Raw genomic sequence first — 131459 nt, 5'->3', positions numbered from 1 at the left:
GGGAAAAAAAAAAACACTTGAATAAAGTCTTCCTTTTCTGTTTAACTTTATTCAGTGCAATTTTTGCTTTGACACATTAATGCCTGATAATATTGTTTTTAAAAATATTCAAAACCGTCAATTTTAGGGGCGCCTGGGTGGCTTAGTCGGTTAAGAGTCCGACTTTCACTTAGGTCATGATCTCGTGGTTCGTGGGTTCGAGCCCCGCATCGGGCTCTGTGCTGACTGCCAGCTCAGAGCCTGCAGCCTGTTTCAGCCTGTGACTCCCTCTCTCTCTGACCCTCCCCTGCTCACGCTGTCTCTCTCTCTCTCTCCTAAAAATAAATAAAACATTAAAAAAAATTTAAAAAAAAAAAAAACAAAACAAAAAAACCGTCAATTTTATCTCCTAGCTTTTCCTCAAGGCTTACTCTGGTCAATGAGCTGGGTGTTGTAGACTTGGAAAATAAGAACTCAAGAAAATAAACATTTTTATTTCCAGTTTATATTAGCAAGTTATTCATTTCAAATTATTAAATTATCATTGATTCACAAAAGAAATGTTTGAAAATAAAAATTAAGCCAGGAAATGAAACTTAATATTTGATCATTTTTGACTTTTCCTTATCTCTTGACAATACACAAAGGTAATGGAGAAATAAAAACATAGTCTAAATCTAGACCTGGCATTCTATTTTATTCTGCTCTCATAGTACAACCCAATACATATTTACTGAAGAAATTTAAAACTGTTTATATGTTATCTTTTCCTTGAAATTACAACCATTGTATGCAATATTTATTGTTAGTTTATGGTCAATTATCAAGATGAGGATTGTTTATGGGTTTGGATTAGGATAGTTGGCAGGTTTAGAACACAAAGGCAGAGGAGTCTGGGTGTCAACTGGGTATAGCCATTCATCAAAATGGAGAAAACAAGAGAAAGAAGAAAGGAATTGGAGGAGGCTGGGAGAGCAGGTACGTGGTGAGTTCAGTTACTGACAAATTGAGTTTGGACGACTGTTATTTAGTCCAGGAAAGATGTCCATTATAAACCCGAAAATGGAGAGGCAGATGAGGGCTGGCATTTGGCATTCTGAAGGCATGCCGGGAGAGAAAGAATTTTCTACAGAAAGGAGAAACTTGAACTCTTTAGATGTGAAAGGGATGAAAGAGAACAGAGATTAATATATTCTACAGAACAGAGGGAAATAGATTGAGCTAAGTCCTGAGAAAGAAGATTAGGGGGATTCAGAACAGATGAAGGAACTAGGTTGGTAGTTTCCCCTGAAAAATGAAGATGTCTTTTCCTCTGAGTTGAGATGAAAGACAGATACATGTTAATTAGAAAATAGGATGTAAAGAGACGTGAATAGTAACTGAGAACAGTCCTATTTAATAGTCTCTCCTGTGTAAAGTAAAAAGCAGTATTACCTATGGAAAAGGAGGTTAGATGCCTCTAATCAGGGTTTCTAAATTCCCTTTCCGTTAGGGAGACAGCTCTAAATAAACCAGTTTGGGCACAGAGCTGTCATCAGGCATTGCTGTGTAACATCACATCAATCCATCACTTGCTAAACCACTAACATAGCTGTCACCCTCCTGCATTAAAATCCCAGATAGACTTGTTGAGTCACTTCCATTGTGTGTTCTGGAAACAATTTGAATCCGCATTATTATTATTATTATTTGTAGATTTAATGACTGTAAGCACTGGCTTGAGAAGGGGAAAAGAGGAGGGACTATATTTCTATATTAATTATCAGTGCTATGCTTGACACCAACTCCTCTACAAAAAAAAAAAAAAAAAAAAAAAACGCCTGGTGATCAAATCAAACTGTATTTCAATATAATTGATTAAATACAGTTCTATTTATAAATGTCCCCAAGTCCTTGAAAAGGATATATAAACAAAACGTCTCTTTGTCTCTGTCTCTCTCTCAATCTCCCCACTTCCCACCGCATCCTTCCCAAGTTTTGCAGCTCAGAACAGCCTGGCATTACATGAATGATCAGCAAATGTTTCTGGAGTCTGAATGTTTTGACTTTTGGCTTAAATCTTGAATTGCTTTACTTATTAACTCTTCATATACTTATACTTTATTTTGCCAATTAGATGCTAAGTTTTTGAGTAGAGAAACGCTAATCACAACACTACATATTAAAGCCCCAACTAGCATAAAAAGAAAACTTTGAAAGAGGCGGTTTTGTAAGAAAACTATATAACATAATACATATAACATAATACATCTGGGAGCCAAAAGGGTTTGGGAATATAAACACATTTGAAACCTCCTTTCAATAGCAAGTATATAATAAGTATAAGAACACATTTTCAGATTCATTGTTTGCAGATTCATTTTTAAAATTCTATTTTGAAGTGGTCTTACAGAGATCGATGGGAGAAAACCACAACATAACAGTAAAAAAATGTTAATGGAAAGCAATGGAAAGACAACCTCGTCAAAATATTGCATTTTTGACATTTCCTTCCTAAGTTTTTTAAGTATCAACTCTAAAAAAGAATTGGAAGATAATTGAAATAGCTACTTGCTATTTAAAAATAAAATATAGATTTTATTATTATATAATAAATATATTATATATAATATTAAATAGTAAAACATATTTTCTCAGTATTTTCACGAGAGAGAAAACCATTAAACGGGAAATATGTGTCATTCTATTTCTAAACGAGAAAAGAGGTCAAAATAGCAAAATTTGAATCCACCAATGATTCTCATTAGTTACCAGTTTCTCTTCTAACTGGAAGTCTTTCCAGTGATATGTAATGAGAAAACAATTCTGGAAAAATTACCAAAAGCAGATGAACAACGATAATGAAAAAATGCAAATGAAATTTTTACCAAAGAGCCAGAAATACTCCTTCAAAAACAAAAAAGGTTCCTAAAGCAAAACACTTATTATAGTAAATAACAATACCGCCACCTGTTGGTATAAATATAAATTACAACCGTGGAGAGGATTTTTGTTTAGCGCTTCAAATATGCTTACCTACTAACTATAACTTCAGAAAATATAATTTTTAGAATTGAGAGAGATATTGGATAATCCTCACAAATAAAAGTTGTGTTTAAGATTTTAAAAAAGGATCTATGTAGTTCACCTCAGCATTCCAATGATAAAAGAAAAGCATGAAACTTAGAGCCACAGATACCCAGATTCAAGTTCTAGTGCTGACACTTAATATCCTTTTGGACTTGGAAACTTAATTTCCCTGGAATTTAGTTGTCTCACATAAGAAGCAATTGATAGGGGAAGGAGCCAGAAGATGGCAGAACAGCATGGAAGTCTTTTCTCCGTCTCACGCCCATGAAATACATACAGCCAGATCAACACTAAACCATCCTGCACACGTAGATAACTGATTTGAGGATTAACACAACCTGAACAACCTGAAACACGGAACTCAGCAGGTACGCGGTACAGAGAAGTGAACTGGAGGAGAGAAAAGCTGCGAAGGGATGGGAGCTGTTTTTGCTTGCGGAGAAAGATCAGACACAGGGCGAGAGTACAGAAAAGCACCCCACAAAATCAGCTGGAGAGAAAGTGGAAACGAGGAACTAGCCAAAGGGACTGAAGTGAAAAGGGAGAAAGGAGAAAGGAGAAAGGAGAGGGTTTAAATTCTCTGAAGTCTCTATGAATAGGGGAAGCTCAGAGTCTTAAACTCAAGAGCTGCATACCTGGCAGTGCTCTGCGGGGAGGGGTGAATCCCCAGGAGCAAAGTCAAGTCCAGAGGTCCTCGGGCCTCCCAGGGAGAGGCGGTTCCTCTGCTGGGAGGACTTTTGGTAAAGGCCGTGTGGCGACCTGCTCCCAGCCGACCCCAGAGTACAACCACATTCGCTGGTGCTGGAACAACGTCCTTAAGGGTGAAGCCTGGTGCCAGACGTGTGTTGTGATTTCCCACGATCCCGGAAGTGCTCCTGCCACACAATCGCGTCAACTTTTTCTGGGGCAGACTTGCTCCTACCTGCAGTCTCTGGGCATCGGCAGCAGCAGGGTCCCGCAAACGTCCCTGGGTGCAGCCAGCACCTGGCCATTGCTCACTGAGACCCTCCTTCACAGGGTCAGAACGGGTCAAAGCAGCTGTCCCTCGGAAGTAAGAGGTCAGAAAAAAACAGCCACAGCTGAGATAAAACTCAGGAGGCAGGTGCCGCCTGGCAACCTGACGGCTTGGTCACAGACCGTGTAAAACCGGGAGGTGGATGGACACCGGACAAAAACGACGGGTACTCAATTGCTGATCAGGGAGAACAGACTTCTGAGACTCAGACTGAATATCTGGGTGACGCCATTTTCACCCTCCTGCGCATGCGCATATTCACCTACAAGCACCACGGCAATCCCCCCCCCCCCCCAAGTAAGCTAAGCAGCACCATCTACTGGAGAAGGGAGTGCTGACACTAAGCCCCGCACAATGGGGGGCCAACCTGGCTCTTCAGGAGCCCCTCAAGTCTCTCCACCTGCTTATTTTGGGGACTATAACGTGTTCATAGTTTCACTTCTAGGGGAAAACGGTGTAATTTCAATCATATTTCAGTCTGTTGACTGGTCCATCTATTTAATTTTCTTTTTTTTTTCTTTTTTGTTTCTTTTTCTTGAATACGGAGAGAAGAAAAAAAATTTTCATTCTCAATTTTTATTACAAATATTTTCTTTAATTTGTTCCTACTATATTTTAACTTCTTTGTAAATTTCTGAAATTCCATTTCATTTCCATCACTTCATTTTATTCCACTTCATCGTATCCATTTTTTCGAATTTGCAAACGTTTTTTTCTTTTTCCCCTTTTTTCCTCTGATCTGTTAAGCTCCCTTGAGCACCCAGACCAAAACACACCTAGAATATAGCATCATTTATTTGATTATGTGTGTGTTGTTTTTAAGTTTAAGTTTTACCTCATTAATGCCTTTTCTTCCTTCAATATGATGAAATGAAGGAATTCACCCCCCCCAAAAAAAAAAGAGCAGGAAGAAGTGACACCCAGGGACTTAAGGAACACAGATAAAAGCAAGAAGTCTAAACCAGAATTTAGAATCACAATAATAAGAATATGAGCTGGGGTTGAAAATAGATTAGAATCCCTTTCTGCAGAGATAAAAGAAGTAAAACTAGTCAGGATGAAATATAAACTGCTATAACTGAGCCAAAATTTCGAATGGATGCCATGGCAGCAAGGATACATGAGGCGGAGCCGTGAATCAGTGATATAGAGGACAAACTTATAGAGACCGATGAAGCAGAAAAAAAAGAGAGAGAGAGAGAGAGACTAAGGCAAAATAGCACAATTTAAGAATTAGAGAAATCAGTGGCTCATTAAAAAGGAACAACAACAGAATCATAGGGGGTCACAAAAGATGAAGAGAGAAAAAGTGATAGAAGTATTATGTGAGCAACTCATAGCAGAAAACTTACCTAACCTGGGGGAAGACACAGACATCAACATCTGGAAAGCACAGATGACTCCCACAAGAGTCAACAAAAACTGACCATCAAGGCATATCATAGCAAATTCACAATATACTCAGGTAAGGAAAGAATCATGAAAGCAGCAAGGGAAAAAAGTCCTTAACCTACGAGGTAAGACATATCAGGTTTTCAGCAGACCTATCCACAGAAACTTGGCAAGCCAGAAAGGAGTGGCAGGATATATTCAGTGTGCTGAATCAGAAAAATATGCAGCCAAGAATTCTTTATCCAGCAACGCTGTCATTCACAGTAGAAAGAGAGATTAAAAGTTTCCCAGACAAACAGAAATGAAAGGAGTTCCTGACCACTAAACCAGCCCTGCAAGAAATTTTAAGAGGGACTCTCTGAGGGGAGAAAGACGAAAAACTAAATTAAATAAATAAATAAATAAATATGAATAAATAAATACCAAAAGCAACCAAGACTAGAAAGGACCAGAGCACACCACCAGACACTCCAATTCTACAAGACACATAATGGCAATAAATTTGTATCTTTCAATACTCACTCTAAAGGTCAGTGGACTAAATGCCCCAACCAAAAGACACATGGTAACAGAACAGATAACAAAGCAAGATCCATCTATATGCTGTTACAAGAGATCCACTTTAGACCTAAAGACACTTTCAGATTGAAAGGGGATGGAAAACCATCTATCATCCTAATGATCAACAAAAGAAAGCTGGAGTAACCATACTTCTATCAGACCATCCAGACTTCAATATAAAGACTGTGACAAGAGATGATGAAGGGAATTATATCATAATTAAGGGGTCGATCTGCAAGAAAATCTAACAGTTGTGAACATTTATCCTCTAAATGTGAAAGTACCCAAAAATATAAATCAATTAAACACAAACATAAAGACACTCATTGATAATAATACCATAAATAGTAGGAGACTTCAGCATCCCACTTACAGCAATGGACAGATCATCTATTCAGATAATCAAGTAAAGAATGGCTTTGAATGACACACTAGACTGGATGGACTTAACAGATATATTCAGAACATTTCATCCTAAAGCAGCAGAATATACATTCTTCTCCAGTACACATGGAACGTTCTCCAGAATAGATCACATACTGGGACACAAATCAGTCCCCAAAAAGTACCAACAGTCCAAATCATACCAAGCATATGTTCAGACCACAGTGCTATGAAACTCGAAATCAACCACAAGAAAAAATGTGGAAAGGTAACAAATACTTGGAGAATAAAGAACATCCTACTAATGAATGAATGGGCTGACCAAGAAGTTAAAGAGGAAATTAAAAAGTACATAGAAGCCAATGAAAATGATAATACCACAGCCTAAAACCTCTGGGATGCAGCAAAGGCAGTCATAAGAGAGAAGTACATAGCAATCCAGGCCTTCTTAAAGAAGGGAAAAGTTCTCAGATACACAACTTAATCTTGCACCTTAAAGAGCTGGAAAAAGAACAGCAAATAAAACCCCAAACCAGCAGAAGACAGGAAATAATAAAGATTAGAGCAGAAATCAATGCTATTGAAACAAAAAAAAAAAATGTAGAACAGATCAATGAAACCAGAAACTGGTTCTTTGAAGGAATTAACAAATTCTAAACCACTAGTCAGTTTGATCAACAAGAAAAAGGAAAGGACCCAAATAAACAAAATCAAGAATGAAAGAGGAGAGATCACAACCAACACAGCAGAAATATAAACAATAATAAGAGAATATTGTGAGCAATTATATGCCAATAAAATGGGCAATCTGCGGGGCGCCTGGGTGGCTTGGTTAAGCGTCCGACTTTCGCTTAGGTCATGATCTCGCGGTTCATGGGTTCGAGCCCGCATCGGGCTCTGTGCTGACTGCCAGCTCAGAGCCTGGAGCCTATTTCAGAGTCTGTATCTCCCTCTCTCTCTGAACCTCCCCTGCTCACGCTGTCTCTCTCTCTCTCTCCTAGAAATAAATAAAAATATTCAAAATAAAATAAAATGGGCAATCTGGAAGACATGGAAAAATTCCTAGAAACATATAAACTACCAAAACTGAAACAGGAAGAAATAGAAAATTTGAACAGACCCATAACCAGTAAAGGAATAGAATTAGTATCAAAAAACCCCCCCCCCCAAAAAAAAAAAAAAAAAAAAAAAAAAAGAGGTAGGGCCAGATGGCTTTCCAGAGGAATTCTACTAAACATTTAAGGAAAAGTTAACACCTATTTTCTTCAAGCTGTTCCAAAAAAATAGAAATGGAATGAAAAGTTCCAATCTCTTCTTATGAAGCCAGTGTTACCTTGATTGAAAAACCAGAAAAAGACTCCACTAAAAAGGAAAACTATAGATCAATTTCCCTGATGAACATGGATGCAAAAATCCTCAACAAGATACAAGCCAATGGGATCCAACAATACATTAAAAAAATATTCACTACATTCAAGTGGGATTTATAACTGGGATGCAGGGCTGGTTCTATACCCACAAACCAATCAATGTGATTCATCACATCAATTAAAGAAAGGACAAGAACCACAGGATCTTCTCAATAGATGCAGAGAAAGCATTTTACAAAATACAGCATCCTTTCTTGATAAAAACCCTCAAGAAAGTGGGGTAGAAGGATCATACCTTGAGATCATAAAAGCCACATATGAAAGACCCAATGCTAATACCATCCTCAATGGGGGAAAAACTGAGAGCTTTCCCCTTAAGGTCAGGAACAAGACAGGGATGTTCACTCTCACCACTGGTATTCAACATAGTACTGGAAGTCTTAGCCTCAGCAATCAGACAACACAAAGAAATAAAAGGCATCCAGATCAGCCAGGAGGAGATCACACTTTCACTCTTCACAGATGGCATGATACCCTATATGGAAAACCCAAAAGACTGCACCAAAAACATGCTAGAACTGATCCATGAATTCAGCAAAGTGTCAGGACATAAAACCAATGCACAGAAATCGGTTGCATTCTTATACACCAAAAATGAAGCATCAGAAAGAGAAATCAGGGAATCGATCCCATTTACAGTTGTACCAAAAACCATAAAACACCCAGGAATAAATCTAACCAAAGAGATGAAACATCTATACACTGAAAACTATAGAAAGTTTATGAAAACAATTAAAGAAGACACCAAAAGATGGAAAACTATTCCATGCTCATGGATTGTAAGAACAATATTGTTAAAATATCAATACTACCCAAAGCAATCTACATTTTCAATACAATATCTATTAAAAGAACACCAGCAGTCTTCACAGAGCTAGAAGAAACCATCTGAAAATTTTTTATGCAACCAAAAAGACCCCAAATAGCCAAAGCAATCTTGAAAAAGAAAACCAAAGCAGGAGGCAATACAATCCCGGACTTCAAGCTGTATTACAAAGCTCTAATCATCAAGATAGTATGGTACTGACACAAGAACAGACATTCAGATCAATGCAACAGAATAGAGAACCCAGAAATGGACCCACAAATGTATGGCCAACTAATCTTTGACAAAGCAGGAAAGAATATTCAATGGAATAAAGACAGTCTCTTCAGCAAGTGGTGTGACATGCAGAAAAATGAACCTGGACCACTTTCTTACCATACATAAAGATAAACTCAAAATGGATGAAAGACCTAATTGTAACACAGGAAGCCACCAAAACTCTTGAGGAGAAAGCAGGCAAAAACCTCTTTCACCTTGACAGCAGCAACTTCTTACTCTATGCATCTCTGGAGACAAGGGAAACAAAAGCAAAAATGAACTACCGGAACCTCATCAAAATAAAAAGCTTTTGGCAGATGGAGAGGGAGGGAGGGGAAGGGGAGTGATGGGCATGGAGGAGGGCACTTGTGGAGATGAACACTGGGTGTTATATGGAGACCAACTTGACAATAAACTACTTAAACAAGTAATAAAATAAAAAGCTTTTGGACACCGAAGGAGACTATCAACAAAACTAAAAGGCAACTGACAGAATGGGAGAAGATATGCAAATGGCATATCAGATAAAGGGTTAGTATCCAAAATCTATAAAGGACTTATCAAACTCAACACCCAAAAAACAAATAATCCAGGAAGAAATGGGCAAAAGACATGAACAGACACTTCTCCAAACAGATATCCAGATGACCAACAGACACATGAAAAGATGCTTAACATCAGTCATTATCAGGGAATTACAAATCAAAACCATAAGTTAACACCTCACATCTATCAGAATGGCTAACATTAACAACTCAGACAACAGCAGGTGTTGGCAAGTATGCAGAGAAAGAGGATCTCTTTTGCGTTGCTGGTGGGAATGAAAACTGTGCAGCCACTCTGGAGAACAGTGTGGAGGTTCCTCAAGCAATTAAAAATAGAACTACCCTATAACCCAGCAATTGCACTACTAGGTATTTATCCAAGGGATACAGGTGTGCTGTTTCAAAGGAGCACATACACCCCAATGTTTTGGGCAGTGCTATCAACAACAGCTAAATTATGGAAAGAGCCTAAATGTCCATTGATGGATGAATGGATCAAGAAGATGTGGTACACACACACACACACACACACGCACATGCACACACACAAAATGCAGTCTTACTCGGTAATCAAAAAGAATGAAATCTTGGCATTTGCACCTACATGTATGGAACTAGAGGGTATTATACTAAGTGAAATTAGTCAGAAAAACAAATATCATAGGACTTCACTCATATGAGGAATTTAAGATACAAAACATGAACATAAGGGAAAGGAAGCAAAAATAATACAAAAACAGAGAGAGGAACAAAACATAAGAGACTCTTAAATATGGAGAACAAACAGAGGGTTACTGGAGGGGTTCTGGGAGGGGGGATGGGCTAAATGAGTAAGGGACATTAAGGAATCTACTCCTGAAATCAAAATTGCACTATATGCTATCTTGGGTGTAAATTTAAAAAATAAATAAATAATTTTAAAAAAGCAATTGATAGGACTGTAGTGAGTCAAACTGTGTAATACATCTAGCACATTTTCTCATGCTCAACAGATCAGCAATAAGCAATATTTTCACTAGAACTACCTGGTCTTTTCTTTTTTTAGTTTGAAGTGTTTTGTAAGCAGTATTACCAAACTGGTTTTTGCTTTTTATAATTTTCTGACTTTCAAATTGCTTATCAAAGACTTATGGTAATTATCATTACACTGTTTACTCATATAAAAAGGAAAGCCAATAATAGATCTATTTAATCTCATCAATTGAAAAGCCGCATGTATATACCACACAGAACATAGAGAAGAAAAAAAAAAGGACAGACACATATGATAGTTATTCATTTTTTCCTCTTTTGGGCACGCTTCTGCTTTGCTGACAACTAGCAAAAAGAAATGTCAGAGTTTCTGTAATTGGGAAACTGATGGGTCAGCTGTTTCTGCATTCTGTGGAAGATTCAAGAATATAGCTAAGAAGCATGTACAGGAGGTCTTTGTTTCATTTCTGTCAATGTCTTTAGCATCTCCACTGAGCTATGTCATTCTGCTCTATTTTCCTTATCAGAATTTATCCCATTACATCACCACATGATGCCATTCACTCAACCCAACTACTCCTGGATCTCTCCATGAAATAATCCTGTAATGGGTGTTATGTCCATATTACAACTGAAATAGTTTAGTAATGCAGGAAAAGAAGGAATCTAGTGATGTTCTCTGATTTTTTTAATTTCTAAAATCAAGAGCCTTTAGAAAAATTTAAAAACAAGTAAATCTCTCTCTATCGCTTTCCAACTTTCTACCATTCTTTCTTCCCCAACTCACTCTACCCCATCCCAGAGAGCTCATGCTTCTAGAAAAAGCCCCAGTAGTATCTTAGCTCTCAGCAGTTTCCAGCACTAATTACATTTTAGAATAAACTAGGAATTTTTAAAAAATTATTTTGAGACAGAAAGAGAGAGAGAGAGAGAGAGAGAAGGAGAGGAAGGGGGAGAGAGAGAGGGAAAGAGAAAGAAAGAATAAGCAGGGGAGGGGCAGAGAGAGAGGGAGAGAGAGAGAATCCCAAGCAGGCTCTGTGCTATCAGCACAGAGTCAAACTCAGGGCTGAAACTCACCAATGGTGAGATCATGACTTGACCCAATATCAAAAGTTGGATGTTCAACTGACTAAGCTACCCACATACTCCAGAATAACCTAGAAAATTTTTAACAAAGCAAATTTAATTGGTCCTAAATGGCAGTTAACATTGTTCATTTTTAAGGTTCAACAGGCAACTTCCATTTTAGTCATTGCCAACCACTCAACCCAAACTCTAGTTGATGGATTTCAAAAATTTAAGGAATATTTTCCAGGGTTAGACAGGAAGAAATATAATAAAATCATGTTTATTTCCTCTTAATAAGTAAAAGGATACAAAAATAGTAAAGTAACTCAAAAAGGTGAAACTCATTAAAAAAACCTGTAAAGTTCCTTTTTTTTTTTTTTTAAATCCCATTACTACCTTCAAACACATTCTGTATGAACTACTACCTCTACCCCTTTGACAACACTCTTGGATAAATTCCATAGCTCTGTGGCCACTTTTAGGTATTAGAATCTCACTTTTCTCATGTCCCCATATCATAAAGGACTTGTAAAAAAAGGATTCTTCTAAGGGGAAAGAGGATAAATTCCTCACTAAGTCCTTCCTATTTTCTGTATTCTTCCGCACCAGAGCGGGAACATGGGGTGAGTGAATAAAGGAAGAAAGGCAAAAATATAAAAACAAAAGCAAAAACAAAAAACAAAAAAACCCCTGTACCACCTGGATATACATACTGACTGACCTCCATGCCTTCCATTGTGGCAGGCCTCCAAAAGCTGCCATAATTATGGGGTGTGATTGTAGGTTGATATTGACTTCTGAACGGATCAGTTCCCAGATTGATGCTCCCTTGAGTTGATTTCTTACAGACCTATCCACTTAGTTCCCAACACTATCTAGAAGGACCTCACAGCAGGCAGCTCTACAGACAGAGTCCCGTCAACACTGCTCAAAAACGTCACATTTCACAGCCTGGGAATTATTTTTTTAGTTTATTTATTTTTGAGAGGGGGAGAGAGGGAGTGTGTGTGAGCCGTGTAGGGGCAGAGAGGGAGAGGGAGAAACAGAATCTGAAGCAGGATCCACGCGCCAAGCTGTCAGCACAGAAACTGATGCGGGGCTCGAACTCACAAACCACAAGATCATGACCTTAACCGAAGTCAGACGCTTAACCAACCGAACCACCCAAGTGCCCCCATGGCTTGGGAAATTCTTACCTTCAGATGTTACGAGTGCTGCTATTCTGCCAAGGCTTCCTCTATGTGTATTTTGGTTCCTAGGCTTAAGCCAGGAATTTCTAATTTTGTTCCTTTCCTCCCTCACCATATTGGGGGTACGTACTCATTCCGATGGGACTGAATTAAGAAAGCATCCAATTGGCAGGAGACACCAGCCTCCTTTCTTAAAAGCATCCTCAACACTAGCAAGATCGTCTTAGGGTAGTCTCTTTAGATTTAGACACAGCAATAGTTGTTTTTCCAACATTGTTTCTAATCTCATTTCTTTCTGCAAAGCAACTCCACTGGGGTCTATTATATATAGTAAATTACAGCATTTTAATATGTACGGTTCAACAATTTAAAAAAGATACACTGCCATCACAGAAAATAGTTCTACCATGCCTTTTGTAGATGTGGTATTAACTATTTCCTTAATGCCATTTTGCTGGTTTACATCATTGTTCTATGGATAGTTAATATATAAGATAAGTTGGGCAAAGCTTATAGGAGAATTGTTTGTACTACTTTTTCAACATTGCCTAAGTCTAAAATTATTACAAAATAAGGTATCAAAAAAGAAGTCAAACTAAATCTAAAAAGAAAAATTAAAATGCCAATTCTTGGAGGATCATTTTTATAAGCTATTCATTTCAGCAAAAACACTAGAATGTTTTGATCCTATTTACCCATGAAGTTTTTAAAAACAGATTCTTTTATTTATTTTTGATCACTCACATGTAATGTATAAGTTAATGTTTATTGTTTTGGGTATAAAAAAGGCTGAAAAATACTGAAATGTGTTGCAGTGCAGAAAAGGACATTACCTTTAGAATTAATGTCCAACTGATTTCTTTAAAAATATTGTACTGTTTTTGATAACCCAAGAGGACTAAATATAACCTTTACAAAACACACTACTTTTGCAGTTTCAGATAATTGACAACCAGCTATCTGCAAATATATATTCTTATAAATCTTATATATCTATCATACATGAAAATGATTGTATGAAACAACATTTTAGCATATATTTCATAGTGAATGTGGTTTATATTGAATTAAATACAATTATTCAGATCCAGAAATCAGTGAATTAAATTACATTAAACAAGTTAAAAAGTACACTGATTTCCCTTTCTCAAACATCAAATGGGTGTGTACTCACAAATAGATATAAAACTTATTGCAAAATATGTGCCATTTAATAAAGTTAAATATTTAATAATCTAATACAAATATTCTCATTTTAAAAGAGATACATACATACATTTTACATAATTATTTAAATTAGAGAAAATATTCAAAGAAACAAATTAAAAAGTACATTGATTTCCCTTTCTCAAACATCAAATGGGTGTGTATTCACAGATATAAAACTTAATGAAAAATATGTGCCATTTAATAAAGTTAAATATTTAATAATCTAATACAAATATTCTCATTTTAAAAGAGATACATATATACATTTTACATAATTATTTAAATTAGAGAAAATATTCAAAGAAAATATAAAATTTTACTTATATTTCTCTCCAACTTACACAGCTAAGTCAATTGCATACAGTTCTTTCCATATATAAAAGTATTACATTTTTATATCTTACAATTGAGGAAATCTAAATACTAAAAATAAGTTTAAAGACATATATCCAGTTATGTACAAAAATAACCATAGGTCAACTTATAGTTTCAAGTTTACTTTAAAAATCATTTAAGCTGTGAAAAAAATATACTATGAAAAAATTGTTCTTAAAATAGCGTATCAAAACATATAATCTAGTTGATCCAAAAGTATAAATAATGATTATAAATTACAGTAGTGTTGACACTGCTCTGTCATAAAAGGAGGTGTTCTTTGTAAATATGTGTAAGAATCTGACTTCCTTCAAGTGCCAAAATTATTTTCACTTTACCCATTTTCATTAAAAAGTCTGTAAAAGTGTAATATCTTATAAAATTGAGTACACTGAACACAGTGAAGCCCTTGCCAATTATTAAGTGACTTGTCTATCAAATATATGGATATATAGGGTGATTTCTTCTACTCTCTAAATTAAGTATGAACTTCAACATATTTCTTAATATGTTGTTCACCGATCTATTTCCTCCACATTCTGAGAAAACAAAGTAGGCTTAAATCTTAGCTAAAACAAATGGAGTGTTATAATGGTATATGTGAAATACTTAATCTTTCAATAAATGATCAGTTAAAAAGTAGACTTTAATGGTTTAATCAAACAACACTAATACATGCCTATTTTGAGCAAAGTATTATTTTAGATGCTATAAATAAAAAATTGGTGATAAGTTTTTAAAATTAAAAAAGTTAAATTACTGAGCATATAAATACTGATCAATAGTTTCTTAAGAAGTCTTTTCAATAAAATGTACCTAAGCCATTAAAAATCTTTTCATATATAATTGGCACTCTACTGAAGTTGATATTTCTCCTGGAATACATATAATTGAATAACACTATCAAAGAATCACAAAAGGGAAGTGTTAAAAATAAGAAATATTAGCAAATTACTTCCTGGAATTCTTGAAGTAAAGTGAAAATACATATACACAATGCTATTCATAAATTCACCATATTCAGGGACACAAAGAAGATCATCAACCTATGTTCTAATAGTTCAGTAACCTTTTGTAATGAATAACAGACTAGTGTATATATATTTAAAAATAAAGTAGCTAGTTTTAAATTCATGAGTTTTCAAGAATAGTTCTCAAAAATTATCACATAATTTGGTTAGTTTAAATTTTTATACCATAAATTTTCCAAATAAGCTCAAACTACTTGTAATGATAATTAAACTAAAACAAGTTGCAAGAAGAATAAAAATATCACTTTGTTTTTAAAATGTAAACTTTTAACCAATAACTGGCTTTTCATCTAATTTAGTTTATTAGTTTTTTATTTCACACTTATACAATGAGAAGTCTGTGTGTGTGTGTGTGTGTGTGTGTGTGTGTGTGTGTGTGTTCTGGGGTTTTTGGTGGGTCCTGAAGGCACAAGAATGTTTCTTAAGTTAAAACAAAAACAAAACAAGTTCATAAATGTACAGATAACACATTTAATTATAAAATACCAACTTTTAAATATGATTGTCCATATTGGGTGGATAATGCTGCAATGGCAATGTGTATTCTTACAAATGAAGGCCAATTTTCCAGTTGTAAAATGGTCTCTTTCTTTTATCCTTCATTTCCTGCATTGCTGAGATCACTTTCTACTGAAACAGTCACAACTGCATTCTGATTTTGAAATGATACATCTGGGTCTAATGGTGGTGGCTTATACAAAAAGACTGCACACCCATTGAAGAAAATGGTGATAATTTTACAAGTAACACCTAAATATAAAAGCAGAAATTAATCATGCATTTGGGTCTTTAAGTATTACAAAAAATTAATTATCACTGAGAAATTCTTCATGAATAGAAACTACTTTAAAGAAGAGGATCATATAGGCATTACATTTCTGTGTTTTAAGTTTTACAGAGAAAGGTGATATTTTTCAGTAAAATATTTCTATACAGTTCAATGAACTAGGCTTCATTTTTTTAAACTTATTTATTTATTGTGAGAAAGACACAGGGAGGGGGGTAGAGTGAGAGAGAGAGCGCGCACATGCAAGTGGGGTCGGGGTGGGGCAGAGAGAGATGGAGAAAAAGAATCCCAGCAGGCCCCACATTGTCAATGTAGAGCCTGATGTGGGTGGGGCTCAATTTCACAAAACATGAGATCATGACCTGAGCCAAAATCAAGAGTGAGATGCTTAACCAACTGAGCCACCCAGGTGCCTGTTTCTTTCTAAATAATAAAATGTACAATAACTATTCTTTTCTTGGTTATGATTGTAAATTCTTATAAAATAAGAATTAAAGATAATTAAGTTCATGTTTCATTTCTGACTTTATTAACATATTGTATGTATAAAAATTGCAAGACATGAAGTCAATGACAAAATAAAATAGTTTACAATATCCTTGAATCTAAATAACTTGTAGAATTTTCATGTCCATGATGAAAAATAATTCTTAAAAATAAAAAAAGACTCTGGGGTTCTTAAGAGAAAGTTTCCATGAAATAGATCATATTGAATACTCAGCCAAATTTAAGTATCAGCTAAAAATAGGAAACATTGAGACTGACTTCACAAACTTTGTTTTCAAAGAACTCTGATTCTGAACTTGGCTACAAGAAGAGAAACTATTTCTGGTCAGAGCATAAACATTTAAGTCATGGTTGAATAAATTAAAGGACCTCACAATGTAGTTTTTGTAGTACCTAATTTGTATTAGCCATTAGTATTTTATTCAAAATGCATATTTGAAAAACAGGAATTCTCACTGAATTAAGCATTTATAGATTGATAGGAGGAATAATTCCATAAGTATTATTATCACAATGTTTTTAGAAAATTTAAAGGTATGGATGTTCTGGGGAAAATATTCTCATATTCATCATAGAGTAGGAAAAGGAAAAAATTCATTATCTGTATCTTTTGGTCAAAAAGTATAAGCATAACCAATAAAATAATTTTTTAAACATAAAACACAGTAAATAAAAATGTTCAACAAGTAAATGTGGTGGAAAGATTAATTTTGCCTAGTCAATATTTACTCTATTATATTTTTGGATTTATGTATTTATTTTTTCAGTGGACATTTTATTATTCTGTCATTATAAATTTAGACATCATTCTCTAAGTTTAAACACATTTAAGATTAATAAGCAATCCTGATGCATGTGCCAAAATACAATCGTAGTTAAAATGAATTGCACAATATGTAAATAAATGTCTCTTTTTTATTGAATTGTAATTGGCATACAGTTTCTATTAGTTTCAAGTGTACAAGAATCATTTGATATTTTTTAACATTATGGAATGATAACTACAATAGGTCCAGTTACCATCACCACATGAAGTTATTACAGTATTATTGACTACAGATCCTATGCTGTATGTTACAACCCTGTGACCTATTTTATAACTGGAAGTTTGTACCTTTTATGCCCCTTCACCTATTTTGGCTTGTCCACTCTCTCCCTCCCCTGTGTCAACTACCAGTTTGTTCTCTGTATCTCAAATCTGTTTCTGGTTTGTTTTGTTTCTTTTACTTTGGTTTTTCAGATTCCAAATATAAGTGAATCATATGTTATTTGTCTTTCTCTACCTGACTTATGTCATTTAGCATAATACCACATACGTCCATTCACGTCCATTCATGCTGTTTCTAATAGCAAGATTTCACCCATTTTATTCCTGTGTAATGTTCCACTGTATATACAGAACACATTTTCTTTATCCATTCACCTATCAATGGTGTGTTATGCATATATCTTAGCTACTATAAATAATGCTGCAATGAACATAGGGGTACATATATTCATTCAGTATTGTCATTTTCTTTCTTCAGATAAACACCCAGAAATACTCAGAGGTAGAATTACTAGATCATATTTAGTTTAGAATTAATAGATTTATTTTTAATTTCTTAAGGTACCCCCCCGCACTATTTTCCATAGCAGCTACATCAGTTTGCATTCCTACTGACAGTGCATGAGAGTTCCCTTTTCTCCAAATCCTCACTTTTTATTTCTTCTTTTTGATAACAGCCATTCTGACAGGTGCAAGGTGACAGCTCACTGTATTTTTTATTTGCATCTTCTTCATGATTAGTGATGTTAAGCATCTTTTCATGTGCCTGTTGCCACATGAATATCTTCTTAGGAAAAACGTCTCTGACTAGCTTTTAATCAGGTGTTTCCTTTTTTTGTTGTTGTTATTGAGCTGTATGATTTCTGTATATATATATATATCAACCCCTATTGGACATCTCATCTCCAAGTATCTTCTCCCATTAAGTTGCCTTTTCATTTGTTGATAGTTTCCTTCACCGTACAAGAAAAGCTTTTTAGTTTAACAGTCACTTTATTTATTTTTGCTTTTGTTTCCCTTGCCTGAACTGACTCATCCAAAAAAAATATTGTGAAGGCTGCTGTCAAAGACCTTACTGTGTGTTCTTCCAGGAATTTTATGGTTTCAGGTCTTACATTTAAGCCCTTAATATATTTTGAGTTTATTGTTGTGTATGGTGTGAGAAAGTGGTCCAATTTCAATCTTTTGCATTTAGCTGTCCAGTTTTCCCAGCATCATTTATTGAAGTGACTGTATTTTCTCCACTATTATTTTCTCACTTCCTTTGCTGTAGGTTAATTGAGCATATAAATATGGGTTTACTTCTCAGATCTCTCTAGTGCCAATTGTAAAAGGAATTTTTTTCTTAATGTCTCTTTCTCATAGTTTGCTGATTAGTGTAGAGAAATGTTAACTGATTTCTGTATATATTAATTTTGTATTCTGCAACTTTACCAAATTCACTTATTAGTTCCAATAGTTTTTATGGTGGGCTTCCAATACTATGTTGAATAGAAGTGATGAGAGTAAGCATCCTTGTCATGTTCCTGATCTTAGAAGAAAAGCTTTTAGCTTTTTACTGTTGAGTATAATGTTAGGTGTGGGTTTTTCATATGTCTTTTATTATGTTGACATATGTTGCCTCTTTACCTACTTTGTTTAGAGTTTTTATCATAAATGGATGTTGAATTCTGTCAAAGGCTTTTTCTGCAATTATGGAAATAATCATATATTTTTAATCCTTAATTTTGTCAACTTTGTGTGACACATTGATTGGTTTATGGATACTGAACTAACTTTGTATCCCTGAAGTGAATCCCACTTAGTCATGGCGTATGATCCCTTTAATATATTGCTGAATTAAGTTTGATATTTTGTTGAAGACATCTGTATTTATGTTAATTAGGGATATTTGCCTGTAATTTTCTTCTTTGTAGTGTGTTTGGCTTTAATATAAGGATAATGCTGGGCCAATAAAATGAGTTTGGAAGTGTTCCTTCCTCTTCAATTTTTTGGAATAATTTGAGAAGGATTAAGTACTAAGTCTTTAAATGTTTGGTAGAATTCACCTGTGAAGCCATCTGGACCCGGACCTTTGTCTGTTGGGTATTTTTTGATTACTGATTCAATTTCACTACTAGCAATTGATCTTATTCAGATTTTCTATTTCTTCAAGATTTAGTCTTGGAAGATTATTTTTCTAGGAATTTATTCATTTCTTCTAATGAATGTCTAATTTGATGATGTATAATTGTTCATAATATTCTCTTATGATCCTTTGTATTTCTGTGGTGTCCACTGTAATTTCTCTTCTATCATTTCTGATTTGATTTGTTTGGGCTCTCTTTGTTTCTTGACGGGCCTAGTTAAAAGTTTGCTGATTTTTGTTGATGCTTTCAAAGAACCAGCTCTTTGTTTCATAGATCATTTTTATTTATTTATTATTATTATTGTTTAGTTTCCTATTTCACTTATTTTTGTCCTGACTTTATTAGTTTCTTCCTTCTATGAACTTTGAGCTTTGTTTTCCTTCTTTTTCAAATTCCTTTAAATGTAAAGTTACATTGTTTGAGATTTTTACTGTTTCTTAAGAATGGCCTGTATAACAATGAACTTCCCTTTTACAACTGTTTTTTCGCTGCAACCCCAAATTCTAGAACATTGTGTTTCCATTTTAATTTATCTCGAGGCATTTTTTTTAATTTCTCTTTTGATTTCTTCTTTGATCCATTGGCTGTTCAGTAGCATTTTTTTATTATTTATTTTACTTATTTTTTATTTTAATTAATTAATTTTTAAATTTATATCCAAGTTAGTTAGCATATAGTGCTACAATGATTTCAGGAGTAGATTCCTTAATGCCTCTTACCCATTTAGCCCATCCCCCCCCACAACCCCTCTACTAACCCTCTGTTTGTTCTCTATATTTAAAAGTCTCTTATGTTTTATCCCCGTCCCTGTTTTTATATTATTTTTGTTTCCCTTCCTTATGTTCATCTGTTTTGTACCTTAAGTTCCTCATATGAATGAAGTCATATGATATTTGTTGCTCTAATTTCACTTAGCATAATAATACCCTCTAGTTCCATACATGTAGTCGCAAATGGCAAGATTTCATTCTTTTTGATTGTCAAGTAATACTCCATTGTATGAACATCTTTTGATCCATTCATCCATAGACGGACATTTGGGTTCTTTTCATACTTTGACTATTGTCAATAGTACTGTTATAAACATTGGGGTGCATGTGCCCCTTCGAAACAGCATACCCGTATCCTTTGGATAAACACCTAGTACTGCAATTGCTGGTCGTAGGGTAGTTCTATTTTTAATTGTTTGAGGAATCTCCATACTGTTTCCCAGAGTGGTTGTACCAGTTTAGTAGCATGTTTTTAAATCTCCACATATTTTGGGGCACCTCGGTGGCTAAGGTAGGGTAAGCATCTAGCTTTGGCTCAGATAATGATTTTACAGTTTGTGTGTTTGAGCCTCACATCAGGCTTTGTGCTAACAACTGAGTTTGGAGCCTACTTCAGATTCTGTGTCTCTTCTCTCTCTGCCCCTCCCCAGCCTATACTTTGTCTCTCTCTCAAAAATAAATAGACATTAAAACAAAATTTTTGAAATAAAAAATAAACCTTCACATATTTTGTGAATTTTCCAGTTTTCTTCTTGTAACTGATTTCCAGTTTAATACTTTTGTGGTCAGAAAAAATACCTGATATGATATCAATCTTCTCAGATTTATTGAGACTTGTTTTGTGACCTTGCATGTGATCTATTCTGGAGAATGTCCCATGTGCACTTGAAAGAATGTGTATTCTGCTGTTCTGGGATGGAATGCTCTGTATATATCTTTTAGGTTCATCTGATCTATTTAAGGCCATAGTTCCCATATTGATTTTCTATCTGGATGATCTATCTATTGATGTAAGTGGGGCATTAAAGTCCCCTACTATTATTGTATTACTGTCTATTTCTCCCATTACTACTGCTAATATTTGCTTTATATATTTAGGTGTTCTATGTTAGGTACAATAATGTTTACAAATGCTATTGGACTGATCCTTTTACCATTATGTAATGCCTTTCTTTGTCTTGTTATTTGTTTTAAAATCTATTTTGGCTGCGGTGCAGCTGGATGGCTCAGTCGGGGCATCTGAATGGCTTAGTCAGTTAAGCATCTTGAATCTTGATTTCAGTTTGGGTCATGACCTCACAGTCCATGAAATTAAACCCTAAGCTGGACTCAGAATGGAGCACAGAGCCTGCTTTGGATTCTCTCTCTTTCTCTCTCTCTCTCTCTCACTCTGGCCCTCCCCTGCTCATGCTCACTCTTTCTTTATCTTTCTCCAAATAAATAAATAAATAAATAAATAAATAAACTTAGAGTCTATTTTGTCTAAGATAAGCATTGCTATTCCAATTTTCTTTCCATTTTTATGGAATGTCTGTTCCATCCCTTCACTTTCAGTCAGGGACCATATTTAAGTTTTAAGTGAGTCTCTTATAGGTAATATAAACAAGGGTCTTGTTTTTTTTAATCCATTCAGCCATTCAATGTCTTTTGATTACAGAATTTAATTCATTTAGGGGCGCCTGTGTGGCTCAGTCAGTTAAGCAATCGACTTTGGCTCAGGTCATGATCTCGATTGTGTAGCACAATCCCTTCACTAGTTGAGGAAGTGCTCTTTATTTTTGGGATCCCTCCCAATTGTGGAGTTACTGTGTCTGGAGTCAGATCCTCAGCAAAACCATGTCTCTCCTTTTCCTATCCTACTTGACATGTCTCTTTTGTCTTTTGTTATAGAGTGCTGTGTCGAGTGCTAAGATTCTTTTTAGAAGATTATTTTATATGTACCTGTAAATTTATTGTGTCAATGGGAGGAGATGAGTTCAGGGTCTTCCTATGCCACCATCGTGAAACCTCTACCTCTATTTTTAATTTAAATATTTTAGGTTGTTTTTAATTTAAAAAATTTTTTTAAGTTTGTTAATTTATTTTATTTCTTTTTTTTATTTTTATTTTTTACAAATAGTTTATTGTCAAGTTGGTTTCCATATAACACCCAGTGCTCATCCCCACAAGTGCCCTCCTCCATGCCCATCTCCCTCCTCCCCCCCACACCCATCAGTCCTCAGTTTGTTCTCAGCATTCAAGAGTCTCTCATGGTTTGCCTCTCTCCCTCCACCGCAGCAATTTCTTACTTGACACATCCCCAAAAGCAAAAGAATCAAGAGCAAAAATAAACTATTGGGACCTCATCAAGATTAAAAGCTTCTGCAAGGCAAAGGAAACAATCCATAACACTAATTTTTTAATTTTAACTCTTGTAATATAGATGCATTGATCTACTTCTGCAATCTTAAACATCATTTATTGCTTAATCAAGACTATCCAAGATAGACTACCAAAGGCAAAAAGGGTTAAATATCATAGCTAACCTTCTAAACTATAAAAATATTTCTTACAACATGCCTCAGAGCCAAAAGATACTTCCCTACCTCAGCTCTAACTAAGTGTTTTCCAAAGCTCAGGTATCTAGATGACAATCATTCCAGAGAGATTTTTAGATTTCTCTTTTATCTTTTTGTTAGACTTTCAAAAAATTTTTTGACAGAAGTTGTTTTAAAAAATGATGTGATTTCATGAAAGCTAAAATGTTATTTCTCTTCTATTTGAGGCTGAGCCTAACAGATTCATTAAAGCCTTTCATCACATGCTGTGTTAACTGATCTCTATAGGACATCCCATAGGCATGGACTGAACATTATAAAACTTAAGTAACAAAAAGATTTTTTTTTCCTTTAACATTATCAATTTAATCTAAAGTTATCAAGAAATTACCACTTACTTATAGCTACTAGCATATGGGCCATCTTGATGTTATTATAAATCCAGCAGGCTCCTCTAGTTCCACATTCATTAATATCCCACAGAATACATGTGCTGTCTATTGTGATACCAAATATAATTGGTCCAGGTATTGTGCCTAGAAGAATTATATGTGAAATACACATCAGTAAAGATTACAGCCTACAGTTATAGGCTTTTACATACATGGTTATACATATATTTTATATAAATAAGACTAGGAATTAATCTGCACATATATAAAATAATGTACAAGTAATGTATAAGTTCATATAGAAGTAATAGGTATATTAAAAAGAAGCACAGATAAAACATTCTAGAATAATTATTATATACTTCTAATCAATTCAAAAATTCATTTTAATAAGAATATCTGGCATATATTAACATTTAGCTAAGTAAATATTTTAATTCACTGCTTTCCTAATCTAATGAATGCATTTGAAATTAGCAATTTTACTTTTAAAAATTCAAAATTATTGATGCACAACATAAGTGCTAAACTACAGTATATGTGTTACGGGTATGTGCATGCATGAAGAGTGCACATGTGCATGCACGCACACATACATATACACGCATTCATACTAACATGCTTAAGAATACTACCACCAACACACCCCCTCCCTCACATGAGGTCACAAGGCTCTAAACTTCCACATCTTGAAGAAGTTTCCAACTATTACAAATCAGATACACGAAGTGGTATTTCTTGGACAAAGATTTCAGCTACATCCAGTCTGTTTTTTCATGACCTGAAGTCTGACAAAATCAAAAGAGCACTGGATTTAGAAGAAGGATATCATTTTCCTATTCTCATTTTTACCACAAATTGTGTAACCATGGGCAAATCCCTGAATCTCCCAAAACCTTAAGTTATGCATATGAAAATAAGAAAGTTGGTCCAGGTGATTTCTCCTGCTCCTAACTTTTGGTTTTGGTTTCATAAGTTATCTTAATATTGTGGGCATAATATTGTGGAAATAATCACACACACATATAATTATATGTATAACATAGTATTTCTGTCCTATTTCTTTCTACATCTGGAACCTTACAAAATTTTCTATAAAATCTTTCTTCCATCAATTCTTAACTAGCCACAAATCTATGCGAAATTTTCACTGAAATATGTTAATTCATTATTTTTCATCGCTAATGCAATATAATTATGTCCCAAATGGAGATAAATGCTGGGAGAAAAGGAATTACAATAGTTATAAATATGATTCTATCACAATTTATGTTGATAATGGGTATTACATGAATAGGAAAATTTATCCTACTGTGCTCTATTAAAATTGTGTTGCTACCCCTATATTATATTTTAAAAAAAAATTTAAATGTCTTTTATTTATTTTTGAGAGAGAGAGAGAGAGAGACAGCATGAGCAGGGGAGGGGCAGAGAGAGAGGGAGATACAGAACCAAAGACAAGCTTCCAGGCTCTGAGCTAGTTGTCAGCAGAGCCTGATGTGGGGCTCTAACCTACGAACCATGAGATCATGACCTGAGCCAAAGCCGGACACTTAACCGACTGAGCCACCCAGGCACCCCAATATATATTTTAAATAAATATGATATACTCTTTAAAGTTATATTTGTAACAGAATTGGAAACAACAGTTAACCAATCAGGTAGGTGAAAACTAAAGTCATTATTTTCATATGTGATTCATAAATAATACTATATCTTAAATATTAGAAAACTACTTTCCTCAATGACAATTATGCAGTTATTGATGGCATTTAAATTATTGTCTTGGCACATTCCATAAGTGAACTAGCCAATAATATTGATGAACAAAAATTACCAACAGTCACCAATGAATTAAGAAAAATGACATACCAACTAATCGAAGCAGCATAAACTGTATTCCCAAAGCTAGGGACCGTTGCTTCTGATTAACACACCTAGAGATATCAAATACATATTAACTAAAAGTGGTTGCATAATATATTTGCTCTTAGAGCCAATTTATTTTTCTACCAACTTAGCATTCCTATATTAAATGCTATGTTATGTGCATGAAATAAACTATTTGTAACATGTTATACAGAGTTCAACCTAAGAAAAATGTTATATGAACTAAAACACTACAAAACACAGAGAAGAATCAAATAAAGTTTAACAAAAGTATTGAATATGAATTTTAACAAATTTAAAAAAGAAAGGAAATTCATTAGTAAGACTTATTTTTTGACTGTCCCTTAAGTCACAAGTCACATAACTTAAGTCACAAGCAAATAAATATTACTCTAATTCTTACTAAGTTTTGAGACAGAAATCATACATATGGGATCTAATTTGGGGTTTATAAATCAATTGCTGAGGCTCAATCTGATTCCACAATGATTCTTTAAGTAATAACTATCAAACATGAAATGAGACATGATGTTGGCACACAAGAGTTAGACAACAGATAAAGAGATCAACTAGTCTTTAAAAATAAACGTGTATTTGAAAACTGATATAATTTCCCAAAAATGAAGTTTTAAGAAACCATTTTCTCAATTCTCTAAATAATTCCAACTTCTACATAGGGTAATGTTATCAGACTATTTAATATTTGCAGACAGAATCTCCAAAACTTCCATTTGACAAAATTATGTGAAAAAGTGGTGAGTATCAGGGAATAAAAACTGAAGAGTAAAAAAGCTAGAGTTTGGTAGGAAAGACATAAAAAGGCTGATGAACTTACAAAATGGCAGATTTTGTTTTATCAGAAAAAACCCTGATAAATATTTTTATCAAGTGTTGTAGAAGGAAAAAGAGCAACTTGAAAGCTCAAGACACTGTCAAGAGCCCTGTGGCATCTATCCTTTCATCTAGTAGAGCATTGTTTACAGAAGGTTGAATATCACTGCACGTACTATCTAATGTACAATTCAGGTCATTCTGATTCTGACATATGTGGAATTAATGCACTGCATTTCCATCAAACTCAAACATGGTTGAATAGCTTAAATGGAAGCCTGATGAAAGAGTCAGAGAAGCTAAAGTCAAGTACATTCCAGATAGGCAATATTAAGACACTTTCACATACACGATCACATTTATACCTCATATATCTGGGATTCAATGAAGTAGCTTTTCCAATGCCATAGAAGTAACAATCTTTTAAGAACTGAATTAGTATTAGAACCAGCGGCCAATAAATGAACCAAATAAACTATTTTCTTTTCACTCAACATATCTGAGGGATGGCAAATTTCACAACATAATACATACCTTAGAATGGACACAGTTATAGGAGTACCAGCCATAAATGTAAAGATAATTGTAGCAAAGAAAATGCCAAGGAATATGGGCAATTTTGCACATCGACTTTCACATTTTCCAGCTTTAGCTTCAAAAATAAAACTTGCCAAAGTAGGGGTTATTTCTGTATTCCTTGCAATACAGGAACAATTGTAATATTCCTACAAATTTTAGACATGAAGATATTGCAAGTGCTTGTCTTGAAAACATATTTTACCACTGTAAGTTAGGTGATCTATAGACATGGCAATCATTTTACACAGTCTTAATCTCTACACAACAAATAATGCTGCAAAAGAGTAATTAACTCTTAAGAGATTAAGTAAGTGAAAATAAAGGACCATATTTATAAAGTAGAATCATCTGTATTTGAGTTTTGTATTCATTACTTCAACTTGTAAGCTATTATTGCTTCATGACTTATAAAATAAATTGACAAGAATATAACAATTACCTGACCTCATCTTCTAGACTACTTAAATAGATTATATTTATTTAAATAGTTTTCTTGCTAACTTTCTTTTCCGTTATAGAAGGCAAAGAAGAACACTATTGATACTAGTCTGAATGGACAAACACTACAATTTTAACAAATGCCACAGCAAAATTAACTAATATATCACAAGTCTCTAGAAAAAAAAGATGCTGCTTTCAAGTAAACAACTTTACTATCATCTTCTGAACTTTCTGTAATTGCTTTACTAAAAGCAAGTTCTATCCTTTCAAAGATGATATATTTATGACAATCAAAAGCTATAAGTTATTGTTCCATTACCCTGAAGGTTATTTCATATATAAATATATAAATAAGATTATTTAATATGTACTTACATATAAATTAATAATATGAAGTATTGAAAGGTAACATGTTAAAAGATTACAAAGTATTATTTTTGTAGGAAAAGAATTCAGAGTTTAGGGGCGACTGGGTGGCTCAGTTGGTTAGGCCTCCAACTTCAGCCTAGGTTATGATCTCACCATTCCCAAGTTCAAGCCCCACACTGAGGTCTGTGCTGACAGCTCAGAGACTGGAGCCTGCTTGAGATTCTGTACCTCTCTCCCTCTCTCTCTCTCTGCCCCTCTCTCCACCTCAAAAATAGATAAACATTAGGAAAAAAAGAATTCAAAGTTTAAAAAGTTTGTTAGGCATAATTACTTTTTAAATGTTTTTTCACACCTCAACTGCATTCTTATTATAAATCTTTTTACAAGTTTAAGGCCTCAAATAAGTCATAATAGAGCCATAGAAGTCAAAGGGAAATGGTGCTTTTATTATACTAAAGGCCAGACACCGTTTCGCAGTGCTAAAGCTAATGTAAGGTCACTGGTACTGATATAGGATATCAAAATATGCAGATGACACTGCCAAAATGGAGTATTACATACTCAGCAACTGGATATACCAAATAATGAAGAAGTATAGCCTTTAAGATTTTAAGAGAAAAGTATTTTCTATCTTGATGAAATTGTACACCTCTCTTAAATAAAAAAGTATACAATTTTACCTGCAATATACCTAGCTGTTACTAAACATCTGTTTTGTTGCTTGGGTCAATGTGAAATATAAGACTAATATTTCTCTGAACAAATGTGCATAGGTATTTACTATGTTATTATCAATGGACTTTGCCTATCTGAAACATTCCATAAGAAAAAAAAAATCCTGTGAAAAAAATGAGTTGTGACATGGACTAGATGGACATGAAAATGACAGAATAGAAAATTTGTAAGCCAAAATAACTTTCTTTTCCTAAACAACCTCTAGGAGACACTTTACTATTTAAGATGGAAATTACAGTATTTGGAGAAAAATATAAATATCAAAATAACCAATACCATTTCAAGTGTGCTCTGGGTATTAGATTTTTTTTTTTTTCCTTGGGGTTCCTTATGTAGGATAGTATTTGTGTCTAACATTTTTAGTATGTGAATAAAACCTTACAAATATCTCTTTGTTGTAATCTTCGAATTAGAATTATTCAATAGCCCTTAGTAATCATATTTTATACACAAGAAAATGCTACCTACATACCTACCTCTCAAAGTAATTGTTATCTATCTTCCAGGTAGCTCTGATTGTGTAACATGCATCATGCTCAATTGTGGATTTGATCCCATATAAGTAATATTACAAACACCTAATTTTCTCAATCTGTTTTAAAACTAAAGCAAGCACAGATGTCTACTGGTTTGAAGGCATGATAACCCTCAGATCTGAGATCTTAAAAATCTTCTTGAGGTCTTTTATTTTTCATAGGTACTTTATGGTAATAGTTTTATAGTTTATGGTAATCAGTTTTATCCCAAGCATTAAAACTGCACATATGGCACCCAAGTCCATTAGGTCTACTATGATTCACCACAGATATTTTTTTCAGACACATTTTTGAATGTTCTTAGATGAGCATTTTAAAATCTATAAGCTAGGTAATATCAAAAAAATGTACAATATTTCTCATATCTTCTACCCCCTGCAGGAAGATCAAATCCTAGCATGTTCAGATAAACTTCTAATGTATTTATTACACACAAAATCACTACAGATATGTGTGTATATGTATATGTACATATGTTTACATGTTTATGAACATATAAACGTGTACAACCATATATACACACAAGCAATCCATGTTGGTTTTTGAAGAAATATGAAATAATTGTATAGATTCTTTCAATTAGCTATTTCTACTTATTTATGTACAAATCTTTTCTTACAATCTTAAACTTATTTTTATATGGGAAAAGAAATGCCATTTCACTAGTCTACATTTCAAATATTCAAGATTGTACTGTTTTGTCATATAATTCTTACATATCTAATTCATTGTGGTTTCTTATAATATCACAGTATATATTTCTCTAAGCTCTTCTTAAAGTTATCACATTATGTATTAATCCATAACATATTATGTACTATTAATAATCTGAATGTTATTTTTCCCAAAACTCTTAAATTAATTAAGATGAAATCTTTAGATTGTAGATATAGTCCAGTAAAATTCTACTGGATCCTCTTAAACAATTTAGCTCTTAAAAAATCATATCTAGGTAAACTAATATGCATTCTAATCTAGAATTAAAAGTAAATATGTACTTACGAATGATTTGGGGTATTTTAAAATGAATCCATGGTGCATCAAATAAAAGCAGTAAATATTTATGACGTTTCTAATATACAATTGTAATTAGTAAGAATAGAAGTTACCTGACTTCTAGGGGCCTAAAGTATGGCTGAGAAAAAATTTTAAAATGCAAAAAGGTAAATAATATTTCACTACTATAACAGCAGTGATGTTACAAGGATGTATGTGAATAACTGTCAAATTGATTTTTCAACATTTAATGCATCTGAAATATAAAGGAAGAAGAATCTTTTTCAACCTGAGTGCTTAGGGTCTTTAAAAGAATTATACACACACACACACACACACACACACAAACACACAACACACACACATACATACACACACACATAATTAAGAACACTTTACATGATCACTAGAGTTTGTGCATCTAACTTGATTGAAACTTTATGCTAGCTTCTGAATGGAGGAGGTGGGCCAGCAAGGGAAGAACAAATAGGTACTACATAACTCCACTAGAGGGATAAAGAAGGTCATCCATAAATGTACAAACGCACTATCTCATGAAGGTAAAGCAGAAACCACAAGTTACCTTTGCCTGTCTTTTTAAAAGAGAATCTTTACAACCTGCAAAGCAGGGAGAGAAATACTGGACTCCATCTCCTCCACAGACAGGATAATAATATGATTGAAAGCAGTTACAATCCGCATTACAAGGAGCGGTCAAGTTTCCCAGTTCTCCTGTCCTGTCAACAAGAAATGAAATAAGGCAAATTATCTATGTTGGAACTTTCAATGAACAGTTCTGAAGCACTGCTAGATCTTGCCCTTCAGTCATTTTTTTACTCACTCAACACATACTTAATTACTGAATGAATAAAACAAATAAAATGTCTTCCTTTTCACACAAAATTTATTTCTTGTGGGAGAAAGAGTCAGCATATTATATACATTATATAATACAATGTATCTCAGTGAAAAGAAAAACAGGTAGAGTAAGCAAATAAATAAAGCAGGGTTTCTCATTAGGTACTACATTATTCTTTCCAGGGGTAGCAGCAAGGGGAGTGCTGGTTTTGTGGATCGTAGGATGCCTAAGAGCATCCCTGGCCTCTACTCATTAGATGCCAGTAGGATCCCTCACTTAAGACAACCAAAGTGTCTCTAGACATTGCTAACTTTCCCTGGAGTGCGGAAAATTTTAAACCTACAAGAATTAATAAAATTAATGCTATTCAACATACTTATTTTACCAGTGGGAAAACTAGGGCCCACAGGGATATATATAATATATCACCAAATATTCCTGATACCCAGGCTCGGTTTTGTTCCATGCTGTCTTTTAACAGGATGCAATATCTCTGGTAACATAAAGGGTTACCCTAACCAAAGATACTTCTCTGATCCCTGTTTGTTCATTCATTCAACCAATAAAAATTGAGCAAATAGCTAGGTCCTATGCTAGGTATCAGGAATACAAAGCTGAGTAAGGTAGTTGCTGTCCTCAAAGATTTCACAGTTTAGGAGTATAGATTAACACAGAAAATTATACACTAATATGGTGAATATGCTTACAGGCATTTGCAAAGTGTACTTCAGAAGCACTGAAGAAGGACAAGCTAAAATTTAGGTGAGAGTTTTTAGGAGCTACTGCCTGAGAAAGTCTTAAAGGATGAGTTAGCTGGATAAAAGGGGAATGTGAACGGCACTTCAGAGAAGCTAGTACAAAAGTGTAAAGGTGAGATATAGCTTCCTATATGGAGGAATATGAATGATTATGGATGATGTCTGAGGCAGTGAGTGATCAGAAATGTAAGTGGAGAGGGGCCAGGGACCAGATAATTGAGGGCCTTATGGGCTTGTTAAAAACAATGGGTTTTAACCTATTTTTGAATGGTAGTCAAAGTATTTTACACTGGAAAGTGATACTGCCAAAAGCACATCTTAAAGAAATAATGCTAGGAGTGACAGAGAGTATAAACATGAAGGAAGAAGACCTGTTACAATATCCCAGACCGTAAGTTATGACAATTGACAATATATAGGAGAACAAAAATAGAACATTTGATTAAAGGAGACATATTTGGTAAGTATTTTGGCTGATTCTATATATTCTGGATGTAGAATCACCTTAAACATTGGGGGTAAGATTTGGTGTTTGAAGACGGGTATAGGAAGAAAGAGTCAAGAGTGACTCCTACTGTCTAACTTGGTGTTTTGGTAGAGAAAGAGAACTTAGTTTGGGGGAAGACATGATGGATATGATTTTATACATAGTGAGGTTAAGAGTCTCAAAATTTGGTGAAGAAATAAGGCCTGAAGCTAGATATCTGATATCATTTGCATATAAATGTGGCTGAAACCATGATAATGATAAGATTAGACATATAAGGAGCATAGAGCAAGAGGGTACAGAGGTCTCAAGTGTCCATTTCATGAATACATAGTAAGCTCCAATAATGTGCTAGGCTCTACTCAAAGTGTGGAAACATATCTAAAAAGAATAAATAGAGAAAGGAAGAGAGGTAGGAATTGTATCATGAGGTAAAGGGGAAACTATTATTAGAAAAATAGTCAACACTTGCAAAGTTTATTAAATGGTCTGAATATATATATTATTTTTAAAATACATAAAATATTTTAACATTTCTGAATATTTAAAATATACACCTGTATAAACACACACACCCAGATATATGAGTTAAACACTTATCACAAATAATAGAATTTAAATATCAATTTCTTATTTGGATCCCAACTATTCTATAATTATATCTCTCCCATATGGAAAGATTTCCCTAAACCTATTACAACATCTTAATAGGTATGTATCTTTAAGGTGCTGTTTCAGATGAGAAAGGCAATTCTAGCTGTTTCAGATGAGAAAGGCAATTCTAGCCATAGATCTGATAAAGAAAAAATATTGTGTGTACTTACTACAGTATTTCATATTTCACAAGATTCTAAGTATAATGTAAAACACAAATCACTATTAGCAACACTGATTACCAGAAGAGACCCAAAGAGCCTGTAGATGGTCAAGGCAATTAGAACAGTAAGAAGTTTTAATAACTAATATATTTCTAGAAACGGCAGTCTGCTTTCAACTGCTGTATCCATATTAAACATTTAATAATGAATTCATGTAAAATATTACATATATTAAAAACATACCCTGAAATAATTAGTGTGGTTAATCTTAAGGGTATTTTTTAAAAGTCTTATTTATTTTTGAGAGAGAAAGAGAGAGCATGTGCACACAAGCTGGGGAGGGGCAGAGAGAGGGAGACACAGAATCCAAAGCATGCTCCAAGTACTGAGCTGTCAGTACAAAAGCCTCACACACGACTTGAACCCACGAATGGTGAGATCATGACCTGAGCTGAAGTCAGACGCACAACTGACTGAACCACCCAGGTACCCCAATCTTAAGTTTTTTAATATATATTATTTAATAGGATTTTAAATGAAGTTATCAATAAGCCTAATTCATTAACTCATAGTTGTAAAGCTGTTTTTAACCACCTGTGATTACATGGCAAGTGCAAATTCTCTGCACCACTCTACTAGAAACCTTAAATTTTCATAACTTCTTTTTCCTGGTAACTAATGAGGTATTTCTCCTGCTTCTTAGTCTATTCTTCTTTCCATATATTACTTTTTCATGTTTCTTAGATGAGGTTACAGTGAGTAAACTGTCCATGATATGGACATTTTAATATGCAGTGTACAGAGCTAAAATGAAGAATTTAAGGGGCACCTAAGTGGCTCAGTCAGTTAAGCGTCTAACTCCTGATTTATGCTCAGATTATGATCTCACAGCTCCCATTGGAGCTGCATGTTGGCCTCTGCACTGACAATGTGGAGTCTGTTTAGAATTCTCTCTCTCCCTCACTCTCTGGCCCTCTCCAACTAATGCACATGGGTGCATACTGTCTCTCAAAATAAATACATAAACTTAAAAAAAAAAGAATTTGAGGCCACAGAAGAAAAAAATCTGACAATGTTTACCTCCTTGACAACATTAAACTCTATCTCCATCTATATTTATATCTAAACAAACTCACACACCTCAAACTGACACCTTCTGTCTTGTCTTTCCTTCCGATTAGGCTAAGGGCAGCTTATCTGGTAGGAACTCTTGTTTAAGGTAGAAAATAGCACAGAGATTCACATCCACATCATTCATTTTTCAAGGTAATGAAACTAGTGGTAAACTATCCAGAACTTTCTGTTCTAAAAGGAATATACAAAAAAACAAGTGGTTTCTTGAGATACATTTGGGTAAAGTTTATAAGTGTAAAAGTCAGGTCTGCAGTGCTTACCTGTACCTATCTTTCAACATTTCCAGATACTTTTTTATTTACAGAAACATGACCTAAGTCCCATTCGAACTGATTCCTGAACCTACTAGACTTTACTTCCTAGCATTTATACCTAACATATTCCCTCTGCCTTTCCCTCTTCTCAAACCTTTATCTCTCAAAGCTCTTTGTACCCTTAAAAAGTGTGTAAATTCATTTATTATACCATAAAACTTTTCCTGAATCTAAGCAAAAGATCCTGAAAATCTCTCCTTCTTTTGAATTTCATAGCCCTTTGTATATCTCTCATTACCTAAGGCACTGTTCATTTACCATTTTCTTTCCCAATCTCTCCTGCTACATTGTAAACTCCTTTAGAGCAAGGATTTTTCAGCAGGGGGATGTAGTCAAAAAATGTTGAATGAATGTAATGGAGCTGAACTTAACACTGCTTTAGAATGCTCAGCATTTCATTAATGTAAAAAAAAAAAAAAAAAAAAAAGACATGAGCAGCAACTGCAAATCACAATCATTACTGGAAAACTCATTCAAACAACGTAGACTCTATTTAGGTTATCTGAATGCCATATTCTACAAAACTGTGCCAAACTGTGGAGTCCTTGACCTGGAAGGCCATCTCCCTCACCAGCCTCAAACACATTCAGTGAAACACTTAAAGCAGCACTGCAGGCTATGAATGCACTGCTGTGCAACATCCTCCAGCTTGATCCCCTAATTCATGACTTAGGATTTCAAAACTAAACATACAAGGCAAAACTAAATACCCAAAGACAAAATGGTCAAACCAATTAAAGGTGGAAACATGTTTATAGGTCATGACAAGAAGTCACTTATTTCTTTACAATAAACACAAGTTTCTAAAGTGGACACAATAATCATTAGTATAACCTAGGATGAGGCTCATTCTAATTTCTCTCCAGATTATTTTCAACCACCCAATACATGAATTTCACCATAGAGACATCTCCATTTTAAAAGACTTAAATCAATAGCAACATATGAAATTCTCCCCAGTATGTGAATCCCTTCAGGCCAAGATTCCGTTATTTTAATCTTTGTATCCCTGAACATAGTACCCAGGATAGAATACTTTCTCCTTAACTGCTCTCTGAATAAATACCCAACATTTAATAAGGTGTCATATTACTTAAGCTAACAACAAAAACCCTATATCTTCTTATAAAGGAAAAAGCCAATCTTTCATTATTTAATTTAAGAAAGAATATACTTGGAAACACACACATGGGTTTTTACTCTCATATTAATATAAAAAAGCACTGAAATATATTTACCCATTATATGATTCAGACACACCGGCAAATGGCTCATTTTCACAGTTGGCATAAACAAATACAAAACTCAGCACAAGAGCAACTAAAGATGTGAGCAAAGCAAACTTCATTGTGTTTTTACATGTCATTTTGAGTTTTGAAACAAGGACACCACCTAAAATCTGACCAAGAGCAGCTCCAGGAATTAAAACAGCTCCTGATGAGAAAGAAGACAAAGTGAGTGAGAAAACATACAAGTGTACTCAGTTACTCACATGGCAATTGGGAAACATCAAAAACAACCACCAGTAAGTACTATTTTAACATATGAATGATATCAAGCGATTTATAATGTTTTGAATATTAAGATCAACAAATATTCTCTTAGCTATATATATAGCCTCTGTATTTCTTGTTCATACAATAAACTGCCGAATATCAGAAAATCTGAAACTTTTATCAAAATCAGTAGTTTAAACTTCAAGAAGTGGGCTATCCAAAATGATGTATTATTCTAATGAAAATTTAGTGTAGTAAAGTAAAATTATTAGATTAAATTTGAACAAAGAAAATGGTTTACCTCCAAGGGTAGCTGCAAAGCTGGAAGACAATCCAAATTGATTTTCTATAAATTTAGGTAAAAATGTAGCAAATCCAGTAGTAATTAAGGCTTCTGAAGAAGTTGAAAAAACTAAACACATAAAGACAGTATTCCTCAACAAACTCTAAAGAAAAAATATAGTTCATCAAATGAATAACTATGATTATACTGCAAAATGTAACATTAGAATGGCAGCATGATGAAATGGCAAATTTTTAATAAATACAATATATTTATCTATAAAAGTTAAGCATTTCCTCTAGCATAAAAATGGAATATTAATAGCTTCATATATGCAACACTGAGAAAATTTATATGTGGAGCATGTAGAGAATTGACAGGTGATTGATTGAACAGCAGGGAGACTGTGTCTTTATCATTTGCAAAGAATGGGGTAAAGGAGATAAAAGCCAGGTTGGAAAGGTTCCCTTCTCCAGCCTACTATAAATGTCCATACATTAAATCTACCCCTTGTCTGAATTATTTTAGAGTGTTTTGAATTCCCATGTCTACTAAATGAAGAATTTGGCTATCAGCATAGATGAGAATGGTCTCTTAGTATCAAATTTGTATTGTTCTATGCGTAAAGGACTCAGTAGTTAAGAAACAGATAATTATAGAGTTTAGCAATTTTAAATAGGTGATATGTTGCTAGACTTCTCAGAATCTTAAGTAATCAAAGGAGAGTATAGAGATCAATTAATCTAATATATCTACCCACAAAGTGAAAACCAAATTATAGTTCTGGAATATTAAGTGAAAAAAAAATTTCATTAAATCAAGCAAAATACACACCCTTACAACCACACACAGGAGTCATGAAGAGGCAAGATATAAGAGTTAGAAGTCAGATCCAGGTGACCTAACTTAAGAATATTAGTAGTGACAAAAAAGAGAAAAAGTACCTGAATGAAAACATTCAATAATTTTTAAAAATAATAACAGCAAAAAATATTTAAATCTTCAGGTTGAAAAAGATAATGGAATCCTAGAAAGAATTAATGAGAAAACACACATACTTAGGCATAACCTAATAAATTGCCTGAAATCAAAGATAAATGAAAAAAATTATAAATTTACAGATGGAAATAAAAATTAGTCATATTAACTTGGAAGGAACTTCTCAACCACAACACATTTAACTAGAAAAGAGTAAGATAACATCCATAGACTTCTGGGACTAAAAGAGTATAATCAGAAAATGTCCATTTAGTCAGAAATATCATTTAGTATTCAAGGATACTTAAATGCTATTCTGTCTAAGGAAAACTAGCAGTAAAATACTGAACCCAGAGGGATATGAATCAGATGGAGACCTCAAAGCATGAAACCATAAGAATAAAAAAAGCAGCAGTGAATAATAACCCTTGATGGTAATATACTTAAAACCATGTAAAATAAATAGAAATATATGACACAGAACATAACTATTACAAAAGAAAACAGTAGTTGGAATTAAAAATCATGAACTATGTCAACAAAACACAAGGATGCGCCTGCATGGGAGGGAACAGAGTTGAAAGGTGTTATAAATGGACTAAAAACATTTCAGGCTTTCATTTAAGGAGAAAAGTGAAAATGACTGAGAAGGAAATAATTTCAAATCTTGAAAAGGTAAAATTATAAACTCCTGTATGTACAAAACTTTTATGATGCTAAATGGAAAGAATGTTTTTCTGTGCAATAAAACACAACAGATCATAACACTTGTTTCTTTAATCTCAAATTCAAACCAAGTAACCACTAACTGCCACCTCTTTCACAAGGGAAAAATATTGGTTTGACATTCTCAAATATATATTTACAATTTAGTGATAACTGATTGATCTATTACATAAAGGAAATGGCATGGAATAATGAACTATAGTGCTAAAGAGAAACCAGTGAATATTGATATTGCCATTAAGACAACTCATGTTCTTTCAACCATTCTATCCTGGAAAAGTTCTCATTTACTCAAAGCATAATAAAATTAAATCTGAGGAGTTATTTATTTATAAGACCTAGAGCTATAATAAGTAAGCAAAAATGCATTATGAAAATATTTGTGTATACATATTTATTTATATGTATATGTAATATATATATCTACCTATTGATATGTGGAGGAGGGTGTGTGTGTGTGTGTGTGTGTGTGTGTATGTGTGTGTGTGTGTGTGTGAGAGAGAGAGAGACAGAGAGAGAGAGAGAGAGAGAAAATGTGTAAGTGTACAGTGTTATTTTACCTTTAGAGCAGCTGGAAAATCTTTAAAGCTTGTTCCAAAACTCTCCTCACTGTGTTTTAAGGAACTACTCTTATCCTGGTGAGTCTGGGAAATTCTTTCACCTTGAATCTTTGCTGTACCTAAAAAAATAGTAAATACACTTGCTCTATCACTTCATTCTTAATTTTTAATGTTTACTTTTAGGTTTTTTTCATTGTTTTAAATTTTTTATTCTCAAGTTAGTTAACATGCAGTGTAGTCTTGGCTTCAGGAGTAAAACCCAGTACATATAACACCCATTGCTCATTCATACAAGTGTCATCCTTAATGTCCATCACCCATTTACTCCAGCTGCCCCACCCCTATCAACCCTCAGTTTGTGCTCTGTATATAAGAGTCTCTTATAGTTTGCCTCCCTCTCTGTTTTTGTCTTATTTTTCCTTTCCTTCCCCTATGATCATCTGTTAAGTTTCTCAGATTCCACATGAGTAAAATCATGTGATATCTGTCTTTTTCTGACTTATTTTGCTTAGCATAATACCCTCCAGTTCCACCCGTGTTGCTGCAAATGGCAACATTTCATTCTTTTTCATCACGGAGTAGTATTCCATTATACATATATATATATACATACACACATACACACACACATATACACATATATATATACACATATATATACACATACATACATACACACACACACACACACACACACACATATATATACCACATCTTCTTAATCCATTCATCAGTTGATGGACTTTAGGGCTCTTTCCAAACTTTAGCTATTGTTGATAAGGACTACTATAAACATTGGGGTGCATGTGTCCTTTCAAATCAGCATTTTTGTATCCTTTGGATAAATTCCTAGTAGTGAAACTGCTGGGTCATAAGGTAGTTCTATTTTTAATTTTTTGGGGGAACCCCCACACTGTTTTCCAGAGTGGCTGTACCAGTTTGCATTCCCACCAGCAGTGCAAGAGGGTTCTTCTTTCTCCTCATCCTTGCCAATAACTGTTGTTTCTTGCTTTGTCAATTTTAGTCATTCTGACCCATGTGAGATGATCTCTCAGTGTGGTTTTGATTTGTATTTCCTTGATGATGAGTGATGTTAAGCATCTTTTCAGGTGTCTGTTTGCCATCTGGATATCTTCTTTGGAAAATTATTTATTCTCCCTCATTTCTTCACTGGATTATTTGTTTTTTGGGGTGTTGAGTTTGGAAATGCTTATTTTTAAACTGACACACACTTCTATAAGTATATAAAACCATAAGAAGCCAGTTCTTCTGTCAATAAAATTGCACAAATATCAATCTATGTAATTTGTTTTGAGTGCTAGTATTATTACTATTTGTTAAGGAAGTTCAAACCAGTCTAAAAACTAAGACACAATTCTGTTCCAATGACATATTTATCCTCTTTATTTAAAAATATCTCTTAAATTCTTCTTTTCAAATGGTTCTCTTTTTCATACATTATATATTAAACAAAGTATGTTTGAAGTTCTTTTCTTTTAACTCTCTTTAATTCTAATATGTTTTGCAAATGAAGTACCATGTATTACCATGTATTACCATGTTGCCTTGATTTTTAATAATAGTACTGTGAATAAATTTGAGAAAACAGTAAATATATGGAATTATAAGTTGGATGCCCCAGGGTAGAAAAAAATCAGTGAGTCCAGCTACTGCTACTCTGCCAACTTTTCTTTTCTTTTTTAATGTTTTATTTATTTCTAGGAGAGAGAGAGAGAGAGACAGCGTGAGCAGGGGAGGGTCAGAGAGAGAGGGAGTCACAGACTGAAACAGGCTTCAGGCTCTGAGCTGGCAGTCAGCAGAGAGCCCGACGCAAGGCTCGAACCCACGAACCGCGAGATCATGACCTAAGCGAAAGTTGGCCGCTTAACCGACTAAGCCACCCAGGCGCCCATACTCTGCCAACTTTTCTTTTGCCCACTCCCAAAAGCTAATCATCTACCCTTTTACATGTAATAGAAACAACTATTTGATCTTTAGCCTAGAGAAAAATACTTTCACAGATAATTTGAACTATGTAATTATACAGAAGCAAAATTTTACAGAGAAGAGGAATGGATATTCTTTTCTATTTATCTTTTCTTTTTGGACAAACTGTCTAATAATGAAATATGGTGAAAAATGAGTATACTACAGCATTACTTTTATGACAATTGGAAAAAAAGTACTTGTTCTGTCATCAACAAATAACATCAGTGATTTAAGGCAGATTAATTATTGGTTAGTGAATAACTGAATACAAACTAATAGTTTGAAAGATGCTTGTAGCTTGAATATACATAAAGCAAGATTCCACACAACACACAAAAACAAATTTAGTTAAGTATATAGTAAGAAAGTACCCATGTAAAAAAAAAAAAAAAAAAAAAAAAAAAGAAAGTACCCATGTATAGTTTTATTGCTTTTATTAATTGGAAATAAAGGAAAACCATAGGCATTAAGATTGCTAACCAGTATTTCCTAAAGACAGATGTTCAAAAGTTTACATAGTCAGACAACTGAAGTTCTATAAACAATGAATTTTCTAGGGTTCTTATCAATTACACAAAAAGCAACTGTTGGCCTAGAATTGTAATACAACTCTGATTTTAAAGAAAATGATTACCTGGTAAATGTTTTGGGAAGCACAAAAAAGGAATTATCAAAGACCAAGCAAAGAGCCAACACAGAAGAAATCCAATCCACCATGCCCCCAGCCATCGTGGATCATCTTCAGTAATATCTATGCTATATGACAAAAAAACAAAATGTAAAAGTCAACTTTACCTTGTTCATTAAAATTTATTTATGATAATCATATACTTTGTAATTCAGTGCATATATAGGAGAATATTATTATAATTTTAACATTTTAAGTGGAGTCATTGGGATGAATCACACAAGAGAAAGCAGACATAAATAAGAACTATAAAATGGCTTACAAAGTATTTCAAAATGGCAAAATGACATAAAAGTGTCAAGTATTTAATAGTAAATACACGTACACTAAATATCTGAAAGCATACATAGAATTTCTAAATATTCTTTACCTAATTTGGCTAAGTTTTTCTTCTCTACTATACTAAATACATCTTATAGCAAATCACTGATCTGTGTTAAAAGCACATACACTGTGTTTAATTAAGGCATTCACTTAAACATAACATTCTTTTATTTTATTTATTTACTTATTGAGGTATAATTAACATATAATATTATACTAGTTTCAGGTATACAATATAATGTGATAGTACTATCCATTATAAAATGTAAATCTATTTAACATCTGTCACCATAAATAGCTGCAGAAGTGTTTTCTTGTTTTGAGAACTTACAAGTGTTACTGTCTTAGCAACTTTCAAATATTCAGTCCATTAGTTCTAACTATAGTCATCATGTTATATATTACATCCCATGACTTATTTATTTTATAACTGGAAGCTTGTACCTTTTGATTCCTTTTACCTATTTCCCCAACCCCCTACCTATAACGTATAACATATAACATATCCAAATAGTAGTCACAAATTTGTTCCCTGTATTTATGGGCTTATTTTTTGTTTGTTTCTTTGTTTGTGTTTGTTTTGTTTTGTTTTTTAGATTCCACATATATATGAAATCATATAGTACTTGTCTTTCTCTGTCAGACTGTATAAAGTTCTTAAAGGAATTTATTAAGTGTTTTATAACAGTTCCCATAGTTTTAGATCAAGATATTTCTGAGACTCCTGGGTGGCTCAGTCGATTGAAGGTCTAACTCTTGATCTCAGCTCGGCCCTTGATCTCAAAGTCATGAGTTCAAACCCCACATTTAGCTCCATGCTAAGCATGGAGCCTACTTTAAAAAAATCTATATATATAGGTTTCTCTCTCAAACATATCATTACTACCACTCATGTAATTCTCCACTGAAATTTAAAAGCTTTCTTAAAAACCCAGCTTTCTGTTTCAAAGACTTCCTCTGCACCTCTTTTTATGCAGTCTAAAAATTAACTAACAGCTCAAAGCTAACTAACAGCTTAATGGGACTAACAGCTCAAAGAGGAAATCACATATCCATGACCACATTTTCTATTCATTACTCACAATCACAAAAAGGATTGTGCAGTTTTACTTCCTAGTGGTATAATGAGAAAATATGGCCTTCCCAAAGGTTACTAACTTCTCTATATTTCAGAAAAAGAGAAGGTAACTCAGTGGTTAAAAGGGAGAGTTGGGAGTCAAAAGACCTACTTGGATTTATGTCTTAGCCTCTTACCAACCTCTGTTTATCAACTACCTTATAGGATTATTAAGAGAATTAAATGAAGTGGCATGTAAAATAAAGTAACACACAAAACCAATAGAAAACTATAGAAAATAGTATGGGATAAATAAATATTACCTATTACTATGCTCTATGGCCACAGTTGAAACCATACAGTTGCAATTCCTATGACCATATCAAAGCTAGTACAGCACTTAAGTTTGAGAATCATAGACTTTTGAGACTTTTCAGGCTATCTACATCTAGCTAAATATACTAAAAGCACAGTTAATTTTTATTAAATTCTTCTTCCTGAGCAATGCATGAAATCTTAGAGGTGTATTTTGAAAATTTTCACAGATTAAGCACCCTTATTATAAATGCATTATGATAAGGAGTGGTGTAGCATTAATTCATAAAGTGCAGAAAAAGTATTATATAAATAATGTGTGTATTCAGTTTGCTTCCTGAAAAATCCCTCATGCTATCTGAGAAAATACTTTGAAAATGTTCTATGATGTTAACATTACTAAAATAAAATAAAAATGCACGGGCACCTGGGTGGCTCAGTCAGTTAAGCATCCGACTCGGCTCAGGTCATGATCCCGTGGTTTGTGGGTTCGAGCCCCGCGTCGGGCTCTGTGCTGACAGCTAGCTCAGAGCCTAGAGCCTGTTTCAGATTCTGTGTCTCCCTCTCTCTCTGACCCTCCCCTGCTCATGCTGTCTCTCTCTCGGAAATAAATAAAACATTAAAAAATTTCTTATATAAAATAAACATGTAAAAGAAAAAGAGACATTGCCTTGCCTTTGTCCCATTCCCACATCAATGTACATGGTTAGCAGCTGTCCTCCCAACACATAGCCAATAGCAGGGCCTAGTATTGACATAGAATAGCCAATTCCTAAAAGAACAAAGACATTGAAAATGGTCAACTGTACAACTGTGCTTTGAATAGTGAATACTGCTTTGAATAGCTTACAGTAGTGAAGACAAATATTTTACAGTAGAAAAACCATGAAATAATTAGAATTACATCAAAATTATACATATTTTCAGTAAAAAAAAATTTGAATGGTACCACTTGTCAAGTCAGAGGTTAAAAAATATTTTAAAAATAAATAACTATAAAACATATTTTAAATATAAACACTATGTAATTCAATGTATAAATAGACTATAATAATAATTGCAATAAGCCTAACAACTATAAATTCATGGAAAGTTACATAATGTTACTCAATGGCAGAGGTAGTACATCTACTACTACCCTTTGTGGATGGTGATAGTAGTTACTATTTACAATTCTTATGGAAGAAAATAATGTGAAATAAGAAGCCTTTTCTACTCTGTCGACACTCCAAAAGCATCCGTATTTTGCACCAAAGCAGCTGATTTTAAAACCTGGATCTCGTCATTAGTCTGTGTCATACAAGTAAGCCATTAATTTAAACTCCTGCACTTAGTGAATCTTCCACTTTAACTTGCAGCAGAAATAAACGGACCTTATTTCTCTCAGATACTTAAATTTTTGCCATATAGAACATTTAAAGTTTTGTAAAAAATATGCGTATATTAGTATCTTCATATATTACCACCTTCCGAATTTTTTATTAACCACTGAGATTCTTATTCTCATACACAACAGAACAAAATATAACATATCCAAAGCTAAGCATGTGTCAATGGCAAAAATGACTTCTATACTTGACCAAGTCTCCAAAGTAGAGGCCATGCAAGATGACCTGAAAACATATAAGAACTCTGAAGGACTAAAGTTAAGATTCTGAAGAAAGACATCCAAAAAATTGAGACTGACTTTTTTTTTTTTTTTTTTAACATATATTTGTTGATTCTATAAGAGACCCTGGGGGTTAGCTAGTCTCTGGGAAGGAGGGAAACCAAAACTGCAGTTCAGCCCTAACTTGGGAATTAACTTCCTCTACCTTATACTTTATGTTGGCACTTAGGAGGCTATACTCTAATAGTAAAGATGAGTTAGAAGTAGACTTGCTCACAAAGTACAGCTTTGCTTCAAATAAACTCAACTTGTGAAGTCAGATAAAGGGCATCCCAGATTGCAGTGTTCCCAAGTATACCAGAGATTGGAAATTTATTAAAAGACAGAGTGACGTTTGGAAAAAAGTTGTAGAAGTATAAAACATCTTTGTCAAAGTTAAATGAAAGAGGTCCACAACAGATTACTCAAAACTGTAGATTATCAAACTGGAAAATACAATTCAGTCAGTAAATATTTATTGAGAAGCACAAAAAATAAAAACAAAGGATAAAAAATACAGAAAAGGGTAAGAGATGAAGAATACATTTTAAAAAAGGCTTAGCATACATGTAATTGGAGTTGTAGGAGAAGAGATAACAACAGGACAGAGGTTATATTTAAATGAATAATTATAGGAAATACTCTAAAGCCAATGAAAAGTACCAAACAACATATTTATGAAGTCATATAAATCCAAAACAAGTTAAATAAAAGGAATTTGTACCTATACACATCATATCAGTAAAACTGAAGAAAATCATATCAAACAGGAAAATCTTAAAAATGGCAACAATATATAAGAAACATTAGAAGTGAAAAGACAAAGAAACAGTATTTTTAAAGTACTGAAGAAAAAAAAAATCAATGGTCAACTTGTCATCTATTCCCAGTGAAAATATTTATGAGGGAAAAGTGTTAAAAAAATAATTAGAGAGTTCTAGAACCTTTTGGTGATAATCAGGAATGTGATAAAAATATCAATTAACATTGAAATTTCATAAAATCAAGTTTGCATATAAGCTTATTAGTGGATGAATAGTAAAAGAATATACACTCAGGAAGTAGATAAAAAAGAAAGACAATAATAAATACTAAATTATCAAAAAGAAAGTAAAAAGGCCAAAAAACAAGAACAGACAGCAAATAGAAAGCACATGTTAAGATGAAAGATTTAAACACAAAATAACAATAAAAGAATTAAAAAGTTGGAATTAAAGAACAAAGATTGTTAAACCCAAAGAAAACATCAAAGAAATAAAGGGTGAATGGCCTGGAAAAGATTGTGAGGATTGAGATGTTATATTAACTACTTTTTTTAATTCACTCTAAAAGGTAGAAAATTTTGACTCATTTTTTTGCTCCTTTTTGCCTTGTTACGTATAAAATATGTTTCATAGAACATTTTTACTTATATTTATCTACCAATAATAGATACTGTTTTAAAAGAAAGAATGGAGGAAGATTCTGGAAATGGGGAAATAAAGACATAAAAAGCATAAAATAGGAAGGATTTCATGCAACAAAATCTAAATATCTATTAAAAAATACTGGTTATCTGAAATTGTAAAAAATCAGGTATATAAGATACTATAATTAAGTGTTCATGTCTTCCTTAAATGAAAAGATAAAATTAAAATGTATTTTCCAGTTTTGTTACTTTTGTTGTTTTCCTTTGTTCTCAAAAATTACCATTTGATGAATTCCTACAGAATAAGAAAGAGTTAACATAGAAGACCTATGACTGTTAACTTTAGAAAGACCAGTTTTTAAGGCTGGTCCTTGGGTGTCATTTGGGATTTATTTAACTGTCCAGAGGGATGCCATCATTCCCTAACTAACAAGAGGTCCTGCTTCACGGTGCCTATACTGTAAAAACAGTATAGTTTTGCCAACCACATGTATTCCTTTTAAGAGTCTAGAACTTTCATACATGCAAGGCAAAGGGTCCCCATATGGTCAACCCCAAATAAAATCCTTCGGTATTAAATCTCTAATGAACTTAACTGGTAGAAAACATTTTAAACTCCTTGCTGACAGAATTAATTGTGAACTGTATGGCTCCACTAGGAGGAAGCTCAATCTTGGAGGCTTGTACCTGGTTTTTGTCTGTACTTTTCCTTGTGCTGATTTACTTTGGCATCCCTTTGCTGTAAGAAATCATAGCCATGAATATGATTATATGCTAAGTCCAGCAAGTCCTCCCAGAGATTTATCAAATCTGGGACAGTCCTGAGGGCCTCCACTCCAACTACCATGTTTAAATAATTTTTGAAAAACTTCCTAATTTTGTGTGTTACTAAAACATAAAGATTAAAATTGTTTTAAGAGAATTATTGATCAGAAGAGGACTTCAGAAAGGAAATCTGTTATACTGGAAAAGTGAAAAGCATCATTACTAGCTAATTGAAATAAAAGCATTACTATTTAGTAAATGAAAGAGAAGCTCTACAGATCAGCTATAACTTGTAGAGAGAGACAATGAGACTTTGCAAAGAGACCAAGACAAAACAAGTAGAGAAAACAATTAGAAGTGTAGTGGTTTTCATATTACAAAAGAGCCTAAGTAGATGTAGTAGTCTCTATCAGGACTGCTTTGAACATACTTGACTTCCAGTGACTACAGCATTAAGTTCTTGTTATACACTGAATGTTTGTGTCCCCTCAAAATTCCTATGTTGAAACCTAGGATGTAAGTTTCCAGTGGGATGGTAGGAGGTAGGATCTTTGGAACTGATTACATCACCAGAGTGGAGCCTTCACAAATTAGATTAGTGCCCTTCTAAGATGCCCCAGAAAGCCCTTTCTTACCTGTCTGCCATGTGAGGACACAGGAAGATGGCTGTCTATAAACCAGGAAGTGGGCCTCATCAGATACTAAATCTGTGGGTACTCTGATCTTAGACATCCCAGGCTTGAAGGCCATGAGAAATAAATTTTTGTTGTTTAGAAGCCAATCAGTGTATGGTATTCTGTTATAGCAGATTGAAAGAACTAAGGCAGCCCCCTATATTAGATTAATAAACTGATAACAAGAAAACTGATAAAATAAAATGAGAAACACATTAATTTAATGTAAGACCACACATAGCCTAGTAAGCTCTACCTTGCAAGAATATTATGGAAGGAATTTAAGAGAAACTTACGCTACCAAATTTTAGATTCCGTACCTCCCCCAACTCCACCAACCTAGAACTGAGCCGTACATAAAAAGGATTAGTCTGAAATGAAAACACCACAGAGTTCTGGGTACTATCTTATGGTTTCTTCTATTGACTCTAGTCAAGTCCATCCAGGATGTAGTAAATCAAGTAGAATGGCTAACTGAATCTCCCCACCCTGTGTAAATTAACCTGGAATTCAAGTAATCAGGACAGCCTACTGCTTGGATGGCAGTTCTAGCAAGGCTGGCATGCCTGGAACAGGATATAGAGCAGATTTCAACAAAACTCATAACCGCATTCAACTGAAGGATATGTGTCAATAAACAAACAAAAAGAGTAATAACTGCTCTATCTAATATTTAATGGAAATCTAATAGGAATACCTAGGAAATTACAACTTTTGATAAGCATATATTGCGCTTTTACTTATCAATTTAAAAAGCAATAAAATGAAATGATACTGAAACATTTATTTTATAGAGAAAACTTACCTATGTAAAGAGAAGATTTGTGTGTGGGCACAGAATCATCAATAAAAGCTGTTCCCAGGGTATAAAGAGGAGTTCCTCCTGTTCCCAGCAATAGTTGTCCCAAGATGAACACATACAAGTAGTTAGAAAGTGAAGAACTTGAAGAGGTGCAACTGGTTCTATTCCTTGTAGTTGAGCAAGTATCTTTAGGGGAAAAAATTAAATTGTAAATTTACAGAAATTTAGCTAATAATTTAAATATCGGTCTTTATAAATGAGAGTTAACTAAAATAACCTTAATTTCTTTCAATCACTTCACTTTGATTAAATTGTTAAAATACATATATTACTAACGAACATTTATAAAATATTATCGTGTTAAAATATAGAAAATATGGAACAAAATTGAGAAACATTACTTTAACAATCAAAATTCACAAATTTTGGGGTAAGTTAAGGTAAACACAATTGAAGCATGTGGTGCCAGGGAAGGAGTTTTCAGATTAAGGAAAAACAACAACAAAAAAATCCAAAAAAAGCCCTAGCCTTTATTTTTCTTTCCAAGTAATAAATACAGTATGAGCACCATAATGAATTCATCAGTCAATACCTTAAACACATGAGAAAAGTATACTTAGGTTATAGGATATTTTGTTAGAACAGTAATTTCTCAATGTTTATGACAAAGTCATAATATTTGAAGTTCTGCCTTATTCTTTATGGTAGCTCAAACTATTTTATTAATTTATTTTTTCAAAGCAAATTTGGCTCTGGAGAATATTCTTCTGAATATTGTCAAATGAAAAATGCTTATTTTTAAGATTTGATGAAAATCTTTTTAAAAAATCACCCTCGGAGTGCCTGGGTGGCTTAGTCGGTTAAGCGTCCAGCGTCCGACTTTCGCTTAGGTCATGATCTAGCGGTTCATGGGTTCGAGCCCCGCATCGGGCTCTGTGCTGACTGCCAGCTCAGAGCCTGGAGCCTGTTTCAGTCTGTGACTCCCTCTCCCTCTGACCCTCCCCTGCTCTCTTTCTCTCTCTCTCCTAGAAATAAATAAAACATTAAAAAAAAATCACCCTCAAAGACTAGATATTATAGTAAATCTAGTTTTCCTAAACTCATGGAATAATATTAATAAGCAAAGATGCTTATTAAAAATATATTCCGAGCCCAGGACACCTGAATGGTTCAGTCTGTTAAGCATCCAGCTTTTGATTTAGGCTCAGATCATGATCTCACAGTTGTGGGAGCAAACCTTGCATAGGCCTCCCACTTGAGCCTGCTTGGTCTCTCCCTCTCTCTCTGCCCCTTCCCATCATACTCTCTTTCTCCCTCCCTCTCTCTCTCTAAATAACGTTTTAAAAATCTATGTATTACCAGACTTTTCTCTGAGAATCTGGTGTAATATATAGGAATCTACATTTTAAGAATGGCCTTAACTAATTCTATTTTCATTTCCTTAATATCAGATTAAGATTAATTCCTAAATGATGTAAGACACCCCACCTCCCAAAGCACCAATCCTGAAGATTCTTTAACTGGTTCATGGCTATCAAACTTTCAGATGCAAATTATATGTATAAACTATTTGTTTGTTTATTTATTTATTTATATTTGAGAGACAGAACATGCAAAAAAGTGGGGAGAGGAGCAGAGGAAGAGAGAGAGGGAATCTTATGAAGGCTCTATGCTCAGCTTGCAAACTGACCATGGAGCTTGATCCCATAGCTCTGGGATCATGACTCAAGAGTCAGATGTCAACCGATGGAGCCACTCAGATGCCCTTGCATAAAATATTTACTTTTTTAAATTTAAAATATATCTTATAATTTTGTACATATTCAGATTATAAGAGATTGATGAATATTTAGGCAGATAATTTGTATCTATAACTGGACTAAATCTGCATTATTTGTGTTATCTCCCTTACCATGTCAGATATATGAACTGTGATTTCTGGTTTCAATATTCACTTTCCTGGAGCTAGTAATTCAGACTAAGAATAATCTATTATTATTTATTACATTGCAGAATTAAACATACTTACAGGTATTTTTTAATTTATTATTTTTCCCATTTCTTTTTTATGATATATAAACATATTTTTCTAGTAATCTGGTAGGTATTTTGACTATGTGAGTATTCTCTGGGATTTTGGTGTTTGGTTTTTTTCCAGAGGAAGTAATTACATCAAGTTTCAACATGTTTGTTTAAGTAAATTAAATAGCACAGAAGATCAAGAGAAAAACAAAATTCTCCCTTCCCCCTGCCTGCCTCCACTTTATGCTCTTCCCTGTAACTCAGAGGTAATGACCATTGTTAACAGTTCCTTTTATTTGTTTCAGACATTTTCTCACACATTCACATGCTTTATATCCATTTACTTTTTTATACAAGTACGGTCATACTAAACATACTACTGCTATACTCAACAACTTCCAGTTTTCACTTATGTCCTAGTCATCTTTGAAATTTAACTGTATTTAAATTTCTTTGTTGGTACTTTTATAACATTCCACAGCATAAATGTCTTCTAATGTCTTTACGTAATCCACAATTTACACTTAATAATTAATAACATAACATATATCGGGGCACCTGGGTGGCTCATTCAGTTAAGCGTCCAACATCAGCTCAGGTCATGATCTAGCAGTTCTTGAGTTCAAGCTCCACATCATTCTGTCTGCTGTTAGCACAGAGCCTGCTACAGATCCTCTGTCTCCTTCTCTCTCTGCCCTCCCCTGCTCATGCATGCTCTCTCTCTCTCAAAAATAAACATTTTTTTAAAAACCACATATTATTATATTGTACATATATTTAGGTCATTACAAACATGTTGTGGTAAGTATTTTTACCACTTCCTTGGCATATTCATGCAAGCCTATTTGTAGTAGTTTCCAAAAAGTGGAACTGCTAAGTCAAAGTGTATAAATATTTATACTTTGATATTGCCAAACTACCTTATCAAAAATTTAAACAAATATGCAGTCAACACAGCAACACTCTGCATAATAAAATTAAATTACTACCAATCTCATTGGTTAAAAAATATCACATTTTTTTCAATTCAATTTTTAAGGTCATCAATACATTCAAGCATTTTTATTTTATTAGCTACTTATGTATTTTTTCTGTGAATGTTTCAAATTTACTTCATAGGTCCCGATATTTGACTTATAAAAGCCTTTTTTTCTCAAAAGTAACATACAAAGTAACATGATCTTATCCTAACACTTTACAGTTGACTGGTGAACAATGCAGGGGTTGGAACACGAAACCCTGCAGTTAAAAATCCATGTATAACTTGTAACTTCCCAAAACTTTACTAATACCCTGCTTTTGATGAGAATTGTTGCTGATAAACAGTTAATTAACATATATTTTGTATGTTACATGTATTATATACTATATTTTTACAGTAAAGTAAGCTAGAGAAAAGAAAATGTTAAGAAAGTCATAAGGAAGAGAAAATACATCTCCAGGACTGTATTGATTGAAACAAACCTGTATGTATAAGTAGACACACAATTTAAACACGTGGGTTTGCGTTTTTCAATTGTATTTTTAATTCATATGTAATATAGTTTAGTGGGAGAAGACAGGGATGTAGCATTCTGTTGGACTAACCAAAGAGCCTTTTTTATTCAAGACACTCAGTTTTATGTCACTAATCATTGCAGTCTTTCTCTGACTCAAATCATTTGTAATTACTTCAGTATCTAAGCTTTGAGATATCAATATCTCAGCCCAGCTCTGACCCATTTCACAGTACTGCATAAATGTTTAATAGTTAACATCTTCTTTTATCATTTCCCCCCAAATAAACAAGGCAAAAGATCTACTTGTGAATACTACTATATCCAATATACTACTCTACTATTTCTGAATAATTTGTTTCTATTGCTTTTCTTAGAATTGATAAAAAGAAATGACATACGAAGCCACAGAAAGGCATGGATGACTCTGAAGTGCATATTGCTAAGTGAAAGAATCCAGCCTGGGGAGGTGAGATTAAGATGGTGGAGTAGTAAGTGGTTTGCCTCATCCTTCAAACACAGGTAGATAAATATCTAATCATTCTGAACACCCAGGAAACCTGTATGAAGACTGAGACACCAAACTGCACAACTAGAGAGAAAGAAGAGGCTACACTATAGAAGGTGTGGAGGTGTGATTTAGGGTAGAAAAGGATCACGGGTACTAGTGAAGAGAGGGGAGCTTTGATCACGGAGAGAGGAGAGAGACAGAGAGATTGGTGGGGGGTAGGGAAATGGCAGTGTACAGAGGATAGCACAAGAAAAACACTTCCTTAAAAGTATGGACTGATTATTGTGAGTTTTTTCAACCAACAGAGCTCATAAATTGGAGTTTTATAAGTCTTTGCTGTGGTAGTGTGGAGCCCAGCAAGTGCAGATGTGCTCCTGTGGAGGATGGTGGAGGCCTGAGAGTGGATGGTGCAATCTGAGGATCCCCTGGAACACACTGTGAGGACGAAGTTTTTCCTTCTTGAAGAATATCTGGGAGAGGTATCATTACCTCTCAGGGAACAAAAGAGCCAGCAGGCTCCACTGCACTGTCCCATTCCTTAGCATAGGGGAAGAGACATCTGCTAAGGGTGGCAAACTTGGATTCTGGTTTTTTTGCTGTGTTTTAAACTCCATGCCCCTGCCTGTTGGTGTGACTGCACTTCTGGGACAAACTGGCACTCTCCCCAATGCAGCAACCCTCCCTGAGAAGACCATTACAGGTCCACGCCATGCTGGCTCCCTAAAGTTTGGAGTTTTGAAACTCAGTCAGTATACCTGAGATAAAACACAGATGCACTGCACTGCTGGGAAAGCAGACAGCCCAGACACAGACAGGGTGAAAGTAGGGATTTGAGGGAAGCCTGGGAGACATGAAGGGAAAATGTTTGCTCTTCTGTGAAGGCTTCCTGGACAATGGTGGGAGCAAGCTTCCCTCCCCAGGGAGGAAGAAGAGGGTTGGCATCATTTTTTTCACCCACCCATCAGCACGGACTGACTTTATGGAGCACCAACAGTGAAGCCCTCAGCCACTACACCAAGGCCCACACCTCTCCACTCTGCAAGTGCTTCATTACTAGGGCATGTGTGCCTGAGAATAAGAATAGCGGGCTCTTCCCCGCAAAAGACAAGCACAAAACTCCCCCATACACATGCCAAATCAAACCAGAGAGGGCTGCAAAGTTTCAGTTCTAGTGGAAATAGGATATGGCCTCTTTTAACAAGCAGACCAGACAGAGCATACCTAGTTAAAACCTGCCACACTCTGCACAAGATCCAAGTGCTTCCTACTGCAGGCAAGCAGGCAAGAAAAACTCTGCAGAAGACTGCCCTAAAAAAGAGCAGACAAAACACAGCAGCAAAGTGCACATAGCATACAACAGAGACCTTTCTTGAAGCACCAGACTCTGACAGTATATGACCTCTTCTTCATAAAGCCATTTTTCTAAGGAGCAGGAAACACAGAGGTTTTCCTAACACAGAGAAGAAGAGACCTAGACAAAATGCCAAGATGCAGGAATTCATCCCTAAAGAAAGAACAAGAAAAGGTCACAGCCAGGCATCTAATCAAAATAGATATATGGAGGGGTGCCTGAGTAGCTGGATCAGTTAAATATTGGACTTTGGCTCAGGTCATGATCTCATGGTTTATGAGTTTGAGCCCCATATCAGGCTCTTGTCTGTTAGTGCAGAGCCCGCTTCAGATTCTCTGTCTCTCTCTACCCCTCCCCCACTCATTCTTTCGCTCTCATATAAAAACATTAAAATATATATATATATAATATTCCTGATCCAGAATTTAAAACAACAATCATAAAGATACTAGCTGGGGTTGAGAAAAGCATAGAAGACACCAGGGAGTCCCTTACTGCAGAAATAAAAGACGTAAAAACTGGTCAGGTCTAAACTAAAAATGTTATAACTAAGATGCAAAGTCAACTGGATGTAATAACCATAGGATGGGAGAAGCAGAGGAATGAATTAAGTGATACAGAAGATAAAATTATGAAAACAATGAAGCTAAAAAGAGAGGAAAAGAAATATATTAGATCACGAATGTAGACTCAGGGAATTCAGCAACTCCATAAAGCATAATAACATTCCTATCTTAGGAGTCTCAAAAGAAGAGAGGAAAAAAGAAGACAGCAGGAAGTTTATTTGAACAAATTATACCTGGAAAATTTCTTAATCTGGGGAAGGAAGCAGACATCCAAATCCAAGCACAGAGCTCTCTCATTAAAATAAAAAGAAAAAAGCAGGCCAACACCAAGACATACATAGTCAAATTTGCAAATTATGGACTTAAGGAAAAAATCCTAAAAGCAACAAGGGAAAAGAAATCTCTACCTTACAAGGGAAGACAAATAGGTTAGCAGCAGACCTATCAACAGAAACTTGGCAGGCCCGAAGGGAGTGACATGATATATTCAACATGCTGAATGGTAAAAATATGTAGCCAAGAATACTTCATCCAGCAAGGCTGTCATTTAGAATAGAAGAAGATATACAGAGTTTGCTAGACAAACAAAAACTAAGAGTTCATGACCATTACACCAGCCTTGCAAGAACTGTTTCCCTTGAATGGGAAAGAAAAACTGAAAGTGACAAAGACTACAAAGGAACATGGAAAATCACCAGAAACAGTGACTTTACAAGTAATACAATGGCCTAAGTTCGTATCTATGAATAATCACTCTGAATTGAAATGTTCCCCTTAAAACATATAGGGTATCAGAATGGATAAAAACAAACAAACAAAAAACAAGACCCATCAATATACTGTCTACAAAAGACTCATTTTAGACCTAAAGACACCTGTAGATTAATAGTGAATGTACAACCATTTAAAATGCTAATGGACATCAAAAGAAAGCTGGAATAGCCATACTTATATCAGACAAACTAGATTTTATTTTATTTTTTTAATGTTTATTTTATGTTTGAGACAGAGAGAGACAGAGAATGAGCAGGGGAGGAGCAGAGAGAGGGAAGGAGACACAGAATCCGAAGGAGGCTTCAGGCTGTGCCGTCAGCACGGAGCCCGCCCTCATGGACTGCGTGATCATGACCTGAGCCAAAGTCAAACACTTAACTGACTGGGCCATCCAGGCTCCCCAAACTAGATTTTAAACCAAAGACTGTAATAAGAGATAAAGAAGAGCACTATATCATAATAAAGGGGTCTATCCAATAAGATCTAACAACTGTAAACAATTATGCTCCCAAACTTGTTAGAACACAAATATGTAAATCAATTAATCAGAAACATAAAGAAACTCATTGATAATAAGACAGTAATAATAGGGGATTCTAAATACCTACTTACACCAATGGAAAGATCATCTAAGCAGAAAATCAATAAGAAAACAATGGCTTTGATTGACACATTGGACCAGATTGATTTAACAGATACATTCAGAATATTTTACCTTAAGGCAGTGGAATACACATTCTTTTAAGTGCACATAGGATATTCTCCAGAATAAATTACATACTGATCAGAAATCAGGCCTGAACAAATACAAAAAGACTAAGATTATACCATGCATATTTTCCCACCTATGAAATTTGAAGTCAACCACAGGAAAAAGTTCAGGAAGACCAAATACATGGAGGTTAAAGAACATCCTACTGAAAAATAAATGGCCCCAAGAAATTAAAGAAGTTAAAAATACATAGAAGCAAGTGAAAAATGAAAATACAATGGTCCAAAATCTCTGGGATGTAGCCAAAGCGGTCGTTAAGAGAGAAGTATATAGCAATACAGGTCTGTCTCAAGAAGCAAGAAAATTTCTCAGATATACAACCTAACTTTACAACTAAGGAAGCTAGAAAAGGAAAAACAAATAAAGCCTAAAGCCAGCAGAAGAAGGGAAATAAAGATTCAATTGGAAATAAATAATGTAAAAACCAACCAACAAACAAAAACAGTAGAATAGATCAATGAAACTAGGAGTTGGTTCTTTGAAAAAATTAATAAAATTGATAAACCCCAAGCCAGACTTAACAAAAAGAAAAGTGAAAGGATCAAAATAAATAAAATCACAAACAAGAGAGGAAAGATCTCAACCAACATCACAGAAATACAATTATAAGAGAATATTATGAAAAATTATATGCTAACAAATTGTCCAATCTGGAAGAAATGTATAAATTCCTAGAAACACATAAACTTCCAAAACTGAAATAGGAAGAAATACAAAATTTGAACAGACTGATAATCAGCAAAGAAATTGTATCAGTGTAATTAAAAATCTCCCAACAAACAAAAGTCCAGGGCCAGATGGCTTCTCAGGGGAATTATATCAAATATTTAAAGAAGAGTTAATACAGGGGCGCCCGGGTGGCGTAGTTGGTTAAGCGTCCGACTTTCGCTCGGGTCATGATCTCGCGGTTCGTGGGTTCGAGCCCCGCGTCGGGCTCTGTGCTGACTGCCAGCTCAGAGCCTGGAGCCTGTTTCAGTCTGTGACTCCCTCTCTCTCTGACCCTCCCCTGCTCACGCTGTCTCTCTCTCTCTCTCCTAGAAATAAATAAAACATTTAAAAAAATAAATAAATAAATAAAGAAGAGTTAATACATGCTCTGATCAGTTTTCCAAAAAAGTAGAAATGGATGGAAAACTTCCAAATTCATTCTACCAGACCAGCATTACCTTAATTCCAAAACTGGACAAAGACCCCACTAAAAATGAGAATTACAGACCAATATCTCTGATGAACATGGATGCAACACTTCTCAACAAGATACCAGCAAATCAAATCCAACAGTACATTTAAAGAATTATTCACAGGGCACCTGGGTGGCTCAGTCTGCTAAGCACCTGACTTCAACTCAGGTCATGATCTCGCGGTTCGTGGGTTCCAGCCCCGCATCAGGCTCTGTGCTGACAGCTAGCTCAGAGCCTGAAGCCTGTTTCAGATTCTGTGTCTCCCTCTCTCTCTCTGACCATCCTCTGCTCACGCTTTCTCTCTCTCTCTCTCTCAGAAATAAAAACATTAAGAAAAATTTTTTTAAAAATTATTCCCTATGATCAAGTGGAATTTATTCCTAGGCAAGGGTGATTCAATATTGGCAAATCAATCAATGTGATACACCACATTAATAAAAGAAAGAATAAGAACAATATGATCCTCTCAGTAGATGGAGAAAAAGCATTTGACAAAGTAAAGCATCCATTCTTAATAAATACCCTCAATAAAGTAGGGATAGAAGGAACATATCTCAACACCATAAAGGCCATAAACAGAAGACCCACAGCTAATATCATCCTCAATGGAGAAAAACTAATTTTTCCTCCATAGTCAGGAACAAGACGAGGGTATCTACTCTCACCATTGTTATTTAACATAGTACTGGAAGTCCCAGCCTCAGGAAACAGACAACAAAAAGAAATAAAAACGCATCCAAACTGGCAAGGAAGAAGTCAAACTTTCACTATTCGCATACAACATGAAACTCTATGTAGAATACCCAAAAGACTACCAAAAAAATGCTAAAACTAATACACAAATTCAGTAAAATCACACAATACAAATCAACATACAGAAATCTGCTGCATTTCTATATTCTAATACTGAAGCAGCAGAAAGAGAAATAAAGGAATCAGTCCCATTTACAACTGCACCATAAACCATAAGATACCCTAGGCATAAACCTACCCAAAGAAATAAAAGATTATCCAAGACTCTGAAAACTATAAAACACTGATTTAAAAAAAAAAAAAAAAAACTGAAGAGGACACAAAGAAATGGATAAGCCTTCCATGCTCATGGATTGAAAGAACAAATATCATTAAAATGTCTATACTATCCAAAGCAATACATACATTTAATGCAATCCCTATGAAAATACCTCCAGAATTTTTCACAAAGCTAGAACAAACAATCCTAAAATTTATATGGAACCACAAAAGATCCTGAATAGCTGAAGCAATTTTGAAAAAGAAGAGCAAAGCTAGAGGTATCACAATTCCAGACTTCAAGCTATATTATAAAGCTGTAGCCATCAAGACAATATGGTACTGGCACTCAAACAGACACATATAGATCAATGGAACAGAAAATAAAATCCAGAAATGGACCCACAACGGTATGGTCAACTAAGCAGGAAAGAATATCCAATGGAAAAAAGTCTCTTCAGCAAATGGTGCTGGGAAAACTGGACAACACGCAGAAGAATGAAACTGGGCCTCTTTCTTACACTACACACAAAAATAAATTCAAAATGGAAGAAAGACCTAAATGTAAGACAGGAAACAATCAAACTCCTAAACAAGAACAGAGTCAGAAGCCTCTTTGACCTCAGCCGCAATAACTTACTAGACATGTCTCTGGAGGCAAGGGAAACAAAATCAGAAATGAACTATTTGGACCTCAACAAGATGAAAGGTTTCTGCATGGTGAAGGAAACAATCAACAAATAAAACTAAAAGGCAACTGATGGACTGGGAGAAGATATTTGCAAATGACATATCTCATAAAAGGTTAGTATGCAAAATCTATAATGAACTTATCAAACTCAACACCCAAAAAACAAATAATCCAGTGAGGAAGTGGGAAGAAGACATGAATAGACATTTCACCAAAAAAGACATACAGATCGCTAATAGACACATGAAAAGATGCTTAACATCATTCATCATCAGGGAAATACAAATCAAACCAACTATGAGATACCACTCATACCTGTAAGAATGGCTAAAATTAATAACACAGGAAACAAGAGATGTTGGCAAGGATGCAAAGAATAGGGAACTCTCTTACACTGTTGGTAGGAATGCACACTGGTGCAACCACTCTGGAAAGCAGTATTAAGGTTCCTCAAAAAATTAAAAAATAGAACTACTCTACAACCCAGCAATTGCACTACTAGGTGTTTACCCAAAAGATACAAAAATATTGATTCAAAGGAAACATATACCCCAATGTTTACAGCAGAATTATCACCAAGATCCAAATTATGAAAAGAGCCCAAATATTCATTGACTCATAAATGGATAAAGAAGATGTGATATATATATATATATATACCATAGACCATATGGACAGAGCTAGACTGTATTATACTAAGTGAAATAAGTCAAAGAAAGACAAATATCATGATTTCACTTAAGTGGAATTTGAAACTAAACAGATAAACATAGGGGAAGAAGAAAAAAGAGAGAGGGAAGCAAACCATAAAAGACTCTTAACTATAGAAAACAAAGAGGGTTGATGGAGAGACATGGATGGAGAATGGGCTAAAAGAGTGACGGGCATTAACAAGGGCACTTGTGATGACCACTGGGAGGTATATCTAAGTGATGAATCCCTAAATTCTACTCCTGGTCCCAATTTAACACAGTATGTTAACTAAATAGAATTTAAACAAAAATTTGGAAAAAAAAGAAAGAAAAGAAAAAGGGCACTAGAAAAAAGTGAGGGAAACATGACTTCAAATAATAAGTATAAACATTAACAGATGATATATCAATATTAGTTCATTAATCATTAAAAATGTAGCATACAAAGTAAAATCTTAATAATAGGGGGAAATTGGGGCACCTGGGTTCCTCAGTCTGTTCAGTGCCAGACTTCTGATTTTGGCTCAGATCATGATCCCAGGGCTGTGGGATGGAGCCCCGTGTCAGGCTTCCTGCTAAGCATAGAGCCTGCTTAACATTCTCTCTCTCTGCCCCTTTCTCCCACTTGTGTGCTCTCTCTCTAAAATAAAGTTTAAAAAAATAATAATAAGGGGAAATGGTTGCGGTATACTTTGAAACTCTCTATATATTTTCAAAATTATTCTGTATATCTAAAATTGTTCTAAATAGCAAGTTTAGCTTAAAAAAATTAAGTATACAATAAAACAACCAATTACAACTAAAGACTTACATTTTCATAAAAATTAAAAATTAAAATATATAGCAACAATTTTAACTAAGCAGATAGTATGAGATATGAGAATAGACAGAAAAATGTAAAAAAGAAACTTTAATTTCAATTTTTCTCAGTCCAAGAGAGAAAATTATTAAAAATAAGCAAGGATACATTGTATACACTGTATGTTAGCTAACTTGACAATATTTATATTAAAAATTAAAATTAAACAAGCAAGGATAGATAAGACCTAAACAATATTATCAGTAACATTGCATTTAGGGAAACATGTCAAATTTTATACTGTGATAAAATTATGTCTTCTATTTTTAGGTCCCAAGGACAACTCTAAAAAAAAATCTGACCAAATATTATGCTATAAAAATATCTATTATCTATCTATATTCCAAAGAGTAGATAACAATAACATTCTATAACCAAAATGAAATAAAGCTAGAAATTTATAATACAATAGAAAATGAAAATGAACATAAAAAATTGAATTCAAAAAATGTAAACTCAAAAAAATTTTAACTCAGATTATTTTTGGATCAAAAATTTTGGAATTCTGAAAATGTCAAAAATTATAATACTAGAAAAAACATATATCAAACTTCATATGCTACAGCTAAAGTAGTACTTACAGGAAAGCATCTCATTCAAACAAAAAAGAACCAAACAGAAAAAGGAAAATTAAAATTAAAAATATAAAATAAGACACACATTAATGAGTTACCCCCAACACTCATACTCCTGGAGCAAGAAGAGCTTATGATAGAATATCTATGGAGGAAATAAAATGCAAAAGAATATCTGGAAAAAAGATACTAAAAAGGCAAACAATGAGGAGGGCTCCCTAATTAAAGCAATAAAGAATTTAAAATGACTAGAAATATGATTAATGAAATAAAAAATAATGTTAATAAAAAGTAAATCCTTTGAAATAACCAGTAAAATAAGCCACTGGCTAATGTAATGAAAATTACAACTATATAAATACATGGAAAAAAAGGAAATGAACTAGAAGAAAATGACTTTTTAAAATTCACAAGAGACTACTTAGAGCAAATTTCTAGCAAATATAGTTGAAAACCAAAAAATTAATTCCCAAGACTAAAAAGTTTCAGAGATCGATTTTGCCAAGACTTTAAATATTAAATAATAATGACAATAATAATAATAATAATATACACACCTAATTCTACCTAAATTATTCCAGAATATAGAAAAAGGATTAAAATTACCAAAATATTTTTTTAAGTTTATTTATTTATTTTGAAAGAGAGAGAGGGAAAGAGAACACGAGCAGGGGAGGGGCAGAGAGAGAGGAAAAGAAATCACAAGCAGGCTACACACTGTCAGTTGCAGAGCCAGATGCAGAGCTGGATTTCAGGAACCATGAAATCATGACCTGAGCCAAAATCTAATTGAATACTTAACCAACTGAGCCACCCACAGGCCCCATAAATTACCAAAATATTTGGTAATATTGATATCAACATGTAAAAATGAACAACAGAAGAAACTCATAGACCAACCAATCATATGTAAATATCAATACCAAAAAAGTATTAGCAACAAAATCCAGCAATATATTAAAAAATATAGCATGAATTTTTAAAGATGCATGCTAGGAAATTTATTAAGAAAATTTAATATACTAGATTTAATTAGAAAAATCAAATGATCACTTTCATAGATTTTAAGTAGATATATGACAAATGTCAACAACAAATCATATAATCAACATAAAACAGGAATAGATAATTCTCTAACATGGTAAAATAAATATATGGGCATGTAAGTATAGGTATATACATGCATATGCATACATATATACTGCTAAAGTCAGAAGTAAGACAAGGATACTCCCTATCTTTGCAACTTTTCAATATTGTATTGTGGGGAGAAAGAACCTGATGTCTATAATCAAGAATGAAGAGGTAAACCTCTCTGTAAGCAGAAATTATAAATGTCTTTCAAGGACAGTGAAAAAACTCAATGGAATAACTACTAAAACCAATAAGAAAATTCAGTAATAGAAGTTTATTTATAAATATAAAATTAACACATGAAAAGTCAGTAGGTATCACATGTTCAAGTTGGATGATGTGATAGAAGATAAAAACAATTTACAATAGGAAAAATAAACTAAATATACTTAGAAATAAATGTGGACAAACTGTATGAAAACTGTCTACCTATGATGACCTTGAAGCAAGTGAGATGGGGCAGAAAAATACAGTTTGTACAGAGGTGAGGTGCCACAGAAAGATTCTAAATTTGAACAGTAATATCTGTATTTGGGAAAAAAGGTAAAAGCTCAAAAGTTTACTTATGAGGAACATCCATTTCAACTGTAGAGAATCCCCACTTGTCCAGAACAGGGTTCCAGTCCCTCTCCTACATAAAATATTGTTATGCAAGAACTCCACGATGGTCCTCTGAGATTCACCATCCTAATTCCTGGGACCATGAATAGGACATTACTACATCTTTGATTAATGTACAGTGGCAAAGAGTTTCTGCAGAATAAGATTATTAATCAATTCACTTTGAATTAGGAAGGAGATTTTCTACTTGTGCTCAATCCAATCACATGAGCCCTCTAAAGAGAGGTTTCCTCCCTGTGGCAGCAGCAACATATGTTAAGAGTCTGAAGCCAAGTAGGGATTCTACAAGTTTTTGCGGCTTTAAAGATGAAAAGGACCATCTGCCAGAGAACCTGGGTGGTTTAGTCGGTTAAGTGGCTACAGCTCAGGTATGATCTCATAGTTGGTGAGTTCCAGCCCCGCTTCAGGCTCTGTGATGACAGCCCAGAGCATGGAGCCTGCTTTGGATTCTGTGTCTCCCTCTCTGCTGCTCTCCTGCTTGCACTCTGTCTCTCTCTGTTTCTCAAAAATAAATAAAGATTTTAAAAAATTAAAGGAAGCAATTGTGTCATCACATTTAAAGTATGGCAATATGATAATTTTTGAATCTACATCATAATAACTTTTTCTGGAGACTGTTTTGCCATGTCATTTGCTTTCCCTCTTTTTTATTCAGCTTTGAATGAGGCAAATTATTCCTTGGCTAACTTTTTTGTGAGATGTTTGTATTAGTTTTCTATTGCTGCATAACATACTATGCAAACTTAATTTGAAACAGCACAAATATATTATTTTACTGTTTCCATGGGTCAAGAGTTTGGCACAGCTCAGCTGGGTTCTCTGACTAGTCTCAAACAGGCTGTCAGCTGACTGCCTTATTTGAGGTTCTAGAGAAGAATCCTTTCCATGCTCATTAAATTGTTGAAGTAATGGTTGTTTTGGAATTGTTTAACTGACATCTCCAATTGTTTAACTGACATCTCCATTTCCTTGACAATCATTGAGTGTTTCTATCAGCTTCTAAAAGCTTTGCACATTCCTTGGCACATGATCCCTTTTTTTTTTTTTAAATGTTTATTCTTAGAGAGAGAGAGAGCATGAGCAAGGGAGCAGGAGAGTGGCAGAGAGAGGGAGACAGACAGGGAATCTGAAGCAGACTGTCAGAGAATCTGAGCTTTGAGCTTAGAGCCTGAAGCGGCGCTCACACTCACAAACCATGAGTTCATGACCTATTCCAAAGTCAGATCCTCAACCAAATGAGCCACTCAGGCGCCCCAACAATTGCTTCTTAAAATCAAAAGCTGGAAACAGGGATTTAAACTTTTTTTTAATGTTCATTTATTTTTGAGAAAGAGAGAAAGAGAATCTGCAGGGAAGGAGCAGAGAGGGAGACACAGAATTTGAAGCAGTCTCCAGGCTCTGAGATGTCAGCACAGAACCAGAGGCAGGGCTCCAACTCAGGAACTGTAAAATCATGACCTGAGTCAAAGTCGGATGCTTAAGTGATTGAGCCACTCAGGCACCCCTGAAAACAGGGATTTAATAGGCTCATAAATGTGATGAATAAGAGAAGGGGGGGGAAATGGGCTGAAAAAACTTAGAAAAAGCATGAAACAAAAATGAGAACTACCATAGAAATAAAAATACATCAAAATGGGCAAAAAAAAGAATAGCACTATGAGAATCCCAAGAAGACATAATACATACTTGTGACTTGAAATATAAACAAAATTAAGTAAACAAAAACTAGGACTTAAAAGATTAGAGAGAAAATTATAGACATGAGATCCAGACAAAGAAAATCAAATATGTGTATCATCAATCAGAATAGAAAAAAACATATACTCCAAGGTAAATCTTAGGAAACTTTCCTGAAATAAGTGAAGGCTGATCTATAATTTAAAAGAGCATAGAACATCCAGGAAAATTTGATTCAGGACTTTTAAGACATTCCCTTATAAAGTTATTGGATTTTAAAGATAAAGAGAGACAAGTACAGTCAAGAAAAAAGATAGTCACTTATGTAGAGGGAAATAAACAACTTGGCTGGCATCAGACTTCTCTAGAGCAACATTAATCTCATAAAGCAAAGGAATGATTACAGAAAGTAATCAGTGAAAAATAATGTGACTCACAAATTTTATACTCAAACTATCATTCACATATAAAGGCAAAAGACAAATATTTAAACATACTTCAAATCTCATATAATTAACCTTTCCTGAGGAAAACAAAAACAAAAACTATGAAAGGGTACATTTCAGCCTATTCAGAAATACACAGTGATCTGAAGACGATTGCACCATAAAATATTAAATCATTTATTAAATTTCACTTGTACTAACATAGCTTTTAAAAAAGCTAGGTTTATCTATTATGTGAATTCTGCAGTATCATTAGTTGAGGTAACTACTTGAACCTAGAGTTTCAACATCTATTGAGAAATGAAAACATTTCTGGCACAATACTTCCAACGCTAATTTAAAAGCATGGGATTTGACAATACGCCACAAGAGGGAGTGCCTACACTGTTTATAAACAAAGGGAAGGCTCCCAATAAAACTAAGGCTTAGAATTTCATTTAAAGGACAAACCAGTGTCCACTCCTGCCCACTAACGTGTGCAGAAGCTAAAGACAAAAGGGAAAAAGAAAACCTACATACCAGGGTATGTATAAGGTAAATACCCAGCCCAGCCCAACCCTCATCCCCACTCAGAGGCCCAGAGCCTGCTGTCCCCAGGCAATTATTTACCTTCCAACCTTGAAGTTTAGAAACCATGTTTTCTTCTGGGCCCATTCTACTGCCAGGGGTAGGGCAGGATGCTGCAGTTTGAGATGAGATTTCACTCCTCAACTCAAATTTGAGTTTGTTTTTTTGTTTTTTATTTTTCAGGAGGTGTCCATACCTCCTGAGAAGAAACAGTTTACTAGGGAACCCAATCTGCCTAATTACCTGTACCAGGTAATTTGAGGTGGCTGACTTTAATCAAAACCAGACTCTCTTTCTTCCTTCCCAGAGAATGATTGTAGTTTTCTCCCCCATCTCCCTTTCCCATCTCCCAGCCACTGCCTCGAAGAAAGAGAAAGGACTGTTGATTTTGTTTAAACCTGCCCAGGCCCAAGTCTCTAACCAACATCTGACCAAGAGAGTGTAGCTCATCCCCAGATGCCTCTCCTACAACCTCTTTTCACTAATCCTCCCACCAGTCTTTCAAAAACCTTCCTTTAAAAGCATTTCTTTAGGGATGCCTGGGTGGCTCAGTAGGTTAAGCATCCAACTCTTGATTTCAGCTCTGGTCAGGATCTCACGGCTTTGTGAGCCCCACAGCAGGCTTTGCACTGGCAGCACAGAGCCTGCTTGGGAATCTCTCTCTCTGCCCCTTCCTCACTTGTGCTGTCTCTGTCTCTCTCAATATAAATAAACTTAAAAAATAAAAATAGAAAAGTTTCTTTAAAGAGAAAAGTTAGCTTTCAGTTTTTGTCTGTGATATGGGTCCTTCTATGCGCACAGCTCAGGGCATGGCCCTCCTTGCCCAGGGCTAAGGGCAGCTGGTGGTAGAAGACTTAAGAAGGCACATTCTTCCTGAATGTGAGGAACCACATTCTGAAGTCCTCATCCAGCTGATGTAGGAACAGGAGATGAGCCAGGTGGCAGCAGCGACTTCTTAGGCTGCTATTGTTCATAAAAATAGAGGGTGGGTGGCAAAAGGTTGCACATGGAATCTCAGACAATTCAGGAGTCTATCTTTGTGGGAACTGAAAAGATGAGAAAGCCTTTGCCCGTGCAACCAATCTGCCTAAGATGCCAGCCTGCTCACTCACCTCCTATGGGAACCTGTGTCGAGAAAGTGGTTTTCAAAAGGAGCTATAACAGCATCTATATAAAGATGCTGTAAATGGAAAAAGCAACATACTTTACTAAATTAAAATTAGGACACTGACCACAAAAGTGTTTTCGTGGTGCAGATGAAAATTGTGAACACACATTACATCATGAAACAAAGCAATTATTTACCTGAAGGAAGACAGCACAGCGGAAATGAAATAATTTAGAAATGTGAGAGAAAGAAAGCAGAGATGAAACATAAGTGGCAGAGCTCAGGAAAAAAGAGAAAAATTAAAACCCCATTAAAATGAAGATAAACTGAAAGCAGCACAAAGAGGAAGAGACTGAAAAAACAGTAATAGTCATATAGTATAGAAATGAGAAAAGTGAGAGCAATAAGTGACAAAGAAGCAGAGGAAATGTTAACTGTATACAGTGGTGAAAAGAGATCATATATACACATAATTTAAGTACGGGGGGGCATGGAATAATTTTAAGAAAGTGTCACTAAGGAAGATATAATCTAAGAAAATGTCCCTAAAATAAAAAAAAAGATATGTATGTAAATCTATATACTTCAATTTCCATAACTGGGTGCCAGAGAAACATGACATGAACAGTCATTACCAACACAGAACCTAGACTGGACTTTGAAGAGACACTCCAAATTGCACAGATGTATGGACTACTGAGAATATTCTTTGCAGAGAATACCAGCAGTATACTGTATACCAAGTGTCACAAGAACTTCTAAATGACTTCAGAATACACAGGTGACCAGAGGCTACTGAGTACAATATAAGAAAGGATAAGAAATTCTAAAATTGTCAGCGGTCAAATTATGAATGTACAAATGAGAAACGCTTTAGTTAAAATATGAATAACACCTTCTGAAAAATAACATATAGACCTGTCACTAAAATTAAATATATCCTAGGGTCACCTAGGTGGCTTAGTTGGTTAAGTGTTGACTTTGGATTTTGGCTCAGGTCATGAACTCAGAGTTCACAGTTTATGAAATTGAGCCCCACAACAGACTCCATGCTGACAGTGCAAAATCTGCTTGGGATTCTGTATCTCCCTCTCTCTCTGTCCCTCCCCCATTTGTGCACACATTCTCTCTCTCAAAATAAATAAATAAATAAATAAATAAATAAATAAGCTTTAAAAAAAAGTGAAATATATCCTTATGTACTCAGATTATATTGCTCAAGAGGAAAAAATTATATAAATAAATAGTTATACTTTATGGTGCTTCTCAATACTCACTTCCTAACCTAACTTTTACAACTTTAGTCATTTTATAAATGAGGAAACTGAAGCCCTGAGTCACATGTTATGCATAGTCAGATTTTGCTAACATAACCCAATATTCTGATTATAATCTTCTAATCCATCATTGTATTCTCCATCATCTCTGAGCTACCATTTAATAAGCTGAACCATCACCTAGAGAGTTATAAAGCAAGATTTTCCAAGTATATTTTATGGAATCCTACATTTCTGACAATTTCCATGAGCCAAAGCCTCCTATGGTCAAATCAGTGAGGGAAATACCCTATTAATTACACCCTCCTCTTAGAGTAATAAGCATGCATTTATAACGTAATGATAAGGTATTTCACAACATGTCCCATATTTAAGTTACTTTTTTCTCCATTGATGTATAATATCTCACAGAATATGTTTATAAAACACACTTTTGAAGAATGGTGGTTTCAAGTATGACAAAGAGGTCAAATAAAACAAAAGAACATTAAGTAATTAAAAATTTTACCACTTGTGTGGATAATTTACAGAGTTAGTTTTGTCAGTGTTCACTTAATGACTCCTATTGCCAAGATTTAAGATTTTGCCTTTCACCTTCTTTCTTAATACCCCTCTCCTTTGAAATGAACATCCACAGTCACAAATGTAGAGACTGAAAAGATGACTCCAAATCTCAGTTTTAACCTTTCAGTATCTCTTATGCTCTAGAACTATATTTCTAATGCCAAATTTCTACCTAGTATGTTGAAAACAAAATTCATCATCATTCTCAAAAAACACTTTCTCTGCCTGATTTTCCAAAATCTGTTCATAACATCTATTTTCTAGTCAAGTTTAAAACGTAAATATCATTCAACATTATATACCTTGCCTAAGATGACCACATCATATGCTTTTGCTCTGAAATCATACCCTTTGTTCAAGCTCAGTTCAAATTCCACTTTATTGAAAGTTTTCCCCTGGGTTTGCCAAAGCAAATTCTTTTTCTTCATTTACTATCTTTCTTCATTCAGTGACTATGAACCTTGAAGTTTTAACTGTTTGTATGACTCACCAGATTCTTGCTTATCATGCCTCCCTTATATTTGATCTTTATTTATGTTAATAGCAATAATAGTTATATTTACTGAGTGGTCATCTTATGCAAGATCCTTTCCTATCATGTATTATCTAATCCCCAGAAACATCTTATAGAAGAAGTACAGTTACTTTCCACATTTTACAGAAAAAAAAAGGGACTAGATTAACTGCTTCCAAAATCTCTGAGACTTAAGAGCCTAACCTTTTAACAGATTCATCTCATGGTTAACAGTGACATAAAGTACAATTAACTGGTTACATAAATAGTTTGGGATGTAAATTCAAAACATTCTTATAAGGGTTTCTATAAAGATAAAATAAAAACAAAAACTTTTAATATAATATCTTATGGCCAATCTACTTATCTTCTCTAAAATACAAACCCCTGACCTAATGGCTATCAACCCACTCCAAGATAAGAAAAATAGAATCCAACACACTATGAATCTAATAAGAATGACTAAAATACATAAAACCTTTCTAAAACACTAGAAAATTCTATGTATAATTTTTACCATGAAACTTGAAATGTCTTAAAATAAAAATATTGACTTTAAATTATACAAAATTCTGGGGCACCTGTGTGGCTCAGGTCATGATCTCACTGTTGATGAGTTCAAGCCCCACATCAGGCTCTGTGCTGACAGTTCAGAGCCTGGAGACTGATTCACATTCTGTATCTCTCTCTCTGCCCCTCCCCCACTCATGCTCTGTGTCTCTCTCTCAGAATAATACACATTAAAATATCTTTAAAAAATTATACAAAATATGTATGGATCTATGATTCTGAAATAAATTGAAATGGGAATCAAAAGTTTATCTCTAAAACCAACCTATCTGAAATGTTTTTACTAGAGAATTTATATCAAAACCCAATCAAAAACAATCAACACTTCTGTGTTATTTAAACTATTCCAATATAGAGAAGAAAATGCAAGCTTTCCAACATGCTATAAAGTATTAGCACAACCTCATTCAAAACAGTTATTTGTAAAGAGGAACTTTAAATCAAAATATTGTTAAAAGACTAAAATTAGAAAATATGTATGGATATTTTTTATGTACCAGGTAAAACTACAGTAGAATGCAGAGAAAAGAATAACTGAAGGAAATTTAACATGTTTTTATGGATGTGGATTGTTTTATGAGGTTAGTTTTTTACAAAGGCAGACTTAAGGGAACAAACAGTAGTTGTCAATATCACTATGCAGTTACCAAAACACTGCAGAAAATGCAAATTAGGTAAAAGCACATAGTTACTTCTGCACCAACTCTGGTGGGGAACACACTAGGAAAATAAGGACTACAACTTTTTCTTGCCAATATGCAAACTCCCACTGGCTAAACCCAACTAGAAGTCAGGGGGCAAAAGTGCCAAGGCAATAGAATCCATGGGGCTTATTCTCTTAAACAGAGTGATAAAAAATGAATGACAGATCTCAAAGGACAAAGGATATGCACCACTGTCCATTCTTTTTTTTTTTTTTTTTTTTTTTTTTGGTTTCTTAGCATCCATTTTTATCTTTGTTCAGATAAAAAACATATCTCCAACACAAGAAATCCACAAAAACCTCTCAGCAAAAAATCATTCTGGGGTAATCCCTATCCAGTTGATTGGGATTCCCACCTGAAACCAACATTGAAATGTTGGTCATCACCAGTGGTCTTCCATAAGGTGTCAGAGGAAAACAAGGGCAGTAGGATAATTAACAATATCTATAGTTCCTTTCATAGCTAGTCAGAAAGCCTGAGATGACAAACATCCCTTCCTTTCCTATCATCCAGGCTGTGTTCCCTTTACTTCCTTCCTGTATCTAAGAGGCCTGAGATTTTACATAGCATCTACAAGTCTTCAGCTGTTTTATCTGTTTGCTTGCCATAGTTACCCTTCTAACAAGTACTATTGGATGTGGGAGTGTTAAGAGTAACTCAACTGAATTCTCTCAGTCCAAAATACATTTTTTGAGACACTGTATAGAAACAACCCAACTTTCTCTTCACCTTAGTAACTAGGAACTATCATTTCTGCCTGTTCAGTGACCATTTTCTCTTCTTGTTATTTAATATAAATAGATAAAAATATATTTAGGGTAGTGTCTCAGCTTTAACCTGAAGGAAATAATGACTGTGTTCTCTGATAGAAGTATTCATTCTTTGGGGACTAGGACTCCAAGTCCAGGGCAGAAAGCAAAAATTGCATCAATGGATTTTTACAGTAGGAAGAGGCACTAATCTTTTGCCACTCCTTAGGTCCTTACCCTATGCATTCTGGCTATAAAGGATCCAGCAAAACACAGTGGTTTCTGCCTTATTTCTGAACAAAGAGTTCAGTGAATATATACCATGTTCACTAGGGAAGAAACTTTTTTCTGCAAATTATAGTACAATGGACAGTATTCCAGAAAATCAGTGAGTGGTTTCTGGGCTTAGGGTACACAGGAAGACACACTCGTCACAAGCAGGAGTTTGCTACCATACTTCTTTTGTTGCAAATAAGTTTCTTTGTCAGAAGTGATGTTGTGTAGAATAAAATAATAATGAAGAATGCATTTTGTAAGTCAAACAATGTTGAGTGTTGATAAAAGCACTGAGGGTAGTGAAAAGAAGTTCATACCTAAAATATATAGTTACATCAGGCAGATAATTTGCAACAAGGAGAGATAAGTTTTAACCACCTTTTGGTATACTGGATGCTCTGGGGAATATTGGCATGTAAGAAGCTCTCAGGACTGGGTCCTACAGTTGGTAAATCAGGCAATCAGTCTGCAGTGGGGATAGCTAGACCAGGCTTGATAAGGGAAAGGCATGTTTTTTAATCCATGCTTATACCATTATAGCCACTTTCTACTAGGGACAATTCCACAAGACACTGAGTGACATCCACTCTACAGACCATCTTTTCTTCCTGATTGAGAACCTCTTCCACAAAAGATATTCTTAAGTGAGCATTTACAAGTAGCAAAAATATCTTTACATTCACATACAAGATAATAAAAAAAAAGTAGCATATAAATCTGAGATGCCTACATGGTTACTTGTGCTTTCCAAACCTACTTGTGTTTACTATTTCATTTAATAACAAATACTGCTTCACATGTCTAATTTTATGATTTGTTACAGTAGATAACTCCTCATCATAGGGAGTTCAAGTGATAATCATGTTTATGTCTAACATATCAGCATCTAGTAGCAAACCAAGAGTTTCTTTTTTTTTTTAATGTTTATTTTGTGAGAGACAGAGTAAGAGGGAGAGAGAGAGAGCATGGGGGAGGGGCAGAGAGGGAGAGAGAATACCAAGCAAGCTCCATGCTGTTAGTGGAGATCCTGAAGCAGAGCTCAGTTTCATGAACCATGAGATCACGACCTGTGCCGAAACCAAGACTTGGACACTTAATCAACTGAACCACCACCCAGGCACTCCCAAGATTTGCTTTTCAAATGAAGAACACTGTAAGCCGACAAAAGTGTGGTCTTACTACAAAACCGAGAGGCCTCACTGTGGAGGCCTGTCAGAGGTTCCCTAGATCCTCCCTGTCTGCTAATAACAATACCTATATGTGCTGTAAGAACTTTGCCTTGTTTCAGTTCCTACTCAATTCTGGCAACCTTAGACATTACCTAATAAATACATTCGAATAAGGTATAGAAATGAGGTAAGTGAGGTTTCCCAAATCCCAAAAAGTATGTCAACGGTTATTCAAGCGCAGAATGTGCAAAGTGCAAAGTGGAAACCACAGTATGGCCCAGGCCATACTGTCATGGTAAGCTGCTGCTGTATTTGTGGTTTTTCTCTAGCATACATATACTTTACTAAAGCTTCTAAAATATTTCAACTAACCAAGTCCAATTAGCTTAATACTATCAATAAAGTTCAGCAGGATGTTCTATGGGATAGTAATATAATCACGGTACCTCCAGACCAGAGTTTCATAATCCCAGAGTTTCATAATCTTGGCACTACTGACATTTCGTGCTAGATATCTTCTTTTTGTGGCAGGGGCTCTCCTATAGGCTTTGTATGGTGTCTACTGGTGTCCCTGAACTCTACCCAGTAGGTGCCAGTAGCACCCTCCAATTCAGCCATAACAATCAAAAATGTTTCCAGAAACAGAAAATTGGCCTCAATTCAAAACCATTGCTCCAGATCATATTGTACCAAAAAGCAAGACGACATATGTAGTATTCATATAAGAGAGTGGTGGTATACTCTGTTCCTCCACAGAAAAGCAAGCTATCTTACTTATCTTTGCAGGTGAAAAGTGAAAGAAAACATTTTCCAAATCAATAGCTATATATAAGATGTCAGGGTATATGTTCATTTGTTCCAGAAAAGGTAGCAAATATGGAAATGTGGCTATAATTAGTATTATGTTTACTTTATGATTATAAAGTAATAAAAACAAAGTAAAAATAAAGTTATAATGATCTAAAGTCATTTTCCATGACTTTACCTTACATTTACACCAAAGTCATAAAAAAAGTGAGAATGTAGTAGGAATCACCACACCTATTATCTTTCAAATCTTTGATAGCATCACCAAACTCCATAATCCCCTTAAAGAACAGTATTACTTCTGGTTAACTATCTCATTTAGGGGCTTCTAATTATTTCTTCCTACAATAAGATTTCTCAATCCACAGTTCAGGTAACCAAGGTGGGGATTCTACCAGCTAGTATATCTATTCCCTTTCTACATCCTAAAACGAGGGAAAATTATAGGATGAGTATCTCACTTGAGATAGAGTGGTTTTGGACCAAGTCTATTAATGGACCTCTATTAAGTTCCATTCTTAAAGGTGGACCATGGCACTTTTCTAGAACTCCAGAAATCAGATCAGTCCAGCGCCATTATCTAATCACCTCCAGTGAGTATGAAAGAATACTATCCTTCCCCTTCAACACTGGATAATAGGGTTTAGGATGGTTTAAGGAAAGAGAAGCATCATATACTCCTGGCATTGTTGTAAAGCTCTAAAGAGATCTAGGCTCCCTTTCAGTAATGAACTGTGTCTGTAAACTAGACTAGGTCTGGGAATAGATTTAAGAGTTATGAAGCCCTACCGTATGAACTCAGATTGGGTTTCTTCCCACGAGACTTAGAATTTTCCCAGTTATATATGTCAACTCAGTCTCTGAATCCTGTTTGGGTAATGGAGCCAACCTTGCCTCTGAGTATTAGCATATCCACTTAGTTTCTATCTCTCCAGGCTCTGAATGGACAAATGAAGAATATCCAGTACAACTTATATGCCACAGGTCCTTGTGAATTTGTAAAAACAAGGGTTACTATAAGAATATAAGATTTAATTAAATTTCACAGCAAAAACCCTGGGTGTTAATTCAATTTATTAAACATTGGCAGAGTAGGTAATATTTTAGCTACTGAAAAAGATAAATTATGATCCCTGCATTCCCCCAAAATTCAGTCTAATGTAGTAACAGTGGTAATTAATACTATAAAAATTAGAACCTGACAAACATAAAATTTATATTCTCTAAATATTATAGTAATAGACAAAAGAAAATTAAGTGTAAATGCCAAAAACTGATGGGAAACATCAGAATTTAACAGATTAATATGAAGAATAGATAGAAATCATAGATCAAGGACAGTAATAAGTAAAGTTTAAATGAAAGTAAATAACATTAGGAATGCAGAATATACTTCAGTTTGAAGTAACCAGAATTCTGTCACAAAAATTGTATCCTGGAAAATGTCATATTTAGCAAAAACAAAAGACCAATATTTTACATTTAGTTATTATATCTCCTTCTTTATTTTTTTTAAATGTTATATTTATTTCTGAGAGAGAAAGAGACACAGCGTGAGGAGGGGAGGGTCAGACAGAGAGGGAGACACAGAATCAGAAGCAGGCTCCAGGCTGCGAGCTAGCCGTCAGCACAGAGCCCATTGTGGGGCTCAAACCCACGAACTGTGAGATCATGACCTGAGCTGAAGTCGGATACCCAAACGACTGAGCCACCCAGGCGCCCCGTATCTTCTTCTTAATACCACTGAGTCTATTTTAAAAATTCAGATGAAAGATAAAGTACCTTTATTATAGCAACTTATTAACTGCTTTTATAAAATTGAAATTTTAAACATGACCAGATTGATGAAAAAATGGAAATACAAGCTAGGAAAAGAAAATGGCATAGCTATAGATAATTTTTCAAGAAAGAAATGTTTTTCACATTATTCCTAAGGAGTGCATGAACAATTTAGTTCTATTCAAGATCCTTAGAATTATTTCAATAAAGAAATCCTGTAAGTTTGTTTATTCATTAACTTTCTGAAAAAGTTCCTTCCTACCTTCTTCCCTTTTTCATGTGGTGGGGCTTGCTTTTGTATTATAGGATGTCCCTCTCCATATTCAACATATACTTACTGTCTACCCAATGCCAGATGATATGCTGAACAATGGTGCAAGCTTGTGCTGAAACTCTTTTTAAGTAATATTTTTTAACATCCTACAGAGCTTTATAGGACATTGCTTTTCTGCCTCTTCCAATAACCCAAATAACTGACAGTAGTGACATTGTGGGTGGCAGTGGATCTCTGCCAAGAATTTTGGATGAAATGAAAGGGAACCAAAAGATTAGACCTTTAGAGTTGAAAGAGACAACTGCTTCTGAATCAAATCCTATAAAAGATAAAATTCAGAAGGCCTTTGTGAACAACAAAGATCAATTAAAACAGACTGTGGTATGGATAAAAACAACGGTCTGGCCCCACTGTTGATATCATTAAATGGATTAACGTGGCACCAAGCAAATATTTTTATCTGGAAAATATAGCCTACAAAAGGTACCTAAGGGTATGACTCTCCCAACAGTCTGACAGGCTTACCTAAATCCAGAGAGAGGCATGAGGTTGAGAAAGATAAGATCTATAATGATGAGTGTGGTTATTTGCATATATACCTGATTCGTTAGATAAGAAACTAGTTTTGAAACCATTAAACCACTAAATTAACCACCAGCCTCTTCTCAGAGAGATTATGACTAAATGAATATTAAAATAACACTTAGTCTCGAATTTTACAGGTAAGAAACAGGATAACACAGATTCTAACCAGCCAAGGAGTATATTCTCCATTTGCCATCTCCAAATATAGCCAAATATGAGAAAAAGGACCAAAAGAGAACACTGGGCCCCTTCCAAAAAGCAGGTTTACTCAAGGAAGAAGCGTAACATCTTCCCAGTAGGATTTCAGGATTTCTCTAAACCAATGACTGCTATATATTTTCCCCTTTCCAACCAGTAATGATTACTGTGACAAATACATTTCTTATATGTGTCAGGTGTTAAAGGAAAAAAAATAAAAAAAACAGTGAGTGCTAATGCTAACGGGAATACAAAGAGAGTCAAAATTCAAAATATCACAGACTTAAATGGAAAATGGAAAACTATAACACTTCTTGAAATAAAAAAAAGAGTAGACACTCTTTAGGATCTAGGACTAGGGAAAGAATTCTTATACTTGACAACAAAACCATAAAAGGAAAAACTGATAAATTAAACATCAAAACTAAAAACTTTTGCTCTTCTGAAGACCCCTGTTAAAAGTATGAAAAGACAAACTATACATTGGATGAAAAAAATTGCAAATAACCTATCTGATAAAGATCTAGGACTTACAATACATAAGTAACTTTTAAAATTCAACAGTAAAAAATAAACAATCCAGTTAGAGAATAGGCAAAAACATAAACATAAGCTTGGCAAATGAGCACAAGCAAAGATACCCAATATCATTAGCCATTAGGAAAATGCAAGTTAAAGCCACAATGAGATTTTATTGCAACCTATCAGAATGGCTAAAGTAAAAAAAAAAATTAATATAGCACCAAATGATTGCAAGGATAGGATCACTCATACATTGCTGATGGGCTATAAAATGGTAGGGTCACTCTGGGAAACAGCTTAATAGTTCTCAAAAAAAAAAAAAAAAAAAAAGAACTATCACATGATCCAACTATTTTACTCCTGGGCATCTATCCCAGAGAAATGAGAACTACATTCACACAAAAATCTGTACAAATGTTCATAACTTTATTTGTCAGAGCCAAAAAACAGATAAACCCAGATGATCTTTAGTGGTGAGCCAAAATGCTCATTTAGCCAATAAGCCAAATTAGCCAAAATGCTAAATACTGTAAAATTACCAAAATGTGGTAAAATCTTTAAACTTAAAAATGTTATAATGGGGCTGGGTGGGTGACTCAGTCGGTTAAGTGTCTGATTCTTGGTTTGGGCTCAGGTCTCATGGTTCATTAGATCAAGACCCACAGCAAGGTCTACAGTGCCAAGCCAGCTTAAGATTCTCTTTCTCTCTCTGTCCCTCCCCTGTTTGCATGTACACATGCACTGTCTCTCTCTCAAAATAAATATATAAATACTAAAAATAGTTATCATGATGTAGTTTATAACAGAAAACTCTTTAAATAAAAATATTCAACTCTATGAGAATGGTTAAAATTTGGGGCACCTAGATGGCTCAGTCGGTTAAGTGTCCAACTTCGGCTCAGGTCATGATCTCACGGTTCATGGGTTCCAGCCCCGCGTTGGGCTCTGTGCTGACAGCTAGCTCAGCCTGGAGCCTGCTTCAGATTCTGTGTCTCCCTCTCTCTCTGACCCTCCCCTGCTCTCTCTCTTTCTCTCTCTCTCTCTCTAAGAAATAAATAAAAAATATTAAAAAGAATTTTTTTTAAATAAAGGACACATAAAAAATTAATTTTTTAATGTGTACAAAAACATTAAAATTTTTTAAAGATATAGCCCAAGAAAAATGCAAAGTATGTCTTTCTTTCATAGAATGTATTAATTATAAAGCATAAAAATACACTGCTGCTAACTTAAATATCAATAGGAAATGGAACCTATTTAAGCCACTATTGGAATACTATTTTGAGTGGATCCACTTAAGCTGAACTACACCAAATAAATTTATTTTCTTATATCCTAAGAATATAATCCTGGAAACATATCTAATTAAAACCCTAATACATGATTCTGGAAGTATTAAGCCAGACTTTTGAGATATATCAATATCTAGTGATAGTTACAAAAAAAATAGCTACCATATTGAAAGATTTTTTTTTTTAAGTTTTGTTTTAATGTTTTATTTATCTCTGAGAAAGAGAGAGAGAGAGAGAGATAGACAGCGTGAGCACGGGAGAGTCAGAGAGAGAGGGAGACACAGAATCTAAAACAGGCTCCAGGTTCTGAGTTGGCAGCAGCACAGAGCCCAATGCACGGCTGGAACCCACAAACCATGAGATCATGACCTGAGCCGAAGTCGGAAGCTTAACTGACTGAGCCACCCAGGCGCCCCCATATTGAAAGATTTTCAGTTGTTCATAGAATTTTGTAACTACCATTGCCAATAACTAAACAAATCAAGAAAGGTAGTTCTATATATTAGTATAGCTGTTACTTAATTAAGATGAACATCATTATTATTCATTGCTACTAATTAATGAGCACTTACCATGCACCAGGCACTGCTTTATCACTGTATGTTTATAGTCTCCTTTGAGGTACAGAGTTATTGTCGTCTTCATGATTTATAATAAAGCTTGTGGTATAGGGCCACATAGTGTTCAAGCAAAAATTTAAACTCAATTTTGTCTGACCCTAATATCCTTTCTATACTGCATACTTTCGCTCAATGTTATGTGCTAATAATATTAAAATAAAAGGGAAAAGATACTTTAAAACACAGATGGGCTAATTTATGCATTTTTAATAACAGTAACTTAGAAAATAGAATTTCCCCATTTTTTTCTTGCCACAAACCACATTTTTACCAACCTTTCTGAGGAAACTACAACAAGCATTGCTTAACTTTTGCCTCACATACATTATACTGGTTAGTTACAACTATGCCTATGGTCAACTTGAAAGCCTTTCCTGTTATTTTATACATGAAAACAAGTAAGGGTAATCACTATGAATAGTATATCAAAAAGTAATCCTTATATTTTAGCATCACCTTATAAGTGTGGTAGCTACATAGTGACATCAGCAGTTCAGCAACTAAGGCAAAAACCAAAAGTAGAATATCAAAGCATTTTGTTACTATTTCTGAATATGCTTCTCTTTTTAGCTTCCTTTTTCACACTGCAAAATTTTCAGATCCCAAATCTTACCCATAAAGATCATCTATGCTTTGCCTCTGATAACAAAATTCTTCCCATTTCAGTGGCCAGAGAAAATGATCCATTACTTTTAGGCCAAGTTTATGGCAAATGTGAGCAGAGAATCCCAAACTGCCTATCTGACATTATTCTTACTGCTTTTTCTGGAAGAGCATGTCATTAGACTCCTAATATGACTCCATTGAAAGGATCATTCATTCATTAATGTATGTGACAACTCAACAAATCCTTCTTCAACACCTACTATATATCACATGCTGTTCTAGTGCTGACAATAATAAATTTTATAAATTCCACAATGCTTTCAAAATGACTTAAGACAGCACGGAACAGGTTTTTCCCAAAGCCTGTTCACTGAAACACTTATCTGTAAGAGAAAATGTAAAATGAGTAGAAGCAGAGTAAAGGGGGTAAGTAAAACAATGGAGTCCCTTGGTCAATAAGTTCAGAATTGCATATATCATATCCCCTACCTAAAGATTACCAAAAGGCATTAACTTTTCAATGATGCAACAGAGATACCCCTTAAGTTTCATTTTCCCAAACTCATTGAACCATGGAATGTATGTTTAATATATTCTTACCATCTTCAGAAACTGTGCTCTACAGATCATACTTTGAAAAATGCTGGAACATCATATTCTTTTACTCAAGGGCATGGATTTTAAAATCTCTACCTACAACCTACAGCTGTGAGCAGAACTGAGTTTGTGCTAATATGTCATTGACACATGCTTTCCTACTTAATTTTCTCTGTCAGTTTTCTCTATTTCAGAAGCTTGGTCATTTGAATTTCAACCAAACTGGCTACATTAAAGGATCTAGTATGTCATGATGGGTGTGGAACTTTTCTTTCAAAGGAATTTATAAAGCAATAACACTGAAATAAAAAGAAACCTCTGTGCCCACACACATTTACAAAATAATTAAGCATCCACTGGACATACATTTTCCCAAATGGACTGATAAAATAACATGGGTAATTTTAAAATATATAAATTCTTGAGTCCTACTCCAGCCTTGCTGAATCAGGATCTCTAAGGGGCACTAAATAACAATAGCAAGCATTCAGGGTAACTCGTATAGTCTAGGATGTTTGGGGAAGCCTGAAGTGCCTTGTATGTGAAAAATTGTGGCGGTTTCATCTGAAGCACTGACTCTCCCTGAAAGTTAGTTCTAGCTCTTTTATTGTATTAAATTTTAAAATCTTTGAATCATTTGCTTTATTATATCATTACATTTTCTAAGATATCATCATTTCTTTTTTTATTCATTTGTTATAATAAAATTGAAATATAAGAAAAATAAAACTTTTATTTGTATAAGGAAGAAGGAATATCAGGAAAGAAGAACACTCAGAGGCCAAGCAAAATTAAAACATACTGTATTAAATTAGTGATTGTAAAACTGTAAGATTCTTGGCCCTATAACTTCTCCAATCTAGTCAAGTATTTCATGTTTAGAATAAACCCTCAGGAATACAAGACATAAGACAAAACAGTAAATGAAATTAAATCACACTTTGAGTCCCCTGCTAATTATTTTCCTAGTTCAACATTTTAAAGTCACCTTGCATAACTAATTTTCTCTCATACAGAATTCTTCCTAAAATACCAATCTAAAACATTAGAAATGTAATGCTGAAATAAATGGTAAGTGTTGAGAGCTATCTTTTTCTGAGAGAAAGGAATGGAAAAGAGAAATATGAAAATAATATAACTTAGGAAAAATTATCCAACTATTGGTCAGTAAAGAAAAAAAGCTTTACTGGATTTTGTAATTACTTCTCTACAATATCTAATTTACTAGTGACCCCTTTCCAAATTCTCAAAGAGACCAAAAGATTATTTTGCTTAACACCATTGAATTGACACTCATCAATAGGGAATTTAAAAAATGCCTGGATAAAAACAAAATGTAATGTTATTTATTTATTACATTTTTAAATATTTGGATGTTATATTAAAATATGTTATAACAAGTTAAAATATATCAAAAGTTGAGTGTCAAATATTATTTGCTTAAGAATATTTTGTGACACTATTCTGTTTTCAGGTTGACATATATAAAAATCAGGCCTGAGAAGCATTTCTCTTAATTTTAATTCTTCCCCTATTTTGTATCCAGTAACAACCAAAACTTCCCTTTCATAAATGTTATTATCTCCAAAGTTAGATAATCACCTGTAACCCTTAGGTCTTCATAAAGCTTCCCTTAAAAAAAAAATACTTTCCCAAACCTACTTAAATTTATTTTTTGCAAGCTGTTTTCAAACCCATTTTTCTACCTTTTACTAACCCCTCGCCTTCTTTTGTGTTTTTCTCACACCTGTGGAAATTGTACATGTTTATCATATTTCACATTTTGTTTTCTTCTACTTACCAACTATATTATGTTACTTTAATCTCCTCTTACAGAGGTGATCTCATTCAAATGGAGCCCTGACTTTTCTCAAGTTCAAAAAACAGCAACAACAAAAAAGCACACAAAGGAATATGCTAATTCTTTCAATGTAATTTTCAAATTAAATTATATGTATGACTTCAATTAATAAAATAATTTCTAGTGTTAGGTTCTTTAGATTATTTATTATATTGCCTAAGAAGACTGTACATTTCCTTATTTCTAATGTATTTACAGAAAGTTTTCAACTCTTCTGTATCCTTTTCCCACTTAAATCTCCTTTTCTTCTACACTCTCCTTAGACTTGGACACATAATTCAGAGTTTTGGTTATGAAATCCAAAATTTGCAAAACTGGTATAACTCACTTGAATAGACAAGTTATTATGTTTTTAAGAAAGTACAGATCATTATACCTGGCTATTTAAAACTAGGGAAGAAATTGTTTAAATTCATAAAGATAATTCTGCAATATGTAAACACTTAAGAAATAAATTCAAAAAATATTTAATTTATCCAATATAGTTAATAAACCTACTATGAGAAATAAATTAGAAGCTGAAAAGCATTAGGCAATGCATGAAAACTAGTATTAGTTTTAGTTGTTGACGATCTATCTAAGAAATCACCATGAAGTCATTTCATCTCTTGCCCTAAGGTTCTACACTGTAAAAGAAGGAATTTATGATTTCTAACATTCCTTTTGTTTCTAAATGCCTGGGTTCCTTTAAATATGTCATAAAATTTCAGTCCTGAGTTTTGTATCTGTTCTCTTCCAAACACCTACACATACACACAAACATACCACAAAGAAATCCCTATTAAAGAATACCTTCAGGGGGAAAAAATACAAAAATTCAAAATAGCAACTAGGTATTTTCATATATTGATTGTGGGAGAGTAACTGGTATATACCTTCCTAAAAGTCAATGTGGCATTATTTATCAAAAATTAGAATAAGGAAGCCCTTTAAACTCAATATCTTTACTTCTAGGAATGAAGACCAAGGAGTAACTCATACACTTATATAAACATATGTGCTCAAACGTATAGAGGGCAACACTGAATATATAATACACAGTTCACACTTAGGACCAAATCTGAATTCTTGATTTCCACTCCTAACTCTGTTCTCCTATATTCTAGTGAATACCCCATCTGGTCAAGCTGAATATTAAGAGTCATTATTCATTCCTCTTTTATAATTAATCTATAAAAAAAAAAAACCTTGTCTTTTTCCTTGAAAATCCATTAAAAACTAGTCACTCCTCTAGATCTCTACTGCTAGCAACCCAGTCCAACCTCCTTTCTCTCTCACCTGGACTGGTTGGTAAAAAAAACTAACTCCTGAGTCATTTTCTTCCATTTACTCCTTCGGAACAAGAGAAGCCAAAATGATCATTTCTAAACATAAAATCATGCACTTCCCTGTAAAAAATTTTCTCATGACTACCCACTGCACTTAAAGGAAAATCCAAATGCCTCATGCTGGTGTCTACCTATCTCTCCAAGTTCATCAGATGCCATGTTCTCCATTGTTTTGATTACGATGGCCAAAATGACATTTCCTAAAACCTACCAAGCTCGTTCCTGCTCCAAGGCCCTTTATCATGTTTTCCTCCAGCCTGGAAAGCATCTTTCAAGGCCAGTTCCTCATTATCCAGCTATTAGTATAACAGCTTTCCTTGGCCCTTTTATACACTATTACTTTATATTATTTGTTCCTTCATACACTCACCTTAATCTTCAATTACCTTGTCTATTTGTCAGCTTTGTATTTCTTTCCACTACCACATAAAACCCTGATGGCATGAAACTGTTTCATTGCTATTATCTCAGCACCATGTACATACAGTCCATATCAATAAATATTTATTGCATGAATGACAGAACAGAAGAGCAACCTGGGTTTTGTTTTCATTTGCCAATGGTAAGCTATTATTTAAATTATGAGTCTTAGTTTACACTAAAAACTTCACACATTAGCCAATTCGTCTATCTAATCTACTTCAACTAAAATAATACAAAACATCAATAAGACATATCAAAAAGAACTTGGTGAAACTTGCATAGTACACTATAATGTACTAAAAGTTTGTGATCTGGCGTTAGCAACCTTCTTGGCTTCATCTCTGCCACCCACCCACACACATATCTATATTTCTCATAATAATTGAGAAATATAAATTGGTCAGATTTGCTGCAATTCAAAGTGTGTATGGCAAGACGAAGCTAAGAAGATTGTTGAGGACAATCTGGCTTCTGTACTGGAACAGGTGTCACATTTTAGTTTATAGAATCAGAGATTTTATGAAAGTTCATATACTTTAAAAAACAAGTAAGGGGACACCTGGGTGGCTCAGTCGGTTAAGCATCCGACTTCGGCTCAGGTCATGATCTCACGGTTCGTGGGTTCGAGCCCCACGTCGGGCTCTGTGCTGACTGCTAGCTCAGAGTCTGGAGCCTGTTTCAGAGTCTGTGTCTCCCTCTCTCTCTGACCTTCCACTGCTCACGCTGTCTCTATCTTTCTCTCAAAAATAAATAAAACATTAAAAAAAAAAAAAGAACAAATAGGGCATCTGATCAACTGGAAGAGTGAGGGATTTGATTCAGTACAAAATTTAGCAAGTAAATGCTATACACACAATAATGTTTTTACTACCATAGAATCAGTATCATGTTTCTTTTGTGACAGACTACAATTTAGATTTTACCTTACTGTTAAGATTTTAATTATTTTTACTGAAGCCTAGTGTATACGTTGTTCCTAAAACTACCCTCAGTGATATTATGTGAAATTGGCTTTACAAAATCTTTTCCATTCTTAGATAATGTGCTAGAATCTACATTAGTGATCTTTTCACTGATAACATATTCTCCTTATCTCATGTATTTCAAACTCTACCATGCCATAAAAACACCATTTTTGGTTCTACATGCTTGCATATTCTATTTTTATTTCTAAATGAACTCTGCTTACCTAGTAAGCATACTCCTAAAACCATGCTAAAAACATACACAATATGTACTTAATTGTTAAAAATATTTTCTTATTTGTTGTCATTCTATAATTGGGAATTTGGTCTTAGGAAATGTCAACACTTTAATATTAATTTCCAATATTAACATTTCACAAGTTTGTGAATCATATTATCATTTAATCATATTTAAAAAAATAATGCCTATATCACAGCAGTCCACAATTATCCTTTCTTCTTACTCTAAGCCTTTTCTTCACTTACTAACTCTTGAAAGCTAATTTTATAACCCTCTTTTTCTCAGTATTTACTATTAAAAGTCCCTAGAAGGCCAATAACAATATTAAGGTCTTCGTCAGCACATCCCTCTGGCTCTATCATAATTGTTTTCCCATTATAACTGAATCTTTGGGGAGCACCTAGGTGGCTCAATCAGTTAACCAGCCAACTTCAGCTCAGGTCATGATCTCATGGTTCAGTTCAAGCAACATGTCAGGCTCTGTACTGACAGCTTGGAGCCTGCTTTGGATTCTCTGTCTCTGTCTCTCTCTGTCTCTCCCTGTCTCTTTCTACCCCTCCCTTACGTGTGCTCTTTCTTGCTCAAAAATATATATAAATAAACACATAAAAGAAAACTAATTCTTTGGGGAGTAAAAAGAGGTAGAAATAAAATCAAATTTCCTTTTGAGCCTTTCAATAATGTACTTTTTCATCTAACCAGAGCAACACATTAGGTAAGTCATGAAGTTCTGTGTCTCTAAACTACAGTCATAAAAGTACAGCTAGCTTCAGCTCTTAGGAAAAGCTTCCATTCTCCTATAAATTTCTTTACCTCAGGAATCAGGAATCAACATGTCCAGGACACAGAGCTGTAAGAACAGAAATAAAACCACAAAGGGGAAAACTATAGATCTTAGAACTCCTATGAGGTTACAAGTGCACAAGAAAATTGATAACCGCTTTTTGAGGAGGACTGTGTGTAATACCGGGAATGAGTATCAGATGAATAACAACTTGAATAACTACTGAAGGGAATGAATGATGCAATCTATCTCTGTAATCTTCTATTTCACACAATTCACATCAAAACAAAGCCATAACCAGTGGAGGAGACAGCCCTTATCATACTTACCTATACAACTGAGTTGCAACATAGAAGTAAAGGCTGTGTTTCACAGTACTTCTTAAGTTAAAACAAAACAAAACAAAACAAAAACAAAAATAACACAACAGAAACTTACCCTCAAATGGGGACCCCAACTGGTATTTTCCACTAAAAAATTTTGGCAGTGAAAATACAAGTGCTCCCAGTCCTATCATAAAGGATGCAAATGCAAGCCACCTTGGTTTGTGTCCTCTTTCACCAAAGAATGACACAAATAAAGACAACACACAGAAGGAGATATCATAGCTTGATGATATCAGGCCCGTCAGGGAACTCTTCATTTCATAGCGCTTCTCAATAGTGGAAATGCTAATATTTACGAGGCCATTTACTACAATACCTAAAAGAGAGAAAAGAAGATTTATCTGCATGATTTTTATTAACTTTATTGTACAGGTTATGATTTTTAACAAAATGTGCTAAAGTTTGGTTGTGACTAAAGTGTGGCTGTTCATTTATTTTGATTTTTTTTAATGGACCAATTTCAAAAGTCTCAAAAGTTAGCAACTCAAAAATACTTCCTTACAAATCAGTTTCCTTTTAAATGGTATACTTGTTAATTTTCAGGTGTTAAATAAAATTGATGCTTACCAGATACAAAATGTAGCTAACTTCATTTTTCTTTATATGACAAACAAAAAGTCAGACTGGTAAATTCTTATGAAGCCAGTTTGCTACAGTGATTCTAAGAGTAGCATACTCTCATGAACTTCACTCAGAAAGTATAAAAAGTACAGATGACTCCAGAGGTCATTAAAGTAATGCTCAGTTGCTTCCAAGGCTGTTCAATTATTAGACATATTTATATATAACTAGAATTCCTTGACTTAGTCTTACAAAAGGTGAAATTGAGTTCTCAAACCTCCTTTCTTCTAACACTTCTATAGACCTTAAAGTTACCATTTATAGTTCCTAGAGCAAAAGTAAACACACACTGAGTCATTTCAACAATGGCATTCTAACTCATATGCAAAGGAAGCAAACAAAAAAGTACACCTACTCTGCTTATTACAAGTCTGATGGAAAAATATAAGGTAAACAAGGAAAAGCTGGAAATCCAATTTTGACTGACTTAACAAAAATGTGTTGTTCAGATATAGATTACATTTACTATTTAAACAGTAATATAAATTGAAAATAGGGACGCCTGGGTGGTTTAGTCGGCTGAGCATCCGACTTCAGCTCAGGTCATGATTTCACAGTTCGTGGGTTCGAGCCCCGCATCAGGCTCTGTGCTGACAGCTAGCTCGGAGCCTGGAGCCTGCTTCGGATTCTGTGTCTCCCTCTGTCTCTGACCCTCCCCTGCTCATGCTCTCTCTCTCTCTCTTTCTCTCTCTCTCTCAGAAATAAATTTAAAACACATTAAAATTTTTTTAAAAAGGAAAATAAAAAACATATGATCAAATTACAAAGTTTTAAACTAGATAACCCCTTTTATTTAAGAGGATACCATGAACTGTTTTCGTATGTTAATTAACAAAGTATACATAAGCCATGATTTCTACAATTTCTTTAAATTTTGCTTCATCAAGGCTGTAACTGGAAATGTATTGCAATACAATTGATATTAACAAGCTTTCAAAGTCCTAACATAAAACTCATTTTACTTTTATGGCCAGTATAGTAATTCAAAAACCAATTTACAATGCTTAGAATTTCAAGGTAAAGTGTCTAGTGAAGTTAGGAATGATGTGCTTAAAAGGAATCTAAGAATATGAGAATTTCCCTATCCAAAAATCAACTCCTCTCCAACATGCCCCTCAAAAAAATCAACTTCCCAACATACTTACCATACTGTTTAAAAGTCAGTCATGAAAACTCATTGCCTTTATGGTAAAACTTCTCTGAAAAAGTAAATTTGTAAACTCTTATGGAGGCATAGCACTTTAGGCCTATGAATCCCATTCTGAATTCTATGCTACAGAAGTTCTAAGAACTCTGCTTTAGGAAAAGAAATTCCAAGAAATATTGCATACTGTATCTCTATTGTATATTCATGAAGATAGGAAGCACATTAGGTGATTAAGCACTAAGAGAAATCCTGTTAATCTTTGAGAAATTCTGGATTAAATCAACTAACCTGGCAAGTTTTGGGGTTTTATGGTTTGTTTTAGTTTTTTTCCCCAAACACTTCTTAATATGCCATGTAAATGGTCCTCCCAAGGATCATGTCTGAGAAACATGGTAATAAGTCAAACTTAATGGTAATAATTCAAATTTAAACTGAAACAAGACTTTATTGGATCATCTTCATCTAGGATTATGCTTCTTAAATTGGAGACCTCTGGGTAGATGTAGCTCTAGGCCAAAACTGACACATTTTTCTAAGACTGCCAATAATATTTGATAATCATGTTACACAATATTTTATAATGGATGTATGTATTCTGGAATAAATAACATATCCTGGAATATAGAAATTTCAGCATATGTTTTAAGATAAAACAAGAAAGTTTACTTGCGTCCAACTTCTTCGAACTTTGCATTCCTTTGGCACTGAAATGTGTCATCAGATATTTTGGACAACTAAGATCAAGACACTGAGAAAAGGTGAACTAATGAGAAAAGCCAAAACAAAAATAATTTTTTAGCACAAAACATCCTTTGACAGAAGAGCTGCCTTGCAATCAAGTATACTCACTTAACACCTAACATGTGCAAAGCAAGGGACATGAGTTCTTTTCAGACAGGGGAGCAGGAATAAGAATAGGAAGATTATATTTGGATTTACTCCTCGGTTAGTCTTTTAAAAAGAGCAATTTCTATCTACCCTCCCCTCTCCCCCCCCAAAAAAAGATTTTCTTGAATTGCCATTTCTTCCAATCTGCCTTGGACGACCTCTTTACAAGTACTGGAAACTAGGACTCACGTAACCAAAAAAATCTACATACAGTACTACCAAACTAGCCTTCAGCATTTCCTTCCTCTACCTTAAGGCCCACCTCTCTTCAAAGGGTTGGTCACCTTAGCGTAACTCCCCCCCCCACCTCCCCCGCTTTCATCCCCACCATTACACAATGTTGTAGCTGACTTTACCTTCTCCAAGCCGTTCTTCCTCCACTCTACCACTCACTCCTGCAAACCCCTCAGGGTATAAACTTGGACTTTATCAGTGAACTCCCAAGAGAAATTGAAAGAGATCTTTGAACAAAACAGATACTGCACAACTCTTTTATTTAGAAAGCCTCACCCTTCAACACCGCCTTGAGCGTTACCTGTGCCTACGTACAGCTCAAACTAAACAGGCTCAACAAAACAGGAATGCCGCTGTCTAACCTATTCAAGCAAGCTTTCCTTTGACAACTATCCTACCCTCATTTAAATATCAATCCTTCCCTTCCAGAAACAGCATAAAACAAAACAAAACAAAAGCCCCCTTTTAACAAGGAGTTTAGCAAAATACGTGCTTTTGTGGTATAGAACGGATTCCCCCAAGGGCAAACCGTTCCCAAAGGAGGGTTCCAGTCCTTTCCACCCTCCCTGAAGGAATCGAATGGGCTAAACTAAGGTAAAACACAAAAGATACGGCGCTCGTAGGGCAAGTTTTCAAAAGTTGCTACAAAGGAAAAGCTACAATGTGGACGCGCGGCTCTGCGGACGCCTGAGGGGGCGCTTCAGGACCCCGGGGCCGGAGCCGCTAGGCAAGGGGCGTCGACTACGCGGGCCCTACGCGCACCTGCCTTCTCCTCCGCGCCCTCCGCGGGGCCACAGCCCTCTCGAGCCGGCGCTGGACGTTACCTTGCGTGAGGGCCAGAAGGCAATAGAACAGCAGAAAGCCCTGGGGCGTGTTGCAGCGCTGGAGACTCTGCGGTTGTAAGTTCCCACACCCGCAGGGTCCCTCCTCAAGCTCCGGCAGCGACTCCGGCCTGGACAGCTCTTGGGAGGCAGGGGGAGCCTCTGAAGGCTGGGGTGGCTCCCGTGACTTCTGGGGCTCCGGAGGTTCCTGGGGCTTCGAATTCTGTGTCTGGGATTTGGTGGCCAAGTCAGAGACTTCGACGTGAGAGGGCGATGCAAACAAACGGTGCGGGGTGTCCGGGCTGGAGGCGACGAAAGCCGGGTTCTCGATGCCTTTGCTGCCCTTCATGGTCAGGATGGGTTCTCCCAACTCCAGCGCGTCGGAGCGGCAGAAAAACCCGGTTCCCCTCTGGAACCTCCCCTGCGCTGGTGCCAGCGCCCCCGTGCGGGAAGACTTCCCGCCTCCGCGCCGTCGCTCTCAGCGCGGCGGCCGCGCCGCCGCCGCCGCCAGGACCGACCTCCGCGAGCTCGCAGCCGCGCAGCGCGCAGAGCGCTGGCGCCGAGCCGGCCACCGTGTAACTGAACCCGGCCGCGCCTCACCTGTTGCCGCCGGGGCCAACTGGAATGCGAGGCGTGGGCGTGCGGCCCGGACGCCGCCAGGTGACCGGGCGAGGGCCCTCAGTCGGCCGCGCTGCTTCCTAGAGCCTGGGGACAGAGAACTATCCGGAGCTTGTGAGAGTCTGGTGGCCGTAAAGCTCCCCCTGGGTGCTGACAGGAAAGCTGTAAACAGTTGCGTCAGGAGATCGTTCCAGAATGTATCCTGCGTTTTACTTCCTTTACTAGGTTCGACTTCCAAGAATCAAGCAGCCATAAGTACAATACTTTGGACTTTGAGCATCTTGGTGAGACTTTTACCTGTCGTCCACCCTAGAAACAGAAATCCCCACCGGCCTCCTCCGCATTAAAACCGCCATAAATGTCACAACATAACCACCTTTTTGGTTTGACTTCCCCAAAACTGAAGATACAGAAATTAGGAAGCTTTAAAAGCCTATATACGATATTCTTTTTGCTGTATATTTCATATCTGAGATCAACAATGCTAATATTCATGTAATAATTTCTACCTGGGGAATAAATTTAAAAACACACACTTTGAAGAATCGAACACAATTATGCAAGAATAGTTAAAGTACATTCATTGTTATATTCATTCATCAAAAAATGATGGTCAGGGACAGCCTCACTGGGTTTGAGCAAAGACCTGAAGGAGATAAGGGAGGGAGTCCGTTATCTTGGCAGAATGAAATGATCAGAGAACAGTAGGAGTTGTGGGCGGGTGAAGGGGTGCAGATGAGGTTGGGGAGAAGTGGTTGGGTCCAAACTTTGGAGGCCATTATGAGGTCTTTGGCTTTTATTGTGAGTGAAACAGGAAAGTTTGGAACCAAGGAGTGACATGATCATGTCATGATTGGATTTTCAAAGGATCCATTCTCTCTCCCCGTCTGAGGATACACTAATGCATCCTAAAATATTTTAAACAAAGACATTTTTAAAACTATGTCAAGATCTCAACATGTTTATCTTTCCCTAAATTAAATGTGCATTGCAATAAGGAACATAATATAAATCATATACACACATTTCTTTTTTGCTATGTAATCAGGGCTACATACACAAAACTGTGATGTTTCATAAGAATACAGGAACCTACTCCTCAAATCTAATTATTGATTATTTAAAAACCTTCAAAACAATGTGTCTAGCCTGTCTTTAGCAAAGTTAATAGACTTCTCAGATATTACGAGATACTATACTTGCTATATTATATTTTTCCAATACAGTAGTGATATTATTCATTTATGAGGTCCCTTTTATTAAAAGATTACTTCAAGGGGTGCCTGCATGGCTTAGTAGAGCATGCTTCACTTAATCTCAGGGTGGTAAATTCAGGCTACACGTTGGGCATAGAGCCTCCTTTAAAAAACAATTAACTAACTTTTTAAAAATTTAATTATGAAAGTCTTAAAAAAAGATAACTTCACTAAAATTAACCAAGCTCAGTCAAGTTTTAGAGAGATTTTCAAGTTTTGCTATCTTAACACCTGGCTAATTGCCTGTCCAAGAAACTACTTCTAGATTCAGTACTAATATCTCCTGAATAGCCATTATTTGGTAGGACGTGATGGTCATATCCAAGCGTAACTTTAATCCCAGAGAAGAAAATACAGTGATGTAAAGTTTGTCCCTCATCCTAAAACAAGATGTGTTTAGGGGTGCCTGGGTGATTCATTCGGTTAAGTTTTAGACTATTGATTTCAGCTATGAGTCTGGCAAAGGGGGTCCATGCTGAGCTTGGAGCCTGCTTGAGATTCTCTCTCTTTCTCTCTCTCTCTCTGTCTCTCTCTGTCTCGCTCTCTGTCCTTCTGTCCCTCCTTTGCTCATGGGCTCTCTCTTTCTCTTAAAAAAAATGTTTTTATTTCTTCTAAGTATAATCACTAAGCTCATTTAACTTTTTTTTTTGAGAGAAAGTGAGAGTGCAAACGGGAGAGAAGTAGAGAAGGAGAGAGAGAATATTTTATTTATTTATTTATTTATTTTAATTTTATTTAAATCTAAGTTAGTTAACATATAGTATAATAATGGTTTCAGGAGTAGAATTTAGTGACTCATCACTGACATATAACACCCAGTGCTCATCCTAACCAGTGCCCTCCGTCATGCCTATCGCCAATTTAGCCCATCCCCCCACCCTACATAACTCCAGCAACCCTCAGTTTGTTCTCTATATTTAAGAACCCCTTATGGTTTGCCTCCCTCCCTCTCTGTTTTTATGTTATTTTTCTTTCCCGTCCTCTATGAAAGAGAGAGGGAGAGAATTTTTTTTTTAATTTTTTAAAATGTTTTATTTATTTCTGAGAGAGGAGAGACAGCATGAGCAGGGGAGGGTCAGAGAGAGAGGAAGACACAGAATCCAAAACAGACTCCAGGCTCTGAGCTAGCTGTCAGCACAGAGCCCAATGCAGGGCTCAAACCCACAAACTGTGAGATCATGACCTGAGCCGAAGTCAGGTGCTTAACCGACTGAGCCACCCAGGCGTCCTGAGAGGGAAAGAATCTTTAAGCAGTCTCCACATTCAGCGTGGAAGATGATGTGGCTACACAACCCTAGGATCATGACCTGAGCAAAAATCAAGAGTGCAACACTCAACCAACTGAGCCACCCAGGCGTCCCACTAAGCTCTTTTAAAATGCTCTAGAGGAATGTTTTACAAACACTATTAATTTTTTTAACGTTCATTCATTTTTTGAGAGACAGAGCACAAGCAAAGGAGGGACAGAGAGAGAGGGAGACACAGAATCTAAAGCAGGCTCCAGGTTCCTAGCTGTCAGCACAGAGCCTGACTGGGGACTTGAACTCCCAAACTGTGAGATCATGACCTGAGTGTAAATCACTCAGGTGCCCTGAGTCACCCAGGTGCCCCTAAACACTATTAATTCTTAATGAGATAAACTAGAATTCAGAAGAAAACACACATGACACATGATAGGTACTGTTTTGTGAAAATTTTTGTTTCAATTATATCTGCTTTACTTACTGAGGTGAGGGATTGAGATTTAATAGTACATATATCTTACTGTGAACAGATATACATCCTATTGTTTGTTCCCTGACAGTCTAGACTGGCTGAGAACATAGGGACAGAGTCAAAGTAGGAACTATTTTTTTGTTATTTTATTTGAGAGAGAGAGAAAGAGACTGAGCATGCCAGCATGCACCAGCCAGCCAGGGAGAGGGGCAAAGGGAGAGAGAGAGAATCTTAAACTGGCTCTAAACTCAGTGAGGAGCCTGACTCAGGGCTCAATCCAAAGATCCTAGGATCATCACCTAAGTTAAAACCAAGAGTCAGACATTCAACCGACTGAGCCACCCAGGTGCCCCAGAACTATCATTTTCTAAACATCTGGTAAATATTATTCCATTAATAATCTTTACTAAAGCAGTAGTTATTATTATCTACATTTTATATATTAAAGTATCTACATTCTGGAGAAGATTAGTAACTCTCCTGAAGTCATATAGCTAATAAATGGCCTGTCACGTGTTTACGACTTGAACTTAAAGTTCTCAGTCAGGTATCCTCCCTGGACTTTGCATTTTCTCTCTTTGAATTTCAACAACCTATCTCTGTCAGTTAGAATTTTTGCTAACAATTCTAAGAGATCAACAGTCATGTAATCTGATGTTGATAAGGTTTAGAAGACTAATTCTGCTCTGAACTGCAGATATTCAAATTTTGCAGATATCCAAGTTAGGCTTGATATGGAATGCCCATAGCCCTTCAAATGTAAAAAGTTTCCACAGAAACAGACTTAAAGTGATGTCTAAAGGTGTAAATGTACATATGATCACCATTTCATCTATGAAATATGAAGTAATTTAAACAGCCAGCAAAATTTTGTTTGATGAGATGACTAAACGGTCATGGGCTAACTCTTTTGCAGCTTTAAATTAACAAATTCAAATTATACTATCAAAATCAAAGTAGCATAATCATCATGTGCTTAAATCCATACTGTGTAAAGAGAAATCTCTTGCAGTGCTAGAGAGTAGAACTTTTTAAAAGATTAGCCAAAGTGCTATTGCTTCATCTTAACTACATCTTGCTCTTACTGAAAGTGTTATCAACACCACTTTCCTGTTCCCTTACATCCTTTCTGCTGCAATGCTGGAAGGAAGGGGGTTCAGGTTTGCAAGAAAGACAACAAAACAAAGTAAAAAAAAAAAAATTGGTAGATTTTGTCTCTTATAATTCTGTGGAAAGTTATCACTTTTAATTCTTTTGTCAATCTGGAGTAAATCTAGTGAGCATAGTCAAATTACACCATGTTAAATTTCAGAAGGTAATTAATAAGTTGCTATTCTTTTAATGAATTTCATTTAGACATAAATAAAATAAATCAAAACCTTTAAAAAAATCTTACATTTCTACTTTACAACTTGTGAAAGCTCTCAGAGCATGTTCTTAAAGGACAAGGATGAAGATTTTATACCCTACAAAAGAGGTATGAAAACAGAGGATTGCTTAAGTGAGCATAAGAGAAAATTCACAGAATCAAAGTATCTTCTTTGTTTGAAGAGAAGATAGAAACATCTCCACATTTCATGGGGTCCTGGGGGACTCAGTTGGTTAAGCATCCGACTTCAGCTCAGGTCATGATCTCACAGTTCATAGGTTTGAGCCCTGCATCGGGCTCTGTGTTGACAGCTCAGTCAACAGGCCTGAAGCCTGCTTGGGATTCTGTGTCTTCCTCTCTCTCTGCCCCTCCCCTGCTCACATTCTGTCTCTGACTCTCTCTCAAAAATAAATTACAAAAAAAAAAAAAGATCTCCACAATAAAGCCTATCAGAGGAGATGAAAATTTGCTGGATTACAAAGAGAAAAGAATACCAAAGAGCTATAAGAAGTAAAACTTCTGAGGCAGTGGTGAAACAAAGGCAAACTTTTAAATATATATTTTAAAAATGGGTATTAAAAGTACAGCCCTTTGGAGGGACTTCCACTTCCAGACAAGATAGGATAACAGAGGCCAGATTTAACTTCTACTTGAAACACTCAAAAGAAAAAAAGGAAAACGAAAAATATGAAAAAAAAAAAAAAAGTTCTCAAGACACTGCATTTCAGGTAATGAAAAAAGTGATCTCTAAGAGTTGGGAAGCAAATTAAGTGAGCAATTTACTGTCTTGAGAGAGTTTTAAAGTGATGGTGTGGGAAGTGTGGGGCAGGATGTGAAATCCACAGAAAATCCAGCTGATTCTGAGTTGAGGAGACAAAATGAAGGTCCAAGGACACAAAATGGCTAGAATGTATACAGAAGAGTACTGAAGAGGAGAAAGCTATACAAATTTAATGTGCAGAAGGTTCCCTCAAGTATTCAGCAGAGTATAGGTAGCACATTCATATGAAGAAACTATCCTAGTCCAGGGAAAGAATCATATGAAGGTATTAGAGAGACAGTGCCAATATTTAGAAAAGAAGGTAAAAGAAAGAAGATTCTAGACATTAAAAACAAAAAAGGAAAAGAAAACTGAAATAATTTAATACCCAGAACATCTACTCAAAAGAAGTCCTTCAGGGACGCCTGGGTGGCTTTCGGTTAAGCATCCATCTTTGTCTCAGGTCATGATCTCACAGTTCATAGGTCTGAGCCCCATGTCAGTCTCTGCTGACAGCTCAGAGCCTAGACCCTGCTTCAGATTCTGTGTGTGTGTCTCTCTCTGCCTCTCCCCTGCTCATACTCTATCTCTCTCTCTTTCAAAAAAATAAACATTAAAAAAATTAAAAGAAGTCCTTGAGGCAGAAGGAAAATGATACCATGTGGAAATAATGATTTATATAAAGGAATAAAGAGCATCAGAAATGAGAGTTTAAGACTGATGGAAAAATATATGTGATTTTAAGGTTATTTCTATCCTTTAAAAGATAATTCACTGCTTAAACAAAATTTAAAAGTATTGTTTTAAGTTACACTTAATTGTAGTATTCTTCAGATAAAATGTATAAAATAGTGCAAAGGCAAGTTAAATAGAAATGGAAGTATATTATTGTAAATCTTTTATATATGAAAAAATATACATCTTATATGTGAAGTGATATCATGTCAAAGGTAGAATATTATAATACCTTATAAGTCCTAAAGCAACCTCTAAAATGTCAACAATAAAAGAGCCAAGAAAGGAAATAAAGTGGAATCTTAAAAAACATTCCATTAATCCAAAGAAGGCAAAAAAGAGGGACAACAGAAAAAAAAAATGGATAAGATAAAAAGAAAACATGTAATAAGGTGATGATTTATATTGAACTATATTAATAATTACGTTAAATGGAAATAGGGTAAACATTCTAATTAAAAGGAAAAGATCAGATCTGATATAAAAAGCAAGAATCAATTAAATACTGCCTATAAGAAATACACTTAAATATCAATGCTAATGGGCTTTAGATCGAAATGATATACTTACACTAATCAAAAGAAATCTAGAATGACTATATTAGTAACAGTACAAGTGGACTTCAGAGCAAAGAATATTATCTGAGATAAAGTTATTTCCTAATGATAAAGGAGTAAATTCACCAAAAGGATTTAAGAATCCTAAATTTATGCACTCAAAAACAATGTCAAAATGCATGAAACAAAACTAATAGAACTGCAAAGAAAAATATTGTTGCAAAACAACAAATATACTCAGAGATTTTAATATCTGTCTCTCAATAATTTATAGGATAGAAAATCAAAAGGGTATGGTGGACTCAACTAACACTATCAACAAATTGGACCTAAGACTCATAGAACTTTCCATCAACAACAAAAAACTATACATCTTTCAAGGTGCACATAGGACACTTAATCAAGATAGACCAGATCCTGAGCAATGGAAAAAGTCTCAGTAATGTTAAAAGAATTCAAGTCATACAACGTATGATTCTCTGATCACAAGGGAATTAAATTAGAAGTCAATAACAAAGATATCTGGAAAATCTCCAAATATGTAAAAAACAAATAACACATCTTAAATAACCCATCGGTCAAAAAGAAAATCAAAAAGAAAAATAGAAAGTATTATAAACTAAGTGAAAATAAGAATGAAACATCAGAATTTGTAGACTGCTACTAAAAAGCAGTACCCAAGGGAAAACTTAGAATGTGCCTAAAAAAGAAGAAAGTTCTCAAATCAGTGACTTCATTTTCTATCTTAAGCAATTAAAGAATGAAAGGGGCTCTTGGATGGTTCAGTTAGTTAAGCCTCTGACTCTTGATTTTGGCTGAGGTCATGATCTCATGGTTTGCTGGTTCAAGCTCTGCATCAAGAACTGTGTCAGCAGTTTGGAGCCTGCTTGGGATTCTCTCTCTCTCTTTCTCTGCCCTTCCCCTGTTTGTGCTATAAATACATACATACATACATACATACATACATAGAAATTAAAAAGTGAAGAACAAATTAAATCCAAACTAAATAGAATAAAGGAAATAATAAAGATCAGTAAGGAAATTAATAAAATAGAAACCATAAAACTATAGAGAAAATTAATGAAATCAAAACAGAGGTCTTTGATAACATAAATAAAGTTGGTAGACCTCTAAGTGAGACCAGAAGAAAAAGAGATGAAACACAAATTACCAACATCTGAAACGTGAAATGTGGTATCACCACAGATTCTACAGACATTAAAAAGATACAGTTATGAATAAAATATATATAAATAAAATATATTTTTAAAAACTTGGGGCACCTCAGTGACTCAGTTGGCTGGTTAAGCATCCAACATCGGCTCAGGTCATAATCTCACATTTGGTGGGTTCAAGCCGCACATCAGGCTCTGTGCTGACAGCTGAGAGTCTGGAATCTGCTTCACATTCTGTGTCTGCTTCTCTCTCTGGCCCTCCCCACTCACACTTTGTCTGTCTCTCTTTCTCTCCCTCTCTCAAAAATGAATAAACATTAAAAAAGAATTTAATAACTTTATGCTGATAAATTTGGCAATATGTATAAAATGGACAAAATTCCTCTAAAACAAATTACAAAACCCCTTTCAAGAGGTAGTAGGGAAACTAAACAACCTGTATCTATTAAAAAAAATTAAATTTGTAGTTAAAAATGTTTTCACAACCTCAGGCCCGATGACTTCAGTAGTGAATTCTACTCAGCTGTTAAGGGAGAACTAATACCAATTCTACACAAATTCTTTCAGAAAATTAAAGATAAGAGAACACATTTCAACTAATTCTATGATGACAGCATTACTCACCATTTATCTGAATTTCACCATAGCACCTATCAAAAATTATCTTGTATTCTTGTGGATAAGATAAAGAAGTGTTAGACAAATGATAGTACTGTTAGTACAATTAGTACAGCTGAAGTAGTATGATCCTTTTTGATTGAATATCGCAAAACAGTGATTAAATAACAAATTAATGTCACCATAGAGTGTTTTAATAAAGCTGAGAACATTTGATAGGCTAGGCTATCAAAAATCCTCTGAGCCTAAAGCAATGTGTAACAGTTTCTTTCTGGCTCATGGAAGGCTCAGTGTGGGTTTTCCTCTTCAGAAGACTTTCCTAGAAAGTTTTCCTTCAGATAATGAACTCAGGGTCCACACTCCTCCCACTTCCTAGTTGTCTCAGAGTTCTTTGCCTGCAGCAAGTCAAATGGGGAGAGACTGTAGATGTTTGTACTGCATGTTTCTGGCTAACACTGAAATGGATTATATGGCACTTCTGCCTACACCCCACTGACCGGAACTCAGTCTATGCTCTACCTAGAAGCTAAAATGCTCAGTATCTGGTTGTGCTGTATTCCCAGGAGGAAAATGAAACAGTTTGGGGAATACATAGTATTGTTTCTGCCATAAATATTATGAATATTTTATATAATATCATTAGGATCCGTGAGCTAAAATGATGATCCATTATCTAACAAGATGACATAGATTTTTAAAAATTCTATGAATCAACTTAAACTGTAAAATAGGAAAGATTTAACTGAACATTAGCAAGTTAAAATATGAATCAAATGTATATGAGTTTAAGAGACATGGAATCTAAGTTAAGATTTTTTTCTCTACTTCCCCTCATTCAGACTATTCTGAAATATTTTATTCAATCCTAATTGTTACACAAAAAGAACAAATGACCAATGAGAGCAGGCCCAAGAATAATGTAACTTAGGTGGAAATAAAAATTGAAATTTCTCACATGAATATTAGTTGAAAGAACAATGAAATTTGATCCTAAAGGAAAGGTATAGGGCTAACAAAATATCTGACATAAAATATTAGAGTGGAACTATCATTTGAAACAGAGATCAGAATTATTCTTTATGGTTCTCGAGATTAGTACAAACACCTTGAAAGCAGAAGAAAAATGTGGGCTCAAAATAAAGGAAAATCTTGAGGTATCTTGTGGCTCAGTAAACTGAGCATCTGACATCAGCTCAGGTCATGATCTCACAGCTTATGGGTGAAAGCCCCACATTGGGATCTCTGCTGTTATCACAGAGCCCACCTTGGATCCTCTGTCCACAGCTCTCTCTCCCCCTTCCCTGCTCGCTGTCTCTCCCTCTCTCTCAAAAATAAACATTAAAAAAATAAAAAATAAAGGAAAATCTTAATAAATAATTAGAGCAGTGGTTCTCAATAGGCCACCCAGGATCCCCAGGGGAAATCTGAAACCTTTTCAAAAGGTCTTCAAATTCACAACTATATCCAAAATGATACAAGGGTGCCATTTGCCTTTTAGATTTTCACTTTCTCATGAGCCTATAGTGATGTTTTCCAGAGATTACTTGACATATCATATCACAAAAGGAAGACATTAGAATATCCTATTAAACCAGCATAAAATATTTGAAAAAAGGTAAAACCATTTGATTCTTCTCCTATAATTTCTGAAAATCATACCAGCTTTACTGAGATATGATTGACAAATAAAAATTATATACATTAAGGTATATAATATGATGTTTTGATATATGTATACATTATGAAATATTTATCACAGTCAACTCATTCACATATTCATTGTCTTTCACATGTTATCTTTGTGTGTATGAGGAAGACACTTGAGATCTACTCTCAGAAAATTTTTAGTATCCAATAGATTATTATTAACTATAGTTCCTGTGGTGTATATTAAATCTCCAGACTTACTTATGTTACAACTGGAAGTTTGTACTCTTTAAACAACATCTCTTCCCTCCCCCTCCCACCTCCTAGGTCCTGGTAATAACCATTCTACTTTCTGTTATGTGAATTCAACTGTTTGCTTTGTTTTGGATTCCATATATAAGTAAGGTCATGAGGTAATTGTCTTATTGTGTCTGACTTATATTTATTGAGTCTTAAAAATATTTATGCTAATATATAATGGGCTTATTAAAGCTATTCAAAATTTATTAAAATGTTTCATTTTAATTTCTAATATTATAAACATAAATAGATATATCCCATGTAAACAAAACCTCTTTGCAATCTTTTTAAAAAATTTTTTAATGCTTTATTTATTTCTGAGAGAGAGAGAAACAGCGTGAGCAGGGGAGGGTCAGAGAGAGAGAGACGGAATCTGAAGCAGGCTCCAGGCTCTGAGCTAGCTGTCAGCACAGAGCCAGACATGGGGCTCGAACTCACAAACCGAGAGATCATGACCTGAGCTAAAGTTGGATGCCTAACCAACTGAGCCACCCAGGCACCCCAGCTCTTTGCAATCTTAAGTGCTGAGAGTGTAAATAGGTTCTGAGACAAAATATGTTTAAGGCCCATTGAATTAAAGCTATACAAAATGGGATAGGCTAGATTGACGCCACTGAAGCCTATTCCAAATCTGAAACACAGTGATGCTAAAAATCTGTAATCACCCACTAATTTAATAAAATACTAACACGGACATTAACTTAGTTAAAATGTGTTTATCAAAGATCTATTTAGTGTCAGAATCATAACTAAAATTCTGTTATTTTTCCACTAGACCATTTTTATTCCTTCCCCTGATTTTATTCCCATAGTTTAGCAATTATGCTTACCTCCAGGTTTTGGTCAGGGAAATAAATGGACCATAGTCTATTATTACTGGAACCATTCATGAGTTCACTGGCTAAAATGTTTGTTGGTTGTAACTACCTTCCCTTCTTAGTACTCCTTGACTGAATGGATGAAAGATTTCCCAGGCTTCTATATACTGTGTATTGGGCTCTTCTTCCCTATACATGTCTCAGGTATTCAAAATATGTGTTAGCAAAGAAAGAAAAGATTCAGTTCTGGGATGTGGGTGGAAAGTAAGAAAACAAGAATGAAGCCAGATGAGAATACTACCTACTTTAAAAGTTATTCATGAAATGGGATGAGTCATAAAACAGTAAGGTATACACAATTGTACACAAATACTTTCCCAAATAATACCTGAATATAAGGGCTATTATCACACAAGACTAAATGTCACACAAGAGTTACCAAAGTGTAATAAATCAATTAAGTATGGTATCCTATAAGGATGAAGATACTGCAAACATAAATACTAATTGGTTACTATAATGTATGTGTCATAATATTCAAGTATCATTGTTGCTATCAAAGCTTTGGAATCATTTATGCATTCTTTTATAATGTCCATGGTTCAGACAAAAAGGAAAAAAACAAGAGTAAAGGCAAATATCCTAAAGGAAATTTCAAGCAGTAAAATTAAATTGCTCATGGGATACTTGGAAGGATACAAGATAGTTTTCCATAGGCCAGTAGGGGTCAACCTGTGGCTGTCCCAAATGTAAACACTACAGATAATTTTAAAAGCTCTCAAACATATTTGCAGTTATTATCTAAATATTTAAAGAGAAAGGGACCACATTATTATGATTCCTGGTTCTTATACAGTAGGTGTAGAAATGTTATTTTAATCCTAGAAAAATAAAGACCAGTATACCATTTTATATGTTTTGAAGAGAATAGATTTGATCAGAGTAATACAAAGCTGGCATTGTCATCATTTTCACCTCACATGAATGGTATATGGAACTTCCTTGTACTATTCTTACAAGTTTTCCGTCATTTTGCAATTAGATTAAAATTTGTAAAAATAAGATCTTGTTGTTACCTTTTATAAAACTCTCCAATGCTTTCCATCATACTTAGAGTAAAATAATGTTTTTCTCACAGCCTTCAAGGGCCTATATATTTTAGTCCCTACCTACCTCCAACATTGTTTCATAGCACTTTACCCCTTGCAAAATATACTTTAGTCATAAGGTACTCCTATTTCCTTCACATAACAAACTCTTCTCTGCTTTGTGGCCCTTGAACTTGGTATTCTCTCTGGATAAAATATTTTCAGGATCTTGGAAACCTGATGTTTATCAGCATTTGATCTCAGGATAAATGTCATCTCCAAGGCTTTTTCTGTTGGATTGAGATAATCATCACAAATACACACACATAAATATTCTCTATCACCTTGTCCTGATTACTTTTCTTAAATCATTTATCACAATTCACAAAGATTTTCCTTAACCTGTTTATTATTATCCCCCTCCTAAACCAGAGGAGTTTCTTATTTTCAGTTCTATCAAAGTGTTCAAAAACACTTATTGAATGAATCAGTTTGAAAGAGAGCCACACAATAGTTACCATTGTACAATCATCATAATAGTTATTCACTTTGTCAGCAATGTGTTAAGTCATTTATGTGCATTATGTATCCTTACTTTACCTACTACATTTTTACCTTACCTACCACTGTATCACTATGTTACCTTTCATAGTATGATATGCAGCTTATGAAATGGCTCCCAATGAACGTTATCTCTTGATACGAACCCATCATGTCATCTCCTTCCCTTGTGTGTACTGGCTAGACTTAGTGACTTGTCTCCGACAAACAAGATATGCCAAAAGTGGCAGGAATGAAATGATAAAAAGAGGACTCTGCTGGAGTGAAACCTGATGTATATAACCTTGACCAAATTATCAAGGTCAACAATACTGGTAATACATAAGGAAATCATGTAGCCATGATATCATACCCATAATATGATGCAATGGAGAGGGCAAATCACTTTTGTGTTATCCTTCCCTTAATGCAAAACTTCAGTATAATCATGAGAAAGTATCAAGCAAACTCGAATTGAGGGGCATTCTACAAAATAACCACCATCTCTTCTAAAAAATGTCAAGATCATGAAACACAAAGAAAGAATGATCACAGAACGAGGAGACTAAGGAGACATGACAACTAAATGCAATGTGACTTTCTGTGTTGGGCCCTGGAACAGAAGAGCATGGATGGAAAGCCTGGTGACATCTGAATAAAGTTATAGTTTAGCTTTTTTTTCTTGGTGCTTCAGTCGGTTAAGCATCTGACTCTTGATTTTGGCTTAGGATCCCAGGATTGTGGGATCAAGCCCCACACTGGGCTCCACACTGAGCATGGGGTCTGCTTAATATTCTGCTTTTCTCTCTCCTTCCACTCCTCTCCTCTTCTCATATTCTCTCTCACTCTAAAATAAAAATTAAAAATAAAAGAAACAACTTTTTAAAAAGTGATAAGGTATCACCTTTCTGCCAATACCACCATCTTCCAGTAACTCACCAAAATGTACAACACAATTGGAAAGAGGAGAGACTCCCCTTATATGTTCTGCAAGCCTTTAGAAAACATGAAGTTGTTCCTTTGGCTTCATACACACAAATCTACAAACAAGGTGATATTGTAGACTTCAAGGGAATGGGCACTGGTCAAAAGGCACCCCCTGAAAATGTTATGGCAAAACTGGAAGAGTCTACAATGTAATCCAGCATTGTGTTGGCTTTGTAGTAAACCAGGTAAGGACAAGATTCTTGCCAAAAGAACTAATGTCCATATTGAGCACATGAAGCACTGAAAGAGCCAAGATAGCTTCCTGAAGCCTGAGAAGGAAAGTGATCAGAAAAATAAGGAAGCCAAACCCATAGGGATGTGAGTTAGAAGCTCCAGCCTGCTCCCCCCAGAGCAGCACTCTTTTTGAGAACCAGTGGAGAGGACTGAGCTGTTAGAACCCATTCCCTATGAGTTCATGGCATGATAAGTGTAAAAAGGTGATGAGATGTCACTTCTGAGACTAGGCTACAGAAGACGGTGACTTCTATTTTGCTTGCACTTATGCTGTGGCTCTTCTAGCTTACTGCTCTGGTGAAGCAAGGTCCTTTATATGAGCCCACATAGACAGGCCCACGTGACAAGGAACTGAGAGTTGCCTCTGGTCAAAAGCTAGTGAGTTACTGAGGCTGTTGGTCCAACATCCCTTAAAAAACTGAATCCTACCAACAACCATATGATGGGTGGGTGATGTCACTCAACAGCTTAGTAGGGAGTCTGGGTCACAGACCTCCAAAGGGCAGCAGCAACTGGGATGTTTTATAGCTATAGGGTTTATTTAATTTATGGCTAGCAGATGCTGGGCACCGTTTTCCATGATATGCAAAGCAAGTAGACTCAAAATGAATACAAATCTCTTTATTTGGGCTCTGCTAAAAATTTGGATGTGTAAAATTTTTAGTTTGGCACCAGTGGCCTTTGGGCTAGTAGGCCCCAGACCTCTGTGAAGAAGTAAACAACCTAGGGGTCATCTTTGGTTAATTTATATAACAGATTCTCAGTAAAGTTTGTCTATAATTGACTGAATCAAAAGGCAACAACAACAACTTACCTTTAAAACTTCTAGACTTAGATACAATCATAACTTTTAGTTCTTTGACAGATAACTCTGAACTGTCGAATAAATAACTGTTCAGACATATGAGAGGATCAAAGTTCTTTGAGAAAAATATTGGCTCCTTGCCAGGCATTACCATAGACTCTGCCTCAGGCACATTTATGAAAAGATGGAATTACCTCTAACCAAAAATAAAACACCTCTAATTTGGATAACTGCATCTTATTCTGCTACTGACCATTGTTCATAAAGAATGTACGGCTTTTTAAATAAGACACACAGTCTTCCTTTTAGTCACTAGCCAGAGGACACAATTTAGAATGGTAAAACTTCTGTGCTAAGAGTGTAGATGAAATGTAACAGTCCTAGGGCAATGTTAGCCATGAAGTCTTCTAAATTTTGTAAACTCTTTCTTTAAACCAGAACTCTAGAAATCAGAAAAACTTAATTCCTGATCTTTACTAAGCTCTAATTTGGGTGTCTCTATTTGTTTTTAGGATAAACTATGTCATTTTGCAGTAATAAATTACCACTCAAATTGTGATGGCTTAAAACAATAAAAATTTTTTGCCTAGCTTCACTATATGTTCAACAAGGACTCGAGAGTGTTTGCTATGCTATACATATATGCTCTGTGGCCCAGGTTGACTGAGGACCTACCATCTTATAGTTGTATCCTCTGAACCATACAAACAGGGAAAAAGAATCTGATCTGAAAGAGCCCATTTCACCTCTGCTCACCTTTCACTGGCCAGAATGAGTAACATCTGTCTTCAAGAAGACTGGAAAATGTGAGGAGAGGGAATAGACTATTTGATGAATATAATCTCTATGACAGTGCCATTCCTGTCTTTGAGGGCTAATATGATAGGTGTATTAGTTTCCTACTGCTGCTTTAACAAATTTATTATTTTACAATTATGAAGGTCAGAAATCAAATAGGGGTTGGATTATACTCAGGTATTGGCATTTCTCACCTCAGAGCCTGCTTCCTTCTATCTTCAAAGCAAGAAATGGGCAGTTGATTCTTCCTCACATCACATTTTTCTGATACTGACTCTCCTGCTTCCTTCTTCCACATTTAAGGAGCCCTGTGATTCCATGATACTTGGAAAATTCGGGATAATCTACCTATTTTAAGGTCACCTAATTAGAACCTTAATTCCATTCTCAACCTTAAGTCTCCTTTGCCTCAGATCATAACATATTCACATACTCCAGAGATTAGGAGATAGATATATTTGAAGAACCATCATTTTCCCTACCACATAGAATATGAAAAATGCTTGTGCAGCTTTGATGTACCTGCTACTAAAGATAATGGTTATCATGTTATGCAATGACTTTTATATAAAATTCACATTTAAAAACTTTAAGAACTAATAAGCTTCCTTTTATTAGTTCATGGGGATGAAGTAACACAATATGTTTTCTTTTTAGTCTTAGAGACAAGGAAGAAGAAAAGTGAATTCAGTAATACATTGCCATACACATTTCAGTATCAGTTTACAGACAAGTAAATCCTGTTTTCCTAGGTAATCCTTTAAAAAAAGCTCACTGATGCCTCCAATGTTTTTAGAAGCAAGAAATATTAAGAATTACATTAATCAAAATAATAATGTCAGCATTGCTAAATTGAAGGAAATGTATAGAATATGAAATGGAAATTGAAAGGAAAATAAATACTAAACATTATTCTGCAGAAAAAAGAACATTTTCCTATATTTTATGTATAAACATATAGGGAACAAGGCCTAGATATTCTTGGAAGAGAGAAAATTTAGAGAAACAAAATATAATCCCTTCTCTCAAGGAGCATAACATTTATTTAGTGTGGCAAAACCATACATACTTTTAAAGGCATAACTAGCTACACCATGCAATAAGCAGAACATTGTCTTAAAGATATATACTATGAGTTATATAAGGAAGAGAAGAAGATAAAAATGAGTAATTTTATGGGAAAAACATTCTAATAGGTCAAGAGTAAATTTTTTATAATAGATTTTATTTTTTAGAGCTGTGTCTCAGATTTACAGCGAAAATGAGAGGGGGTACAGAGATTTTCTACATAAACCCTATCCCCAGTCCAAGACATGCATAGCCTCCTCCATTATTAACATGCCTCATCAGAGTAGTACATTTGTTACAACTGATGAAATTACATTGACAATTATCATTCAAAGTCTATAATTTACTATAGGTTTACTCTTGATGTACATTTCATGGGTTTGGACAAATTGTTAATGATATCTACACACCATTATAATATGCAGCATAGTTTCACTGCCCTAAGAATTTTGTGCTCTATTTATACCTCCCTCTCCCTTAAACTCTGGTAACTATTCACCTTTATACTGTTTCCATAGTATTATCTTTGCTGAAATGTCATTTAGTTGGAATCATACAATATGTATCCTTTCCAGATTGGTTTCTTTTATTTAGTAGTATGCATTTAATTTCCTCCACATCTTGACATGGCATGATAGCTCTTTATTTTAGCACTTAATAATATCCCGTTGTCTAGATGTACCAGTTTATCCATTATCTACTGAAGGACAGATTGTTTGCTTCCAAGGTTTAGTAACTATGAATAAATCTGCTGTAAACATCCATGTGTAAATTTTTCTGTGGATATAAATTTTCACTCCTTTCAGTAAATATCAATGAGTGTGATTGCTGAATCTCATGGTAAGAGTGTGATTACTCTTCTAAGAAACTGCCAAACTGTCTTCCAATGTGGCTGTTCCATTTAGCATTCCCACCAGTCATGAATGAGAATTTTGGTTGCTCCACATTCTCACCAGGATTTGCGGTTGTCATTACTTCAAATTTTAGCCATTCTAATAGGTGTATAGTGGTATCTCATTTTAATTTGCATTTTCCTGATGACATATGATGTGGAACATCTATTCGTATGCTTATTTACCATCTGTATTTTTATTTATTTATTTATTTTTGGCGAGATTATGCTAAGGTCTTTGGCTCATTTTTTTTTTAAATTGGGTTGTTTGTTTCCTTATTGTTGAGTTTTAAGAGTTCTTTTAGATTTTGGATATCAATTTCTTTAGCTCTTTTGCAAATATTTTCTTCCAGTCTGTGGTTCATCTTCTCATTGTCTTTTGCAGAGAAGTTTTTAAATTTTAATTAAATCCAATTTACCAAACATTTCTTTCATGGATTGTGCGTTTGACATTTAATCTAAAATGTCATCAATACGGTTTTCTCCCATCTTGTCCTCTGTGAGTTTTGTAGTTCTGTATTTTACATTTAGGTCTGTGATTCATTTAAATTTAACTTTTGTGAAGGGTATAAAGTCCGTGTCTAGATTCAGTTGTTTGCATGAGTATATCCAATTGTTTCAGACCATTAATTAAAGAGATTATCTTTGCTCCATTATATTACATTTGTCCCTTTGTAAAAGATAAATTGAATATATTTACGTAGATCTATTTCTGGACTATTATGTTCCATTGATCTATTTGTCTGTTCTTGATTACTATAGCTTTATATTGTCTTAAAATCAGATAGCTTTACTCCTCCAACTTTATTCTTCTCCTGCAATATTTTGTTGGCTATTCTGAGTCTTTCTTCTCTCCATATAAACTTTAGATTCAGTTTGTCATATCTGTAGTTTGGTAGAATCATATTGAATCTAAGGTTAACTTGAGAAGAACTGACATCTTGATGATACTGAGTCTCCCTGTTGATGAACATGGAATATCTCTCAATTTGTTTAGTTCTTCTTTCATTTCTTTCATCAGAGTTTTATAGTTTTTCTCATGTGAATATTGTGAATATCTTGTTAGCTTTATACCATAGAATTTCTTTTTTATCTTGGTAAGGTAAATAATGTTGTGTTCTTTATTCCAAATTCCCCTTGTTCATTGTTGGTATATAGAAAAGTGATAGACTGTTGCATATTAACCAGGTACTCTGTAACCTTGCTATAATTGGTTAGTAGTTCCAGGAGTTTGTAATTCTTTTGGATTACCTACATAAATGAATATATCATCTCATTTGTGATAACATCTGTGAACAAAGACAACTTTATTTCTTCCTTCCCAATCGGTATACTTTTTATATCCTTTTTTTGTCTTAATGTACTAGCTAGAAATTCCAGTAGAACATTGAAAACCAGTGGTGATCTTTCCACTTTGTGAGAAAAATATATCCCTAATTGTAATTATTTTTATTGTCACAATTCTATGTCTCCTTCATTTCACGATCATATACATCCTATGTTCTGTAGTGAAATTCCACTGATAGAAAATGGGCTCCTGGCTCTACTCCCAGCTGACTCAGATGTTTTCAGTTAGTTCATAGAATAGCCTGTATATATTTAGTGGCTGTCCTAAATCAAGTTCCCATATTCACTGTTCCCAAATTCTTGTTTGAGACTGATACCCTCAAGGACATCCATACTCCTTAAGAGATTACAAAATGTTTTAGGAACTCTCTCTAAACTGTGGTCTTGTTTCTCCCACCTACTCTTTTCCAGTTCAAACTCTCATTTAACTTTCTAGATTTAAGTCCCTGGGATAAAATTAGTCATTAATTATCTTAAATATAAAACCTGAAACCATATAACACCTACAAGAAAACACAAGGGAAAAAGCCCAAAATTGATCCTGGCTATGATTTTATGGATATGACAGCAAAAGCATAGGTAATAAGAGCAAAAGTAAACAAGTGCAACTACATCAAATGTAAGAAATTCATACAAGGTAATAGCAAAGAAGTCAAATAATCTGATTTTAAATGGGTGAGAGACCTGAATAGGTATTTTCCCAAAGAAGATATTTAAATGGCCAAAAGTAAATGCAACTGTGCTCAACATTATTAACCAACAGGAAATGAAAATTAAAACCACAATGAGTCATTATCTCAAATCGGTTAGAATAGCTTTTTATAAGACATGAAGGGTGACTGGATGGCTCAGTCACTTAAGCCTCTTACTTTAGCTCAAGTCAAGATCTCATGATTCATGAGTTTGAGCCCTGTATCAGGCTTTCTGTTGTCAGCACAGAGCTTGCCTTAGATCTTCTGTCCCCACCCCCACTGGGCCTCTTCTGCCCCCCTCAAAATAAATAAACTTAAAAAGAAGAGACAAGAGATAAGAGGATGTGGAGAACACTTATGTGCTATTGCTGGGAATACAAATTGGTGCAGCTACCATACAAAATAGTACAGAGGTTCCTTAAAAAGTTAAAACTAGAAATCACTTTATGATCTAGCAATTCCCCTTCCGGGTAAATATCCAAAAGGAAATGAAATCACTACAGATCTTCCTCAATTTATGAATGGTTATCTCCCAATAAACCCATTATAAGTTAAAAATATCCTAAGTCAAAAATGCATATACTTCATCTAGCTTAGCAAACATCATAGCTTACCTTAAGCCTACCTTAAACATGCTTAGAACACTTAATATTGGTATTAGGACTACAGTTGGGCAAAATTATCTAACACAAAGTGAATTTTATAATAATGTGTTGAATATCTCATGTAACTTATTAAATACTATACTGAAAGTGAAAAAACAGAATGACTGTATGGGTACAAATTGTAAGTGTATGGGTTGCTTAACCTCGTGATGGCATAGTTTACTGGGAGCTGTGGCTCACTGCCACAGCCCAGCAACACGAGAGGGTAATTAGTAATTCTGCACAGCAAAACAAACAACATAACTAAAAGGCATCCTTCAGAATGAGAGAAGATATTTGCGAATGGCATATGCGATAAAGTGTTAGTATCCAAAATCTTTGAAGTATGGTTTTTATTGAATTTGTTATACTTTTACACCACAATAAAGCAGAAAAATCAGAAGTCAAACCATTATAAGTCAGAGACTATATCTCCAAGAGATATGCCATGACTATAGCATCATTATTTACAATAGCCAAGACATGGAAACAACAAAGTATTCACCAATGAGTGAAAAAATTAAGAAAATATATTATATATATATAAGATTTATAAAATCTATATATTTGTATGCATACATATTAACTCATACATATTAGTTTATATATAATGGAATTTTAATTTGCCCACAAAAAAGAAGGAAATCCTGTCATTTGTGACAATATGGATAAACCTTAGGGGAGTATGCTAAGTGAAAAAAGTCAGAGAAAGACCAATACTGTATGGTCTCACTTACATTTGGAATCTAAAATAGTCAAATCATAGAAGGAGAGAGGAAATTACATTTCTATCTACTTTAAGGTGACAAAATATATTTAAAGAATCCTATATGATAAAAATATGTTTAAAGAATGCTAATCCTTTTTACATACCTATCTTTATCTACCTCCTTCTCCATGAGCTAAACAAAAAGTTATTTTTCCCAAATAATACTGGTAACTCCTGGGTCTAGATTTGCCAACACAAAGCAAAATTACATATTAAAAATAGTATATGACAATAACCACTTTAGATAACTCATCACCATATATCTATCTTTGATAAAAAGGAAGATGAATTAACTGATAATATTTCATAGTAAGTGAAAACCAGAAACTATACCTCTTATTGATTTTTATTATCCTGTATGCCTTGGTTCATATTATATTACTAAATTAAACTGTAGTTTGATTTGTCAGCTCATGACACAAAAGTTCTTTTGAAACACTTTTCCATAATTTGAGATAAGTATACCCATTCTAACCTAGTTAAAAGATTATGCCTTTGTTCTAATACATCCCTAAATCTTTAATACTGAAAAAAGGATTATGTTAAAAGGACTATGTTAAAAGAAATGCTAACTTGTAAAAATAAACTCTTACATAAGTTTTTTTTTTTTTGTGGGGGGAGGGATTAACAGTGAAGTACTTTTAGAGTCAGAAGGTTTCACAATTTGTATTACTTTTATGATTCCTCTGAAGTCATTTCATGTGGAAACTACTCCTGTAAAATTTCCTTTGTGAAGTCTACAGTTGGTATCAAATCCACCACTTATTAGTCACGGTTTCCAAAGCATTATTCATAGCAATTTAAATGGATTATTATCTTTTAGAAACTTTCTAGTCACATAACAACACTGAAGTAATAAAGAAATAAATGTCATCGAGTAAATTTAAAAAAAAAACAACAAAGCCATGGGATCCGTGCATTTTTTGTTCTAAAGATAATAAAGTTTCAGCAATGTTGTTTGAATTTTATGTTGTAATGGGAAAGAATAGCTTCCCGGATGGGTGAGAGTGAAAAACCTTCATTCAAGGAGTGAGAAGACTTACTTAGCTGGAAGTTTCATAAGATTCTGCAAATAAACCTAATTGAGAAAAAATATATACATTTATCAGGTATATTAAATTCCTAGAGGTAGTATAATAAAGTACTACACACCAGGCAGCTAAAAACAACATAATTTGATTCGCTTACAGTTCTAGAGGCTAGAAGTCCAAAATCAAGGAATCCGCAGGGCTATGCTCCCTCTGAAGGCTGTAGCAAAGTTTTCCTATCCTCTTGGTATTCTTGGTTTTTGGATGCCCCATTCCAATCTCTGCCTTATGTGTGTGTTCTGGATCCAAATCCCTCTACTTAGAGAGATGATAATCATTGAATTAGGACCCACCCTAATCCATTACAAGTTCATCTTAAACTTGATTCCATCTTAAAGGATACTAACTCCTTAAAAGTGTCTGCCTGTCTCAGAAGAACACCTGACTCCTGATCTCATGGTTGTGAGTTAGAGCCCCACATTGGGTGTAGAGTTATTTAATAAAGGTTTTTAGAAAAAGAAGTAAAAAAAAAAAAAAAAAAAAAAGATCCTATTTCCCAAGATGGTCACATTCACAGGTACTAGAGATTAGGACTTACTTGAACGTATCTTTTGTAGGGACACTATTCAACCTACAATTGAGCAAACTTTGAGGAAGTAGGCACTCAAGTGAGGGAGTAGCAAGTGAGGGAGGCTTGAGCAAGTTGGGAAGTGGGTTTGAAAAGAAGTCCTTAAGATCTTAATTGTGAAACCTCAAATTCCCATAGAAGATTTAATACTTTTATTTAGCAATCTCTCACCTGATAACTTCAATAAAATCACTGGTGCCAATGGCATTAAAGATAAAGTCACCAGCCATTTATTCATCTAATATTCTTTGAACATTCATCACATAAGAATTAGTGAGAACAGAGTAATGAACAATGTAATACTTCCTTTCAAAACCTGGTTATCTAGAAAAGAGACAAGGGGGATAAAAAATTACAACTCATTGCATAACATGATCAGACTGGCATTTTAAAAAGATTCCTTTCACAACGGAGAGGAGAACAGATTAGGAGGATAACCAAGAGACTACTTAGAGAGGTGTCCTGCTGTTTATGTAACAGAACATAGGTTGCAAAGATTAGGTTATGAGGAAACGATTTTAAGGAGAGGAGACACATTCAGAAGATTGCATGGGTTCGAGTTCTAGCCACCAAACCTACAAAATTACCTGCACCCATCCTTTCCTTGTTGCCCTTTGCTGCAAAGGAAGAAGTACTTTTTCTTTACTACAGTTAATCCTTCTTCCTGTGCTTTGGAACCCATTCTACCCCCTTCTTAGTAATATTTTTCTACTAATTGTATTCTTGTTCTTAGACCATAATCTCTTCCTACTTGCTTCTTCTTACCAGTCTTTGATAAGCCATCCATTACAACACATATAGCAACAATCACTTCATCTACCACCCTTAACAAAGCTCAGCACTGCAGCCAACTACTGGCTCCTATGTTCTCTTCACAGCTTTACTTACAGAAGACATATCCAGTGAAGGGTTAGTATCCAAAATATATAAAGAACTGATACAACTCAACACCAAAAACAAAACAAACAAAAAACAAAAAATAATCTGATTTTAAAATGGGAGGAGGACATGAACAGACATTTTTCCAAAGAAAACATACAAATGGTCAATAGACACATGAAAAGATGCTCAATATCACTCATCATCAGGAAAATGCAAATCAAAACCACAATCAGATATCACTCCATACCTGTCAGATTTGCTCAAACAAAAACTCAAGAAACAATAGGTATCGGCAAGAATGTGGAGAAAAAGGAACCTTCTTATTCTGTTGGTGGGAATGTAACTACCACTGTGGAAAACACTATAGAGGTACTCAAAAAATTAGAAAAAGAATTACTCTATGATCTAGTAATTGTACCATTGGCATTAACCCAAAAGATACAGAAATACTAATTCAAAGGGACACATGCACTGCAATGTTTACAGGTACATTATCAACAATAGTCAAATTATGGAAGGAGGCCTAATATCCATCGACTCATGAATGGATAAAGAAAATGTGGTATATATCTATACAGTGGAATATTACTGAGCTATAAAAAAGAATGGAGTCTTGTCATGCATGACAGCATGGATGGACCTAGAGGGTATGAGGCTAAGCAAAATAAGTCAGTCAGAGAAAGACAAACAGCATATGTGGAATTCATATGTGGAATTTAAGAAACAAAGCAAGTAAATAAAGGGGATAAGAAAGAGAAACAAACAAAAAAAAAAAGACTTTTTATTATAGAAAAGAAACAGATGTTTACCGGAGGGAAGGTAACCATTACCAGAGGGTTGAGGGATGAGTGAAATAGATGAATGGGGTTAAGAGCACACTTACTTTGATGAGCACTGAGTAATATATGGAACTGTTCAATCACTACTGTGTACTTAAAACTAATATAACACTGTGTATTAACTGACATTAAAAGTTAAAAAATATTAGAAATGGATCTTAATGGAGATGAGTGATTTACCTCAGAAAAAGTTCAAAATAATGGTCATGAAGAAGAACACTAAAGTTAGGGAAACAATCCATACAGTATGGTCCTGCTATAAATACAAACACATAGACAAATGGAACATAATCAAGCACTTAGAAATAAACTTATGTATATAAGTCAATCAATATTAGACAAAGGTTTCAAGAATGTTTAGTGGAGAAAAGAGAGTCTTCAATAAATGGTGCTGAGAACATTGGATGTTCACATATAAAAGAATGAAACTAGGCCTTTAGGTATTTCATCCCACTTGCAAAAATTAACATAAAATGGGCTGAAGGCTTAAATATAAATCCAGAAACCTAGAAGAAAACAGGAAAAAAGCTCTTTGAGATGAGTCTTGGCAATGATTTTATTGGATATGTAACCTAGAGCATAAGGAACAAGATCAAAGTAAATAGGTGAGAGTATATCAGACTAAAAGCCTTCTGCACAGCAAAAGAAATGATCAATAGAATGAAAGAATAACTTACCATTTAGCATATAGAAAAATATTTGCAAATTATATAACTGATAAGGGGTGACTATTCAAAATATAAATATAAGTATATAAATATAAACATATTTCAATAAACCAAACAATACAATTAAACAATGGGCAGAATATCTGAATAGACACTTTTCCAAGAAGATATACAGATGGCAAACAGGTACATGAAAACATGGTCAACATCACTAACCATCAGCAAAATGCAAAACCACAGTGAGATATCTCCTCGTGCTTGTTAGAATGGCTATCATCAAATGACAATAGGTAACAAATGTTTGTGAGGATGTGGAGAAAAGAAACTCTCTTCACTGGTGGTAGAATTATAAATTGTACACCTACTATGGAAAACAGTATGACGGTTACTCACAAATTAAAACAACTACCATATGATCCACAGTTCTACTCCTGGAAAAATATCTAAAATAAATAAATATACTGTATCAAAGAGATATCTGCACTCCCACATTCAAAGCATTATTATTTACAATAGTTAAAACAACCTAAGTGTGCAACAATGGTAAAGAATATGTGGTATATATATATACAAAAGAATATTATTCAGCCATAAAAAAGAAAGAAATCCTTTCATTTTTGATAACACAGATGGACCTTGAGAGCATTTTGCCAAGTGAAATAAGTAAAACAGGAAGAAAAATACTGTATGATCTCACTTAAATGTGAATCTAAAAGGTAGAGGTAGAGATTGAGGGGCAGAGAGGAATTTGACAAAGGTGGTCAAAAATACAGACTCCCAGTTATAAGATAAATAAATACTGGAGATATAATGTACAGTAGGATAACTACAGTTACCACTGCTTATAGTATATTTGGAAGTTAAGAGCTCTCATTATGAAACCAAAAAAAAAAAACACACATAAGTTTCTTTTTTGTATTTATTTGAGATGATGGATATTAATTAAACTTACTGTGGTAATAATTTCACAATTTATGTCAAGTCCAGCCATTGTGCTGTACACCTTAAACTTATATAGGGCTGTATGTCTTAACAAAATTTGGGGAAAATGAGAGTAAAACAGTGTTGAGAAAGGAAATTTGCCATTAATAAATCAACCTTGATACATTCCTAGACTACATATGGAAGACTGAACACTACATGTTAAAACAGGTAACCTTCAATGCAACATTAATAAGAATTCAGTTTTTTAAAGATTTGAGGGACTAGGATTTTCATGGTAATTAATTATTCTAAGATTATGGAGAACATGCAATTTGAAGCTCACAAACTCTCATCAAAACATAAGCATTTCTGCTATAATATTATGTGCGCATTCCTTTAAAACATTCCCTTAACCAAAAATCAAACACCAGAAATGACAAGTCTTATAGCGAAAACGCTGTAGACGTAAACCACTGCAACTTTGTGATCAGAGTTCTAACAAAAACAACCACAATCTTTTTTTTTTTTAATAGTTTATTTATTTCTAGGAGAGAGAGACAGCGTGAGCAGGGGAGGGTCAGAGAGACAGGGAGTCACAGACTGAAACAGGCTCCAGGCTCCGAGCTGGCAGTCAGCACAGAGCCCCACGCGGGGCTCGAACCCACAAACCGCGAGATCATGACCTAAGCGAAAGTCGGAAAGTCGGACGCTTAACCGACTAAGCCACCCAGGCGCCCCAAAAACAACCACAATCTTAATACATTTGAGCACAGCTAAATTCATACTAGGTTTTCACCCAGTACCATGGTTAATCTTTTGTAGGTTTAAACACTGGGGCTCACCTCCTACTGTTGATATATAGCTCCTTGGGGACATGAATTCCACACACAGATCAATTACATCAAAAATAAAAATATTTAGAAATATTTTTGCAGCTTCTTCATCTACACTTGCAGCTTCACTAGATACGCTAACATTGTAAAAAGCATAATGATTCTCAATAGCATTAAATAATTCAAAACTGATTCCAAAGGAAGGTATTATTGTAGGATTTTTAGCTGTTTTTTAACAGCTTCATTTATTACCAAGGTCTTCTCTTTAATAGTAAGAAACATTTTCTTGATTCAAAAGCCACTAACTTGGTGTTAAACAACGAAACTTCTGGGTTATACTTAACGTAATTTTTCTATTTACCAATCCACATAATTATAAGCTAGTTTGTGACAGAAACAAATGTTCTGTTGTATCAAAACTCTATATTCAAATTTAAGGTCTTAACACTACTACCCAATTATAATTTTTATTATACCTTTGACGATTTGTTTTCTGAAAAAAGAATATACAGATAATATATACAGATACACACATAAACTACAAGCACCTTCAAAATGGATGTCATTGTTTTACCTTATTTCCTAGTTGTATATATTTTCAGGTATCTTTAGACAAGAATATTAATAAAGGATATGAATAACCTAAGATTATTATACTAATTCTCCTAGAAAAACCTATGTTATATACTGATGTTTAAAATCCTATACACTTTAAAAACATGGGAAATGTTTCATAAGAAGGTATTTTTTTTTACAAAAGTACAGATCACCACAGATATATTTCTACTACTTAGGTAAACATTAAGTGTAATTATTCTTTTGTGAATGTAGGGCACAGAATAGATCTTATAGAATCTTCAAATGTTCTGCAATTCTACTAGTTTAAACAGCAGTCAAGCAGTCAAGTAGAATTTCACATAAAGACTAGTGTATAGGTTTTCAATAGATGCATGTTGGAGGTAATGAAAAAACAAGATAGATAGTAGAATATAAATACTCCCTGCTTCATAATTCCTTCTGCAGCCAATACTGTGAATAGGCCATTTGTAAGGACATGGATGGAGCTAGAGTATCATGCTATGCAAAATAACTCAGCCGGAGATAGGCATAGACCAAATAATTTCACTCATATGTGGAATTTAAGAAACAAAACAAAAGAACGTAGAGGGTAAAAGGAGAGGGAAACCAAGAAACGGACTCTTAACTACAGAGAACAAACCGAGTGTTACTGGAGGAAAGGTGTGTGGGGGAGGGTAGGTTGAATGGGTGGTGTGAATGCAGGAGGGCGCTTGTATGAGGAGCACTGGGTGCTGTACGTTAGTGATAAATCACTGAATTCTACACCTGTAACTAATATTACACTATGTTAACTAACTGGAATATAAATAAAAATTTGGAGAAAGGGAAAAAAAAGAATAGAGCAATACTTACACACAGGGGTCATTGACTAAGGTGTATAACAGGAGAAATTCTGTCAATTGTTCCTTCTCCAAAGAGAACAATAGAAACAATGTAGAGAAGTTTTTTGTTTTATAACAAGCTGATTTTTATTCCAATATTTAGAAAACCGCTATAAATTTGGATGGATGTACAATGATGTATAAAATACTTCTAACAAAAACTCTCCAGAGAAACACATTTAAGAAAAATTCCACAAACGGTTGACACATTTTCTACATTTAAAGTTGAGTATTTTTCATATGAATTAATCTTAATTATCATACAATGAAATATAAAAACAAAAAAATGGAAATCAGTTCAGGCATCAGGTAGTCTTTATCAATAAAACTCAAATCAAAGCATAATGAGAGATGTATATGGTATTTTGAATTTTGTGTCTACTAAAATTAAAGGAGCATGAAAATATGTATTGCAAATTGGCCAACTGACCAGAGATAGCTTCAAAAGAAACCTCTTCATGGTAGAATAAAAGACAAATAAAATGTTAATTTTTAAGAAGTTTGAAATTCTCTTCTTGTGGAGAATAAATATGGCATTAATTTAAATTTTTATTATATGAAATGGATTGACAAATCTAATTTTATTTTGAAAAATTATTGAGTAATAAATATCCATAGTCCAAAGAAAGTAATAAGAATAAACTATATAAAACCTAAATAGTCTAACATAACCAAAAGCTAATAATTAATACATATCACTATAGTCAGAATTAACTTAAGTGTATTTTCCCAATTATGCTTCATCCTTTTCATTAGAAGTATTCTTTTTATTAAAATTATTAAATATGTATTTTACAACATATATCTCAAAAATCCAAAACACAGAGCCTATATTATTATATTTGTACTCAAACTATAATAAAACTTATGTTGTCATATAGGTCACATTCATTTATTAGACATGTAACTATATTATAATTATTTCAAATTTTATTAGTATAACATTCCATTGATGGACTGACGGTGTACAATTCTTCCACATTGATGATCCAGTTACATATTAGTCTGTTCCTTTTTTTTTCTTACTTTTAGATTCTTCATAGGCATTTCCAGGATGTCATTGTTATCCTTTGAAAAATATTTATAAAGGCAAAATGCAATAGTAGTGAAGAAGATAGTGACTATTTTGCAAACACAACCTGAATTTAAAAAAAAAATACAGTCATCAGATGTGTCAATCAATAGGAAATAGAACCTATTTAAACCACTTAATGCAGCTTTATTGTTTTTGAAAAATTCACCATTTTTTCAAATATAAAAAGAAATATTTTAGAAATATTAGTTGATTATGGAAGGGTTTTATTCATTTTCATGTATCAAGTTTCAGAAAATTAATATATTACAAGCATTATATAAAAGTACTTGAGCCTAGAATGTAAATGAACCAGAAAATTAAAGTAAAATATATTCTAGAGCAAAATCAATTATCTGACAGTATCAATTATAGTGGTTATAAAAGATAAACATTAATGAGTCTGTCATTTATAATGACACAAGAATTTCCATACATGTATAATAGCCCAACACTGCAAACAACCAAATGAATTTTAACAAGAGAATGGATAGATTAAAGTACAAACTACTACTATAGAATAACAGGGATGAATCTCCCAAAAGCATACTATTAATCAATTCAGGAAAAAACAAGAGTATATACTGCATTCTATTTGCATAAATTTCTAGAACAGAAAAAGCCAACGTATGGTAATGAAATCTGAAAGGTTTATCTGTAGAGGAAAGAAATTGACTGAAAAGGGACATGAGGGAAATTTTTACAGCTTGTTTGAGGTGCTGGTTCCACAGGTGTACTGAATGATCAAAAGCCATCAAATTAAACATCTAAGATCTATGTTAATTGTATCTTAATTACACGTCAATTTTTTTCAAAGATACACTTTTCACAAACTAAGCACAGTGTGACCACCATCTGGATCTAGAACAAAACAACTGTCAACACCCCAAAGCCTTCCTTCATGTTTCCTCAAAGTCACTAACCTGAATGGGTACTTTTATTTACTTTTGAAAATATAGTTATAGCAGTTCAAAATTATATAAATGGAATCTTACAGCGCACACTCAGTTGTTTCTGATTTCTTTCTTTTAAAATTATGTTTGTATGATTAATCCATATTTTATGCAGTTGTGTTCTTTTGGTTTTCATTGCTATATACTATTCCATTGTTGATTTTATCACAATTTATCCATTCCGCTGTTTATTAAATTTTGTGAAGAGTTCTTTCAAGTCTTTTGACCATTTTCCCACTGTCTACCCTTTGCTTATTGTTGATATAGGGGAGTTCTTTATATATTTTGGACATAGGTTCTTTTTTACATTTTGCCTTCTACACTATGGTTGCCTATTATTTCTTTTGATGATCAGAACTTTAAAATAGACTAGTTTACACTAAACTGCCACAAAAGCATATTCCTATTTCAGTTTCTTCTATTTGCCCTTTTTGACTGTAATTCCCTGTGTCCTTTATTATTGTTATCTTCTTTCAGTAGCTCCTTAGCAGGATCTCTAAGCAGTTCACCAGCTTTCTCAATTATGTGTTGTGTTTGAAAATAGATAAGCATGTTATAGATATATCTAAAATAAAATTAAAAGGCTCAACAGTGTCTTAAGAGAACTTCCTTAAGAACAAAGCCTAGTTTTGTTGAATTATCTCTGAGAAATTAATTTTGATTTCTTAAATGTCATTTTTTACTTTTTAATTATTTTTTAAAAATTTACTTTACTCAGTATTCAGTGTAGACTAAGCTTGCTGGATAATTTACTTTTGAATTACAAGGTACCACTATATACTGCTCATCACAGAGGTATTTATTACTACTAAATATTAGAGTCTATCATTATGTTTCTTTGAATTAATGAACTGCTCATTAAAATCATAAAACATATAAACACTTTAAATATTTATCATACTAACATCTGTACCATAAATCATTGAATGTTAGTATGGATTAAGACTTCAGAAACTATGTAGTCCCAAACCCTAATTTTACAGATGAATAAATTGAAATCCAGGAAGATACAGTGAATTTTCCAAAGTAATACAAACATATCTAGACTTTCTGAAAATTGACCATCACATAGCTCATACCACCATAGTATCCCAATTCTCAATAAATAAAGATAAATAAATATCTTTATTTATTCAATAAATACTGAATACTTTCTAGGTTGGACTGTTACATTATTGAGCAAAAGAGACTGTGAAACTCACATATAAGTAGGGTAAGAGTATCCTGACATTCTTTGGGGATGTGAAAAATTTTTTTTAAATATCCAATCTTTTACTATGGAAATGGAAAGGGTCACAAGGTCAAGCAACTTGGTTGTAGATGTATATGGACAAAAATTACTTCCCAAAATGAAATTTTGCTAATTACCATCCTTTACTGAGGAATACCATACAAAAATTTTGTATTTAATACAGTGACTCAAATATTCATATAAATACAATAATGCTTTAGTTTCTAAAAATATTTCCTACATAATAAGACGTCTTTAAACATCAAAATATCAATTTTTCATAGTTCATTATTACTGTACATTACTATAAACAAGTGCAGATTTTTAAAACAATTTTATTTTTCTATAATTCTTTAATATGATAAGGTATCACTTACATATTCCTACCATTAGGTAGGCCATTTTCTTCTTGTTATAGATCCAACAATTTCCTGTTTTCCCACAGTAGCCAGTCTCCCTTAAAGTACAGGAAATATCTCCTGCTATTTGAAAAGCTATTGGTCCAGGTATAGTTCCTATGAAAAATGCAAAAATTATAAATTCTCCATGAAAACACTATAGGTTAGGATAGTATATTTTTATTCTAAAATTAAACTGATATATTTAGTCATCACATTTAAATATATTATTTAAATTTGTCTAAGAATTTACTTATAAGTAGGATTATTAAGAACTGGAAACAACTACTGTATTTTTAAAAATCCTTATTGTTATAGATATAAAAAATTAGTAGCTTTCCTATTTATAGAATGATATATATGTAGTTTATGTTTTAATGTTCTCTATGTTTTCAATCTTTGAAACATTAGTTTTTTAAATGCAATGTACATCTGTTATTTATCAAGATATTAAGAAAATAAGTGAGAATGTAAATGGTTTGGTATGTTTGTAGCAACACTAGATTCAGAGGACCTCATATCCAGAGACAACATCTCATCAGCAACAATTTCAGCTAAAAGTGAATTAAAAGTCATTTTTTAAAAAGCCACCCCAAAGACATTAGAATTGGAATCTCAGAACTAATATGTCTTTAGCAACTCCTTATATTAAGGCCCTCATGCTTCATGACTCTTAACTCCTGCTGAAGCTCACTATCCAAGATCACAGTCAGAGGTTGCCAATCTCATTGAGTGCTGGCACTCTATTTAGAATCGCTCAAGGTGAAAAGCCAAAGCTTACTATTCATTTTTTTTCTACTTTCCTTCAAATTTTTCCAATCCATGATAAATCTTTAGGACACTAACTCCAAATATATCTTGGGTATGTTGATTTCTCTGTCTCTTTCACAACCTCCAGAATCCAATATAATTCTGACTTAGACTGCAGCAAAAGCCTTTTTCCCCTCACTTTTCCCTCCAGAAACAGAGTTATCTTTTAAACATAAGTCAGATAATATATCCTATGCTTCAAATTATCTATTGGCAAAACACTGTTAGATATAGAGGAAATCTGTAACTAAAATATCATCTTACTCCACCCTCTTTCAACAAAGTCTCACTAGCTTCCTTTCTCATGCAAAAACCGTTTATGTATTTGCTGTTTCTCAGGTTCTATCTTCCATTACAAATCTGTCCTTATGTAGTGGGCCATCATTCACATGAAAAATATGCTCTAATTTTTCCTAATTAAAAAAAGCCAATTTTAACCCCGCATATTGATCTGGGTATAGAAGTATTTCTCTGATTCCTATCCAAGCCACACTTAAATTTTTCTAGGTTCTTGACTTCATTTATCATATATCTTTCAGTCTTCAATTCAGTTCAATCTTGTTTCCTTACCCCATCAATATTTTTAATCAACTTTTGAATCAGGGGTGCTAATATAGTCATAATGTAGATAATTTAGATTTGAAAGTTAGTTTTTGCTATTTTAAGAAAGCCTGAAGTACAGAATGCATTACCCTCAAAAAAGCCATTTTTTTTCCTTTGGCTATAAATCCTTAAAAACATCAGATTCAGAGTCTTTGGTAATGGAAATGTTTAAAAGCACTAGCTCAGGTTAGTGAATTCCCAAACATGCAAGCAGTGTTGTGGTTGTACGTTGTTGCAGCTTACCAAACCACTTGGATGAGATTGATGAACATACATCTAATCAAATAGACTGTCCCGTCTGATCAGATATAAGATCAATGCCTATTTTATATGACAAGATAGGCTTTGCATTATGTATTCTTTTTACATAAATATTGTCTCCTAAATTCAGCAAAGCAGCTCCCCCACTCACTTGAGTTGTGTCAGTTTACCATTATTATTTATTTGAAATTCTAAATATACATGTAGACACATATATCAAAAAACAACAATGCAGTGTAATAAAAGATTGCCAAAAGTCCATACCGAATATTCTCAAAATCACAAAGGTGAAACCCAAGGCCAAAGGACGTTCATTGTCAGATACAATCCTGAGAGCAAAGAGTAATGATATTATCAGAACATTGTTATTAATAGCATTAGAGAATGTTTGTTAGTTTATTTATTTATTTATTTATTACTGTGTATCTGTTGAACTAAAAATCTTTAGCTAATTAAGAGTTCAATCTGGGTGAATTAAAGAAGTACAATTCCTTCAATTTCTTCATATCCTGCCCCTTGTCAACTGATTCCAAAGCTTCTTGCTCTTCACAAGGAGGAAACATTTATGGACCAGACCCTCTTCCCCAGCCTTTTATTTTTTCTTTGCTGAAAAATAAAAAAAAAAAACTTAGCACTAACTTTCACACTTATCTTTTTCCATTTTGAGGTACACTTTTGATTTCTCCTTTGCCCCTGTGAGATCCACTCTCTACATTTCGCTACCTATATCTCTGTCTTGGGAGACTGATCTAAATGTGCTACATCAATAGACTCTTTTGCCTTCTGGCTTCTAATTACAGTTTACCAATTGGGCACTCCAAAGTGAGGAAGGATAGTGAGATCAAGGTGTTTCTTCCCAGCTTCTCTCCCCACACAGTTAAATCAAGCATACTGGGTCCCTAGGCAAAGCAGTCCTTTCTACAGGTCTCTCTCCTTCATACCCCTGTTTTCCTTTTGGCAAGTGGTAACAGACCAGAAGTACTGCACTCTACCTTGTGATTCTTATACTCCATCCATATTTTAAATAGCCACTTTCTTCAGCTTTGTTCAAATTATCCTAATTTGAGAGTGCCTCCTTTCTCCTGCTGGACATCTGTTACCCTCACTATTCAAAAGCTAAAATAAACAAAAACAACTTTCCCAAATATAAAAAAATAAAGTTCCCTGTATATCCTATTGGTCAAAGCAAGCATTTGTTTTAAAAATGCATAAACCCACATATTGGTTGGAAAATAAATTGAAAATACAATAAAAAATAATAAACCAATGAACATTTTAGGAAATAAAAAAATAAGAACTACGTTTTATTTTAAATAAACTCTTTGCTTACCATTTGTTTCCTTGTTCTAGAACTTGAACAATGAATTAGTATGACCAATATTTTCTTTCTTTTTTTTTTCCAAACAGTTTATTGTCAAATTAGTTTCCACATAACACCCAGTGCCCATCCCCCCTCCCCCCCACATCCATGAGTCCTCAGTTTTTGTCAGCCTTCAAGAGTCTCTCATGGTTTGCCTCTCTCCCTTTCCCCCACCATTTCCCCCCTTCTTCTCCCCCACAGTCCTCAGTTAAGTTCCTCCTAATCCTCCTATACGTGCAAACATATGGAAATAAGTCAGGCAGAGGACAGAGACCAATATTTTCATATAAACTGACTCAATATACTAAAATGTAGCATTCATACAATATTTTTTGACTATTTTGCAAAAAGTAAGATAATTCCAGCCATATCAAGCTGGTAGAAATATATATTCTTTCCTCAAATATTTACGACTAGGAAAATGAAAACAAATTAACCAATCCTCAAAAGATAATGGTATTTTTAAATTAAAAAAAATGATTTACACTCTGTAATAAGCAGATTCTTAAGGGAGGAGAAAGAAAGTACCACATTTTAGAACTACAGGTTAGTATAGGTCTTGGTATAAAGTGAAAATAATATCCCTAACTATAATTGATTGTTCTCTTCATTTAATCCATGTAGTTTTCTTACATGGATTATCATTGCTTTCTGAAGCATGTATAGAGCTGACCATAATTCATGTGTATCATTATTAAGAAGCACTTATGTATTGGAAGCGCCTCGGTGGCTCAGTTGCTTCATCTTCTGACTCTTGATTTCAGTTACGGTCATGATTTCACAGTCATGAGATCGAGTCCTGTATCAGGCTCTGCACTGATCATGGAGCCTGCTTGGGATTCTCTTTCTTCTTTTCTCTCTCTGACACACACACACACACACACACACACACACACACACACACACAGAGTTTCTCTCTCTCTCTCTCTCTCCCTCCCTCCCTCTCAAAAGAAATAAATATATAAACTTTTAAAAGAGAAGCATTTTTGTATTTTCAGTTCTGATATACAAAACAAGATGAAAACATTATTGATTTCCAGGATTTTCCACAACTTAAATGAACAGCACAAAATAAACAATAGCTTTGTATTAAAAATATTTAATGAAAAATGAAGTGAATTTTTTTTTGTATAGTGTCTAATAAGAGGCTATGATAGGGAACTTAAGAATATCATGGAATAAACAAAAATTTGTTAGTACTCTTCCAAAATGTAAAAAGGCAGCTTCCACTGTCTCTTATGACTTCTAAATTTATGCTTTCACTCCACATCACTCTTATAAGATATCAGCTCTAGACTTAGGTTCCTGTTTTGCACAAAAGCTTCTCCTTCCCTGCTACTCCCCATCACAAGTGGAACTGTCATCCACCATCACGCAGTGTTCAAACCCAAAATGTGAAAAGAGGCACCCCTTGATAACATCCTTTTCCTCATGGATCAGAACCAGTTATCAAATACTGTGATTTTTAAAAATGCATTTTTTTTGGCTCTTGCTCTAATTTAAAAACATTTTTTTAAATCTCTAATTCCACCAACATATTTCAAGCATGTATCTTTCTCTTGGAAAAAAAAAATTAAATGACTTCCTAATTTATCTCCCAACAACCATCCTGTCAGCCCACTCTCCACCCACCATAGTGATTTTTCTCTACTGTAAAATTCTGATCACTTCATTGCCTCCACTAGGATCCTTCAACAGCTTCCTCTTGTTCTTATGATAAAATCTAGAACTGCAAAAAAATTTTCAAGGGTCAGCCTCATCATATCAGTCTCATTGTATGCCACTTCAGACCTCACTTTTGCCTTCACTACCCTTTGTTCACAACATTCTACAACACAGCAATCTTATAAAGCTACTTCCCCCACTCAGAACATTCACATTTGTCATTCCCACTGTGTGACTACTCATCCCCTATCCCTCAAGGCTCAGCTTAAATATCAGTTCTTCAGGAACAGCCTCTGAATCCTCATGCAGAGTTAGACTGTCTTGTAATTTTCTCATTGAATGTTTCTGCATTTTCTTTGCAGTGTGTTTTAAAATTATAATTAAATACTTATTAGTCAAAACACATTTTTTTTTTTTTTTTTTTGGTGAGGGGAGCTTGGGTGGCTCATTCCGTTAAGCAGCCGACCAGCTCAGGTCATGATCTCACGGTTTGTGGGTTCGAGCCCTGCATCGGGCTCTGTGCTGACAGCTAGCTCAGAGCCTGAAGCCTGCTTCAGATTCTTTGTCTTCCTCTCTTCTCTGACCCTTCCCTGCTCATGCTGCCTCTCTCTCTCTCTCTCTGTCTCTCTGGATCTCTCTCTCTCAGAAATAAAACATTAAAAACTAAAAAAAAAAAAAAAAAAAAAGAATTGACCAAGAATCTCAGGGACAGCTTTAGGTCTCCAATTCACCTCTAAAAACTTCTGCTCTCTCTGGAATTTTAATCCCTTTAGTCCTCTGAATTTTTATGCCTTTAAATAAATAATTTATACCTTGTAACCCATCTTTTCTTGTTACTCTCTATAGAAACACTGGCTTACTGCAAACTCCATCCTACCCCTCTACCCTGACTTTAATTATCATTTATTTGACAATGATTTCACAGTCTATGTCTTTGGCTTTGAATCTTATTGTATTTTTAAAATTAAAGTTTATTTGTTGAATTTGTAGTATAATTATATGCTTTGGAAAGCAAAACAATATAAAGAGAATATGCTGGAAAAACCTGCTTGCTTCTACCCTTGCTTTCATCTACCTCTATTTCTACCCCATCCCTTTAAGGTTATCATTTGGTTACCATTTTAATTACACACTTTTTTATACCTAGTGCTCTTTTACACAACTACAAATAACTATAAATTCCTTTCTTCATAGAAAGTAGCATACTATATTCAATGTTCTGTCTTCTTTCACGTAACAATATATTCTTAAGATCTTTTACTGCATAAATATAGGCCTCCACCCTATTAATTTCTTTAGCTGCATTACATTTCAGGTGAAAAAATACAATCATTTATTATTCAACCAGTCTGTTGCTCCTTCACACTATATTGTTTTAATAATTAAAATTTTATGGTACATTTTGGCTTATGAGGTTAAGGCTCCATTATTTTGTTCTTTTGTTTAAAATTCCCAAGCTATTCTTGCTTCTTATTTTTCCCTAAGAGATTCAAAATCAGATTTTAAAGTTTAATAAGTCTATTCTATTAATTATCACATTAAAATATCAATTAACTCAAGGAGAAATGATATATTGGTGATGTTAGGTCTTCTGTCCATATATTGGATATATCTTTCCCAACTGTTTAAGTCAGCCTATTTTTGTGACATTCATATCTGCGTGTATATGCATGTGTTCATTTCATTTTGATATTTTATTTTGCAATCATTTATTTTTGAAGCTGACAGACCGTTGTAAAAGTAGTACACAGTACCATGTGTTCTTTTACCCAGCATCTCCCAGTGAAAAAAGTTTATGTAACTATTATAAAATATTAAAACCATGAAAATCGCATTTACTTGTTTCTGTTAATCAGACTACAGACCTTAAAATGTTTTCATTTTTCAGTTAATGTAGGTTAAAAAATTAATTTTAACTGTATTTGTGTGTCTGTATGTATGCATGAGTATATGTAGCTCTAAGTGTATATTATTTTTTATATCCTGGAGCTTACTAAATTTTTATCTAAATATATGGCTATTATTTCCAATACAATATAAAAAGAACTGGTAATATTGTTCTTGGGAGTGTTATTGTAACTGGAAGACAAACACTAGATTTCAACTCTCACCAAGAATGAAGGATCTTATGTTTAACATACCTTTCTTTCACTCAGGATTTCTTGATAGAATATACCCTAGGATAAAAGCAATCTAGATATTGATAAAGACTTTGTTAGCAAAAGTATAAGTCATATAAAGAAGCTACTTATGGCCAAGCAGCCCCAATTAGGCTCCCACCAAAAGTTAGCCTGAATTGTCAGCTGTCTTGGAAATCGAGTCCAGTCATGCTATCAGATGACTGTCATGTGGCATCTGACCACAAGCTCATGAGAAACCCCAATCAAGAACTACCCTACTGAGCCCAATCAACTCACAGAATCATGAAGATAATGTAGTGTTGTTAAGTGATAAATTGGGGATGGTTACTGCTATGGGTCAAATTGTATCCCCTCCAAAATTTATATGCTAAAATCCTAACCTCTCGTACCTCAGAATGCCATCATATTGGAGACAGGGTTTTACAGAGGTAATTAAACTAAAATGAGATCAGCTGGTTGGGTCAAATCCAATATGACAGGTGTCTTTATTAGAAGAGAAAATATAGACACAGACATGTGCAGCGCAAAGACAATGTATAGACTGGACTAAAAATGGTCATCTACAAGACACGGGGATCTGGAACAGATCTTTCTCTCACAGTGCTCAGGAGGGCTGCCCACACAATGATCACAGATTTCTAGTCTCCAGAGCTGTGAGAAAAAAACAGCTGTTGTTTAAGCCACCCATTCTGTGGTATCTTTCTATGGCAAGCTAGCAAACTAACACACTTATAATCATAATAGCTAACAGGAAAAAACAACAAGCCTGTCTTTGATAGCCATAAGAAAAATTTAAATCTCCGTGCAGCATAAAAATAAACAAAATCATACTAAGGCATATCATACTAAAATTGCTGACAACCAAAGGCAAGGAAAAATGTTAAAAGCATCTAGAGAAAAGGGCATATTACATTCAAAGGAGTGGTAATAAAACGTTCTCATAGAAGTCAGGAAGAAAGTTAAATATTTCTTTTTAAAGTATTAAAATTACCACCAACTTGAAATTCCATAAACAGCCAAAATATAATTTTATAACAATGGTGATTTAAAGACTTTCTAAAGAAGTTTATTGGGGTGCTTAGGGGGCTCAGTCAGTTAAGTGTCCAGCTTTGGCTCAGGTGGTGATTTTGTGGTTTGCAACTTGAATCCTGTCGGGCTCTCTGCTGACAGCTCAGAGCCTGGAGCCCACTTCAGATTGTGTCCCTGTCTCTCTCTGTCCCTCCCCAACTCATGCTCTGTCTCTCTCTTTCTCAAAAAGAAATATTAAAATGTTTTTTAAAATAAAAATTTTATTTTAAGAGAGAGAAAGCATGAATGTGAGTGGGGGAGGGACAGAGAGAGAAGGAGAGAGAGAATCCCAAGCAAGCTCTGCACTGTCAGCACACAGCCAGACCTGAGGCTCCATCTTATAAACCCTGAGAAAATGACCAGAGCGGAAATAAAGAGTCTGATGCTTAACTGAGTCATCCCAGAGCCCCAAGACATTTTTAAACACATAAAAAAATGAACAAAATTGATTTCCATCAGACTCATAGTAAATTTTTTTTTGGAAGAAATAAACGATCTCTGAAGAAAGTACAAAAGTGCAGGAAAAAATAAAGAGATTCTGATAATATGATATTAAATACACATACAGGTTCACCCTTAGGTTATAAAATTTATGTAGCATCAGAATACATGACAACAATATAAAAAGGTTGGAAGAGAGTTAATGGAGTTAAAATATTCTTAGATCCTTGAATTATCCAGGACATGGCAAAAGTACTAATTTAATTTGACTCTAATGAACCGTATATACTCTCATAATGTCTTGAGAATAAATAAATGCATAATTAGCAAAATAATAAATGGAAAATAATGAAAACTAAAATAACTTAATTAAAAAGAAGTAAAAGAACAATTAGAAAATATTTTGAAAAAAACACTAAAATGAGAGAAAAATCCAAACATACCAGCAGTTATTTTTTAATACTCTATATAGCCTAGTTTAAAAACAAAGTGTTAGACTGGATTTTTTTTTAGGTCAACTATATACTACTTGCTAGATAGATATACCTTAAATATATACAGTCAGAGAAAGATTGAAAGTAATAGAATTGAACAGTATATATTATGCTAATAAAAACATAGCTAATAAAGCAATATTAATGTCAGAAAAAGTAATTCCAAGACAAAAAGTTATTAGAGATAAAAAGGAATATTTCAAGGGATAAAGAGGTCAATAAAGAAGTTGTTGCAATTCTAAGTTTCTTTTCAGATAATATAGCCTCAAAGTATATATAGCAAAAAAATGACAGAAATAATGAACAAATTCACCATAATAAGTAAAAATTTTGAATAACCTGTAAATCAAAGAAATTTCAAGGAAAAAACCATAAAAATATGTTCTCTGCACACAGTGGACTCAAACTAAAAATAAATGGGATATTAATTATATTTATATCTATGTAAATATAAGATATATAACAAAACATAACAAGATCATTTCCAAATATTTAGAAATTAAACTATATACTTCTAAATAACATATGGTAAAAATTATAAAAAATACATTGAAAGGCATATTGAATTGAAAGAATGAGAAAAATACATGTTAAGACTTTTGGAATGCAGCTATATTCATATTTGGATAGAAAAGGAACATATACAAATATACAGAAGATATATGTGAATAAAATTAAAACATAATAAACATAAAAGTAAAATGGTAGAATTGTTGTCTTCATACCAGCAATAAACAAGTATACTAAACTAAGTTATACTAAGTATCAAAAACTAATTACCTTGGAATAAATCTAATGAAAGAGGTATAAAACCTCCATCCTGAAAATGAAAATTACGAAATATTGTTAAAGGAAATGAGGATATAAATACATGAAGAACTTCTACCTCAATGACTGATCAAGAAACTCAAGGTGGTAAGTATAGCAATTCTTACAAATAGATTCAAAGGTATTCTGATCAAAATCTCATGATGTTATTGTGGACACTGGCTAAGTGATTTCAATCACCTGGAAATAGAAGAACGGCCAAGAAAACCTTGAAGCTGGACTTACAACAAAGATTGATATAAATATTCACAGTAACTATACAGCAATTAAGACAGAGTAATACTGGGGACACGTGGTGGATGGGTTGGTTAAGTGACTGACTCTTGATTTCTGCTCAGGTCATAATCTCAGGCTTTGTCAGATTGAGTGCTGAAAGCGAGGAGCCTGCTTGGGATTTTCTTTCTCTATCTGCCCCACCCCCATGCATGCATGGTTGCTCTCTCTCTCACAAAATAAATAAATGAACACATGAATGAATGAATGAATGAATGAACACATGCATGAGAAAGAAAGAAAGAGAAAGAAAGAAAGAGAAAGAAAGAAAGAGAAAGAAAGAAAGAAAGAAAGAAAGAAAGAAAGAAAGAAAGAAAGAAAGAAAGAAAGAAAGAAAGAAAAAGAAAGGAAGGAAGGAAGGAAGAGAAAGAAAGAA

At 34.4% G+C, this 131459-nt stretch overlaps 2 protein-coding genes across 5 annotated transcripts in view; both read right to left on the bottom strand.

The window, feature by feature from the left end:
* Positions 1-15755: 15755 nt before the first annotated feature.
* On the bottom strand, positions 15756-89162 carry SLCO4C1 (solute carrier organic anion transporter family member 4C1). The gene is made up of 13 exons (XM_039221320.1): positions 88794-89162; positions 85132-85395; positions 47938-48120; positions 43313-43409; positions 40888-41009; positions 38265-38383; positions 36019-36163; positions 35460-35655; positions 30435-30588; positions 26730-26920; positions 25347-25411; positions 23481-23618; positions 15756-16054 (listed from the first exon to the last, which is right to left on the bottom strand). Exons 1-13 carry the CDS (start codon positions 89137-89139, stop codon positions 15897-15899), a joined length of 2178 nt encoding a protein of 725 aa, XP_039077251.1. The 5' UTR covers positions 89140-89162; the 3' UTR covers positions 15756-15896.
* Positions 89163-111458: 22296 nt separating this feature from the next.
* The window catches only part of SLCO6A1 (solute carrier organic anion transporter family member 6A1), a 92985-nt gene continuing 72984 nt past the window's right edge, over positions 111459-131459 (bottom strand). For 2 of the 4 annotated variants that reach the window (XM_039221315.1, XM_039221318.1), the window contains exons 11-13: positions 123078-123142; positions 121119-121256; positions 118325-118624 (exon numbers count right to left, since the gene is read on the bottom strand). In XM_039221315.1, the coding sequence (XP_039077246.1) occupies positions 118479-118624; positions 121119-121256; positions 123078-123142 (349 nt within the window). In that variant the 3' untranslated portion in view covers positions 118325-118478. Of the gene's footprint in view, positions 111570-118324; positions 118625-121118; positions 121257-123077; positions 123143-131459 lie in introns of those variants that run through there. The other 2 variants (XM_039221317.1, XM_039221319.1) reach the window with 2 other exon arrangements.

The sequence above is a fragment of the Hyaena hyaena genome, unplaced genomic scaffold, assembly GCF_003009895.1.
Source record: "Hyaena hyaena isolate Hyena2069 unplaced genomic scaffold, ASM300989v1 scaffold_976, whole genome shotgun sequence".
Taxonomy (NCBI): domain Eukaryota; kingdom Metazoa; phylum Chordata; class Mammalia; order Carnivora; family Hyaenidae; genus Hyaena; species Hyaena hyaena.
The sequence above is the reverse complement of the archived record's forward strand: the minus strand, read 5'-3'. Positions and strand labels throughout refer to the sequence as shown.

Coding starts and splice junctions, on each gene's coding strand:
- SLCO4C1 (XM_039221320.1), bottom strand. CDS start 89,139: ATGAAGGGCAGCAAAGGCATCGAGAACCCGGCTTTCGTCGCCTCCAGC. Junction 35,656..36,018: donor CTTTGCAGCTACCCTTGGAG/GTAAACCATTTT, acceptor CTTTCTCATCAG/GAGCTGTTTTAATTCCTGGA. Junction 23,619..25,346: donor TATGCTGCTTCGATTAGTTG/GTATGTCATTTT, acceptor TAATTCTTCTAG/GCACAATACCTGGACCAATT.